Source organism: Seriola dumerili, unplaced genomic scaffold (genome assembly GCF_002260705.1).
Source record: "Seriola dumerili isolate Sdu_G_001 unplaced genomic scaffold, Sdu_1.0 BDQW01000036.1, whole genome shotgun sequence".
NCBI classification, from domain to species: Eukaryota; Metazoa; Chordata; class Actinopteri; order Carangiformes; family Carangidae; genus Seriola; species Seriola dumerili.
Genome location: NW_019174291.1, coordinates 1,578,307 through 1,722,485, shown reverse-complemented (window position 1 = coordinate 1,722,485; position 144,179 = coordinate 1,578,307). Strand labels below are relative to the sequence as shown.

The following is a 144,179-nucleotide window of genomic DNA, read 5'->3' as shown; positions in this document are numbered from 1 at the left end:
GTGTAAAGGTGAGAGCTGAAAGGATGAAGCTTTAGGAAAGTGGAGAGACACCGGTTCGATGCCAGGAGAGCGACAGGAATCCAACATCAACAGAAACGTGCCATGGTTACTCTGGTTATGTAACCTTGTAGCACTGAAAGTGAAATTCTTCGAGGCACCTGACACAAAGGCGCACAGGCACAGTGCAGCTCAGTTCAACCCATAATGCATCACTGCTGTAAAAGTAGACAAGAATGTGACACATAAAATCCATTTCTCCTTCGGATGACTGTGTGTGTGTGTGTGTGTGTGTGTGTGTGTGTGTGTGTGTGTGTGTGTGTGTGTGTGTCTACTACCTCTATAACACACAGTTTCAAACATATCTGATAATAAGAGCATGGTTTCATCGCAGGAGAACTGAGGCTCTTCACACACTATGATACACACACACAGTATTCAGTTCATCAATGATACAGATGCAGCATGCAGCTCTCTGTCTTTGCTTCTCTGTCTGAAGAATCTGTAGTTCATGAGATGTCTGTGCAGTCAGTCTCTTTAACTGTGACTTTGTGACTCCATTTGTCTCTTACAAGTTAAAACTGCACATTTTTCATTTCCATATCACTTTTGCATGCGTGTGTGTCTTTGTGTTTATGTGTTAGTGACATTTTGCCTTCTGTCTAATCCATGGGAACAGTTAGTGTGGCACCAATCCTAGCGAGAGTCATAATGCACTGCCAGTTTAGAGGAATGCCCAGCAGATTTTACAGAAAGCAGAGATGATGCAACACTTGACATTATGTATTTATTGCTCATTACACCTTTCACAAGGCAGAGCTCTGACGGAGCACAGCCACTGTGACCACAGCTGCTGTTTCTATGGCGTTATTGATATGGCAATGGTAGCCATACTCTTAACTGCTCCTTTTAACATTAGCAGAGAAAGAAGAGTGAAGCATAGTGAAGCCTCTTGGGCTTTGAAGTAGCCTTGTTCTGTTATTAGATATGATGGATGTGTTATCATCACAGAAGTTCAAGAATGGCTTCAACACAGTCCTCAGCTGGCACAACCATGTCACTTCACCGGACAGACACCTGCATGATAATAATACTAAATACTAATGGTTCATACTAGTAGTCATACCAACCAAGGCCACAGCCATGGCTACAGCCACAACCAGCAACAGCAATGTGCCAAGACTACAGTCACAATCACAGCCAGTCATAACACAGTGTAGAAAAACAAGGATGCCCAGCCTCCACAAGTAATAATGATACAGATTTACAGATTTACAGCTGTGCAGCGGTTTGCCCACTGTGACTGTGGTTAAAATGGCAGCATAATACACATCATATAATGATACAATTCAGCCTTCCTCTGTGGATTAGAGGGAATGCAAAACACTGCATGGTAACAAGAAGCTTCGTGAGGCTGAGGGGAACAGCAGATTCAGATGATCATTTTTTCTTTGAAGGTTCATCACTTGAAGCGACACCGTTCACATTTTCACACTGTTGGACTGGACTTCTGTGACAAACAACGCTCAAGTCCTGATCTAGTCAAACTCCATAACAATAAAAAGATGGATCTCACCTGACTGACAGGACATGTGCACACAGCTTGAATGTTTAAAATGATTCCCCTGCAATGAAAGGACTTCAAGGCTTAAAAGTCAGTTTGCTCAGTAAGACTTGTGACTCAACATGTTCTACTTCTTCTTGTACTAGTTCTTGATTGTTGACAAGATTTTAACACAAAGAAAAAGCTGAGTAAGAGGAGCTTGATTTTTTTGCTCCATATGTGACACCAAAGGTTCTTTCTGTATGTCTGTTCGTCCATCCGTCTTTTTGACATGTTTTTGTTCTTATGACCCTTCATAAAGCTGCTCTCTAAGGCTCTGTGTATCTGATGTCTAGTTTTTATTTTCTGCCTGTCTACCTGTCTTATAGTCCATCTCATGGATCTTATTGAACTTCAGTGCTCCAGAGGAAGAAACTGGAGGTGTAGGTATCGGAGAAGATCAGCCTGTATGTTCATGTATTTGCTCATTAGTTTGCTTTGTTTGCCATTCACCAATATCTCACTTCACACTGACTCCATTTCAGCCAAACTTGATGCATCTCAAAGCAGTGCTCCCACATGTTCAAATTTACACTTAAATCACTAAAGTGATGAAGCTCAAGACTTTTCTCCACAATATTGAGTGACAGTCTATCTGTCCTGCCTAAGAAAATCAATCCCTGTCTCTGTTTATATGAGCCTGTGTACCACCCCCTGCTGAGACACATGCTATTTCTCCTGCACCACTCAGCCACATCATTTGTGTAATTAAAAACTGTGAAAAGAGGCCGTGGATGAGGCTGGAGGTATGGAAACAGCCTCTGTATGTATCCCATGAGAGCAATCAGACAGAAGAGACCGAGGAAGCAACAAGGAGGAGTTAAGAGTCAGGAGGAAAATGGATAACGAGGCGATGAGATGAAAGAAGATAGAGAAAGTGAATGTTAATTTGATAAAGTAGATTTTTTTTTTTTTTTAAAGCTTCTTTGGTTTGTTGCTCTTTGTGTGTTCTTTATGTTGTTTGGATATTTGCACACTCATCTTTACAGTCATCTGCAGATTCTTTAAAGCTCCAGCAAGGAGTGTTTGATCCTGCTTGTTTGTTAGTTACCAGGATATTTGGTGGAGATCCAGGTCTTATTTTCAAAGGGATTACCTCAAAACTAAAGATCAAATGGGCAGTTTTTCAGTGCCTTTCAAAATGCATATAGCACAACTATCTAACTACTTGGTGAAGGTTATGAAACTAGTGTGGTCATGGTTAACAGAAAATCTACAAAACATAAAACAAAAACTATTATTTTCTCAATTAATCGATTCATCTTTTGGTCCATAAAATATTATAGAAAACAATGAAAAATGCAGATCATAATATCACAGAGTCCAGGACACGGGATCTCCTCACAACTCCTTATATCCAACATACAGCCCGAAGAAGCCTAATGTTGATTTTGTGTCGATTGACTAATTGATATATGGACTAATCACTCGCAGCTCTAAAACCCTATCTGTCAGTAAGAAGCAGTCTATGACCACTGGGCTACCTTGTCAAAGTCACACCTCATCCCTAATGGGTTTTGAAATGTTACAACGTCTGTCTTCTGACTTTGAGACACTAAACCCAGTGTTCAAATGGCCACATTAAGCCCTTGTCATGTTCACATAAACATACTTTGTGTTAGGAATATGAACAAACAACTAGTGCTGTTGTTTTCCTCATGAGGACAGTTTCATTTCTTAATGTTGCAACACAGGGCTGTACTTATTGTCTATCCTCATGCATAGTTTAATGATGAAAATTAAAAAACTGAACTCAACTAAAACAACACGTCTGGATGACTCCACAGCCTGTGCTGGTGTATTACAGCTCAGTTTTAAACATTTTATCTTATGTCTTTCTTTGGCACTACATATTCTTGGCCAGTGTTTCTGGACTGCGCTGCCTAGAAATCGTTGTCTGTGAGACAGTGCTGATTGTGGTTTTCCATCGATGATGTTTCATTTGCTTTAGTGTATCATTATTTTTTCTGATCATGTTAACTTTACATTTCCTTCTCCTGCTTATTACAAACAGTAAATACATCACTTCATCACATCAGGTCTACAGAGCAACAGTGGGAAGAGAGGCGAGGTTTCCTGATGTGGCTTTCTGCTAAATCGTAAGAAAAGACAAACAAATATTTCAGCCTATATTAAAATGTTGCAGATTATCACAGTACCAGCTGAGCTGGAACGTATAGTCTTATGTTACAGCTCTTTGCTCCATCAGAGGGGCTCAGCACCCAACAGTATGGCTTGCGGTTGTGCCAGAGCTTCTCCCAAGTGTGATTTGTAAATGTCCAAGCGTGAGGAGGGGTGGTGATGAAAGAGCAGCACAACAGCCCCTGGGTAAGTAAAGGTTAAAAGATGCAGAAAACAGGGGAACATATAGGCTACATGTATGTTTCTCTATGTGTAAGTGGCTGTGGATAAGAGAGTCTGCTAAATGCCTTATAGCTGTGAAATGTACTACAACGCAGAGAGGAAAAAAATATAGAGGATGTAAGGATGGGAGGAGATGCCGTGGGAGCAGGGAGGAGAGGAGAGGAAAGGAGGCGAGGGAGAGGAAGGAGAAGATGGAAGAAGGCAGGGGTGAGACAGAGAGAGAGAGAGAGAGAGAGAGAGAGAGAGAGAGAGAGAGAGAGAGAGAGAGAGAGAGATAATGGTAGGAAAGGAAGAGGAGAGGCAGGGAGACGGAGACAGAGAGAGGAGGGAGGGGCGTTAATGAATAATCCATCAGCCAATAGAAAAGGTAAAGCAGCATTTGGATGTTGCTCACAAGGAGCTAAACATGTTGGTGGGGTTGTGCGAAGGGTTGTGTAAGCAAATATCAAATGTCAAAGGACAGAAAAACAAAAGTGTCATCATTCCTGTGTCCAAACCACCGTCCAAGGAGCCACACAAGAAGAAGAACACACTGTACACCATGAGCTGAGGTTGATGAAATGATGAAACAACACTAATTATTCCTAACACATTTCCTCAGGGACAAATGACGTGTCTGTTGGTGCCTTATTATAATTTATGACATTTAATTCCCATTATATCCCTATAATGTTTCTAATCATCAGGATCCCCACTGTTTCCTGTTCTGCTGCTGCATCTGTATCATGCAGCCTTTTTCCATCAACGATGGACGGAAGGATGGAAGGGGAGTTATACGGCCTTACAGGCATAGAGATGAATGGAGGAAGGGCTGGGCTAACGGCTGGTGCAGGGAAAACAAGGGAAGTCCCAGAAAAACTGCAGAGACAGAGAGAGGGAGACAGAGAGAGGGAGGAAAAGCCCAGGGAAGCCCCGCTGCAGTTTCTGTGCACAGGAGGAGGATCCACACCTCTCCTCTTTCTCTACAGCCTGCTACAGCTGCAGCCAGCTCCCTCATTAAAACTACAGCCAGACTTCAGACTGAATGCATAAACTATTTTACATTTAATCAAGTGCTGTGCTTCCTTCTGTGTGCCCTGCAGGTCCGCCTCAAGCTTACAAAGCTGAAATCATGTGAATAAAAAAAAAAAAAGGTCACACTGAAACAATAGACCACAATCTGATATAAATTAAAACACTGTCTATATTGTTACACTGACCTATTTCGAAATCACTCCTGGATATGTTGCCGAATAAGACGCATATATTCCGTGCATGCATGTAAATGCATGTGCAATAATTGAAATGACTGTTTTGTGTAGTTTGCGTTTATTTCGTTCATATGTTGTACAGAATTATTTACAAAAATACAAGATTTATTTTCCATCTATAACTGTATCCGTCGTTAAAACGGCTGGGACGCAGTTACGCAACATTAATGAACGGCGCCTGCACCTCTAAGTCGCTTTAAAGCACAAGTCGCTCGGTCAGTTGAAACGCTGAAACAGTCCGGCATCATGAACTGGAGTAGTGCGACGTTAAGGTGGACACACACACACACACACACACACACACACACACACACACACACACACACACACACACAACGCAACCCAGAACAGATGTCCTGCTCGGACAGATCACTCTGCTGCGTCGAGGTTGGCAGAAAGAGACAGGAGGAAACCGGAAAACCAGCGAAGCACTTTTCAAGATAAAAGCGTAAAGGGTGTAAATTTTGAAACAAAAAGGAATAATGTCGAAAAAGAATTTTGTCACATAATCAGATAAAATTTTAATCTCAAAATACTCTGTTTTTTTACTAAATTTAATTAGACTTCACCAATTAAGCCTGGCGTATTTTGGTTTCTGACAGAGATAAAGATGGATGATGTGCAACTATCCAATATAAAAGTAGGACCTTTTACACGAAACCCCGACCAAAGGCAATCTGTGAGCGCAAACAAGCGTGAAAGCGTTCAATAGCATGCCTTTACTTTGAAAGTTCAACCAGAAGTTATGCGTTTCTTTCCGCTGACTTGACGCCGGTCTCCGCAGCCAAGAGGCGCAGTATCAGCAGAGAATTACTACTACAACCTCACGCTGTCTCACCAACGACACAACAGCACCGACAATGTAAACATGCAGGAGCCGTGTGATATTCTCACCTGTTTATGTCACGTCTGAAATACAGGCTATGTTTTTACTCTAAGCAGAATCAGTTTAACTAAATGCGTGGTTAACTTTTTCTATCCATTCAAAAGGCAGCACAAATGTCAGTGAGTGTTGTTGATCCCAGCGCTCCCAGCTGCACGGACTCCCTCTGGGGCACGCAGGGCAGTAACGCTCATTAAACTGGGAGCCACTTTGGATGAAAGCGCCGGGCAGGAGGCTTAACGTAGTCTGTGTGCAGCTCACAAAACCCCCGCAACATCCTTAGCATTTCACTCACGCTCCTAAAAAAAAAAACTTCAGGGGAAAATAGGACGCGGAGGGGCTTACGGGAGGAAATCTGTCGAGCGCGGCGTTTATATCAAAACCAATCCAAAGATTATGGCGATTGCTGTCAAAACAGAGATTCGCATCGCATGTCTTTGTAAACAGACACATCGGTTATGACATATAATTAACGACTTTAAAGCGCTGACAACTCTTATAGAGCGAGACTCCGCCAACAGTCTAGTTTTTGGCACCACGAAGCAGCTCCACATGGTCGTACACGGCCAGAATCAGCAGCCAGTGATGCCCGCATGGGGCTATGCAAGCGCACATGAACAAGTGCGCACAACAAACAGGCACACGCTGTACACAAACAGAGTACAACTGTCAGGGAAATGTCTCTTACCTTCTGTTCTAGTGCCAGTCTGCACTCGAAGCGATGAGCATAGTATCAGATGTTAGTACGAAAGACTGGCGGAGAAAACTGTCCTCGGTGCTGCGCTCCGCCGCTGCTCGACTCTCTTTCTCTCCCTCTTTCTCTCTCGCTCTCTCTCTCGATACACTCATACTGCACACACACACACACAATCGCGCTCCCCCTCCCCGCGGTCCCTCATTACACACACACACACACCAGACGCTGCGCGCAGCCGGGCGGGGTGCCGAGGAGCGCGGTTTGGCCTCGGGGGCGCGGATGGATGGGGAGAGGGGATATGCGCCTGGGAGAGGAGAGGAGAGGCGAGATGAAGAACATAAGTCAAGAGGAGACAAAAATTGAAATGTGAAGGAAAAGGAAGGTTGAAGATGAGTTGGAGAGGAGAAATGAAGGACATAAGTCAAGAGAATACAAAAAATAGAAATGTAAATGAAAGAAAGAAAATATATGGAGGAAAGGAAATTATATGGAGAGGTCCATGGGTTGGAGAGGAGGGATGAAATCAAGGAGAGATGAAGAAAGGGTGGGGAGCAGTCAAAAAAGACAAGGGAGAAGGGGAAGAACATAAAGCAAAGGAAAGCAGAGGAAAGGAAAGAAGAAAAAAGGAGGAGAGGAAAGGAGGAGAAAAAACAGAGCAAATTGAAAATTGATTAACCAGGACTGTAACAGGATGTTCAGCAGCCAGCATGGCTCACATACTCTACAATCTTCCCTCCATTTTCTAATATTAGACATCACATTATACATTATAATACCTGACACTGTAATATCTATATTTGGATATTAGCAGCGCAGCAGTTTGACATTTCCTCAGTTAACCTAATGAGTGAGGTGGGAGTGGAGGGGGGCGTTTCACAGCCTCCAGGAAAGAGGAGGGCTGGAGGAGCAGGGAAGGAGGCATTTATCAAAGTATTGAGCAGGGCCAATTACTTAGCCAGTGTGCAACATTTCAGGCTGTGCTCTGACGATGGAGGCCGCTGACCAAGCAGCCAGGAAATACAGTCAGTCAGGCAGTCTGTCTCTACATAGACACACTGTGCTTAATCTACCTCCCAGAGTTCATCGAGTGGAGTCTATCAGAGTTTGAAATGGCTCCTCTTCTCCCCCTCCACCTCCCACTTCACCCACCAGGCTCCACTTGCTTGTCCTCCTTCTTCGTGTCAACTTTTTCGGTCATTTTGCTTTACAGTGGGCTCATAGTCTTCTTAGATTTCCTGAAATTGGCACATTTTGTTCCACTACTTCAGCTCCACATCTGGTTTATTTTCATTCATTGCTTTAGGCACAGCTCTACAGAGTCGCCTGTCGTCATAAAAAAATAGTCATAATGCAACTGAAAGTCCTTTTCAGGTCACACAACACACACCAGCAACCTCTGCAGGTACCTGGAACTTGCACCTGCATTTGTCCCCAAAGTGGAAACGAAACGAGAACCGACACCATTGTAAACATGAAAAACCTTATAGTTTAAGTTCTGTTGATCATGTTGCTTTCCTAAGGGTTTATCTAGTTTAATGGTAAGTTTATTGTTGTACATTCTGTGTATAGTTCGTGCTTTGTGTTTTTTAAATTTTGCTCTACACAATGTGAACCTCATAAACCTGATCAATGTAGGCAGTGAAAATTAGCCTGGGCTATAAGCCATAAGTATGCCACATATATATATATATATATATATATGATATCTATCTGTGCCTATCAAACTAAACATTATTACTGGATGGCTGTAAAAGACTAAGACACATTCATGATCAGAGAGAGAGAAGAAAACTAACAGTAAATGTCTGAGAGAGCAGGGATTGGCTGGATGAACCCTGAAGAACCTCTGTACCTCACTATAAATCTCACCAGCAAGATGCAGTCTTAAAATACTCACATACACAAAGACGCTCTGTGCTCTTCACACTGATATAGCTTTTGGGTCAAGTTACCAGAGCATATACCCAAACAGGATCGACTTCACACACAGTAGGTGCAACACACACACACACACACACACGAATTTAATTATACATACACGGAGTCAGAACAGGGTTTGCCTGCAGCAGTGGCTCTCCTGCTTCCATGCAGATAAATGATGTGATGTATAACATGAGTCTCGGCATGTGAGCAGCGCTGGGTGATCATGCTATTGTGCTGATTATGTAAATAAGTGCAGGCAGCGGTGAGATTTCTCTATGAATAAAATGTTTATCATTAAGTCATATCAAGGCAGAGGAGGAGAGACGCACAGACAGAAGTCACGTCTAAACAAAGTTCATCTATTTACAGTAGGCATCAGATGCAGGGTGGTGACAGGCGCTGATGTTCCTGAGGTTTAATGACTGATTGTATGTTAATGCTGAAATCTATGTTGACTGTATAATTAGATGATTATTCAGCCATTTAAGTTTCATTTAACAGTTTTTACTACAAATCAATTTTTCTTCGTAAAGAAAGAAAACATGACTTTGATCCGTGCTATAAAAGATATTTACAAACTCAGACGAATATCGTGTATTCATCATGTCTCCTCCATTTCCAGATGTGCACATCTGTTTCTACACCTACTTTTTCCACAGCAGACATTTTGACTTATCGTAGTAGGACACAGGTGTTTGCTAATAACAGTAATGATGTTCTGTTCAAATGTCAGTAAGCTGTGGTGCTGTGACAGTGAAGCAGCATGCACAGGGGAGCAGCTAAATACATTTCAGTCTCAGTCATGTTATTATTAGTTGTTCATACTATGAAATGTCAAAATGTTAGCAATTATTGCTACTTTGTTTACATTTTCTTTTGTTGATGTCTCAGCATAATGGAATGTGTAAATTAAAAGGCCCTGTGTACCCACGTAGCTTTTACTCATTCTAGCTAATCAGGCTGCTTGATCAGGCTCAGACGTTGGACTGGATACATGGGATTAGCAAACAGAGAGGTTCCAATATCATTTTTTCCTTCCCAGTACTGATTCTGATACCTGAACTTGCGTATCAGCAACTGACATCACTTGATGACATTTATCAGATTTCTGCCTCACCTTTTTCTTGACACTACTAGAGGACTGGACTCAACCCTGTCAGTGGTGGTGTGCTTGACCCGACTGACTTTATGTCTAACAATCTGTCCACCTCATGTGTGTTAGTACACAAACCATATCTTTCTTTCTATCTTTGGAACCAGAGTGGGGAAGCATTCACAGACAAAGAGAGCACAAACCAACACAGGACAAAGAAACACAGAAATACGCACATATCAGCAGCACACCTAGCATACCCAAACTCCTGTGGCCCCACACACACACACAATTAGAAATATAGCAGATTGAAATGCCAACACACACAGATGCACATGACCCCATCCCCACAACCCACTGCTACCACATAAAAAATGTGTATACACACTGACAGCATAGTGACAAGGACACAAAGACTGAGACATGTGCCTGCCCACACACACACACACACATACACACACAAAGACAGTCATCCCAAGAAGAAATGGAGTTTATGTTATATTCTTGACTATTTTCACACACACACACTTTATCAGCACACAATGAGTAGACTTGACACACACTCACACACAGATTCAAAAAGAAACAGGCATGTAGACACAGTCACTCACCCACCCACAGACACTTGCTGTTTCAGGGGAGCAGAGTGGAGCAGGAGCAGGAAAAGACAGGACGGGATAAGAACATTGAAGTGGAAACCCAACATGTCTCCTACACTATCTCTTCCGTGTTAAAGAGAAAACAGCAGCAGAGACACAGGAGACAAAAACCACCACTTCAACCTGTGGAAGAAAAAAATTCAACTCTCACATAAAACCTGAGAAACAAGATAAGAGAAAAATAATAAAATTACAGTAGTGGCTGCATAAAACAATGCTATACAAATATTTTTGGTGTAAAATTATCAATCGTGTTTGAGTTTTATAAAAAATTTAAAATATAGTGTAAAATATACTTCACCTGTGTCTGTGTAGCACAGAGTTGTAAATCATTTGGGCTATTGATTGATTGCATGATACTGAATCCCTTCACCAAGGTTTGTGTGATACTCTATGGATGACTAGTGTAAATGAGGATTTTTAAATTGTACAACCTTCATGTTCCCATTCTGAGGACAATGGCCAAAGCTTAGAACATTTAAAATCATGGCTCTACTGTACGACTTGTCTTGTCAGCGTTACTGCTCTAATGGGCTGGACTACATTACCAAATTGTTACTATACTATATCACAGTGGTTCTCAACCTGTGGGCTGTGAAGGTTTTGCAAGTGAGCCACAAATCATTTGCAAAACAGGACAATTTTTTCTGAAAAGATGTAATTTTATATGAAAAATTACATTATAGGGCCTAATGTTTTTAAATGTTTAAAATTAAATGATCTTTAAGAACACTAAAAATGTTTTTTTTTTTTTTTTTTTTTTTAAAAACTGCTTCCAGTGTTTGTTTTTTTCTTGTAATGATTTTCTTGTATCACTGTGATAAGCCAATAATAGGAACTTTTATGTTGTTGCCGCCGCACCACATCATATACTTGTTTGCTATGTCATTGTGATTGCTTGGTAAAAGATTACAGCCATGGCAAATCCAGTATCAAAATGGATAGGTGGTTAGCAAAAGGAAGAATTCATAGGAAAAAGAGTCAGGAGACAGATGGGGATTCCATCGTCATCATTAAAATAAAAAGTGCCCTGAGAATGTGTTATTTGGCCTCCGTGTTGTTATGCGATCGGATGTGGGCCATGAATTAGAAAAGGTTGGAACCATTGTTAGATCATGTTTGGAACAGGTATGGTGCCAACCTTCACCCACGCTGTAGAAAAAAAAAAAACAAAGATTTATCCGCTCTGGCATATCTGTTACTGTGCAGATACAGAGAAACTTTCACCCTCAAGACAAAAAACATCCTCCCTTTCATCTCATGAGGCTTTAATGAAGACTTCCCAGTAAACTGCCTGTAGCATTTTCAACATCTTTTCTAATTCATTGACAGAATTTTCTCTCTCTATTTATGTGCCCTCAAGTAATCTGTCACAGTCCCGTCAAACCTCAACCCAGGCAGCAGAAACCTCAGAGATGTCATTGTACAAAGTTCCTTAAGATGCACTTCGAGTGCAGCAAAAGCTGCTTGATGCAAAAAAACACCAAACTACTTGGTAGGTAATTCCACTTCCTCTGTGTGTTTTTATTGTCTGATTAGAAGATATTAAGCCTTAAAGAGAAACATCATTTTGGCTACATTTGCCTTGTTTGGTGGGTGTTATAATACTTTCCACAATGTTTTAAGAGCTAAAGTCCATGTGTCTCTTCTCCAATTTCCTCATCTTCATCTCCGTGTCTGACAACTTCATCCTTATTTTTTATTTTATTTTTTTGTCAATATTCAGTCAGTTCATTCTCCTGGTCTGTGTTTAGTCAAACACTTGATATTGAATTGCTTGACACAGCCTGGAAAATATGACATCTTTTTATTATTATTATTATTATTATGATGATTATATCATTTTAAGTGTAGTACTGAGGGCACACCATACTGACAGGATGACTGTTTCCTGTCTCTTTTCATGGTGTTATAAGTAAAGCAAGTCCAAATATTTACCCATTTTCTTTCCCCAAGCCTCGCTGTTTCCATCACACATTTTATCAGCCATCCTGTCTGAACTGTGAAAATGTCCAGTGTACAGCTCCAGCACTGTTGGTGTTCAAGCAGAAAGCAGGAAGAGAAAAATACAGCCAATATCCTGTGACAAGGAGGTAAGCAAAGCATGAATGGAATTGATGGCAAAAATTCCATTCTTTTCTCCATGTCACAATACTGAGATAATGAGATATTCTAAAATTCCATATTTGTATTCTCTTTCATCAGTGGTACTAAGTTAATCATTGCCAAAATGTTCACTGTGGTAAGAAAAGGTCATTGATGAAGATATTTTGTCACTTCTGATTGTCGGCCGCGGAGCTCTTTGGCACATGGACTGCTGGCTGCTGTTTCTAAGAGTTACAAAGTGATTTGTTCAATATGTTCAGTGACAAACATGTTGCAAAGTTCAACCTTCCTCCAGCGACAGATGGTGTTGGCTCTTCCTGAGCAGCAGGATACACTGCTATCAGAGTATTTGTAATATTCCCGCCACAGTGTAACTACAGAGCCTGTAATAGGCCAACAGACCTCGTCGTCCTCAGCCTCGCTCCGACCACCAAAAAGCTCTGCATGGTGCATTAAATCTTTATCTTTAAATTAAATCAGCCTTGAGATGCCGTGAGGCCATTTCCTATTCCATCTCAGTGGGTCTAAATTTTTTTTCTTCAGTTGTCTTTTTCTCTGTAACACACATCAAAACATACACACACCACTCCAGGAAAACAAATTAAAGTGTAATAAGTGGCCTTGCAAGCGAGTGTCGGGACAAGGCTGGTTGGGGATCGGACTAGAAAACATACAACTGGGAGAAGAACACAGAGGGTGGACAGATACAGAGGAAATAAGACAAAACTAGAGAGAAATAAAGAAAGAGTGATATGAAGCAAGACAGAAAAAAGAATGTAAAAGTGATGATTGTCAAAATAATGTGTTCATTTTGATTAATCACCTCAAGTAATCTGTCCATTCATCACAAAGCATGTAATTAATTAGACACATTTTTATAAATCGCCTGACAGCCCTTGTAAAAAGCAACAGAGATTCAGACAGACAACAGCTGAGATATAGATCAACACACGCTGAGATGCCGACAGAGAGGGAGGAAGAATGGAGGAAAGAGAGTGAAGTGGAAGTTAAAGAGAGAAGAATCGTTACTAACTCCCAGGAGAAATCGTTACACTGACCCTTCCTGCTGTGGTTGCATGGTGAACCGATGGGGAAGGTTCACTGTGGAGCCTCTGCTTCAACAGCAGGAAATCTCAATATTTTTTTTTCCAGCTGGGCTAAAGGCGTGTTGGCTGTCCGCAGAGTGATTCACAAACACCTCCAAATTAAATCCACTTCAGTGAAGGCTCACAGCTCAAACATAAGACACACAACAGCCAGGAAGATAGTAATCACATATGTAAATAATAAATATGATCAATAAAATATTTTGAGACATCACAGTTTCAAACCATTGATATGAAGACTGTCTGCATCTAAAAGGGTGTACAGGTTCATGGCTTTATAGCACAAAACAGAAGGAAAGGCATTGCTCTTAGCTTCAGCTTCTCAAAATGGCAGAACGGTGAATGATCTGTGCAGAAAATCACTGACTTCTTTCATATGTTTGTAGACAGGGAACACAGAGAGGCCCAGACCTGGCATTAACATGTGATTCAGCTGAGCCGATCACAAGTGGACAGGTGTGGAGGTGTGAACGCACCCAAGATGCATTTGAGATCTGCTCACTCAAACCATGACACCACATCACTCAACTGATGTCCTCTGCCAGAGTCTGATCTGTCCCACCAGCTTCATAATGAGCTGAAAATCACATATTTTTTACCATTTCAAAATGGGTAAAATCATTTCATTTTAGTTCCATTGTAAAACTGTAGCAGTGCATTGATTCACTCAGTCCCTCCTATCCCTGCTCTCTCTCTCTAACTCTCTCACCCTCTCAGACTCATTGGCAACAGACCAGTGTGTCATAGTTGGACTGGCTACAAACAACAACGCATTTTGTCTTTGCGTCAGGAAAGATGTATGTGTAACTCTAACCCTAGTTGCATACAGAGCAGGGGAGTGAGATCTGATCTCAACTGTTCACTCAGGACACACTCTAAAGCCAGGTGTGATCTGATCAATTTAGAGCTGATGGGATCACTGGAGACAGATGTTAATGCCAGGTCTGATCAGGGCCAGAGTATTATGGTAAATGTCATTCTAAATTTTGAGTAGCACCAGCTATCATCCTGCTGGGAGGAGAAGTGCTGTTTTGCTTATGTTTAATATTAAGTCTTATTGTTTAAAGCCGACATCAGTATATTTTGGTGCATTGTCACCCTGTGTAGCTGCAGACAAGATGACTTTTTTTTTTTTTTTTTTTTTTTTAAATCTTAAAACCTGCTGTCTGAGTCATGCTTGTTAGATATTCTTATTGGCTACCGTTTGTATAAGCTACATGACCAGCACCACAGCTGTTTAGAGAGGACTTTTTCCACTGACAGCATTACCCCTCGTCTTTAGCCTTCAACCTGTTTGGCTACTGAGCCAAAGCTTTGTTTATTTGAATCATCCATCCATTTTCAAAACTGCTTATCTTGAGCCAGGGCAGTCGGGGCCTGGAGACTATTAAAGCTCATGTTAGGAAAGGAGCAGAGTGCAGCCTGGATAGGTTACCAGTTTATCACAGGTCACATTCATACAGAAAGGTCTGAGCCAGCTAACAGATTCAAACCTGTGCAGGATCTCTTTACTGCATGGAAACAATCTTGTGAAGTTTATCCATCCTTTGCATTTCGCTACAGATGACAGAAAAGCATCACTGCGCTAAGCAGAACAATGAGACTGAAAAGAAAAGGCATGAACAGCGAGACTACACACAATCATAGATAAATCTGTGGAGTCGAAAGATTGGGAAAAAAAATACTGTTTTTTTCCCCTCCATTCATGGTTCTGTAAACTGTTCAAATGAAACAGACTTTTGGTTGAACTGCTCACAACTCAAACATATGCAACCTGTGAAAAGGCTGAGGGGGATGAGAGTCAAAATTGCTTCACTTTAGGGGGTCACAAGCCAACGAGGGTTGGGAACCAATGATGTAGATCAAATAAAATAACTAAAGTAACTTGTGGAATTCAGCTATAGCTTGACAAGAACATATGTATGTACAGTACAGACAGTAAATGAACATATTAAGATTTAAGTTCTGGGAAGAGGTACAGAGACGGGAGAGGAGGAGAAAGGGGGAAAGCAAGAAGATGAGGAGGAGAGGATGAGGAAGACAAGGTGAGACCTGGAGATGATGATACAGAGAGAAATGAAAATGAGAGATCTTATGTAAGAGGAAGATGTTAGTGAGATGTCAAGAAAGGTGAAAATTGGAGAAGCCCTAAGAATAAAATGGATTCAAGGAAACTGCAGTGTGAACAAATTCTAATAGGAGGAGAGAAAAAGTACAGGAGAAAGTGAGGAGTGAATGGAAATGTGAGAAGGAACAGTTGACAGCGGGAGAAGATGAAATTGTGCAGCGAGAAGAAGTACATGAATGAATCCGGCGAGCCCAGAAGCTCTCCATGACATTCTTCAGCGCATGTGCTGCAGTGTGACATATACGGGAAGTGTTGAGGGCAGGAAACAGGTACGAGATCGCAACAACCGAGTGGAGTCAAGTATATGACTTTGTAGTACTGAACGGCCTCAGCAGCGAGTGCAAACAGCTATGGTCAGTCAGCCACTACCTGCACTGCTTAAAGCTAAACTTTGTCACACATCACTCAAGTGAGTTTCTAACTTACATGACTGGCAGTTAGTGTGGTAATGTATAGCAGCTGAATAGTCAAGAGAAAGTTAAAGTTTGTGTCAGTTTTGGGCTTTAGAGAAGGACGATATGGCTGCTTACTGGAGGCAGTATGTACCAGTGTAAACTCAAAACTCATAAAAATATCAGCAGGAAGGATTATTTTGGGCCAGCACCTCAGGAGTGATGGAGTGTGTTCAACTGTGTGTGTGTGTGTGTGTTTTCACTGTATGTGTGGTATCAGTGTGACAAGTGAGAGTCTTTAAACCTACATTGGCGCCTTGCTGTCATCACCTTTAGCGCCGAGACACATGACGAGCTGAGAAAGACCTAAAAGAGAGAGACCTAACAGCTACTGAACAACACGGACCACAACTTTTTAACGGTAATGAGAGCAGTGGAGGGCTGGTGTATCAGTGTGCGTGTGTGTGTGTGTGTGTGCGTGTGTGTGTCTGCGTGTGTATGCATGAATTCATATTGTCACATTAAGTTGTAAAGCTTGTCAGCTCCACACCAGCTGGCTAAAAATGGAAAAAGGAAAAAAAAAAAAAAACAGAATAAAGAAAAGAACGGCAGTGAGATGAGAATCAGGGCCAGAGGAAGAGAGATGCTGGCAGACACGTGACTGATGGCAAAAGGCCAGCTACCTGAAATAGACTTCAGGACTTTTATAAAAAAAAAAAAAAAGGTATTATCATCATCATGTTTGCAGTTTGCTCTTGCTGCCAGGCCCCAGGGTGGCCCATGCCGGCCCATCACAACCAATAACACACCACCCATCTTCACACTTCTCTGAATATGTATACCAACGGTGCCACTCCTTAAAATGACCAACACCACACAATGAGTAAGAGGGAAGCGAAGAAAATTAAGAAAGAGGAAACAAGATAAATACCTTCAGAAAGGCTCATGACGGGCAAAGTCGTCCATGTTCTCCTGCTCCTTGCTCCCCTCTCGCTCCCTGACACGCTCCTCCTCAGGGGATGCCGGCTCAACCTAGCTCAACAAGACAAGAGAAGAGACATAATAAGGTGAGGTTTTAACATGACGAATCAATCAGGTCTAGAATTATGGGATTCCCTGATAAAGAGGTGCAAGTTACCTTAAAGACTGTAACACTTCAGTTTACTGAAGCACGCGCCTGCACTGTACTGGGTTCCCTTTAGTCCCTAAGAAAAAGTCAATCCCCCAAATCGTCATTGTATAATTCACAGTCTGAGTCAGACTTACTGTACATGAAATTACTTATGTGGTGGAAAATAATTCATTGTCATGAGGAACTGTAAAAACTCTTTTCTTGTGCTCATGTCAGAACAGCTTACCACTTTGGAATAGTGAAAAAAAAAAAATCAAACTAGTGCATCTCTGCGTACTAACAGTATTAAGTATAAAGAGACCAAAAGCAATCTCCATAGCACTGCACATGAGCAGCCTCATGTAAAACCACGCTGAGCTCTGAGTGAGCTCTCTGGGTGAGCATGCTCTGCTGGATCAACATGACACAATTTTGAAGTTCCCCAATCATCTTTTCCCACATTATGTTCCATAGAGAAAGTTTAACCGTCACGGTGCGGGTAAGACTGGACCCAAATGCAGCCAACACATGGGGATGAAGTGCCAAAATGTTTTAATAACAAAAGTGGTGCCAACTTACAAACAAGGAATCCAGCTAAACAGAAGCTGAAGCACAGGACGACAACAGCAGGTAAAACCGGGGACAAACCAGACATGAACCGACGAACCGACACAGACGAAGGGGAGCACAAAGACTATGTAGACACAAGGGAGGCGAGGGTGATTGAACACAGGTGAAACACATTAGGGCGGGGCAGATAATCACCACACAGAGAAGCAGGACCACGACAGGAAGTAAAAACATTGAGACACACAAGGATACCAACTACAAAATAAAACAGGAAGTGACAAAATCCAAACAAATTAACAAAAAGTGTCTGCAATGGCAAACCATGGCAATAAACAACAATTTGTGTGGTGCTTTTACATACAGCTCAACTTTGGCTCAGCAGACAACTGACTGACAGGAGGTTCAGTTTTCTCTCTCTTCCTTCAGCTGCCATCCATTGCTTAAACTGTCGAAGATGCTGATCTACACACACCTCATTGTTTATTTCAATCCTACATGTTGGAAGGCTCAAGGAATGGGCCATTTATAGCAAATGGTTTGTACAGGGAGCAATGAATATTCTTCTGAGAGAACTAATCCTCCAAAACAAATTTGAAAAAAAATTGCAGTATTAGCAGACAGGGTATTACAACCTCCAAACAACATGGGCATTGTGATCCACCATCCCAAATCTATGCAGCAAACATGTTTCCCTTGATTACTAGGAAAGCCCTTCTTATCTGAGATGTGACTCAGTAATATTAGTTACTCTCAGATCAGCATACAGCAAGGCACTAATAGTGTCTTCACACAAGAGTAAGGTACCGAATTTTACTTAGACTATGCAAATAAACGTATGTTGCTTTTATGCCATGCAGGCTTTCTATCCTCTCTGAATGTTATCCAAGTTAACAATGAATAGGTGTTCAGCTACAGATGATATGAACAACCATAAATACCATACCATAAAATGTATTCTCTAGTTATCAGTTCATTAGAAAGCTTGAGCTAATAGAAACTCCAAACCATTAGCGCAAAATATGCCAAGACCTATTCAGTCCATACAGGAGTATTCAAATGTCTCACTTTGGGCATTAGCAACCAGGCAAGAGCATGCCAGAAAACACTGTAAGAAATTAGCTCAACTGCTGCATGGACATAATGTTTCTTAATTTAATGAATACGCATAGATTCAGCAGCATAATAAGAAACAGAGCAGCCTGAGAGCATACAGAGCCATGCATGCCAATAATTCATTCTCATCACAAAGTAAATCTGAACAACACCGCAGAAAAGCTAAACCAGGAAGTAGCTTATTGGCAATGCCAAGCAAACAATCTGCACTGAGCCAAAACAAGGCATGTCACCAGCTGTCACCATACTGAAGCTCATTTCACATGGGACAAAACAGCCACTAACACCCACTAACATCTGGTTTCAATAGGCATTCATTTCCCAGGTCAAATGACTCAGTAGTCACTGGTATTTATCGGCCCCAACTCCAGAGATGCAGTGATGGAAACATGACACCCGGGTGAACATGTTCGTTTTCACCCCTTTTCCGGCATGTTGCCATGATGTTGTTTTAACTTCAGAAGTTACTATGACTTCTCCTTCTGTAGTGTCTCAGTCACTACCAGCTTATTCAAGCCCTCTACCAAAACGTGATGAGCACACTACCAACGGGCAGTTATAGTATAACTGTTTAAAATCCTTCTCACATTGACAGCATCGTTCAGTTGGCCTTGAGTTTGAGGAGACTGAAGTAAAAGAAGCAGGCCTCTGACAGAGTGGTAGAAGAACAACAGCAAAAACTCAGGAAAACCCGGCTTCTGTCCTGAAATCTGAACTGGTTGCTGTTTGACAATAGCAGACCATGCAACATGGACAGCTGGCTGCAAAAGGCGTGCAGCACAACACAATATTTTAGTCCCGAATCAAGTCGTCCCAAATGAGAAGCAAGGACTGTGTCCGGTGATCTACATCAGCAAATAGAGAGATTAGAGAGAACAGTAGCATCATGTCAGGTTATTATGTCTGCACTGTACAAGCTGTACATCAATAAGATTGGATGTTACCTGCCACTCATGCTTGTAAAGCATACTGCAAACAGCTGATGCCATTGGCCCGTCTTGCACTGACTCAGAGCCAGTTTGTGACAGTTGCACTTGACTTATTTCAGGCCTGCTTGTTGCTGGCCTAATTGGGTCCTGATCTCTTGTTCCCATTTAGGGAGTTTGTAGCTAAATGTGAAGCAGTTGAGATGAGAGTCAGTACCTGCAGGTCTGTAGCCATGGTGCCCGGCTGGAAACAGCAACTCCAGGCTGGGGAATTGGTGCCTGAAGTAGAGTTGAACTGTGTTGGGGTCTTGTTCATGAGTAAGGGCAGCGTGGAGTGTTAGACCAGGGGTGTCACTCTTTATAGAGAAAACATAGATAGTCCTGGGCCACAAGCCTTTTAATTTAAGAGACAATCTTAATGAGTTTTCAGCACTTGGTGCTGTAGACTAACACAGACAAACAACAAATCACAATGACAACTGATGACTAACAAAGATTTAACATCATCAAGATTTGGACTTACAGTGTGTCTCCTCCTTGTTCCTGTTGATCTCCAATGTCGTCCTGTTGAGAGGAAGAGTACTGGAGTGTCTGTGGTTCCTGCCTTGTTCAAGAGGCAGAGGAAATCAATGACATGCTCTTGAACAAAGTATTTAACAGACTGGTGTTACTGGTCATCCCCTGTCAGTGAGGGGCATTAGTTGAGGACTGTCAGGTTGTCAGGATTAGTTGAGGTTATTTAATTGGTGAAATAGGGATAAATGTTTTCAAATCAGCCCTCACTTGTCCCGTTGGCTCGTCTGTCAGCCACAGCAGCAATCATCTACACTCGAGAACACAGGCTGCATGTTGAGGAGGTCTGCCTTCATAATGAGCTGCCGTTCTTTGATGAGTGGTTTGATGAGATCCACAAGAGAGGATGTGACCAGATTCTCCACCTATGTCAATGTGACTGGGCTTTCTAGTCTCAATTACCATGTCATTACCCAGAATCAGAGCGAATTTAATTACACAGCCACACTCATTAATCCTTTTATATCTGTCACCTGAAGCACTGATGAGTGTCTTCTCTGGATACAAGGATAACACATATTCACAGTGTAATTCAACAGCCTTGCATATCACCTGCCATATTCTAAGTACTACTGACAGTGTGCGTCTCAGTTTCACATTGTCTCTCCTGACCCTGAAAATAGCAAAGCCACATTATTCTATTGTAGATGAGTTAGACAAGTTATATTGTGTTCTAAAACTTTTTTTTCTGATCTGAATGAAAAGGGGAATTGAATAAATGAAGTGGAGGTGTAGCGAAATAAAAAAAAAATGTGTACATTTGCATTTGCATTCAGTTGTTTTGAAAATTTGAATATGTTAAGTTTAATGTTGTAACTTGCAATTCAAAAGTAGAACTCAGACTCAACGGAGACAATGTACAAGTTAAGCCGAAGGCAATTTATTATAAAGTATTTGTGGTGGAAATCCTGAGCGGTGGAGCGGTGGAGCGGTGGAGCGGTGGAGCGGTGGAGCAGGGAAGGCAGGGTTGTGAATCGTTGATCTGAGGCAGACAGCAGAGCAGCAGGCAGGGGCTGGAAACTTCAGGAAACACAGGAGACAAACGAGGATCAGGGAGCAGCGGGCAAACCAGGACGGCAGGAGGCAGTGGACCTGAGGGCACTGGTAAAAATATCATTAGCCAGGTTCAAAGTCGACACGAGGAAACTGCAGAGAACTAGGCAAGTCGGACAATTGTAGAACCATTATAACACACAGAATGATCTGGCCAAGAGTGAAGGACTGGGGTTTATATACTGCAGGCTTCAGGTGTAGCTGAAGAGTGGATTGGCAGCAGGTGCACAGGTGATTAGCGGGAGGAGGAAACTACGTCACCACGCCCTGAATGAAACAGACGCAGAGAGAGACAAACGGGACGAACAGGACACACAAGGGAGGAGGAAAAAAAAGCAAAAACACTCGTGATGAGAGAGGAACACTCTTAGACTCCAACAGAAAACTGTTCATCTGAACCAGTAAATCTTAATCTTTCCAGCTTTCAGTCAACTTCCAGTTAGTTACAGTAGCAGCATAAGCACCAGCCATGTGTCCGGATATACCTGTTCATGTTTTCAGGAACTTTTCCACTTGTCTCTAAACTCATGAGTCATACAGCTTTGGGATCAACACATTTTTTTCAATTCACAATAACATCTTTGTTGCCTCAAGTGATTTTATGTCACTCTCATCTTTTTATTGCCATTTGTATCCAGGCACACTGTACCGTCTGTAAGACTGATTGGACAGAAGGAGCCAGGATCAGCGTCTACAGCAGGTACAGAGTCAACACCTTGCTCATGGACACTTCAGCACTGCTGTTGCAGGAGGCTTTCTTAGTGTCTTGGACTTGTATTGATCTCAATCTTTTAATGAGAGTTGGCTCAACATTTTCCTTCCAGTCCAAAACTTTAAAGTGGTGATTTGATTGGTGGACAACATAGTTACTAGTAGTGCTGTAATTTCACTTAGTGTGAATGTTGATGGTTTATTTTTGTGACATGACTACTTCCTGTCAGCTCTTTGGTATCAAACAAACTCAATTTCTCCTGACCGACTCTTTACCCCCTTTGGATGTGGTCATAAATGATCTCTTTGACTTGAATGTAAATTAATACTCATCTCTTTAAGAAACAGATACACTGAGACATGAGCAAACACTCTACTACTTAGAGGCTCCAAATATTAAATTGATTTAGTCTGCTAGACACTCTAATGGCCTCCAAGTTTAGTTACATCATTACATAGCTGGATTAATTAAGCGAAGCTCCTAAATGACAGCTGAAGGTACAAATCCTGCCTCTGGCTCCAACCATCTGTGCTGAGGTCCCGTGGAGTTTACATCACTTCTGTCTGTACAGTGCTGTGAGGAGGAGCGCTGCATCATTAACCTCCACTGTTAGTCATACAGATGCAGATATTAGCATCAGGCCAGAACCAGGAGGGAAGAGGAAGCTTGAGTATTCTAAAACACTGAGAGCAGGTGAGGGCGTAATAATGAAATTGAATCATCCTCCAGTTATATAACATCCACTGAGTTCAATCTGAACCAGAAATGCAGCAGTGCATCATCTTTACACCATTTTGTGTTCCATCTTACTGTGCTATCTGTGCGTTATGTGACATAGAGGGATGTTACATATTGTTGCTTGCAGCTACATTTTTGTTTGTTGTTCAGCTCTGGATTTGCCCACTACCTATTTTGTATTTGATGGTGTCATTATGCCAATGTCTTTCCTGTTTATCTCTGCTATGGGAAGAAGGGAGGGAGAGAGGAAGGGAGGGAGGGGATGCTCATGTTCATTTGTTTGTGTTATGTTGGAAAAATTGCAAAATCTATTAAACAGGTTTACAAAAAAATGCAGCAGTGAATTTCAGAATCTTAGAAGGATGTGTAATACATCAAAAATCAAAGTGAATAGAGCTGATTTGCAGACTTGCTCTCTGAGCTTGTTCTCATTTGAGTTACATATGTATATGTTTTGTTTACTGGTCCCAGTACAACAATGTAAATCTGTACATGTCAGTGGGACTAATAATAAACTGAATTATTACTTCATTTTTTAAGTGTAGTATGAATCTGAATTAGCAGATGGTGGCACTAGTGCATTCACTGTGAGGACAAAAATGTTTGTAAACGAGTTTGTAATCGTGAGAACAAAGAGACCAGGATGTGCAGAGACAGGAGTGTGGAACTAACCCTGAACCTTTGATACAACCTTCCTCCTCATCAGACCATTACCAACCACTGATGTGTGTTACAACATAACTTTGGACTTATAGCGAGGCTCGGCTCCACATCAGCACCATGATACTTCCCAAGGGAACCTTTTCCGAGGTCAGAGTACACCGTAGTATGTTGAAGTAATAGTGTTCACCAATTATCCTTACAAATGTGACCACACATTTTCCTTGGGATGTTCATGCTCTTTATGACCCTCCTGGCTCCCCGTCCACATCAACTTTCTTATAATTGCTGAATGCCAGTTCCTGCTGATTGTGATTTTACCAGTACATTTTCTCAGCATTGAGAGGCTGCCAATATATTCCAGCAGCTGCCAACTGAGCCAAACCATTTGACCACAAACACACTCTTATTTACTGCAAGGTTGCAAGCAAACCTACTGCAGTGGAGTCGCAGTGAAATTTAAAGGTCCAATATAGTATAAAGGTAGTTGTGGTCCATGTGTTGTTTGATTATAAAGCGGGTCTATGTTCTATATTAATACTGTGAAAGTATCAAAGCCTCCTCTTCTCTCATTGGCTCTTTATGTGTGTATTTCTGATATATGGAAGTCACAAATACAATTCTTTTTTTTTTTTCATGTCCAGTGTGCTTCCATAGAGGAGATCATGTGACCTGTTTCATTTCACACACTGGTTCGCCTTTGTGTGTGCGTGTACATATATGTGCAGTCAGCATGTTTTTTTTATTACATGTTTCCATCTTGTCAGCATGGCTCTGTGGCCCTGTGAACAAAAGACACAGTGAAGGGAAAATAGCAGGTATGGATTATTTTTACTGGATGAATTATAGATTAATCCCAGCATGCAAATGTCCTGGTGTACTGCTGTATGTGTGTGTGTGTTGCTGTCCTGAAATCCTTGGCAGATTGATGTCTGTGTGTGACCTGCAGGTCATTCCCTTGTTGTAAGTCATGGGATCAGTGGAGCTCTGCACTTTCACTCACGTCTGTCACCCTGGGACACACACACACACACACACACACACACACACACACACACACACACACACACACACACACACACACACACACACACCACACCACACACAATACACACCGAACACACTCTAAGCAACATCCACCCACAGTAACCAGTACAAACCTATACATTTAAATGCTCCAGCTCATCTATAATTCATATCAATATCATATAATTTACACAATCCATGTCAACCCCGCCCATGCCTTTCGCTCGGGGCTCTAACTCTGTTCCCTTTCATATCATGAGTAGTTTGTATTATTATAAAATCTATACCTGTGTTTTTGTGAAACCTATCATCAGCATGCAGTGCCTCCCGCCAGTGTGTGCCTGGGGAGCAATACAAAGTGCGTGACTGCAGGAGGTCCCCTCGCCCACGGGTGGTGCTGCTCTCCCTGCTGCCTTAGGACCAGAGCACCATCTGCTGGTCACAGACATACCACCTCTCCAGCAGCCCCGTGCTGGAGCTGTGAGAAGTGGAGAGAGCAGGGTGTGGTCCACTGACGATGGAGCTGTATTTTCAGTTGAAAGACAAATATGTGGACCATGAGTTCTGGTTCCCAACCTGAGCTGACAGAGAGTGTCACCTTGTCAGGCCTCTAAAAAGAGTCAGATGAAACCATGTGCGAAGGAAGGAAGGAAGGAAGGAAGGAAGGAAGGAAGGAAGGAAGGAAGGAAGGAAGGAAGGAAGGAAGGATGGATGGATGGATGGATGGATGGATGGATGGATGGATGGATGGATGGATGGATAGACTGATAGATAGATAGATAGATAGATAGATAGATGGATAGATGAGATGTTTGCTGCACCTGTAGCTGCTTCTCTGTCCTGCCAGATCGTGTGGAGAGGAAGGTTGGTATTGTCCAAGATGGCCCCCACAGTCCTCAGTGAGTCCAGACTCCTGCCAAGCGCAGACCCAGCTTTCTGTGCTCTAAACTCACAGACACACATATGCAACAGCTTATGAGAGGTCACAAGTAGAAATTTCATTGCATTTTAAGGGTCATAACGTAAAAAAAGTTTATCTGTGTGTCTGTATGATTTTTGGAAACCTAAATAGGGATAAAAAATTCACCAGGGCTTTTACCACAACAGGAGCAGTGATGACGACAGTTAGAGGGAACTTGTGTCCAGCTGTATTGTGGGGAAAAAGCCTGACACAGTTAGCTAACACATGCTCAAAAGGCTCAGCAACAGCTGGGATGAGAGACAGTGGTGGCATGGTTTGGCAGATCTTGTAATACTGCTTCACATCCTGCTGCACACAAAACCAGAGCCAAGGTTCACCAGGAAGAGGAGGTAGACAGTTTTCACTATTTTAGAAGTTTTAGAAACTGAGTCTTTTAATTGAAAAAGATAATGGATGGATTGGTATAGATGGATTAATTAGTAATGAAAGTAATCATTAGTTTCCCTTGTTTGTCTACTTTTGTTTTTTTTGTGCACAGAAAAGAGAACACATCCTTCCTGAAGGATAAAACAGAGCTAAAACATAGAAAAAAGAGTAAAACGTTCCCACTGACAAAGACTAGATTGGCCTTATCTAGAATGACACTGGCATCAAGTACAGTCATTAATACGCCTACATCAAACGGCAGATGATTCCTCATTAAAAGGAAACTGCAGACATCAGTAAATGAATGTTCTGTACAGAGAAAACTGGACGCGCCAGGGTTTCATCTCTCGTCTTTTTAGTTCCCATTAAAACATCACACACTGGCCCCAGTGTTAGCCATGAGTAGTAATGATGTCACTTCATGGGATATCATTAAACAGAGGTCTGTTTGATGATGGACTTTGAAACATGATGTTATTTTGTTCTGTGTGTGTGTGTGGTTTTTTTTTTTTCCAGAGCCACCAAAAAAGCTTGATGTTGACCTTTGACCTCTGCAGGCTAGTCATTTCTGTTTCTACACTGCTGTCCTCAGGGTGTCATTGTAGCTTTGTGGCAGAGGACTTTAGTCATTAGAGCCTTCTGACAGTAAACACACAGTCCCCTGCAGCCTGTCAGGTCACAGCGTCATGTCATCGAGTCTGGACACCACAGAGGAAGAAAAATCACCTGGGAAACATCACCTGTTAGGGAGCCATGGTGCCTTGTTAACATCCCATCTGATCACATTTAGCTACAGTGATAACCTTGGACAGGAGCAAATGCATCCTAGGAAATAATATTTACTTGGCTGTTATGAGATCTGCTGCTCCTCTATTGCTTCCTGTTTATCTGGTGATTTGTTGACTGTGAAACAATGATTGGGACAGCTGTTGCTGTGACAACCAGCGGCCTGTGAGACCAAACAAACAATGTAACAGTCACTGATTGTTACTGGCATCAAACAGAGACAAACAATATTCACAATGTCATTGCTGAGATTAACGAAAAGGAGATGAAACCATCATTTAATGAAATCACATTTAGGAAAATCAGGAAATTACTTCATCATGCTCGTGTTTCAAGTCACAATCAATCAACAAACACTGAAGTGTCTTTGAAAGTGCTGCAGACTGAAATGATCTAAAATATATGATATGTTACATCACTATATTGGCAATACATTTGCAAAATACGGGAAAGCAAAATATGTACCAAACAGAGAAGAAAGTAGAAGAAAGGATTATAGGAAGGAGGCAGGGAACAAAGCAGGCTGGGATAAGAGAAGAAGGGAAGGGCAGAAGGTGAGGATGTTTGGAAAGGGAGATAAGAGATTAGGGAGAACAGATTCAGTCCAAAATCAATAACAAATATTGAACCGATGAACATGTGAAATAAAAACTTGTGAATTATGTTTAATTCAATTTTTATTTAAATTTTTTTTATGTCTGTTGAGAATTCTGGTAAAAATGATAAGGACAAATAATATATCCTGAAGAGCTGATGAGAATGAGGATGATGGATGAGCATAATGTTTTGTCTTTTAATCAGAGTTGGGAAAAAAAGGATGTAATGACATGTCCATGATGGCATGAATGAATAAATAGAACCCTGGAAGACGACAGGAAACAGGTTGGCCTTTGGCATCAGGTGATTGCCCTTGTTGCTCTCTGAGGTTTTGACCTTGAAGAAAAAGAGAAAGAGAAAGGGGAAGAAAATAAATATATCAAAAACCAACAAGGAGGAAAAATAAAAAGCAAACTACGGTTCCATTTCCTCAGCAAAGCTCAGCAAATCCACTTCAGCCAGTGAACATGAGTCTGCTGGCTGTTGGCAGCGTCTCCAGGGAGCCTGCTCCTCCGTCACCACCGGAGGTCACTGCTATCTCTCCCAGACACATGTTAGCTTAATGCCACACCTCCCTCCTCACACTCTACATGGCTTTTTCCTCAATCTCCGAATTATCAGCAGCCCCCCCCCCCCCCCCCCCCCCCCCCCCCCCCCTTTCTATCAGCCACCCTTGAATTCCTGCTCGCCTGGAAACTGCTCTATCTCTGTGCTTCACCTTACTGCTCTGCTCGTCCTCTCACTCACTCTCCCTGTTTATATTTTCACAGCCTGACTTATCTCCCCTCTCCCCATTTTGAGCTGAACCCAGCATCTGTGTACACTTGATGAGAAAGTAGGGGAAATCTAACCTTTTTTCTTCCAATCTACCTGTAAAACTGAGCATGTCTGCTGTTTGTAAGTGCTCAAAGTCATAAAAATTGGAGCTGCCAATCTTCTACAGGTTGCTATTGGACAGAAGTGCATTTAGATCTATTTTGTACTTGACTGTAATGACTACATTATAATGATTGCCTTGTAACTCAAAATGATCACAATTTCAAACCACTGTCAGGTCAGTCCTCTTCATTTTGGAAACACAACCTGAGACTGTGTGAGGTTTGAAGTCAGCAGTCAGTTAAAATGCTGGATAACAACTGTGCCAACAACAAGTTTGAGAATCAAAGTTCATTCTTGACTTTGAAAATACTATTTTGACAGGTAAAATCTTAACTCAATGTCACTTTACTAACTTTTTCTTTCATTGCTGTTTGGGCCACATGATGAAGTCATTCATACACTGAATAACTGAAGTGTGATTTCACTTATGATTTTAAATGCAGCATGGCTTAACACAAAACTGTTCTTGAAATTGTTGAACTCATTTTTAATGTCAGAAGGGATTTACATTTTGACTACTTTGGCACGAAAGACTTTCACAATTAAATGTAAATGGACTAGTACTACTACTCAGCACTTTACAATTCACTCACACCCGTACACACACTCATACACTGATAGAGCAGCCATCAGAGGCATTTTGAGGTTCAGTATCTTGCCCAAGCACGCTTTGACATGTGGATTGGAGGAGCTGGGAATTGAATCCCTGAACCTCAGATTAGTGGACGAGCCACTATCTCCTGAGCCACAGCCACGTGAATGCTTCAGATTGTTAATGTATTTCAGTGTAGGTCAGTGGGATCTGTATAGTGCAGCACTAGAAGTTCTCTGTATGTTGTATGCATGTTTTGTTTTGTGTAGGTCAACAGGAAAGTCATAAATATTCATTCTGAAAAAGAGTCTTTGTCAGACGTCTGCTGCTGCCTGATTAGTGAGCTGGTGTCATGACAGAGCTGTGATTGATAGCTCACTGACAAGGAGGTCATTTTACTGCTGCCAACGTTTATTTTGATTTCACCAAGGTACATTAACACTCAGACATTGGTGGGTGTAATGTGTCTGGCTGGCGGCCCGAAAACGCTCGGCTCTCCAGGGATCAACAGGAGCAACAACCCGGAGAAGAAAAAGACGTTTTTATCTCAGGCAGCGGACCAATGAGGAGTCATGGTGACGCTGCGATGAGAAGGGTGTGTATGAGTGTGTGTCTGACAGCTGTGCACGCAGGGGAAAACAACTACACATCTGTATTATGTTCACACACACACACACACACACACACACACATACATACATACATACATACACACACATGTGCACACACACACACACATACACATACATACATACACACACGTGCACACACACACACACACACACACACACACACACACATACACATACATACATACACACACATGCACACACACACACACACACACACACACACATACACACATACACACACTGAGCTGGAAGCCTGAGCTTAAACAGCTTCTTCTTTGTAGAAAAAAGGAATGTAATGAAAGTAAACATGGAAATGTGATTGTCACCTGAGTTTTAAATGGTAATTTCTAAAAGTAAAGAAGGACACACGACTGTCCTCCACTCATACACTGATCGAAACACACCCAATGAGTTTTCAGTGGTGTGAGCAGGTTTGCTCTGAGCACCAGCTGGAGGCGGAGCATGGACCTGGCTCCCTGTGGTTACTGCTGCAGCTGCTCTGAACGAAGTTAACTGGTTAATTGGCTCAGAACAGGTGGAACATTTACAGTCTGCACACTACTTTCTGTGAGACTATGCCACTGAAATCGACATCGTTTTTTGACACTGAAAATCTTTTATTGTATTGTGTCTTAAACTTAATAATATTTCATTAGGTTTTTTGTCGCCTGAGTCAGTGTTGAGTTAAGATGTGCAGCTATGGCTTGTTATGGTCACAATACTGTTTTGATTACTATAAAATAAGAACACATCGTAAAATGAAATCTTCACTCACAGTAGGAACGTGTTTTTCCTGAGAAAAAAGTTTAAGGTAGAAAAAAATAGTCTCTAGAGTTTGTGGCTATTTCTCACAGTTTTTATAAGCATAGCATAGCAAGCAAAGCATTTGATTATCCTCATGTCGAAATAACAAACCTCTTGATTTTATGCAGTTTAAAACAATTATATCCCGGTTTTATAGGGTACTGATGTATTTTACTGCAGATACTCATCATGACATGCAGTGAGAAAAAAACACTGAACTTAGCTAAAAAAGAAAATGTAACATGAAAAACATTGGAAGCCACTTGCTTGAAAAGAGGGATTTTTACCAAATACGCTTTAGATTACACTTCAGTCACACACATACTGTACAGACACACACACACACACACACACACACACACACACACACACACACACACACGCGGCGCTAACCCACTTCAGAGTCCCAGGCAGACTCTCAGCTCCTCCAGCGTCAGGCCTCGGTCTCCGTCTCTGTCACAGTACTGAGCGAACTTCTTGGCGCACCGTCGCGGCTTCAACCTTCGTCGCAGGAACTGACGAAGGGGTCGAGCCTCACGCTCACTCAGCACCCCGCTGGAGTCCACGTCCAGCTGACTGAAATGCCACTGCAACACCTCCTCTGGTCTAGAGGAGTCCACGGCCTCCAGAGTAGTAGAGGGAGCAACGTTCAGAGGTGAGGAGGAGGAGGAGGAAGATGAGGAAGGAGTGGTGGAGGTTGGAGTGTTTGAAAATGGAGAAGGAGCATTGGAAGGAGGTGTGTTTGGAGACCTGGTGGAAAGACAAAGCCCAGAGCAAACCCAAAGCGTGAGAGATTTTGTTGAAACCAGTTTCAGTCGTCTTGAGAAACTAACTAACATCAGGATTTCAGGTCAGCTCTTTAAGAGGGATTATTGAATAAGACGTTGGCATCTTCAGAGACTTTCTGTGGCTCCTGATAAAGTCTTCCTGAGTGTTTGCACCTCAACTACATTTAACCCAACACTTCTATTCACAGTTCATCTGAAGAACTCAATAAATATTAAATATCAAATGTCACCAGAACGTGGCAGCCTGCTGAAAAACAAAGTCAGCTAAACAGGGAGAAAAAACCACAGATTCAATTTCCTGTATCAGACACAAACAAACCTGAAATTCATTAAACAGTAAAACCAAAGATTTCAGGAAGGGGAAAAATGATCGCTGTGAAACCTGAGCATTGTGTGTGTGTGTGTGTGTGTGTGTGTGTGTGTGTGTGTGTGTGTGTGTGTATGAGAGAGAGAGGAACCAGAGAGAGAGAGCCTTTCACTGCCAAGAGGAGAACATAGAGAAGAGTCCCCTCAGCCAGCTGATCCTGAGGCTCAGCTCCTCCAACAGCACCAGGCCTCAGGACAGCCATCACACAATCTGGACCAATCAAATTACAGCTCAATAACAAGAAAATCACATTAACTATTGGACATACGCCACAAAAACAAACAGTACACTGCAGGAGACTATCTGACCACCGTGAGGGATCAGACACTGAGAAAGACCCTGACTATGTACAGACTCAGTGAACACACTGAGGACATAGAGACTGGCTGACACAGGCAGACCTGGCTGCCAAGAGAAGACAGGCTGTGTCAGCTCTGTCCACAGAGACAGATGGAGACAGAGCAACACTTCCTGCTACATTGTAGCACATATGAAGACAACAAAGTTCTTCTCAAAAGTTAAATGTAAATTTAAAAGTTTTGATTGTGTCCAGACTAAAATGCAACATCCACTTGGAGAAAACATTGTCAGCGCCATAAAAGCAGCAAGATACGTGATTTATTCTACTACATAGATTATATGTATATGTATGTGTGTGTGTGTGTGTGTGTGTGTATTTAAAACATACTGAATTGAATTGAATTGAATTGAGAGGGAGAGGCATCTGTTAAAACACAAAATGGTCATTTTCATGATATAGACGGAGTGAAGTGAAGGATAAAACAAAGATGGATGAAAATGAGAAGCGGTGAAAGAAAAGAGAAAGTTATGAAGATGAAAAAGTGAGGGACGCCCCAGGAGACATTAACAACACTCAGTCCTTACTGCAGCAGCCCAGGTTTGAATCCAGACAGCCCTTTGCTGGTCCTCTCTCTCTCCCTGCCTTCCCTGTCTCTCTCTACTGTTTACATCTCATTAAAAAGCAGAAATGTCAAGAAAAAATAGAAGATAAAAAAAGTGAGTCAAAACAGAGGGATGTTTTTTAAATGCCCTGAGAGAGAGAAACAGATGGAGGGAAAGAGGTTAGTAGTGGACTAACGTGTTGACTGGCACAGAGAGACAGAACAGGGAAACAGATGGATTGGTTCTGTTCCCTTCAGTTTAGTTCAGTTAATCAGGTACTTGATCAGATCTGTGCTGCTCTCTCAAGTGTGAAATTGGTTTTCATTCAGCATTCAGAGCAGTGTCTCAGCACTGCTACATGACAGAGGAAGAGTTATGCATCCACTGAAGTCCAACATGTGGTAAGTAAAGACTGTATAATTTAGCCTGAGTTAGAGTACGACGAACAGGTTCCCACACTGTTACTACGTCAAGTTAAACAAGCAAACACACAAGTACAGATATGATGCACATTTCTGCTAAATTCAGAGGGTGGTCACAGTTGGTGGCAGTAATGTGCTGTAAAGTTAACAAGGAGGCAACAGGAAAAAAACAAAGGAGAAGAGGACTGTAACAAGATGATGCCAAAGACAAAGCTTCAGAGCAATGAGGGCAGTTTGGTGAGAAATATTAAATATTAAACAAGATATGTTTATTTATCTTTAAGGCACCTTTAATGCAGAGCTTTAGATTCTCAAGATACAACAAGTCATGTGTATTCCCTGATCTGTTTATGTTAATCAATTCATTATGTTATGGTGAAAAAATCATTTATTTTGTCATGTAAACCCATACCAGATTTTTATTTTTTTTTAATTGCACTTGTCAAAGGTCACCCAGTGCAAACAGCATGCTGTAGAGCATACCCAACAATCATCACATGAAGGAGCCATTTAAATCCAGGCCAGCTGTATTCAGGACGCCTGCTTCTCTTGAATGATCACTAAGTAAAAACAAACTGTGGCTGAAAACACTCCCCCACTCAGTCAATACTCCCTATATAATTAGCACCCTATAGTGATTTTGGACACAGCCTTGAACATTAATCACTCCTACATAGACTGCTACAGTGCACCTGCTGTGATGTACAGTACACAGATTTACCTGTAGGGACTCCCAGCATGCTCTGCCTCCAGCTGCAGAGCTCTGACCAGACTCTGTAGGAACTGGTCCTTACGGGCTCCAGGACACCCTGTGGGGACAGAATAGAGAAGACTGTTTAAGTCTGTCTGTGGCCGCTCCACATGACAACAGTCTACCCTGCTGCAGAGCGCTTGATCAACATATTGACTTCCCTCCTGTTCCATGTCTGCTGCTCTGTTTCCATCAACTCCCTCAGGGTTGGGGACACACTGAATCACTATGTTTTATAAATTGTAAATGAAGTAAACACGACAATGCATTTACATTTAAAAAAATACAGATTTTTTTTGGTAATTTTAGACACTGTCATATTTACCAGGCAGAGGTTTTTCCCTGAGCCTCCTGTCTGCTCTGTCTGGATCCTCCTCTGCCCCTGTGCAGTCAGGGATACGATTCCTGCAAAGAGACAAAAACAACAACTAAATTGTCAATTAACCAAGGAGGATAATTAAAGGATATATGAGAATTAGAAAGAACAAGAAATGTAAGTGGACTGCTGACTCTGCAGATCAGAAATGAATGGCCTGCATTCACATTTAAATACCTAGTGAGTAAATACACTGTATTATACCTTTTATTGTGTTATACTCTGAAGTGCTTCTAGTTGTTGGCCACCATATTTAGAACAACAGAAGTAGACTCAATATTAGGAACACAGTACAGTTCAACTGCACCGCAAACGACAGCCTCCGAACTAACAGTAAGGTGAAATAAACACACACTTTAAAGAGAAACACTATCACCTTTATAAAAGTATGATTATCATAGGGCTAGACTTTATTAGGTTGAGATAGGTGTACCTAATAAACTGGTTAATGTCTGGCGCAGCTGATCCAAAGCTAACTTTTTGTATAAGCAGTATATAAAGATTTAATCAATGTATATTACTCACTATCATGTAAAACACGTCTGAAGGCGGTCACATCGGTGGTCTACTTACTCACTGCCACTCTTTAGATTGAGCACAGAACATGTGCACAGAAAGAAAAGCAAAGTTGAATCCAGAAAGTCCTGAGGGAAATAATACTCTTAACACATTATAAAATATCACCACATGGGTAATTAGGAGTGTAGTAACTGGGCTGTGAGTTATTCTGCTCACATTTCTTCTCATCAAGTTAAATGTCATAGTGCATGTTGGTGGGAATGCCTCAACTGACCCTTGTGGGCCACTGTAGATATTTGTAGGAGTGGATTTAAATATCTGAATTTCTGAAATTGTGCACAAATGCAAAATGTATCTGGCTCTTCCGTATGCGACGCTACATTTAGATAAATCTGGTGATATAAAAATAGTGTTTATCTGCCGAGAGGTAAAACAAATGTATTATTTAATTGGTCAACTGTGAATTTCTTTCCCTGGTAAAGCCAATTAAATACTTTATAATACAATCAGAGAGAGTATATACACTGCTCGTCAAGAGGAAGACTAAAAAAAAAATCATGAGGCCGCAGGGAGTTTTCGTCACACCAGTGAACCAAAGAAAACATCCAACACTTTCCTCTCAGGAGCTTGTGAGCAGCTGAGCGTCAACAACACTGATAAAACCCCTGGAGAACAGAGCAGCCCAACCGCAGTTCATTCTGATTTGTTCTGTGTGTTTCCTTTAATGGAAGTCCACCTGGGGAACAGTCACAGTAACTGGTGTAAAACTGGATAATTAAGATGAAATGCTCCTGTGCATAATTACATCTGTCTCTGTATAAAGTCAGGAACGGATAAGAAAAGAAAATAATATAAGGAAAAGGAAGGGAAAGGGAAATAGAGAACATGAGAAGAGGAAGACAAATGGAAAGAAAAGAAAAAAGCCCAAACAAAATGCAACAGAACTGCATTTACAAATGAAATGATGAACTATAGAACTAACTGACTGACTGATTACCTTGCAGAGGTGCCTGATAGAGGCCTGCCGCTATCAACCCTGACACACCAGCAGTAACCTGTAGCAGTGTGACACTGCACAGGGCTGTAGCGTCCGTCTGCAGTGCATTCTGGGATAAAACGCTCTTCCTGCCAGGCTGAATGCATCTGAGAGAGCAGTGATGCTCGCTCACGCTCACATGTCTGAGGACTGTCTACACACACACACACACACACACACACACACACACACACACACACACACACACACACACACGATAGGGCAGAAAATGAGAAACACCTCTCAATATAATGCAGTCCAGTACAGCACCACTTGTCATGTTATACTTACAGTATAAATGTATTTGCAGAACACAAGAATATTTTTACACACACATGTAAACTCTTACCAGTGGGTCGTCTGACAGAGTTCATCAGAATGGTCACCCAAATAGGAGGAGCTGTCAGCTCTGAGGAAGAGAATATTAGAATGGTATTTGTGCTTGATTAGATGTTGTACAGAGGAGAGTGAAGGAAAACCGGGAAGAAATGTCTAAAAAATCTGAGAGTCAATATTCAAAAGTTCTTTAATGTGACGTCAGTAAACTATACTCAGCACTCGTTGGTCTGTGATCTTTTACACCAAAACAAACCAAAGGAACAAGAGAAATAACAACCTGGGCAATATGGATTTCTATATGAAGTTTTATCCATTAGTTCCTGTGGGAAGGGAAGTCACTATAATGGACATCAGTATTTTATTTAGCAGGAAACGAAACCATCTCAGTGATGGTGGAGAAGAAAATCTTCTCTATTGCAGCTTTGTGATTTTAATTGACAAGACAACAAAAATCTTGCAGTGTATAGTCAATCAACAATAGAGAGGTACTTTATCAGAGCATGGCTATATACAGTGTAACATCAAGGATTGATTTAAACAGTTTACCTCAGCTTAACCTTGAGATAATTGATTTCTACAGCCACAGTGGGGCAGTGGAAACAGTTTGTGAACACAACATTAACATATTATCACCTTTCAAGTTGATATGGTAAACTGATTAGCAAATTAGCATACACATCCAGCAGTTATGGAACGACATTATTGTTTGCAGTGTTTATCTCTACCTGATGAATGTAAGTCCAGTTATAAAATTATTACATTAAAAAAATATCAATTATAAAAAACTTAAAGAGGAAGCAAGATGTGGTGTGTATCTGGAGTAGGGACTTGGTTTGGCAGGTATTTGCTTTGGCCGTTGAGTGTGTCTATTGGTAAGTGGACAAACAACTGAAAGTCATATTCAGTGCTGGCACAATATGGTGATTTCCATGTAAGCATTAAATGACTGTGACTCATGGTAACTGTTTTTTATGTGTACAACACAGGTTTGTCACCTGCAGATTTTCTGGGGTCCAACGTCGGCCCAGGTTCACCAACTTCATCTGGAACATAAAAAAAGAGAGTGAGTGAATGTAACACGAATGAGGGAGGAAATCATCGAGACAGAGGAAGGAAAGCATGAGAAGAATCAGAGCAAAACGGAGGGAAAATTAGACAGAGAGAGACGTTTTCTTGGCATGTCTTGGCGTGTAAAGTGGTCTGTGAATGTTCAAGTTCCTGCAGGTGTGTCTGGCAGAGAGACGACCAGCATCATGCCAGAAAAAGGCAGAAAAAAGAGAAACATACAGAACAAACTTTTCAGTGACTGCATAGCACCAGTATATACAGTATATATGAGCATAGGTCCAAGTAGATATGTATAATGTGAAGACTAAAAAAAACTAAAAACATCTTTCTTACCTTTGATTGCAGTTGAATCTGCATCAGTGGTCTGAGCCAACTTGGTGATGTGATCTGTTCACGATAACAGATCATCTCAATGTGGAAAATACATATGATTTCAAGCAGATTCAGTTTAAGTAACAGAAATATGGCCTCAAATATTTGGTCAAGATCTTCCAGAAGCAGCAGGAGACCGTTCTTGTGATACTTTCATAAGAGGAGCCTCAGACTTCAGACTCCCAAATAAAACAGTGTAAACTGTGAAGGACTAATGTAAAATCACTTTCTATACTGTATGTTATTGAACTAATCCTCTTAGCAACAGGAAGCAACATATTTGTTGGAAAAGTGGTCTACAGATTGAAGTTAAATTTAACTACATTCATTTATTTGCTCAGTTCATTACATAGCATAAATATTCCACAGTTTGACAGTTAGATACTGATTTTTAAATTGCAGCTGATACAGATGGTGACAAATTAAAGGGAAAAACTAGAACATTACAAATGAAGATACTTCATACAGGACACAAGGCCTCACTGAATGGCTTGATGAGTCTGAAAACCACATGCTATTGCCCTAGCATTAACAGAACTCAACTCAGCTAAACACTATTTAAAGATTTTGGAGTGATGTGTTAGACAGCGCTCTGCACCGCCATTATCAAAACACCAAATGAAGGAATATCTTATAAAAGAATCTTTGGCAAAGGTATCTCTCCCTCTAATTTGCCACACATTTGTATAACTCTGAATAAAGTGTATCTGACCAGTGCAATTGGGGATCAGATGGAGGACTGAGGTCCCACTGAGGGGTTTGCCGTCTGGTGTGGAGCACCAACAGTATCCGGTCTGGTTGTGGCATTGCACTGGCAGGAAGTGACCGTCTTGATGGCACCGTGGCACAAACATTGCAGCTGCAGGACTGACATGGCTGCCACCACTGTGGGCGTTGGCCTCCAGGGCCTGAGCCCGAGCCAGCTGGCATTTGGACAGGCTCAGATCTAAAATGAAAGGGAAATGAAGACATTACAATCCCCCCGGCGATGGGGGGTGAGGAAAGTGTAATTTGCTATTCACTGACATCAACACAGACATGTATACCCTGCTGAACTCTCCACTATGATCTGCACTTCTGTTGACTTTGTCATTTCAATCAGAAAGTAGATCATAATATAATGAAATGAATAAATGTTTTTAATTAAATTTGAAGAGCATAGCCACACAAAGTCTTACATGTAGAAAAAGTCCATTGGATTTCTGATCACACTCAACATAATATGTGTGTGGACAGGGGTAGGCTTTTGTGCTTGTGACTACACATAATCAGTGATGTAGTGTTGGACTACAGTGCACTGTGAAGTGCTGTGCTGTACAACACATGCAGAATTAAATGCTTGGGTGCAGTTACTCTGTAAGAGTGTCATTATGTTGCATCCATTTGTATAAAACCCTAGTAAATCTGTGTCCTTTTATGTAAATATGTCCTTATATGTGTCTATTTTTGAATGTATGCCATATATAACATATTGTTTGATGCTTAAATTTCAAAAAGCCAGTCAACATATGAGCACCATGGGAGACATTATCAACAGGTGGTGATGACGAAGCAGTAAAGGTGTGTACCTGAGCAGTGAGCTCGTGGAGCGAGACGTAGCTGTGTGTTGATGCACTGTGCCCTCTGGAAGGCACACAGCGATTTATACAACCTGCCATTGCTGCCACACACGGCTCTGTGGCGCCCCCTCTGACAGTCCAGGACACAACCACGGGGCCACATGTTTTCTGTGATCAGGAAAGGCTACAAACACACAAACATACAAACATACATTCTCATGGTTTTTTACTGTTTCTCTGTTCTGCAGAAATTTCTCTTTTTTCTTGATCACTGCATAGGCAGAACTCTACTTTCTGTGTGTCCTTTTATCCTGTGACTTTCTGACTGTTTTCTCACAGCTGAGCGAGGCTGTGCACTAATGAAACTGTCCAGAGAACTGCAGGTGGAAAGAAGGGATAGAGTGAAAGGCATTAGTCCCTGCATGACTGGCCTGTCAGTGAAGGATAAATTGGCTTTCTATGTCATGCCTCTAAAAACTGGACTGAGGGAGAGAAACAAACAGGGAAGAATGGAAGAGGGTGAGAAACTGAGTGAGAAAGGAGAGAGGGTGTTAGTCACGACAGTCAACACATCTGAACATGAAGACATTTCAGGATGGGCGAGCAGAGGCAGAGAGTGGGGGGTTGGAGTCTTTCTTACACCTGACATTTTAACTGTGAGAGCTCCAATTTGGCAAACTAATGAGTGAATAAACTTTAATAATTGAGGTGAGGCTGGCAGCATCCTCCCTGCAGAGAGATGCTATGTGTCCAACTCTGTCCCTGCAGTCAGGAACTGTGAGAGGAGATTGGAGGGAGATTGGCTCTGTGCCTGACAGCAAGACTTCTACACAGGCAGCTTTTTCACGAATGTCAAACGAGTCTCTGACAGCAAAATATTTTGGAATAACTCTATTAAACTCTGTAACCAGCCAATAGAAACACACTGATCCTCTGCCAACAGCTTTTTATACTCTATGCTGCTATTTCCTCTATGGGCTGACTAATTCAAAAACATTTAAATATTCAGTAAATTGCTTCCATAATAATTTTGCCATAAGTGGGGAAAAATACATTTCAGCAGATTATTAGTCTCTATTAGCCTCTACACTGAATTTTGTTGGCAACCACCCAAAGCTACCAAACATATCTACAGAGGCTCAGAGGGGCCACATTTTGGATGGGAGAAAATATTTTCCATAACTCTTATGCAAAACAAAACAAAAGTTTTGCATCTGTCTGACCAAGAGCAACAACAAAGAGACCAATGGCTCAAATCCTCAAAATAAAAGATTCACTTTCAAAAATATTGAAATGAAAAATTGAAATTTAAAAATTCTTTATTGTGGCGCCTCAGTGGCTCACCTGGTAGACTGCGTACCACATAGGCTTAGTCCTGACTGCAGCAGCCATGGGCTTGAGTCCGACCCATGGCCCTTTGCTGCATGTCATCCCCTCTCTCTGTCTATCCCTGACTTTCCTGTCTCTCTCTCACTGTCCTATCAGAATAAAAGCAAAAATGCCAAAAAAAATAACTTACAAAAAAATTAAAAAAAAAATTCTATATCAAACTGCTTCTCAAGATCTGTACTGTTCTCACACAGCATCATTCAATCTGTAACTGTGTGAGAAATCAAATATAAGTTATCATATGTCTCCAAATTGTCTGTTGGATTTCATCTGTTACTCCAATACATTCAAGCTCTACAATGGTGACTAAGTGTTCATCATGCAATTCCTCTTTCTCTCTTTTCTCATACACAGATCAAATGTCAAAAATTATCCTTCTGACTTGCACTTAGTCCTCACACTGTCATTTAACAGCTAGTTATGTTGAGTCTTCCACTCTTATTATTATTTTTTCACATGTCCCTCACAGGGCACCGTGCACATCTGGTGCTGAATCCAAAAATGATAAACTATGTAGGCTATAAATAAGACATAATAACAGGAGCATCTGACATTGTTGAAAGCACCCAGTGGTGCCAATAGAAAAGACTGTTGTTCAGAGAGATAAGGGTAATTTTGAGAAGATATGGAAAATCATGAGATAATATGAGTCGCGTGATTGATGCTGCTAATTTTAAGATGCTCTCCTGTCTAATTATTGTTGTGGTGTCATTTCTTTAAAGTAAACTACATTATCAGCATTATTTTTAGGATAGGTCCTATGTGATTGTTTAAAATGTGACACACTTTAGTGCTTGAGAGTGATTAACAAATAAGTTGTGCCTGAAGTATTTAAATCTGTGGTTTGAGAGTGAAATAGTGTGAAGAGCAGAGAGAAGAATCTGGTGAGCGTGATGATCTTAATTATTCCCACATGCTCCTCTAGGCACCTGACAACACTCTCACAGCTCAGAATCACACACAGCCTCACACACGTCTCCAAAATATACATTAGATTGGTCACACTGCCACACAGACGAACTAAAAACATGCAGCGTAGTGCACATACAGCACACACACACATATGTACAAAGCTGTCTACTGACCCCACTTCCTCACTCCTCATCAGTGCCTCTTTGTCCAGCCCCCCCCCCCCCTTACTCCACACACACATTCTGGGACACACACTCCCTCCAAGTTCTGAGACACATGAGTAAATTTGCTGTGGTGTTCAACAGTGTTGACATAATTTATTGGTGAAAGAGACCTCTGTGCCTTACTGTTGAGACATTAACGTATGTACTGACTGCACAGGTCAATGAGAGAGAGAGAGAGAGAGAGAGAGAGAGAGAGAGACCTGTGATACTGCTCTCTCTCTTCTTGTCACCTCTTTTTATATTGTCTGTCACTCCATGAAAGTAAAGTGTTAATTGTTCTTCTGTTCTGGTTAAATACAACTTGGTCATTTTATAAAGCAGGAATGTCTATAATTTTACATATTTTCTGTTTCATATCATCATAGATTGAAAAGCTTTGTGTTTTGGGCTTTCAGTTGAAAAGAATAGAAGACATCACCTTGGGCTCTGGCTGATAATCATGTGCATCTTTCCCAATTTTCTGATATTTTATTGACAAAATGTTTGGTTTATTATTTGAAGAAATAATCTAAGAATAATTGATAATGAAAATTCTTTGCAGCTCTAAATAAATATACAGAATAATGTAAACAAATGACGATGGCATTCAGACTCTATCTAGGTAAGTCTTACTTTAAGTCTGGGAATTCATTAAGTGAAAGTTCAACAAACATCAGCTACCATTTTAAAATGTCAGAACATCCCTTTTTGGAAAGAAAGATGATGTTAAATACAGGAGGTGATTGAGGGAGGAGGAGGAGGAAGACTGACGGCCGGAAAGTGGAACAGTGCATGAAGAGTATAGCTTCAGTCCAAGCAAAGCACAAAATAATTTTCTGCCAGAACCCTCCCTGAACCACACGGCTGCAGCTGAACCCATCAAACAGCTGACACAGTAAAGACGTTTCTGATGTTTCCTCTCGTCAAGGCCTCAGTGTAAAGATGAATCTCTCTCACACGAATCTTCCAGCTCACATTAATGTTATATAAAAAAAAATGAAATGAAAATTTCAGTTCCACTGGTTTTGGGAATAAATGTTAAACTGTAATGGATAGAAAGTGAAAAAGTAGTGATGGTGGAAAGGAAGGGGATGGAAGATATGTAAACGGAAAAGAGAGAGAAGTGGAACAAGGAAATGGGTTGGGGGGGGTGGAAGGAGAGATGTGGTGATAAATAAACGAATAATGGTTTGGAAATGAGTATGGAAAAGAAGGAGAGGAACGAATAGAGAACTGAGGGAATGGAGGCTCACAGAAGTGGAGGAAAGTCATAGAGGAGGTAATGGAGGATTGAAGAGAGGAATAGAAGAATAGATGAAGAAATGCAAGAAGGAGCAAAGGAGTTGAGTTAAAAAATGGTGGGAAGCATGGAGGGAGAAGAGAAAAAAGTGGGAGTTGGAGGACTGCAGCACCATTAAAAATGAGGCAGAAATCAGAGTAGAGGAAGGAAAGATATAATGAAGGGGGGAATGGAATAAGAAGCATTCAGGGAGAAAGGGTGCTAAGAATAAAGACAGGAGAGAGGCATGAGCGAGGGGAAGTGGAGAAATACAGACAGACAGGAAAGAAAATAGGAGTGAGGGGAAGAATGAAGGGAGGGATAGGAAACTAGACATATAAAAGGAGGTATTGAGGGAAAATGTGGTTAAAGGAATTGAAGAAGGTGTGCAGAGAGAATGGAGAAAGAAATGAAAGTCTGGGTGGAATGGATGAAAAGGAAGAGGGACCAGAAGAATGGTGGAAAAAAGGCAGGAGTAGTGGAGGGCAGGAACCCAGGTGCAAAGTGTTGGGCAGTCTGGATTTCCTGTCTGTCAGGTAGAAGTACAGCAACTACAATATCCTCTGTGTTGAAACAATTACCACCAGTGTTTTTGGGCCTATAAAATGTCAGCCGTGTGTGTGTGTGTGTGAGAGAGAGAGAGAGAGAGAGAGAGAGAGAGAGCAGACAGGAAGTGAGCTAGCAGCAGAAAAAGCTGGCTCACACCCTCCAGATACCACCAACCGGCTGCTGTAGGGGAACATAACTCATCTCCAGAGCTTTGCAAAATGTGATGTTTGGCCTAGAAAGGGATCGTGATGCTGCTGAAAGGCCTGCTGACACGCAGCAGCAGGATTTAGCGTCTGAACAAACCGCCTGTGCTGTTGTACGAGAGCTTGCTGAGGAGTGAATTGCTCACTTGTAAACGTAGCTTTTTCTCTTTGCCATTAATCTGTACAGCAAGTGTTAAACCGATCATTAACACACATACACACATGCAGGGATGACGACAACACATTTAACATCTCAGGGGATTCAGAGACGTGTGTGTGTGTACAAACATCACTTTCACACAGCCCTCAGCAATGATGACCTGACTGGAGTCTGTGGACTCCAGTCATGTCAGACATGTCAGGACACAAACATGTATTTACTTTCCTGACAAAGAATCAGACTGTAATGTTTCTGCAGGTACACCGTGTGTCTGTGCTGCTCTGTTTATATGAACCTTAAAGAAGCAGACCAGTAGTTCTGTATGTTTTAGCCCATTAACCACAAATTACCTGCACTTCACATTAACTGCTGACCATTTCCAAAGCATATGCTCAGTTGTCAGATTTATTTCCGAGCCAAGTACACAAAGTCTTGCACACTTGACACATCACAGTAAGTTTTTTTTTGTTTGTTTTGTAAAATTGTCAGATAGCCCCTCTCTCTCTCATTGACCTGTGCAGTCAGTACATACGTTAATGTCTCAACAGTAAGTTGCTGAAGTTCAATATCTTACATTTCACTCAGCGTTAGTGCTTCCCAGAAGCACATTTTTCCAAAAAGTCCTGCTCTGAAGACAAGACAATTAATTATTACACATTACTGATGTTAAGTGGCTTCAAATCTTGATGTTTGTCTCATTGAAAGCAAAATAAACTGATGGCTGCTTGGAAGCTATAAAACACAATTATTAATGAAAAAAACCAACAAAAAGCATTGCGAAAGGATTCAGCTTAATCCTTTAACATTTTCTATGGTAAGTTTTTACATTGTTTGGTATGTTTGTTTCCTGGAGGAAACATTCTATATCTGTGATCTTAAATAGTGAAAATGCATTTATTGGTATATTTTCACCTGGGATCTCCCTGTCACATATTTCTGCAGGCTCTTACACTGTACATTTGATATTCATTTGTTTGTTTTTTTATATTTATATATATTTATTATACCGTCACTGTCACATTCCTATTAGAGTTTATAGCGTGTCTGATAGTGTCTAGTGATCTTACCATATTTCTACATGAACAAGGGGAAGTGGAGAAATACAGAGTACTCACATAAATATCACACACACCTGTCTGTTTCCCCTGAGTAGCAAATTAAATATTTACTTGGCAGTGATGTGTGTGTTTGTGGTTTGGTCTTATTGGCTGGTGTTACCCTGCAGTCCTCCAGGGATCTCTCTCTCTGTCTCTCTCTCTCACACACACACACTCGCACACGCACACACACAACGACAACTTCTGAAACAAACATGAAGATTATTCTCTTTATCCTTAAAACCAATGTCGTCTTTGCTGCTGCCTGGGACTGCGTTGTTTAGTCTGTTCAGTTTTACTAAACCAATTACAAGCTAAAGTTGATAAGTCCTGGTAATTTGGATCCATTAGTGACTATCGTCCCGACACAGCAGGCAACTTACATAGATTAAACTTTCTTCTATTTGTTATAGGTTGTGAAAGGAAAAGGGGTAGGCTAGTGCTGAGAAGTATACTCTTTATCCTGAAAAGTTAAAGCAGTTAGAGAAGGATCTTGATGTAAAGAAGAGTCTGCTTTTCTTTGTTTCTGCTAAATTTAATTTGTATGGCTTAGTGTTTGATTTTGTGGCGAATTCCTGTAAAATAAAACAAAATCCATCTTCTATCTCTTTCTTCCTAGCTTTATTTTTATCTTTATTCAGTACATTTTGTTGACCTGTACTTTTAGGTTTGCAACTTTAAGCAAGCTTAAACTTTTTTAGATTTAAATTAAAGATACATTTAAAAATGGCTCATTTGGTGAAAATATAGCATGGATACAACATTCAGCAAAAGTTGAATGAGTCAAAATATGTCAAATCTTACAGAGGATTATGTTGAATAAAACCGATTAAAAAAAGGCAGAGCCAAAGGCTAATAAATTAGAATCAATATATAAAAGAACTAGTTCTTTTATGTCTTATTTTATTATAGTTGAGCCCATGTATATGGGATTTTCCCAAAATACTGATAATTACAAGCTAATAATGATTACAGAAGACAGACTTTTGTATTGTATGTAGCTTACATTATATACTTTATAAATACGTGCTTGAAGTGGAGTGGTTATTTTGTAATTTAAAACACTTTCAAGCTTTACACTAAACTCAGTGTTTTCAGGCACAAACCCAAAAATGTAAATTAACTTATACTTAACTAGTAGCCTATAGTTAGCAGTTGTTGTGACCATAACCCTCAGCTTCAAATAAAACACCTGCAATGGAGACAGAACACAAACCTTTCTGACTCCCTAGTTCTAGTAAACAGGACACTTTATGAAGTTAGTCTGGGTCTTACCGCTGTTCTGTCGGTCTGAAGCGACCCTGGGAGCAGGAAGACGAGCAGAGCCCGGCAGGTGAAGGTGAGCTCGAGCTTCATCCCTGCCACAGCGACCACGCGCCTTTTTCTCTTGTAGTTCCGAGGCTTCAAAGCGCAGCAGTGCGCGCGGAGCGGCCGCAGCCGGTCTGTGGATGTTAACTATGAGACGCGATCGAAACAAAGACCGGGTCAGGTCACGACTTCGCCGTCACCTCTTCAGACGTCACAGAGCTGCTCATGTTGTTGTGTAGTGGTCTCGAGCTGTTTCTACAAGAGACCGCGCGTAAGAGCAAGTCCAAGTGCCGGCTGCTGCACGCGCAAATCACTCTCTCCCCGCCACAAAGTACGCCCACTGCTAATTTCCGGTGCACGTGCCTTAAACCAGCTGAACAAATGATGTCTTTTTTGACATGCTTTTATTAAAACATTAAAATAACTTTTGTTTTACCAACAGAGGGAATGGTCTACTACTGTCCATCTATACATGTCGCCTAAAGTTTGCGCACTCATCACACCACATGTACCTTTTCATTACAGTAAAAGTCACTTGTGAAAGCTTAATTACAAACTCAGACTGATTAAAAGTTAAAGTTGAAAAGTGTGTCACATTTTCACTTTTATGCAAACTCCACAAACCTTTCTGACTTCCTAGTTTTAGTAAACAGGGCACTTTATGAAGTTAGTCTGGGTCTTATGTAGAATTAATGATGCGAACATTTGTATTTACACAAAGGTTACACCGTCGACCCTGACTCTGCTCAATGTACCACTCCATTTTTGATAATCATATCAAATTCTCATCTTTCCTAGAGAGTTGTAGAGTTTTCAATTACAATTTACGAGAGGATCTTTTCAATTTCCAAAATTCTGAACCCTTTTAATAAATAGTGATGAACACTACACACTGCAAACTGCTAATGTCACATCAAACCTGGTATGACCATTTGAGATAAAAACCAATAAGAGTCCATTCAAACAGAATATGAAGGGGAACTCAAACTTTCTGCAGCCTGTGGTCTTAATCACCAGCCAATCATATAGACCAGCACTGACAGGACACACCTACATACGCATGCGCGCGCACACACACACGCACGCGCGCGCACACACACACACACACACACACACACACACACACACACACACACACACACACACACACACACACACACACACACACACACACAAAACACAAAAGACAAGAAGAGGTATTTTGTAAGGAAACTTTTATGTGTGCTTTGTGAAACTCACTTATCATTAGAGACAGAAGGCGTTGCAGTTTCCAGTACAGCAGATAAGGTTTGATATTAAAGAGTACAAAAAAAAGGAAAATCACAATTCCAGAGTTCATTTCTCTCCAACCTCGCAGGGAAAAAAAGAGAAATTAAAAAGAAACAAGCTTTTGGTCCAAGTCTTTTCTTCTCAGTTCCTTCCCTGTTTGTCCCTCCCTCTGTCTCCCCCTCCTCTCCCCCTGACAGCCAACAAACATGGAGAAATCTGCTCTCCTCTGTTTAATTTAGACAGGGAACTTTCGCAGAAAGGGCCTGATCAAATCCCACCATCTTTCCCCAGAACTCAGATATTCATCACATTATGATTGCATAGTTTTTTTTTTTTTTTACATAACAATTTCCGTTTTTTTTTCCTATATTTTTTATTTGCACATAATGGAATGTTTACATAAAGACCCCTCCTTGATCCTTACCCTCCCTCCTTTCTTGCAGTAAATTTTCTTTCCCTTCTCTTCAGAGACAAATGAGGGGATGGAGGGATGGGGGAGAGAGGGAGCAGGAAGTGGGAGAGTGAGGTAGGGAGAGAGTAAGAGAGAAAGAGGGACAGGGCTGTACCCACCAACAGGCACATTTTTTTTTGTATGCTAATTTTTTTTTCCCATTACTTCTACCATTTTCCAAAAGTCAAATTGGGAGTGCTCCACAGTGCCATTACCATAGTAACCAAAAAAAAGAAAAAAGAAAAAAAAGATCCAGGAAGAACCTTCATTCAGTCAATCAAATGCATCCATGACATGACGTGTATATATTTCTGTATGTGTGTACGATTTCTGGTATATAAAAGTGGACTAACATCGACTACTACAGTCTTATCTATCGTATAAATGTATAGTTTCTTATTTAAATAAGCACCTGATGCCCACCCAGGAGAATAGTTTCACAGAAGCAAATATTTGTGGATAATTATGGTGTTGCCCGTCATGGGATTTATACAGGCCTTTATGCAGCCTCAACTTCATGGTTACTAACTTCTTCCATGAATATTTTCCATTGCTAAAAGAAAAAAAAAAACCTTAAGACTTCCGGTAGCTCAAACCTATCCACTGGTGAAACTGCTCTCTGTGTCGCTATCATTGGCTTTTCAATTCTTCTGTTTTGTCATTTTATTTTGTTTTATTTTTTTTTTAATAAACATCATTCTGCTTTGCACTACTGGAAAGCCTCTGATCAATTATTCTCAACAACTGGGACTGTGTGTCATTCTTTGCACTGAAAAAATAAGTATGTACAGCGCTGAGCCCCGCCCTCCCACCTGCACCAACCACCGTCCCCACCCCACCACCCACCTGCTCCAGAAAACAAAACAAAACAAAAAAAAAACCAAATAAACAAAGACAGTAGGAGGAAAGAGCTGAGGTTAAACAGGTCACCTTATCCAGCAACACGGGAATTATGGGTAAATATGTAATTTTATCTCCCCTCCCTCCCCCCTCCCCCTGACCCCCACAGCATATATCTCTCTAGGATCTAATACACAAACCTCGCCAGTCACCACGTCAAACCCCACACCGGCCCGCTCCCCGCCTGACACCCTGAACCCCCCTGGCAAGAAGAAAAAAATTATAATAAAATAAACAAAAATTAGCATAAGTATCAGATTAGCTTGTGTCCCCCCCCATGTCCTATCCCCTGTTCATCCCCTATTTGACCCAACAAAAGGCAGAGAGGGTGAAGCTATGGACCCGCACCACAGAGCAGCTGTCCCCCTGTCCCACAGCTGCCCCTGGATATGCCTGTTCATATAAAACTTTAATGAAAAATTAACCTTGATTACTCTCAATCTGTTTACGACATAATGGAGCTGGAAAACATTCGGCGGAGGCCAAACCTAACTACAGTTCAATCAACAAGCTCAGAGTCTTAAAAAAATCTGATGATTTCTAAACCGGCACACACAGGGGCACCTCACAACCACCACTCCAATTCCTCCAAACGTTCGATTCCTGGTGCCTCCCCTACGCGCAGAAGAACTCTACCTTCTTTCCCCTCTTTCTCCCCTCCCTCCCCCCTCCCCTCAACCCCTGATCTGTCCAGCCCTCCTCTTCCTCTTGCCTCCTCTACAGGTCGCTCTCTCCATACAGGGCGGTGGAGAAGGACATGTAGTCGAGGGCTCCGGGTACGGCATCAGGCCCTGCGTAGGGCGCCATGCGGGCGATACAGTACTCCGCCTGGTCGGGGGGGAGCTCCCTCCTCAGCTCCTCAGCTGTGATGTAGTTCTGATGGACACAGAGAGGGTGGTTCAGTGAGTGGGGTCCATAATTTACTTCCTGGCTCAACCACAAAACTACACCTGCAAACAATCATTTCTACAGGAACAATTCACTGACACAATTATACATACACACTCTCTCACACACACACACACACACTCACCTTATCAGCAGCCAGGATCTTGAAGGAGGCGATGACCTGGTCTGCGGTGTCCGTGTCGGTCGTTTCCGTGGACATGAAGTCAATGAAGGCCTGGAAGGTGACGGCGCCGCTGCCGTTGGGGTCCACTATGCCCATGATGCGAGCGAACTCGCTGTCGCCCTGGCAACCAAGAAAGAAAAGGTTAACCCAGGAAAGACAGCACTTTGTACTCACACACAGACGCAGACAGGATGTGACATGCAGATCTTCAAGTGTGTAAAACATCAGGACCACCATGAAATAGACTGAGCTGGTGAAATGAGGCGATCGCAGTCCCGATATTTTATATTTCCCACAATATCAGAGGGAAACACAGACAGAGGATGGCACAGACAACACACAACACTTACATACAAGTTGGATAGTCTAAATGAAAAGTGACAGTTTCCTTCAGTCTATCATCCACTAAGGCAGAAGTGCAGCAAGTACAGAAGCAACACAGACATGAGAAAATGAAACGAGCAGAAAGGAGTATCAGGGAGAGAGAGCAGGGTGTCTGCAGGTGTCCAGTCAGATTTAGGACGTTACACTTACTGACACTAACACACTGAAAACATATCAGTGATTATTTAAAAAATCTAAATTGATTTTTTACAAACCTGTGCCTGTACTGGGTTCTGGTTAAAAGGCAAAAACCTTTTCTGTAAAAAGATTTATAATATTAACAAAAAAAAAACAAAAAAAACTTCTCAAATGTATCAAATGTTCTTTTTTTCTTGGCATAAAGTTGCCGTAACAGAACTATACATACACTCAATGATGGTTTGAACAAATATGTGATTGGATAATAAGAGAACAAGACTAAGACACATTTTGGTCTGTGTCACAGTTGAACATCCAGCCTTACTCATGAATGTGTCAATTTCTCATCGGAAACATAACGGAAGAGAAAGTCGATTTGCAACTGCATTCAACACATGACGCCAAAACTCGTTTCAGGCTTTGAATTTGACGAACTAAACTGAGTTAGGATATTCTTGGACCTGCAGACACCCTGTGAGAGCATCATGCCAGCAGCAGTACCAGGCTGTTTCCCGTAGAAATGAGTAGAGCCCGGAAATCATCTGAGACCATCTGTCCTGATCGCTTCTGTGGGCCGCCACAGCACAGCAAAGGCCGGGGAGGGGCGGGGGGGGGTTGACAAGGATGAAATAAGAGAGATACAAGTGGCAGAGAGGAGGAGGAGGAATGAGAGGATGAAAAGAAAGGAGCGGATGGAAGGGTGATGACCAGAAATACAGATATCGAAAAGATGTAGAGAAAGTGAGTTATGTTTGGGGAGGTGAAAAAAAAAGAAAAAAAAGATAAAATGCACAAACAGTTAACAGAGCCAGTCTCGGAGCAAAGTAAAACCTGACAGACAGACGAGGGCGAGGTCTGCTCAGAGAGTGAGAAGGAGCCCAGTGGAGCTGAAGCAGCAACAAAGCAACAGAGACCCCCGGTGGACAAACAGGGACGCAACATCTCTGCCCTCCATGCTGATGGACTCAAACCCTGCCTGACTCACAAAGTTCATCAACAGCCTCAGAGCAGGAGCGCCGACTGATCACTGACCAGTTTTTATAAACACATGGCCTCACAACAGGTTGTCAAATTAACATAAAAAAACATGATCAAGGACACAAAAAAATTATTTAAGTACAGCAGAAAATTGGTGATGTCATGTTACGTTCAAGTGTTTTGGCAGCTGTGGGTGCAGGAAGACATCAAAGTAATTTTGGGAATATATTCAGACATAATGAATTATGTTTGTCATTTTGTTCTGGCAAAGAGGATATTTCTTTTAATAAGTGAAAAAAGGTTCTGCATTTTGCCTGGTAAATGTTTTTCATCTGAAAATTAGCAATCCAGTTTTATTTATATTCCAGCTGTTTTGTCTACAGTGAATTCAATAGCAGAGATTCTGATCTTTTAAAGACAGACTTCACTATCTCACGTTTGTTGAAGGTGTATGTTACAAGTTACAGAACTAACCAGTAAAGATATGGCTTTCATGAACAACAAAATCTCCATATGATGTGTGAAGTTCATATTCACTGTGTTGTAATGCAGATAAGTGAACTGGTTTAACAGACAAACACTGTTTCTACTCAAAACACCTTCACAAACATTAAATGGCATAAACGAGGTCTGTTTTAAGAAAAGACTCAAAACCAGGAGAAATCATAAAACCTGTACAATCCAGATTAGTGCCAAAATGATTTGTCATTGATTAAATTAACAAAAAATAAAATCAACTATTTTGATAAATGATTCCATCAAGTTATTAAGTAACATTTTATATATCATGTATTTATGATATTAATCAAGGAACTAAAATTACTGCCTCATGGTTGTTCGCCTCCACCAACCAGTCTAGTTGCAGCTTACATCCATGTCCGTCCAATGTTTCATTAGTGTAGGAATTCGATTTATGGCAGAAGCATAAAAAAATGATAGTGTAAAAACATCAATAATGATAAATAATCAATAGCTTCAGCTCTGTTTGAGAGAAAACGTGTTGAGGAGGTGAATGTGACTGGCAGTGATCTCTGCTCTGCTCTCCTGCTCACAGGCCTGACAAACACCGACTCTTTCCCTCCGTCCTGTCCTGGAGCTCCTACCTGCTTGTCGTTCTCCACATCGTAGCCCAGACTGATCAAACAGGCCTTGAACTCCTCGGCCATCAGGGCCCCACTGTGGTCCTGAGATCAGCCAAACACCCAATGACAGAGCGCCACGTCATGAGGATGAACCAATCGCAACACAGGGATGGTGGTGGATGGTGGTGGATGGTGACCATGCGATCCACAGCATGCAAGGAGAAGATGAGGACAACGGAGGACGCACGGACAGACAGACATTCACGGATGTTTAGACAATGTCAACACACACAACTCAACAGGCAAACAAGATGGACCTGTGAAGACCAACACACTGAAAATAATTGGACACTTTTTCAACACATGCACACGTGTCTGTATGAGACAACACATGGGAGTTATTTCTGAAAATACATTGAAAAGTTACATTAAAAATTCATGTCGCAAACTCAAATGCTTTCTGATTAATAATTGAGTAGGATAATAGTAACTGGGCTACATTAATGGGCGACATAATAACACCTAATAACACCTATTAAAAGAGGTTAATATGTTAACGTCTTTCCGTGTGGCATTCCTAAAAATTTAAAAGATTGTGATTCTGAGGTATTCAAAGATGTGTTGTGCACCCAGACACACCGATGTGATAAAAAAAAAAAGACTGGAGTGACCACAGCTGGATGGGTAAGTGACCACAGAATCCTGGAGTGTTGGTGAAACACCATAACAGACAGTAACATGAACCAGTGACTGACACACACACACACACAGGTGTGAGATGGTGAATGATGGGGGTGTCCTTTTCATCCTTATGAGGTTACAAGATATATGACTTGTCAGGTTTGACAATGACCACAAAACACAGATGTCTGGTGACATATTGTGCCTTTTACACCCAGTTCAGCACTAGTTCTGTACAGTGAAGCAGCTAACCTACACATACTGCCCTCAACAAGTTCATATTCCTATCAGAGCATAAATCTGTGTGACCAGGGAAAATATCTCACAAGGCAAAGTGCAACCTAAAACAGCAGATTTACAACAGAATTGATACTGTAACAATCATCTTTCAATGGAACTTAATTAACACAATCAAAGTCTTTTCTCTCACTCTGTGATTGGATTCTCTCATCATTTGCTCCGTCTCTGCTAAAATAAAGCCAATAGTGCCTGTATGTGTTGACGTACTTTCTCTTCTCTCCTCTGCTGAAACCTACACACAGCCTCTACTGACAGGCACAGAACGTGTTCTCAACATGTGCTCGCCTGTGTAAAACATCAGGGGGAATACTCACACGTTTGGTTCCTCTCTCACCCCCGGTTAATGTCTAAACATTCATTCAGTCATGTTATACATAAATATAGAAAAGGCTGTTTCCTCACATGACACAGAAAAACACAAAATGTTCAGACAGGTCCAAGAGGTCACACTATTAAAATCAACTCAGTGATTTCAGGAAATTAAGACCTCTTGGTAAACTAGTCTGAACTTGATTCTTTTGACATGATGTACAGAATATTACACACTATATAACAATAACATTTAAGCCAAGAATAAAACAAGTATTTGGGTTGAGAGCTAAAGGTGATCTTTTATATATTAGCATGTATCTGTATTTACTGGTATAAAGTGACATGCATGCATGTGTCACATGTGCCACGACATATGTATGTATTGGTATGGATGTTTTATTGAGCTAAATTTTTATATGAACATTTAAATCAATACTTTGGTATATATGCTCAGGTATAACTATGTTAAAACAATACCAAAAAAAAAAAAAAAAAGATACTTCCCTTCCAACCCAAATACTCACACACCTGACAGTAACATTAACGATATGACATAGTAAGTACAAAAAACAGGTGTAGTAAACAGAGCTCGGGCCCCTGACCTTGTCAAAGTGGTTGAAGGAGGCACGGTACTCGTAGAGCTGCTCCTGGCTGATGCCCTTGGCGTCACGCGTCAGGATCTGGTTCTCGACCTCATTGATGGTCCTGGCGATAGTGGTCAGCAGCTGCTCCCAGCCCACACGGAGGTGCTGCAGGGAGGGGGAGAGAAAAAGGAGGGAACAAGGGAGAGAGGGAGTGGAAGAAGGAAACGTGTTACAGCGTCTTCAGCACTGACAGCAGCAAAGGAACAAACATTGAAGAAAACGAGCAGCTCTTACGTGCTTTACCAATAACTTCAAAAAGATGTACAAAGACACCATGTGGACCGTGATGAATGAACAGTTGAGCTCATGAAGGTCTTTGGTGTGTGTGTGTGTGTGTGTGTGTGTGTGTGTGTGTGTGTGTGTGTGTGTGAGAGTGAGAGAGAGACGGAGAGTGTGTTACCTCCATTGTGTAGGAAGTGTACTGGTTGTCGAAGATGAGGGCCTCCTGGATGAGCTGGTGGAATCCCTCCAGCTTGTTGATCTCAGGCATGTAGGACATGATGTTCGTCTGGTACTCCTTCAGGTTGGTCAGCTGGTCCTCCAGAGTGCCGTTCATTTCAATGGATATCCTGCCAATTTCCTGCCGACGCAAACACACACTATTTTACTGTCCTGTTGACCTCAACCTGTTGAACCTACAGTTCACACGCAGCACAGTGGGGAATCTTATGAGGACACTGAAGCAAGACTCCATCCGTTTATAAAAAAGTCTTCAACCGTCTCTGTGAAACAATATTGGTGACCAGAACCTCACTGATGAGTACATCACTACTGGTGTTCACAGCGACAAGTTGCAGCAGAGGAAGCCTGAACGTAAAGACTGTCATGTGTGCTCCAAGGCTGTCTGACTGTGGCGTCAATCATCCACATGTTTCGTTTTGTACAGTAGGTAGAGAGAACGCCTGCAGTCCTCTTGGTGTTGTCCGTTTGTGTTGTCCTGAATAGTTGTGTGTGAAGCAGTGTGCATGAAGGCATAACAATGTAGGATATCTCTGAGCAGAGACAGATGTGTGTGAAATGTGACGCATTCCAGGCAACCCCCCAAAGATTCACCCCTCCTCTGGGACTAGTTCCTTTCCCACAGCTGTGAACTAGCTGCGAGGCCACTTGCTTCTCTCACCAGATACCAAATGTCTAGTGTTTACATTTTAAGACAATTAAAGACCTTTTTGGAGGAGGCAGAAGATAAAACTGGATTAACAAGTGACTGCTAATGGCCCTGGAGAGCCGTAATTGAGGTCCACACAGTAAAAGTAGATTGAGGCAGCAGTAGACTAGAAGACCTTTCTGTTACAGGATCTTACTCTTTAACAAAGGAATCCTTTTATAATGTTGTCAGACACTTATAACAATCTGAACCTGTCAGTGTCAAAAAAACAATACATTTTAGTGGAGGTACTTTGACACAGACTGCTGCACCTTTGATCCTCAATAGTTGACCGATTGCAAAGGTTTTTGTCCCCATCAATCATTTACACCCAAAAACATGCAACAATAACAGTGACAACTGGCTTCTATTCAACAATGTGCCCAGAGGGGGCGTGAGCGTTGACACTGCCCCTGGGAAGGCAAACAAGTCCCTCTGTCCCAAAGTTTCCCTATAAAAAAAACCAGCCTTGGAATACAACTTCAGAGTCCCTTCATTCCTTTGTTGCTTGTTCTACCCCAGTTCAAGTTATTTCTATTCTTAAGTTAAATTAAGTTGTGCCTTACAGACACTCTTGACTGATCACCCAGAGAAATGGTTGTTAGTTTTATTGACTGACTGATTGATGGACGAATAATTAAAAAAGTTCCACGTGATGATTCTGATTAACACCATATTTCCCCAAATTGAGCTAATTTTCCCTAAAACAGGGATTTAATCCAAAACTAGCGACTAATCAGAATAGTAAGTAAATAAAGACTATGAATAAGCAAAATTAGAAACATGCACAGAGGAGTTGACCTATCTGAAACTCGTGACTTGTGCCAGTCCAAACTCTAAGAATGGTCCAGCACGAAAGCTCCTAAATCTCTGTGAGCTCTATGAGCTCACTGTTTTACAATGTTGGCCTGAAAACTGTGACAAACTACACACAGCTGAGCAAAGATAAACTGCTTCAACACAATGGTGAGCACTTGGACTGTTCACATGGGCTAATCCATTACCTCCATTTTGTCCTGTATGTAGGCACCGACCGCGTTGGCCTGAGTGGCAAACTTGGCTCTCAGAGTGTCGTTGGAGTTCTGCTTGTTCAGCTCCTCCTGCAGGGCGTTGTCACGCAGTGGCACCATCGCCATTGCCTACGCACAGACGCACACACACACACATTGTAAAACACTAAGAACTGTAATATAAAGCATCTGTAGCTGCACCTACACACACAAAGCACCAGCAATCTGTAGCTCACTGTACTTATGTTGGCAAATATTGCTCTATGCAAATAAGTCAAAAATGTGTTTTTCATTTCTAAATACATTTTGGACAAGGATTCTTTCTCATGGACACTAAAAGCATTTTAGGGCAAAAAAACATTCTTGTGAGAAAGATTCAGGCATAAACAAGAGTAAAACGTCCTCCTAGCAGAAGATATCAAAAGATCAAAATCTAAGATCACTATATTTATGATTTCTAATACATCAAGCAAACAAAAACTAGAGGTGATAAGGCCACACACACACACACACACGCACACAGACACACGCACACACCTTCTGATTATGAGGAAGCTCAGACAGCAACCTACCTTTTCCCATTTGCTGTCGATGCTCTCAGGTGTGATGGTGGTGTAGGGGTTTGCTCCACTCAGCTTGATGCCGTTGCTCTGGGCGATCTTCTGCACCTCGGCCTGGATGGACTGGATGGCCTCTCGTTCCTTGTTGGCCTCTGACAGGGTGGACTTGAACTGCTCATGGGCTGTGATCAGACCCTGAGGGAGGAAACATGTTTGGTTTTAAATCCAACAGACAGGATGTCAGATATAGTTTACATCTTTGTGTGTTGTTGTCTGCCTTGTTTGGAGATATAAATGTTCATTTGCTGGACTCATTTTTGCTTTGTTTTTATGATTTGTATAATGTGTTGCATGTGTCTGGACCACACTGTCCAGTTTCCAGTTACCTGAATCTCTTCAATATTGTGGACAATGAACATGTCCTGCAGGTCCTCCATAGCTCCCTCCATCCAGTTGTTGAAGGGCGCCGCTCTCTTGGCGTACTCCAGGTAAAGCTCATCTATCGACTCCAGCTGCTTCTCTGTCCTCTGTTGGCAACATAACACAGAAGAGGGGTTTATTAATGTGCTGCTGTTAGTGCTTGATACTCACAGCTGTTCTAAGACAGATTAAGTATTTGCTGATGCTTTATTAGGTATTAGGGCTGAGTATCATTTGAATTGTTCTATGCTTGTGATGATAAAATGCCTGATCTTTATGAACATGTTTTTCTACTGATTCCTTTTACCAGTGAGAGATGTGTCAGTTTCCCATGATCTTACAGAAGTCAGCCATGTGAGGAGCTTTGTTTCTTATCGTTTCATCAACATCTGCTCAGAGTCTCTGGTACCAAACACACATAACAGACGGACATGCAATGATGAGATCACAGACAGAGTCATACCTCCAGTGACTCTTTGCGGCTCTGGGTGAGGGCTCCCAGGACGTCCCACTGATCGCAGATCTTCTGACAGCGAGCGTTGACACTGGCAGAGTCGTAATAGTCCAGCTCGCTGGAAAACACACAGAAGAAGAGAGCAGTTTACAGGCTTCACCAAACTTATCCACAGATCCATGATTCACTGACAAAAAGGCACAAGGTTTTTCTTTCTACTAATGTCACTGTTATATACAATATATATGGAGTCAGGTTCCCAGCTGCTCCTCTTTATTTTCTCCCTCCTTACTTGAGCTCCTGTGCGATGGCGGCAATCTGCTCTACTCTGTCCTGATGTGCTGCCAGGTCGCTCTCAAATGCCTCGTGTTTCCGTAGCAACGCCTTGACCTCTGACAGGGTGGAAGTCTCGTAGTCTTTCTGGGTCAGCATGGCCTCCTTACCTGCACACATGTCAAAATTATTTACTCACCTAAAATTTCATCATCCTAGCAGTCACACTATGACTGTCAGTCTCTTCAATGTCAAAGAGAAGAAGCCAACAAAACAACAACAACAGGATACTTGAGAAAATAGGTGGAAAATTTGTACTTTGTGTGTTAGCCACTTTGGGCCATGTCTAAAATATCACCCGCTCTCTTTATGAGAAAGACTGACTGGTTGAATAAAGATCAAAGCTATGTTCTGTTTGTTTATTCACTCCAGTTTAATAAAAAGGTGCAGCAGGATGAAGAAGACAAACATTTGAAGAGAGATTCTTCATCTTGAAATTGAGGCATGATTGTTTTTTCGAAAAACAAGAGCAAACTTGATACCAGAAAGGTGACTGAAAAAGTTGTTCATCCTGTGCGAATGTGTGTGATTGTTATGGCTATAGAGATCATATGGAAAACAGAATTTAGATCACAGGTTCCCCAGCTCATCAGGAACAATGTGATGCACCTGGGATCTCCCTCAGCTGGTGGCAATCAGCTGAGAATCGCAATCTGCTGGGAGGTTATATGAGGACGTTTAGTTTCCTTGTTTATTTGGGTTGTTTGCTGTCAGAGGGACAACACCTTCAGTTGGTTCTCTGAGCTTTGTGTTGCTGGTTTTGCCTATTCTACAAATTTCTCATTTGGCCATTTTTATTTACCCCCCCTTCTCTGTGACTTCCATTATCTTTTGGTTAAGGTCCAATTCTTCTGTTACTCTATCCTTTTGATAGATGTAGTGGGTCATGGTTGGGAACTAAATTCCCATAGTTACCTTTTAGAACCCAAGGACCCATTTTGTTATGGTGTTTTGTTGCAGTGCTTAGGATTTGTTTTTGTTTTTTTTTACCATCAGTCCAGGATTCATGGATGGCAGCCTTCTGGTGGAACTTCTCTGCCAGGTGCTCCAGTCTCTCCAGACGTCTGATCTCACTGAGAATCCACTCCTCATAGCCTTTTTCTGCTCCTTCCAGAGTGTGCCATGCTCCGTTGATATCCTGAGACCAGAGAGCAGGAATTACTGATACAAGTCCTTCACTGCAGAATACAGTGTGGCATCTGTTTCTTTGCCTGCATAGTTAATGTACAGTAGAATAAGACCTCCCTCCCACTGCTGTAAATCATTTGAAATTGAACTGTACAGAAAAGTATGAATGAAATGGTGTGAAACTAAACTGAACTTGAGGCTGATCCAGGATCATATAACTGCAAAGGGAAACTTTTTGAATCTGAGGACTTTAACATTAATATAATATTGTTAAAATGGCTCAAGCACAACGCTGCTTATCAACATACCTGGTATAAGATCATTTTTTACTTTCATATTTGACAGCAAAGAGCATTTTTTATGAAACGTGACTGCATGTGACTTTGACCTTAGCCGGTGGTGAGAGAGGGGACTGAAGACCTGGCATAAATCAATCACAACAAATAACATAAGACTGTGAGGCCTCAGTTAGCGAGGACGAGTTTCTCACGTATCCACTTTATGATTGTGACTGAAACAAAAACAATAATTTTACATTTAAAAAAATCTTTTTTAATTCCAGGTTTAAGTGTAGTGGTGAATCAGACTTGTCATATCAGTATATTTGCACATTCATTTGTTTGGAATACGAATTCCAAATTATCTGCAACAAACAAGCAAAACATTCAAACGTCTCCGGACTTTGAAAAGTTGTCATTCAGATTTACATGGTCGTTTATGAGCTAATGAGTTATATAAATTCTGTCTGAATACATACAGACACCATGCGTCCTTCTGAGGGCATGAAGGCAGGTCTGTTGCTGAGTCTCAGTTTAGTCTGCAGAGTGTTGAAGCTGATCTCCAGCTGACATTTCTCTTGGACCTGAAGACGGGAAGAGAAAAGTTGGCTCAGTGTTAGTGAGCAGATTCAGCAAACAAAAACCTCTTACCTCGTCAAATGACACAAGCGAGCGGATGTAAAGACGAACTACTGAACACCAGTGTGGCAACATTCGAAAACTGCAGAGAGCAAGTGAACGTAAACCTTTGGTGGTTTGTGGACACAGCGGTAGTCTCGGAAGTCCTCCTGTTTCGCTTGCATGTCGTTTACAGTTTTCTCTTGGGTCCGGTTCTCCAGCCAGGGGATGGTCCGACGGATCCACTCCAGCAGCTGGAGGCAGAGGGGGAAACAAGGAGACACAAGTCAGGACAAATAATCGGGTGAAACGCAATTCATTTATAAAAGTTCTTTCCACAAAGTCTCGAAAGCAAATGTAGCTTGATCACTGTATCTGAAATGTAAGGTCAGGTAAATGAATATATGGAACCCAACGGATCTAAAATCAAGAGCTCTGATCGGCACTGGTGTAAACGGGCTGAACAGTTTTGCATGTTTGTTACTCACGTCACTGGCCAGTTTCTCGTAGTCCTCCATCATCTGCTCATTCTCCTGGTTAACAGCCAGCACTTTGCAGATACGGTTTGCGGCTGTCTCAGCCTATCAGGAAACAGAGCGATGAGTCGCACTCGTAGTGACGGGATCGAACACTGTCACAGTCCACTCACTGTGCCCAAAGCTTAGTGAGAGCGTTCACTGCAGCTTCATATTTCAAACACAATGCTGCACTTTAAAGTCACTAAACCAAACATTAAATAAGTGTCTGTTGCTTTTTATTAGTAGCTCAACCTGCGATTTCATTACCACTGTTATAATAAGAGTTTTTGCTCTCCAAATTTGTGCATACAAACTCCACACACAGGCAGTGAATTGGAATAAATGTAAACACAAGTTCAGACACATGTTATTAAGAAAGTGCAAAAAGACAAAAACTCGTTGCATCTGACTAAGACAAACATGCTCTAGCTGCTGATGGTTAGTTCAATGTGCCAGAGTAAATCTGTGTGTTTTAAAGCTCCATGCTTCTCCCGTCACAACTCAGGAGTCAGTCCATACATCTAGTTACAGGTTCATGTTGCGCTGCAGTCCGCATCAGTGGGTCTGCCTAGGATATTACACTACTGTACCACTGGAAATAAAAAAACAGTACACACTTTGACATGTTGATATATTCTATACAACAAACTTCCTTTGTTTGTTCATAACAAATTTCTAATATTTCACTTTTAAGTTTAAACATGTCATATATATATACACATATATATAAAAATCATATCGTATACCAAAACATACATTTAGAGTTGACAAGTGTTAATAGCTGGAAAGAAACTGGTGAGACATTAACAAGTGTTTCCCCAAAACAGGTCTGTTTTCCCAAACCCACATCAGTATAATAATTCTTCATGTCTTATTGTTTTCCACAGGAGAAATACACATTTCTGTATGTACATGTATTTTAGATTATGATTTGTATTTAGTGAGTGTCTTCAGATGTCCAGCTGAGATATTCAGAAGAAAGTCAACGTTACACATGATCCCACTGGAAACTCCAGAGCAATTTGACACTAAAAACACCAATGACAGTCCCAGTATAGGACAGCATGGTATTCATTCAGTCTGCAAGCTCTCTGACACTCATTATAGAACATCACAGTACTGACATGAGTTTGGGAATTTAAGTCCAGACCATAAAGTAAATCTCTTTTGGAGAAACAGGGTCAATGTCCAAAGCACCGAAACAGAAGCATCGGAAAGCGTTTGTTGTTCCCATCATGATAAATATTTCCTGACTTTTTCCCTGAGTTTCTAAAACTATGCTGAAGAGCGTCTGTGCCTGTAAAACTGTAACTGACAGTCTGAATTCCTCTACAGTTGGATCCAATGAGGAGAAAGAAAAAGCAGCTGAAAAGCTCCATCTAACAAATGTTGGGGAAACATCCCAGTGCATCCCTGTGATTCGAGTCATTTTCTGATACCAGCTGATCTTTACTGCATTCCCCAGAAAACTGATCTGTCACTGTCTGGATATATGTCTCTAAAACATATGACTAATGGAAGCCCTTATATATATTTTTTTTTTGGTTTGTTTTGCTGCAGCAAAGTGTTAGTGTGAGTATGAAGCGTGAGGAGCTCACCTTCTGTGCACCAGAGAAGGCATGATAGAAGCAGGATACATAGGTCATTATGGCCTTCTCATCCGGCCTCAGCGTACCCACGATGTCTACGCATCACCCAGCAGGGCAGAGAGAGGTCGACAGAGAATGGTAAACAGAGAGAGAAAGAGACAGAGTGAAGCCGAAGCTACCCAAAGCTACACGGTCCTCGCTCCCTGCAGGGTGTGAGGGCAAAGGGAGCTGGCAAGAGTTGGTTGAGGGGGGGGAGAGAGTGGCCCCCTCTTTAGGGGACGAGGACAGGAGGACGAGTGTCCTCTTGAAGGGAGTTGTGGGACACTGAAGCCACAAGGTCACGGTCGAGACACAAACACACAAATCGGCTGTTTAATCGAGCTCATTGGGTCTGTGTCGGGATGAATCCACTCAAAGCAGCTTATTCAAACTCTGAAGCAGGTCTTTCATTTAATTTGGTTCATTTAGCACAAATCAGGCAGCACGACATGACTGCGCTGAGGTCTGAAACTACAAGACTGTGTCATCCTCTGAGCGAACTGCAGTTTGTTAGGACAGAGAAAAAACTTTAAACAACCACAACTGTCCCAGAGGAACTAAACATGTCCATTAACTGATTCACAAACATCAACAACTTTGATAATTATCAGTTATAAGAGTCAGTTATCAAATGATAAATACACTCTGGTTCCTAAATGTGAGACTCTGATACATTTTGTATGATTGCAAATCTTTGTTTGTTTATTTTACTGTTGTGCAGTACAGCTCATTTGGAGAAATCCTGCAGAGCTCAAGGAACTGGGGCATCTGTCACCATTTTATTTCAACAGTGATCCAGTAGAAAGTGCTAAAAAGTTTAGTCTGAACTTTGATAACAAATCATAAATGCTTTCTAACTCCTAATAAAATACACTGCAGTTGGAAGAGGACTTTGACACAGTTTCAGGGTCCCGGCAAATTTGAATTAGAATTTAATTTTCACAGCAGATGTTGAATAAACTGATGCTTTATGTGAACAGGATGTAAGTAAATAAAGTGGAATGCTGGAAAAAGCAGTAAGTCTGGAGATTTAAGAGTTTGTTTCTACACACAAACTTTCTCTGTAGCTACTGACTTCATGTAAATAATTCAAGGATTAGAAAGAGAACAAGCTGTACATGGAACTAGTTCTTACACACACACACGCATGCGCGCACACACACACACACACCCACACACACACACACCCACACACACACACACCCACACACACACACACACACACACACACACACGATCTGTCTATTTGTCTCACACCTCTCCCCTGAGACTGCAGAGGAACACAAACAAGTTCTGAATGAGCCAGAAAATTAATTAGAGGAAGAGGAGCAAAACAAGAGACGCATCAACTTGTTTCCTGTCACAGGCCTACAGGGAGAGGAGATGGGTGGGGAGAGGGGAGGGAAAATAAGAGAGGAGGTGGGGAAGCAGAGAAGGGAGGAGAGAATCAAGAGATGGGAGGGTAGAAAACAGGAGGAGTAGAAGAGGGAATAACAGGAAAGGACAAAATAAAACTAAACTCGCAGAATCTGTTACGGGCTTAAAGTTGAACCCCTGAACCTTCAAATGCCGACACTCTTTTCTTTACACAAGATGCTACTGTCCAGAAAGCACCAACAGGATTAGTTTACACTGCTCTTCATCTTTATCATAACTATTATCTGACTTGCAAATGTATGCCCCTCAGTCACATAACACACCTTCTCCACTCTTTGCTTTCAAAACACACCCTTAGTTGGACAGGCAACATATTAAATCAGGGGTGAGGGCTCACAAGAAGACAGTGCTTCATCTTCAGGGGTCAGAAACCAAAAGGTCACTGCTCTAAAAAGGAGGAGATCCACCCTCTACTGCTGAGGGTTCACTACTTCTTAGCACTGCTTTGTGAATATTAAGAAAAGACAATAACGCATTGCATTAAATGGAACTACTTTTTATAACTGTCGTTCATCTGTTAAGGATCTGGATCAAAACCTTTTGCAATGTCTACCTATGGAAGTGGCTTTAACATTTGTATCAGCTAGAAAACCCCCCATTCCTCTCAGCTGTATAGAAATTCTGCTGAAAACACAGACGGATGAGGTGGATGTGAATGTACAACCTGACTGTGATTAATCATTAACATCTCTACTTTATTTATTTATTTATGTATTTTTTAGGGCATTTTTATTTTATTCTGATAGCGACAGTGAGAGAGAGAGAGAGAGAGAGAGAGACAGGAACGTCAGGGGGAGAGAGAGGGGATGACACGTGGGCCACGAGTTGGACTGGAACCTAGGCCGCTGCAGTTAGGACTAAGCCTTCATGGTACACACTCTACCAGGTGAACCAATCTCTGCTTGATTTTTTTATGGATAACCTTTCCTAAAACAGCATTACCCACAGGCTCAGCTGCACTCCTCTGCAGCCTTGTCAGACTCACTGCTATGACAACACATCACAGCACCACAGAGGACAGAGCGTTTACTGCTTTCGCCAGCAAAGTTACATTAACACCGTTTGTGTGCGTTTGTGTCCCGACAAAAATCCAGTGTCTTTGTTGAAGCCCAGGTCCTAACAGCTGTTGAGAGAAGTGACGCCATGCTGGACAGGAAGCAGCCCCTTGTTAGTAACAGACGGTTAAAAGGTCAAGGTTGAGGGGTCAGAGGGTACCTTCTGTGCTCCAGAGAAGGCATGGTAGAAACTGGACACATAAGTCATTATGGCTTTCTCATCTGGACGAGCAGTGTTCACAATGTCTACAAGGCGGGGGGGAGACCATGGTTATGAACACACACACAAACACATACAGGCAAGACAGGGGACATGTGATTATACACAACATGACACACATGTAGGAACATACATTCATACATACAAGCTGGCAAACACAGACACACACGTAATAAGCCGCTGTAGCCATTAACAGCCATTCAGGATGAGGAGAGCTTGATCGTGAGTACAGGCACACACAGAATAACAATACTGTGCATACAAGGGTCAGACCCATATAGTAGTTTACTAAAACACTTCAGCAGTGAAGGAGTTTCCTTCCTGATCAAAGCTACATAAAAAGTTGAAAATAAATAGGCTTTTGTGCGTGTGTGTATTTTACATATATATCCTCATTATTATTTTAGTTTTTAGTCAATTGTCAACGTCATTTTTTTTTTTTTTTTTTATGAAATGCACTAAAATATCCCAGTGTTAGTTTCCAAACACTGGGAAATTTCAGAGTAACATCCTGCAGGGAAACACTTTAGCTTTTTTGAGAGTCATATTTTCAAATGTAAAGACTGAATATCAACAAATGACTATCTGAATATCAGCATCAGCCCCTCAGTGCCGATATTGGTCGACCCCACATACATACAGATAAAGACATTAAGACGCATTCACACATTCAGACATGTGCTTTACAATCCAAAGCATTAAAGGAGACAGAGGAGGAACAATGACATGATGGGAAGGGACGGAGGCTCCACTGATCCTGAGGATGACACCTTTTCATCTGCTGTAACAGCTCATGTACAGTAACGGGTTCAACAGTGGGTTTGGAAATCAGTGGCCACATGTACATGCACATCAACACTGTGACTGTAATGGAGGTGAGACAATAATTACATTCGCTCAAGAATGACGGTCACAATGATTGTGATCATGCTCCTGGTCGGAGAACAGCTACAGTCTTTTGCAGACATATTTATAGCTTTACAGCAAGGACGATTTAGGTGCGTTTGATTTTGTGCAATTGAAGTTACGTACACCACAACATACGGATTGGATGAGATTTATATGAAACAATCTGAACCACAGCTGTTTCAGTGTTGTGGAAATTCAAATATAAATGAGAATAATACAGGAGTAAACTACTGCCCACATACCTTATATGGGCAACAGTCACTTTGCTGTGTGCATGTAAACCCAGCCAGTTAGTGAAAACTCTTTTCATACAGTGCAGTGGATTACAGTACACACGACAATTTACAACAACGCAGTATCATTTACAAACACAGCTGGTTCACAGCACACTTCAGGCTTACCTTCTGCATCCAACATCTTAGGAATGTCCAGGTGCTTCTCAGCCACCTCGAAGGCGTTGTTCAGATTGGTCACTGGGTCATCCTAAACAACCAATCGCAGAGCCAGAAGACAATAAACTTGCTAATTAAGAATAGGTAAGTTTAGGTTTAAGTTTGTTATTGTCAGCAAGTTCAATGGGTTTTTTTTTTCTTTTATCACTGGTAAAGTGGAAGTTAACTGCTAGTTTGCTTCAATAACTTCAAATACAGTGTGTGTATGTGTCTACCTTTCTGAGGCTGTCGTAATCGATGAGATCAGGCCTGTGTCTGTGGATCAGAGCGTTGAAGGCGAGACCATCCTTCCAGCTGTTAGACAGAGAACAGATGAGGTGAGCTGATAGGCAGAGGGGGCGGTAACATGACACGAACATGAATTTTTGGCAGCGATTTGTACGTTTTTTCTGCTCTACAAGTCCCCATCATCACAGCTAGCAGCTCTAAAACTCCTCTTCACTGTGACTTTGAACTGAATCTTTAACTAAAACCACACCTCTGAAAGACAACTTTCTGTTTGTCTTGATGAAAATGCTAGTAATTAGGTTTTTGCATATAACTTGACCTTTGTATGTGCTGTATGCTGTTCATCTTCAAATGGACAGGTACCACACAACAACAGTAACCGACAGTGACAGTACATTTACTGTCATGTCAGAAAATGTGATGTGTGGATTCTTACTACTGTAGAGCAGAAAAACATGTTCCAGTTTCTCCAACAGGGGGCGACCTTTCTACACAATTACAGTAGTTTATTACAGGAATATTTTACATTGCTGAAATAGACTACTGAGATTTCATTCAGCAACACTTGTCTATGTTGGTACATAAATCCAAATTCCCAAACATATTTATTAATATACAATAGGGTGTAGCCAAGCTGCTCCCTGACAACAGAGTTCCTGTGTGTGTTCAGTGCAAATTGTGTAAATCTTTGTGTGTGTTTAACAGACCACAGTATCAGTATCTTTTTTTTTTTTTTTTACATATTGAATATTGGGAAGTTGGATCGTCCAGCTCTGACATCATGACAGTTCCTGCAGATCTCAGATAAGCATAACAAATTTTATCACTGGAGAGTTTTACTGTGCAGTATTGACTGTCAACAGCTTTGATCCAATAACACTAATGACCCTTGAAAAACTGCAATTAGTCCAACCTTATAGTGCGTGTCCATGTGTGCGTGTGTGTTACCTAATGTGGAAGTTCTGCACATTGACATTCTTGTAGGGAGCGGTCTTCCTCTGGCACCACAAGAGAAGACCCTCTTTCGCAGAGGTCTCTGCAGGGAAGAAGAAGGGGAGAAGAAACATAAGAAGACAGGAGCGGCACCAGGAGTGAGGAGAACAGGAGGTCTGCACTAGTCTGAACACAGTGAAGAAATGTCTCCTCTTTACATTGAATCAAGGGCTTTAATTGTTTTATTCCATTAAGAGTGGGCAAGCAGACAGAAAAATACTGCAGTGTCTTTCATGACTGAGCTAAATATAAACTGTGTCTGTGCTCATCAGTGGACTGAAAATACTGAGGATGTTTTTGTTGTTTGAACAAACATCAAAAAAGTATCAGTTACTGGGGAGAGTAAAAATATGACTCAATAATCCTTGTAGTGGTCCCCACCCACCGGAGTTAATTCAACTCAGACAGTTTTAATTAGCCACCACAGACTCATTACAGCTCTAACCTAAATAAATGCAGAGACAAAAAACATTGTGGAAGCAGGAAGTGGTGGAGTATAGACATATATTAGTGTTTGGGATTTCCGACTGATTAATACAGAAAGGATTGGTCGATTAATCGATTGGCTCATTATCAGAAAATTAATGAGGACGGGGATTTACTGCTGTTCTATCAATCTAAATTCACCGTCCTTGGGTTGGACATTTTTTTCAGCATTTTACAGACCAAGAAAAAAAACCGACAGATTATTTGATAATAAAAATAACTTAGTTGCAGACGTTGTTTGAAAAAGTGGTTATATCGCAAATTTTCATTGCATCAGGTTAATAATAATAATAATAATAATAATAATAATAATAACGACCACAACAACTTATACTGGTGGTCCTAGCACCCTGTTGTAGTTTCACATCATCATCAGTCTTGGTGAGCAGTCATGTAGATCAGAGCTGTTTTATCTTGGCTCTATTCCGTCACTATTCACCCCTGGTGTGCGTGTGCATCTTTAGCCTTGTTACTCCCACTCTAGTTCCCACAATGCATCCTTGACTTGCACATTCGCATGTGTGTGGAAGCACCATAGATTCCAGTGGGCTTAGTCAGCTAATAAATCCTGAAAACCTGGCAGGGACTCAAGCTGCCGCAGCGCCCTTCAGCAAGGCACTGCTTTGCCAAGTTGCTACTAGTGCTGAATGCGTTCATGCAAATCAAACCACAGGAAGTCGTACCTTCTACAGAGATGTCCTGGATGGCGAAGCGGAGGATGATGGTCCAGATCATTCCCAGAGTCATCTTGGCGTTTCCATCAACAATTTCTACACAACACACACACACAAAAAGGTCTCACCAAAATCACCTCATTTTTTGTTTCATCCAGAGTCACTGTGGACCATACGTCTCATCTATCACTGCTGTTTTTACAATCTTACATCTGCTCTTTCATTTAATAATGCCAACACTCCCACACAACTGCACTTAATGTCCCACGGCTGCTGAAGCTCCATCATTTCCTGGGAAAGTGTGAATCTTTAACAATGATTTCCCTTGTAGAATAAATTCAGTCTTGGTAGATACAACATACAGTCAGTTGGTGCTTGCAAGACACGCCTAAGCATTACTTCATTCTACCTGTGCAGCATTATCTGAGTTTTCCCACCACGATCCACAGATATTTGGCAGGTTAATGAGCACGCAAAGACGCGCAGGACAGGACAGTAAGTCATGTGCAATGATCCGTTTGTAAGCAGGCGTGTAGATTGAACTATGAGTGGAATCTGACCCAAACACACACTGAGACTATTAGTCGATTCATACTTTCACCTGTCAGCTGTCACCTGTGGATCTGTCCCACATTTTTCTCATTCTAACATTCTTCATGTTTAATCTGACATGCATCTTTGACTCTCAGCTGATTTGTACTCCGCTTAATTCATTTATACTCTTTCTGAAGGTCACATTTTAAAAACACTAATAAATTACTGTCATCGTCATTGTACATTTTTCTATATTGGTTCTGCTCTGTGAACAAACATGAATGTCTCCCCACCAACAGGCCTCGCAGTGCTTCAACTTTTCTGTAATAACTTAAAGACTTAAGTTCCTCAGGACAACTGTAAGTCTGGTCACGTGTTGGTTTAAACATTCTCTGACAGAGAAAGTGTAGGACGTCCTCCTCTCTCATCTCGTCACCACCGTCCCTCACTGTCTCTCTGTCAGTTTCCAGCAGATGACCTTTAGTGGGCTGCTTTTATGGAAGGCCAGAAGCAGCGTGCGAGTGTGTGGAGGATTGCAGTATTTTGAGCAATCTTGTGTTCAGTGGCCGTCAGTCTCAGCAATGCCATGCTGCAGGAATGTCATGTTTGTCCTGATAGAGTAGGAGAAAGGTCACTGTCCTCCATTCTGAGTACGAGTTAGAAGTGCGATCCTCAAACATCTCATTAGAAAAGAGCATCAACTCAATGTGCCAAAAAGAAACTTTAGGTAGTTATGAGAAAAAGTTACAACAGATACAGTTTTACTGTGCATACTGAGCACACTTGCATTCTGTCAATTTTAAAATGTGTTGCTGAGCATCCAAACATTCATATACTTTTACTCAGGTCACTCTGTTCTCCAAAGGCCTGGGTGAATTATGAGACAGTGGGCTCCTCGGTACAGATATGTAAACCCACAACCAATTAAACAGGTGAACCAGAACTCTTTAAACACTGCACCTGAACCTCACTTTTAAGCTAACACTGCAGATCAAGAGAGGCCAACTGACTCCTGTCCAAACCTTTCTGCCACAGCAGATCAACACTGACACTCCTATGCACACGGTATACTAAACACGACAGCACACTACACAAAATTTAAAGGACAGCACTGAAGAAAAGTAGAGATGCAGGGTCTGTACTCATGAAGCAGAGCTATCCTGCTGTTCTGAGTCTGTTATTAATGAAATGTTACTCTAGCCTCAGTTTGCTGCACAGCTATAAAATGAAGGAAAAATGAGCAAGTATTGGGTTTGATTTGGTCGACACATACTACATGTTAAAAAGACTCAAAACAAAAGTTCCTTTATTTTTTTATCTTGGGTTCAAAAGTTTATCTGAATGATTGAGAAAGATGAATGAGACGGTGGTTTCCACTCTGAGGTGTGGGGACTTTTGTGTTACATTTCGACCGTTTCAAGGTTTCTGAAGGACATGAGGAGGAGTTTCGATTTCACGCATTAAATTTTAGCGCATCCACCAGATGTGTTTGTGTGCATGAACACATGCTTACCCTCTGCTCCAATAGAGACCAGTTTCACTCCTTTGCTGGCGATGAAGTCCAGGGCTTTGTTCACATTGTTGATCTTGTGGACCCTCATCTTACCTCGCTCAGGCTTGGGTAACCTTTCGCCTGTAGATGGATGGACGGAAACACGGACACACACACACAGACACACGACACACACACACACACACACACACACACACACACACACACACACACAAGTGAGTGTGTTAGCTCCTGTGGTGTTTCTACAGGCTCAGCAGAACAACATTCAGTAAGGACGGTTAAGGTTACAGCAGCAACATTAGCGTCGCTCACAGCAGAAAAAAAATGAAGTGAATTTGAAAAAGGAAGCTGCATGCAAGTCCAAATTTCATTATGGGGTAACAGCAGTTCAAATGTTTATCTACTGTGACAACAGGAAGAGCTTCTCTAATACAACATCCAACAAGAGACCTTGAGAGGAACATTGTCATACACAGTGACTGATCTATAGCAGGGTGAGCACAGTTTGTTGTGCAATGCCTGTGATCCATACTGAGGTTGGAATCTGAGTGACCACACCCTGGCGCCGACCGAGATGTTGTACATCTTTAACATCTGAAAACAGTTTGCACTCTGACTGACAGCTCAGACACAGCTTTGAAAACCAGGTCACTGCTCGGTGACGAGCGAGCGAGTGTAGTGGGCTGGACAAATTTCCATTTGCGGCTTCTGTATGAAACATTTCAAAAACATAAATCAAATATCATTACAGCTGGCGCTTTGAGGCTGCTCAGAAAAGTTACCTGAGATGACCTCCAGCAGCAGCATGAGTTTGAGCCCATCCCTGAAGTCCTCCTCGATGTTTTCTATCTGCGTGCCGGCCTTCCGCAGGTGGGAGTTACACCATGCCGTGAATGTCTGCACGAGAACACAGAAACAGGACACAAATGGTGATTATCCAGAGCAAGAATGCTTTTCCAGCTTTTAGGATAATAAACCACTTTGAACTAAATGAAAGAAAATGAAATTCAATGGACAGGAAGGGAGGTCATGGAGTTGCTTTGATAAGACAGGAAGTAGCAGAAGAAAAGGGGAGGAGACAGATGTTATAATACAATACCAATACCTAGGATATAAGAACTACTATTGATATCAAAGTACAATTTAAACTATGCATCAAAAGGGCAGCAGAATAAGGATACAATGCACACGTTAAGGTAAAATAGTAAACACAGACTTTCTACGGCTGCTATCCATTGAATTACATATTGGCAACAACAAACATCTTGATTTCTGCCTTCATACTTTTCAGTTTGCTGTTTTTTTTCCATCTTAGTGCTCAGTCCCACAAAAAACACCCTCTCTGTCACATCAGAAGCTACCAGAGTATATCCCATGGTGACACAAAGAGCCACGTTAAGAAAATCCTGAAAATCTGACAGAAAGATCCGCCTGTACTATCTGAAAACTAGACCGGAATCAAACACAACATCTGTGATATATGTAATTAAATATCAGAATGGTGTACCAAATCACAAACACAGACATCTGGGAGAAGACGCACACCAGCACAAATCACACACATCAATAGCGGGTTGGAATCTGTGTTTTTGTGCTTGTGGTTAGCCAACATTCTTCAGAAATGTGTTTTGAATCATTTTATTTTGAAGGAGCTCGTGGCACTGAGGTAGGCACGGTGGAGTCTGTGGAGAGGCTGAAGCTTTGTCACGCCACTCTCCAAAAATCTCAGTTATGGCACATCATCAGTCAATGTGTCAAAAACACTTTGAGGGTTTCTTGTCATGATTTGTTAATTGTTATATAATTTAAGAGAAATGCCTCAAAATGCCAAGTGACCAAAATACATGGTCAAGGTCCGGCCTGCACTCTCTCATTGAAGCTGCCACCACTGATACTCAACTTCAAGAGATGAAATATATAAATAAATAACGTAAACACCCATCATATTAAAATGAAACTTTTACTTCTTAAAGCTTAAATAAGTTGAAGTTAATAACACAAATAGCAGGGATCTTTGTGTAGGTTTCAGTCAATGAAAATGAATTACGGTTGAAATCTAAACGTAGCTTTAAGGGGGAATGTCTCGTGTGTGAAGGGACGAGGAAAAAGGAAAGAGGAAAGTGGAGTTCATTTCCCAGCAAGAACGCACAGCTTGAAAATGACAAAGATAAAAGTGACGTGTTATAAGACAGAGTGGCACCACGACACCGCTTCTTAAATGTGTTGCTGCTGAAATGCTGCAGAAGATTCAGAGGTAAATAATAATAATAATAATAATAATAATAGTAACTTGTATATTCTGCAATCATTATCAAAATGAATATGAAACATTAAGTGGTTACAGCTTCTAAAATGAGAACATGTTGACTTTCTCAGTTGTATGTCTTTGTAAATTAGACCCATCTGACCATCATGACAAAACTAACAATGTGTAGACGTCACCTTGGGCTAGAGGAAATATAAAATGGGCTTTGTGACAATTTTTGGAAAGACTTATCATAAAATAATAGATGATGAAGAAAAGTAATGGTTATTTACTGAAATGTTGGAGTCAGTGGACTTTGAATTTTAGTACCAATTCACCTCATCCAGGCTGCGAACAGACCGACTCCAGCCACAAACCTACTTCCCTCTCAGTATCTGGCACGAATACAGGAATACAACAACTTTGAGGAAAATATCAGTGTTGAAACTGAAACATGTGACAGAGGATTAATCCAGTTCACGTTACACTTCCTCCTTGTCTCCCTCTCTCTCCTGCACGGTGTGTTCAAAAACATTATGACTGGGTGCTGCTCGCTGCCCTGCCCCTCTCCCCACTGGCCCACTGTGGCCACCGGCACAAAGCTCCCATTGAGCCTCGTGGATAATAGCACCCTTCAGCCCCTGTACTCTCCCTCGGCCCGTTCTCTCTCTCTGTGACCCTCCCCTAGACAGCCCGGTACCAACCCCCAACTCCAACACACATATACACACTCAATTATATATATATATACAGAGCTCCCTCTCTGAGACTGGACTGGACTGGGACAAGAGGAGGGGGAGATACATTTCACATAAACAAACAGACATACAGACAAAGTTAGGGGGCAGGATGGGGGTGGAAAGACAATGCACCCTCTACCCCCTCTACCCCCCCTCCTACACACACACACACACACACACACACACACACACACACACACACACACAGAGTTAAGGACAATGCAGCAGGAAGTGGCACTGCAATGACAGGAAGTTCCAGCTTAGTTTAGCACAGAGAAGACAATCAGCGTGAAGATGCATTCATCACTGCCACTGATTCAAATCACTGCACTGGAGCTAAAGCCTCCGGTTTGTGATTATCACAACACATCAACAACCTATTTCTTACCATAACTTATTATCTATGAAACACTTTAAAACTTATCTTGCCTGAGTTACAGTAAGATGTATGATTCATGAGTGTAATAGAGGCTTCAAGCTTTGCCTTAAAAGAGAAGTGAACACGATGAATATCTCTGATTGGTGAAGCGCTCTAAAAACAAATATCTTTAAAAAGAAAAAGTAAAATGATGGTAGGAAATGACAGGGGGATGGGATGAGCAAATCTTCCATCATTCTCTGTCTACCCTGGATGTTAATTATATAATGTCAATGCTGTCAATACTTTCATTATTTTAAAAAAAATATATATATCTGGGATTTAAATGCTCAGAGAGCCAGATACTCATCAGAGTCTAAATAACATGTTATTTTTCCATATGTCTTGCTTATGTTGTTGATGTAGTAGCCAGTTTAGCTCATCAAAACTGTGATCTGAGCCAGTGGGGAACAATGAAGGTTTCTGCACGGTGAGAAGCTTTGGATTTGAAAAGCAAGTTTAGCAATGTGAACTGTATCAGGGAGCTGCTTCACTAAACCTATAAAAGTCGGCCATGTTCCAGCAGGGCCGCTGCCACTGGGAGTGTTGACAGCAACAGGCTGAGACTCGCAGAGGGCCTGAGAACTGTATGTTCTGTGCAACATGACATGCTACAGATTATACTCTTCCAACCCCTCTGTTCACAGTCAGACCCTCACACGGTTAAGTACCGTGTGTCTTGCTCAAGGACACTTCAGCCTGCCTTTATCAGAGTTTGAACTAGCCCTGTACGCTGCCAGGAGAGGACTGTCAATCAGGCTGTTCTGGGTCTGTAACAAAAAGGGAGGGAAAAAAAAAACTTCTGCTCTGCTGAATTCTGTTCAGTTAGCTCTTTGTGTTGAGGAAACGTAGCCTGCCTCTGGCTACCTTATGTCATTCAGGGACAGCAAGGTGTGGTGCTGCCATGTGCTTGAAACTGGCACAGGCGTGCACATACAGCATTACTGCTCAGATAGACACTGAACCACACTGAGGACAGTCCAACTACATTGCCTTCAAACATGTTGAATTACATAAGGGAGTTGATACCTACAGTGCATGATATGGCTGTCAACATCAGGTACAGCATGTGACACAAACTACTGTTGACTTGATATCATGTGACTTCTCAGGCAGGTTGCTTCACAGACAACATGGACTGAGCTTTATTCCCTTCTACAAAAGGTATCATCAGCCTGTTGTCTAGAAAACTAGACAGCACAAGCATTATTTTAAATATCAGAATTTGTTTTAATTAGTTCTTAGTTTAAGCCTGACCTTGACTGGCTTTCAAATAATTCAGATAATGCAGATTTCTGTTTGTCTGTATGTAAATATCTTTAAGTTCAAGCATCTTTGCTGTCAGGTTCCCCTTTTAATTCTGAAGGTAATCTACTTGGTGAATTGTCTGAAATAGAAGTGAACTGACCCTGATTCCTGAAGAGAGCAACCAAACAGGATGAATGAGCGAGAGCGAAGCCTGTTAAACCTGTCCATGTGGCTGCTCTGTGTTGGCTACACAGATCGGCTCAGATGGTTCAGATGAGGGGATTTCTGACCTGAGCTGAGGACAGAGATAACAAGCTAAATGCTGCGTGGTACAGAGGAGAGAAAAGCTGGACCCGGGTGTTAAGAAGGTTTACATTTTAGGCATGAAGCCCTGCGCTCTTATCCTCTTGTATCTATTACATAACTGTTGTAGCCACAGTGAAGAACATCCTCTCTGTTATTTCTGCTGCATGTGTCAACTGGAACCCCAGTCTGATCTCAGGCCTGTCACTGTTTAACCTTTATCGTGCTGATGCATGTTAAAGCTGCTTTTAGCAATTTTACACACATCAGTATTTGTAAACTGAAAATTTTAATACCCAAAAGCCCTGTAATCGGATTAAAGTGCAAACTGTGAGTAAACCAGAGACAGTTTACCCATGACTATCGACCTGCTGGCTGCTAAACCTGGGGAAGTTATTAGGAGTGTTTGGTTATTTCTTGTGCGCAAACATCCACATGTAGCACCTCTGTTTTATTTCAACCAGTGGCTGTAAACGTTAAATTCTGTGGGGTCAGGATTTCTCTATCAGCATGTGTTGCAGGATGAGAAGCGGGGCGTATTTCTTCATGAAAGTCTTCACATACCAACTGTGGCTTTGATCAAAGTAAGGGTGACTCCAACTTTGATGACCTCATCTCCAGAATGTGTGGGAAAATTATTTCAGTGGTCTCCATTTGTAACAGTTATCAATTCATCTCTAAAATCACCCTTTGACCATACAAAGGTAGCATAATTAGCTCCCACTGAGTGCTTTCATTTGATTTCTATCTATGAATATCTATCAAACGTAATGGAAAAACTTCATCAAAGCAGCAATGATGATGGTGATAATGTGTCTTCTAAAAGGGGGGCACAGTGTGTGTGGTGAGCGTTCAGAAATCTTTGCTGTTTGTGTCCCAGACAAGGTGGGAGTATGTCTGGAAGTGGTTAAGTTGTCCAACGTTTCTCCTTTAATGCTGCCACAGTGTGGAAAAGAGAGGAAGCCTAATGGGGTCAGCTGTTTGATCCGTCTTCTAACACACTCACACACAAGTACCTGTGCCAGAGCCATCAGTGTGACCGCCCAACGGTCTTTCAACTCTGACCACTAACTAGGTCAACAGGGTTAAAGGTCAAGGGTCAGGCAGATATCACTAGTTGAGAAGAGGGGAACATAGCAGTATTTTTTTTAAGTTTTAAGTACAAACAAGCAAGAAGTAACATTGGCCCTGTTCAGACCTGCCATTAACATGCGCCTCGACTGACCACCACAAATGCGTTGTTTTCACCAAGTCCAACTATACAGAGGGGTCCGTTGTTAATGTGTTAGTGAGTGTCAGAGAGAGGGAGAGATCTCAAACGCATCCTCAATGCATCTCGAGTGCGTTCACACCAAGTATCAACCTCTGAGGTTGAAAAATGAAGCCAACACTTTAGTACCAAAAGCTGCAGTTCTTCAAATGGCCACTAGAGTCTGGCTCCAAAAGCGATTCAATCCCCAAAGACAAGACTCATGTTAAAATGTCCAACTTTACAGCAGAAATAAACATGTTTCCAGCCTGGTACAACAAAACGTTTTGGTCTCTAGAGCTAATTTCCTCCTTCATGACAACTGTGCAGGGGTGAATTTTTATGTAACTAACTCGGTTAAATTTTAGTAAGGCTTAGCCGGCCGTTCGGCGGAGTCAGGCACTGGCAAGATGGTGACGACGGAACGACTCACTCTGAGATTCCTATGGGTGATGTCATGGAGGCTTCGCCAATCTTTATTTACACGTGAAATCATGTGCTGTGATTTCAGCTGTATTTACTCGTAAAATGATGACTCAGAGAAAAAGTTAAAAGCAACAGAATATTAGTGTGTTTTCACATATAGTCCTTTTTAAATGAACCAACCAGCAGCGTGATCTGTCTGCAGCGGGCCAAAAATACAATGGCAAAAGGCAACGTGAAGCTGGACCAGAACCTGAGACCAGTTCGGTTCACTTCAAATGCGCTACCTTGGCTGTAGACGTCCCCCTAATAGGAACTGTTTGCACCAATTCATTCTGAAAGAGCAAAGGACAAAGGTCAAACTCCAACTCAGTCATGTGGCATTCTGCTGACCAATGGCGGGAACATGATCAGTCAGTCAGTCAACCACATTCTCGATTATAGGGCTGGCCTCGCTGTTCCAGCCCAACCAAAAGCGTGCACGTGAGTTACCTGTCACAACATACACTGAAAACATGACGTTCTATAAACTGATGCTGCCCATCTTTACACTTTTTTTAAGCTCTGTCACACACACACCACTCCTTGGACAGGAATGAGCTTAAGAGACACAGGTATCAGGACAGCTAACCACACACACACACACACACACACACACACACCTATGATATCCTTGTATGGCTCATTTAAACTCTGTTACAAGCATGCCTATACGTAATTTATTCCCACACCCAATTTCTCAATGCATGTGCGCACCTTAATTGTATGTATAAGTAAGAGTGTGCGTGCTCACACACACACACACACACACACACACACACACACACACACACACACACACACACACACACACACACACACACAGACAAGGGTGTGTCTTTGAAGACCTGGAAAAAATGAGCCAGGTTGAACACTATGTTACCGCTCAACTGCCTTGCATTCTCTGCATGACGTCAGCAGTGTGTGCATGTGTGTGGGTGTGTGTGCTTTCTTGATTACACACCCTTTTATCTTGGTAACACTGATGAGCTCACTCATGAATCAACTCTAAACACTGACTGCACTGACGGTCTGTTGTTTCTGCAGCCACACACATCACATGTAATAGAAAGCATACAAAAGAAATATTAACTTGTTTTGTGCTACAGAAAGTGTCTTTTTTGTCAGTGTATCCAACAGTGAACTACATATCATACCAAACCATGAGCTTACTGTACTGTCACACACGTCTTCTCACCAGAAGTCAGAGAGGTCTCACATCTTCAAGCCACACATCTTATTCAAGGTCTTTAACTTATGATACGTGTATTCTCAGCACATCTCACAATCTTAAGGGCAAGGTTCACCCACCAATATTTACTCACGCATACAATCTATATAAAGACTGCAAAAAGGTCTTCTCTTCACAGCCTAGATGTCGGTTAAACCTTCGCAAACCCTGCCTCTTTTCCAGCAGCAGTGAGCAAGTAAAACAGGCGTTTAAGCAGGCAGGTAGAGACATGCAGAGAGGTGAGCTCAGAGGACAGAAACAAGACTGACACGACTGACACGGGTGGAAACAAGAGGTGCTGGTGACAGTGCGGGGCTTCACTGAAATGACACATGCACTTAACTGAAGTCTCACTGCTACGTTGATATTCTACGTCTTTAATCACTTTCTTTGGAAAACTTCTCAGACAGACTTTGCAACTTTTGAGCGTGCAGTTTGAATGAATTAAGCGGCAGTGTTCGTCCTCCACGCTGTGCTTCCACCGCAAACAAACAATAACACTGCAAACCTTGCAAAGATTGTGGAAATATAAAAATATTAAAAAGAGGAAATGAAATAGACCGAGCCAATGCTACTTGGGGAGATTAGGATGTGACTCAGCAACAATAGCTGTTAACAAGCCCTTGAGCAAGGCATTTAAATCCCTGTTGTTGCACTGGCACAGTCAGATTTGTTGTACTGACAAACCTCAAGGTGTAAATATGGCCTGGTGTATGAATGAAGCATGGGTGTGACACAACAGTGGTAGATAATGAAAAAGCAAATGTAAAACAGCAGTGGATGGCAAGTTGTTGCACCAAAGAGCAGATTTATACTGCTAGTTAAAGAAGTTATATGCGGACTTCCTGGCAGGAGGTGCAACCTCAAGGGACTTGGACAAAGCCATACTAAAATGGACCGGCTGCACCAGACTCAGTTGAGCCAAAACCATGTTGGCCTGGCCCTGTGAATAAAGCTCAGTAACTAGTCTGGTCTGGCCTGACACAAGGTCTCCTATTCTTAGAGGCACGTCAATTAAAAAAGGGCTGTGGCGTGCAGCACAGTAGCACCGCTGGCTATTGTCACACACTTTAGCTTCAAATGCTCCAGAAGACAGGTTAGTGTATTTTTTTTTTTTTTATGTCAACACAAAAATAGACACATACATATACAGTATCTAAATGTACATATAAAAATGTGCAACCTGCAAGTCATGAGATTTTTTTAGGCACATAATAATTATTATGTAATTAATTCAGGGGCCTGCACCTCAAATGTACTTTTACACAACCAATCTCCGTTTTGCTTCTATTGATCAACAAAAACAGAGTGACACATTTGAAAATTCTGCACTCCAGAGTCACTACTGTACTCTATTTCCTCCAGTCTACTGTCAAACAAACAGCATCTTCAAACACAGATTCCCCAAGTTCCATTCCAGGACTAAACATCGTGACAACTTCTTCTTACAACCACAACTAACTTAAACATAAATCAAGAACTCCACTGCACAGCCCTGTTCATACAACAGTGGTGTAACTGAATATGGAGTCTGCCACCATAGAGCTGCTGCTGGATCGGTCTAGCGTCTCATTGCAGCAATACAACACCGTCCCTCAGGGGTCACGGTGGGACCTGGAAGGGTTCATGGTACATGAGTGCATGTGCCTGTTTGACAACTGAAAGATTGAGAAGGAAGAGCCAGCCTCGAGTTAAATGAGTGAACAGCTGTTTTGAGATCAACACTCTCCTGAGGCCACTCAAAAAAAAACATTCAAACCCAGACAATTGGCAGCATCTCTGAAATGATGAATGATAAAGATTAACAGGAATGCAGCGTCAAAGCCAAATGTAGTGGTCCTACAGAGAGAAGAAAAACTGGCCAAGATGTTCCTGTCCAAAATACTGGTGGTCAGCAAAGGACTGCTGATCATGAATAAAAACAGAAGAGGCGGGAGAACGGCTTAGGAAGAGGAGGAGTGAGGGACACGAGAAAGAGGAGAAGAAAGACGAAGCAGAGCCCTGCTGCAGAGGCTGTTCTCATCTCATTATCCTCTCAAGTCTGGGCAGGTGATCATTAACATGTGCGCACAAACACACACACACACACACACACACACACACACACACACACACACACACACACAAGGAGGGAGAGGGAGCCTCCCTCTTGCTTCATGTGCTGACAGGTAGTCAGTAAAGCAGAGCTATAATGTGGGGACAATCTTTCACCATCGTACACACACACACACACACCTCCCAGACGGAGCTGACAAACACGTAATTGCTGTGTACTTCTTGGCTGGCCTAATGCCCTTCAGATATGCCATTATGTGAGTCAACAGCTTAACGCTGACTGTTTTCAACAAGCTTCATCAACTTCTAAAACTAAACTGAATGAATGAGAGATGGGTAATAAGATGTTAAAAAAAAAAGTGGTTTGGTAAGATGCGAGATGGAAGAGGAGGGATATCTATAAACAAGTGCAACATGAAATGATGAAACGCTTTTAAGACCAGTGAAAAATAAATGAAGTGTCTTGTTCTTCAGTTCCCTACTCTTCAGTCAAACCAAAAACTTTGCAACTCTCTGACCCTGACAACACTACTGCCAGAGGAAGGAAGGAGGGAGAGGATACAGGAGAAGAGTCATTGAGGTAAGTGTGGGCTCTGTGTGTGGGAGCACAGTGGGTAACCAGAGCAGACTGAGGAGACTGCTGATGTGACTTTGTTGCATTTCTGTACCCACCACAGAGAATACATGCACACACAGAGTCTGTCTTTAATCTCGCACATGGAATTTAACTGTGTGTTAATAGTTCATGGTCTTTGATAAAAATTTAAAAACATAATCAGTAACTTTTACCAGCAAAACAAAAAACAAAAAAAAAAAAACCAAATCAACCAGTCAGTGGCAACCTGGTGTCTTTTAGTGATTTGTTCCCACTTTAATAGAGGACACTTAAAAAGGTGGAGAGAAAGGAGAGAGGAGAGGAAATAAGGGAGGGAGGAGGGGGAGGAAAAGGGGAGGGAAGGGGTAAAGTGTCAAGCGATGTGGTTATTTGTTCATTTATTTATGCCTCTTCCTGTCTTTGTTGCTCAGAAAAGTCCAGCCTGGAGTCAGGTTGCACTGCCAGTGACAGAGACCCTTCCAACCTATTTTAGGATGAGCAAGGTTCACTTACAAAAGGAAGAGTGACGTACTTATTAAGTATTATATACAGTATACACTGGCTGAGAATAATATAGTAATAAATAATTGCATAAACCTGTTGCACTGTAAGACTGCAAAAACTTTTTGCTTTTTTATAAACCTGAAAACATTCGAGACAGTTTCACAGAATCATTCTGTCTAACTCGTCACATTTACCTGCCTGCCAACATTCAGGCCTAGTCCACACACACATGTTTATATGTTTTTAGAATTTATATTATTTCTTTCTTTCTTTCTTTTCCTCCTCCTTTCAAAAAATCTCAGTCCATGTGAAAAGACAACACACGATGTGGAGAGCACACCAAATCAACAGACGGTCTGTGTTTGCAGAAGGTTGGTTTTCAGTGACCTAAAAAAGGAGTTACCATGTGGACGCAAGTACAAAAAAATACCCATGTACGTATGGACAGAGCCTCAAAATAATAGACTGTAACTGTCACCTAGGATTCTCCAACCTCATTCTGGTTTCATATTGTGAAGCATGTCAGTTTTATTTATGCTTATTTACACATCAACACTTTCATATCAAGGTTGTTTGGTCTGTCCAAAAAAAAGAAAAAAGGCAATCCATTTTGTGGCCTCACTCTCAACCCACTGCATTTGCCTGTTTCAACATTATGAGGCCATGTCATCCTGCTGTGTGTCAATAAAAACTGCTGGTGACTTTGAGGCATGTTGCTCCACATGACACAGTTCCAGTGTTGCATAACTTTACGTTGACACCAAAAAAGCCCCTGGTTCATTTCTTAATCGACTGTTTACATCTTAGGCTTTTGGCAGACACATTTGACCATGACTGGACACATGCAGAAGGCTGGTGTCTCGGTTAAAGACTGTTTGAAATTCTTCTGAAATTATTTTTGATATTATATTGAAATTAGGTTCTGGGTTGGGTGTGTGATATTGGGCTGTACAAATAAAATGATTTGGCTATTTGGGTGGTCTAAACCTATGAACTCTTCAGTTTACCAATCCACTGTCTGAGCTTCACTCTGACTCTTGTCAGTCTGGCTCTTGAGAAGCAATATTTAAACAGTGAGAAAAAAAACACCCTCCTTAAAAAGGTAATTATTGAATCAATGTAACTTGGTGTGAAGCAATAAGCCAGAGGTGTCTTCAATCTTAGTGTGTTGTCCAGAAGGCTGGATATAATTATTTATTACTGGCTGTAATACCTAAACTTAACCCTAGAAAAAGAAAAGAAAAGAAAAGAAAAGAAAAAAAAAAAAAAAAATCAGCCAATTAGCTCTCAAAACTTTTTCCAAGTTCACCCGATATAAGTTTGTTGAACTTGTTGCACAAGAGAAGACAAAATAAAATACCTAGCAAACACTGGATGTTTACAACAGCAAATAAAAAAAAAGTTTTATGAACTAAACACACACAAGTAAAGCAATGGACTATACAGAGAAGCAAAACACAGATTTATTTGTATGCAAATGTAATGTAATGGATTATCCCTTTCCAGATGTGTACGACTGTTGCCAAGTTACCACAGAGAAAGTGTTTGTTGTTTCTACTCGCTGGAACTCACTATGTTGTCTTATGTGGAAGACTCCGTCCACTTCAGTTGGCAAAACTAAAAACCAAATATTTCTCTTCAAATTTACTTATTTTTTGCACCAAGTCTGCGTAGCAGGGACTGGAAGACAGGGTACGGTAAGAACAGGGAGAGAAAGATGGAAGGAAACCAAGCAAAGTCGGAGAATGAACGAGTGTCAACCCTGCTGAACATGACAGAGATGTCAGGTATGCCAGTTATGTTCTCCCTCCCACTGACTCCCTTTCTCGTACATTTTGACTCTCCCCTCCTCTCACCCACTTCATCTGGATCGTCTCTTTTTCTCATACTTTCCTGAGATGATCAGTGTTCGTGTTTGTGCAGAACAAGAACAGATAATTCATCTTAGAGCAAGAAAAGCAGCGTATCCTTCCCCCCAAAATCTCTGTTCAAGTGCCTGAATAAGTTGTTTGGCAACACAGCATCCCTCAGACATGGAAGTGGATCCTTTGAGTAGTAAACAACTCTGTCTACTCTGAGTCCAGAATGTAAAGTCAAGAGTCTGTGACATCTGGTAAAGGTCTGGATCATAGTAAGGACGGAAGTCAGCTTGGATCTACCTTCGAGACCTCCTTGCTTTGAATTGCTCCAAGTTTTTACAGAATCATCTATGTCCGTTTCAAATTTACAAGATTTTTTAAGGGTATTTGAATTGTAGAATCTCTATATTAAAACTATAAAGAGCGAAGATCCTCAACTATCCAATAAGGTCCTCTTTAAAGGTCTCATTTGCCAATCCAGCCTATGTTCCTCATTTTTAAGCTGTAAAGCAATAGTTTTAAATGGGTTTCTTTTCTTTGCTGATATGAAGGAATTTAACTTTACCTTCCTCCTGTCTCTTTCTTTGTCACATAATTAATTACTCTAGCTAAAGAGGAAGAAGATGGATGAGATCAGGTCAAAGAAGCAGTGAGAGGAGAGATGGAACATGAGACAACAATCAAATTCACAGAAGAGGGAGTCAGCACTACTTGGCATTACTGTCTCCCTCAGTTTGTGTGTGTCTGTTTCTCTCATATCACACCATCACTTCTTTTTCCTTGTCAGCCAATCAGGAGCCAAATAATCCACTTCCCGTCTTTAGAGGCACAGCACAGGAAACGGCGGGGGCGGAGGATGTCTATGTTAATTCTCCAGGAATGCAGTGAATGAATCCAACTGTACAAGATGTAAAACATTAACCCCTGAGCAAGTGGAGAAAATTTGTGAAAATCAGCCATCTGAGGGTTTACAGCCTCCTGTCCAGTGACACATCACAATGACAATGGGCTCCAGGATGATAGTGAGCAGGAAGTTCGTAAAAGCCCGCCACGCCGTGATGACTCAAATAACTGAGATGACTCGTGTAGAGAGCTGTGTGAGGTCAGTGGGAAAGTAAGTTTCCGCCAACCACTGGAGGTGAGAGGTGATGGGGCTGAGTCTTTGCCATTTTCTAGTTCAGCACAGACGGCTAATTGTACATTTCACACCTGCAATTTGTTTTTCTGGGCCAGAACCACAGTAGTAAACTCGGCTTTATGTTCACACTGACAATAAACAGCAACTCTGGACTTACACATGGGATAGTTCTGAGATATTCCAGCCAGTCAGCAGCTTATCACACAGAAACTTAAAATGAAAAACACCAGGGTAAAGGACAGTTAACAAAAACCTTAGGGCTAAAATTAACCTTTATTTTCATTATTGATTAATATGTTTAGTAATCAAAAATTTGAATACTTTTTTCAAAAACAGATCATTCACTTCACAAGACAGATATAAAATACCTCATCAATGTGGAACTTAAAAAAAAACTTCTAAACATGTAAAATGAGATGATGTTAACACAGACCTTGATAAATACATCAGACTCCTCCTCTTACTGAAAACAGCCCTTACTTCAAGAAGCCACACCTCAGGCACAAAAAAAGCAGATTAATTGTGTGGTAAAAGCAACAAGGCCAGGTGTCGCAATGATTGACACCATTTTACAAATCGAGAGCCTTAAACACCGCCCACAAGCAGCAACTGAATGACTCAACCAGGCTGTCTTTCACCACCAACATGTACTTTTTGAAAGGTTCTCACAGTCTTGAGAAAAAAACGGATGGATACTGCCATGCATAACTTCTTCTTAGACAAACGTATCACCGCTTCAGCTGCTTTTACTGAACCATATTTGATTACTTCATGATATAAGTGAGTGAAACCTGCTCTGAATTCCTGAATGAAAGCAAAACTCAGTGCTGAGGAAAAATAAAAATGGTTTCAACAGATTTTTAAACAAACACTACGCCATCAACAAGGTCTGTTTCGTACCCTGGCTCTGTGGCAGCGTGCACTTTGTTATCCAGATAAGGATCCAAGTGGACAGAAAAACAGTCCAAGTTCATGTCCAAGTGAATCTAACTTGACATCACCTTCTTTGAGACAAACTGTGTCCCTTCTTATACAGGGGTTATGAGTATTAGGCATTACAGCTGACCTTTGTGTTTACTACTGATTATATTGATGGTCATTTAGGAACATAATTTACTTACTGAACCATATTTAATGTAATCAGCTCTGGATAAGTGAGTCAACTCTTTGCAGTGAGGACATTGAGATCATAACGACGACGTTGCGCACTTTAACTTCACACTGTTCAGGCCTCGCCTTGGCTGCAAATCAAGCTGAATTATCACAAGTCAACAGAGAGAAGGAGAAACAGAGTGTGACTGTTTAACACAAATGTCTCCTTTAACCTTGACAGACTTAACTCTGGCCTTGTTGTGATGTAAATGTGGCTCCTTCGAGTTATTGTTTTTTCATATCTAGTTGATCCTGCAGGAGCTGGTCTGGGCCGCCGGAACCACCAGTAGCCAGAGCGGTGTTCCCCTTCTTTCACCAGCCTGCTGAGGTCATTATTATTATTATTATTAAAAATACACACCCACTTCTCTGTGTGTGTGTGTCTTTTTTTTTTCTTTTTTTCTTTTTTTTTTTTACACTGTCCCAATCAGGAGTTTGGCAGGCCTGCCAGCAGTTGGCAGGGCAAAGCATCAGCTGTTTGTGTCAGCCTTTCATTAAAACCCCTGGCTGAATCTTTCCAGAGCTGCAGGACGGTTCTGCAGTTCTGTTGTTGATCAGTACAGGCAGGAGGAAATGGAACCACTCCACCAAACCTGGCTTTGTTAGAAAGCATACTGTTGTCTTCATGCCAGACTGACTCTGACGGCAGCTCTGGCGTTGGTATTTTCACAATTCATTTCCAACACAAGCCAAAGAGAACAGAATATGACAATGAACTAGATTTAAGCTACAAAATGACATCCACGGAACAAAGATGCAATGCATGAAATGGCATTTTGAGATGTTTGAGACGGAATGTAAATGCTGGTAAAAAATAAAATTGGCTACAGAAACAGAGCGCTGGAAAACCTCGACTGTCCTTCTAGTGGCTTCGTCTTTAAAAATAATATATATTTTTACCCAACTACTTAAGACTATATACAATATTGTGTTTTTTTTTTAGGCTGAGAACTTTTTTCAGACGTGGCATCTGCCCTCCGTGTGTGAAGTGCCAGAGACAGATCATGCGCTGCGGGCTCGCCTTGAGACGCTGCAGTGTAAATTTTACAGGTTTAAATGTGCAAACATCCACGTGTTCTGAAGCTAGAAACTGAGCCTGCGAATCCACATCAAGTTAGGCTGGATAAGAGCACCAGTGTAAGATCAAACAAAATGATTATGGGGATTCATTCGGGCTAAACACGCTGCTGATATGCCTGTTACTGGGGCTGAACGATAAGAGAAAATAAACAATCAAGATACTGCGATTGTGATGAGACACCATTTTTGAAATGGATGTGTTTGAAATTAAATGGAAATGGTCATTTTTGCATTTCATTATCACTGAAAAAAATATATATAAAAATGATGTGATTCTTGCTGGGGTCTGTACAAAACAAGTTTGTCCATTACATCTGGAAAATATAAGTTGTACGCAGCCGCATCTCTGCAACAGCATTCAGCACCATTTAAACAACTAACACACTGCACTGCAGCTGTCGGACCAATATGGATGTCATTGAGTTCTGGCCTGACAAACGTACTGTTGGTACTTTCATATATATATACGTAACTATTATACAACAAATGGCTACAGACTTGTTAATGGCACCAATGCTGCTTAACTTCTTTTCAGAGGACGGCTTCTTCACACCATTTAGCTCACAGAGTCTAATTGTAACAGTGACTGATAAAAAAAAATCATCTGAAACTAGCCTGTTAGAGGAAGTTATTGGTCAGAAAACAGAAGTAATTGATATAGAACAAGTGGGAGAAGTGCTGTATTCATCTAATGAGGTACTTGCAAGGCCATTAAACATTCTATTCCAAAAACATTATAATAAATTATTTATTATTATAAATTTAAGACTATTAAATACTCTTTAATGTTGTAACTGAATTACGGGCACAGGGAGCCATTTTTCTGGCTCTAGCGTGTGAATGTGAGTAACCGTCACTATAGATAGAATGAGTAAGTGCTAAACTCAGCGACCAAGACAGAGTTACTCAGCACTGGGTTATTTTAATCATTAAGGGGGGGGGGGGGCAATCACTTCTTCGCTGTCAGCTACAATCACACACACATGTGACAATTAAGTTATATAGCCAAGGTCATGGCAGGTTGACCGTCCTTGTGTTGCGGCTGCAATGACATTTTGGGCAAACAGGAGGGAACTGTAGGACAGGAAGAAAGAGGGGGGAGAAAAGAAAGGAAGAGGAAAAGTGGAGAATGAAACACTGCATGGTTTGTCTACACTTCATAGTTATAAGTATAATCTGTGTGTGTGTGTGTGTGTGGGGGGTATGAGAAGCATGGCATTTCACCAGCTATAAATCTTCATTCTTAGCATTCCCACTGTTGTTGCTCATGTGCTGCTGATCTCATATGAAACCTATGATGATAGCCAACATGTATGCACACACCTTAGAGAGAGAGACAGACAACGAGACCAAAAGAAGAAACACTAAAATACTTCCCATAACATCAAAGGCAAATATTAAATGACTGAATCATGTGGCACTCGACAGATGAATAAGATGAAGGAAGGAAGATAAATGTGAACACAGAGATGTGTGTGTCTGTGTGAAAATGTGGCCAAACGGGAGTTTCAGGCTGGCCCAGTTGCCCGGCAGCAGACAGCATTGTCACGGTAACAGGCTCTTCCTGCCCCTCCTCCTTTCCATCCGCCTTGCACGCTTTTACCTTATAAGGCAACACATTTTAGCTGCCTGTCACAGCGACAATGGTGATGTAAGAGGGCAGCAAGGTGCAACCCCCGCTGACACATATACACACACACTAAAAATGGACATGCATGAAGAATTTAAAGGAGATAAACGTACAGAAACACACACTTTCAGCGCTACACGTTTTTCAGTGTTACACACTTTTCAGTGTTACACTTTAAAGTTACCTGGTTGCATCCATGTCCATGTTGTGTGCGATTGTGTGCGTGTGTGCATGTGTGTGTGTGTCCTAAAGTGCAGGAATGTGAAACATGACACACATAAACACCCCCCACCCACCCACCCCCCCGCCTTGCTTCCTACAAAGCAGCAGGAACAAACAGGATAGAGAAAAACAGATAAGGCATGGACAAGCACAAAGATGGCCATATATCCACCAGGACACAGAAAGTGACACGGCAGGTCAGATGAAGTGAAGAGATAAAATAAATTTACAAAAACAAAGTAAGTGACTCAAAAGAGAGCTGCTGCTCTTCAAGAGCACTTCCTAACTTCCTGCCACTGTGTAGGAGACTCAGGTCAAACACTGTGTGTCAATAAGTATGTGTTGTTCAGGGAGTGTATGCATGTCCTTAGATGGCCTTGACTCCCTTTTGGTGAATTTGAATGCCCTTTGTGCATGTCACTCAGTTTTAGGAAGTTTAGGAGTTTTCAGGAAATCAGATATTGAACTTTTTGTGCTTAATGGGGCTGAATTTAAAACTCAAAGACGAAACATAAATAGACAAACCTGCAGATTTCTGACTGAACACAGTCAATGAAAATTATTTGACTAAAAACGGAAATGCTGATCTAGAAATAATGAACAGACATGAAGCCCTTGTGTGGTTAAAACACTGTTACCATCTCCAATGTTGACAATTTGGTCTGATTATCAGTCTGATTTAACCAGACAGGATGCAGGCTGTACCATTCACTGAGCCATGTATACAAGATATTGAGATGCAGGTTGAAGACATACAATCTCCAAATATTATATGGAAGATATTTTGATAGTTACTACTGCAGATATTAGGGAATGGAAATGTTAGACTTAGAGGCTGCTATAACAAAAGCAGGAAAAAATTCATTCGATAAAAAGTGGACATGAAATACACTCCATTTTGGCGGGTAAAAATCAGATCTTCATATGAGATAAGGTCTTCTATCTAGATCATGCAAAGTGTTTTCAGACTTTTCAAGGACTTCCTGGTGCTGCGAGTCATTAGGAGAGGCAGGAGGGAGGGAGGAGACCTCGTAAAGGAGCTGAGACCCAGACCCAGTACAAGGAGCGGCACATTGTTTGTTCCTCTGAATTTCCGCTTGTTGATGACCCGTACAACACACACACACACACACACACACACACACACACGTCTAGCCAGAGCCACCCCCCTTGGTCTAGCTCTGTCACACATTCCAGAGCTCACCCTGCCCTTTATGGCTTCGTGACTCACTGGCCCTACGCCTGTCTCACACATACACAGTCAAACAGATGCCAAGGCAAAACCAGCATGCAAATGGACATTAATCAGCCACCGAGAGTGTCACATCAGACAGACAGGAAAGCTAAGAGTAGCGGTCGGGGATTCCCGTGTCGTCGACTGAATGAAACTGGTGTGTTTGCGTAGCATTACAACTACAATTATTTTGGTGATTAACTAATTTGTTTAGTCTATAAAATGCCAGACCGTGTTTTCCAAAGCCTGAGACAACACCTCCAGAAAGCTTGTTTTGTCTAAGAACTGATGAGTCTAGATTTAGGTTGTAAACGACCTCTTATTGTTTCACTTGTAGGAGTAGGATTTACTTCTTTGTCGTTTTTGAGCTAGTTGATGATACATGGTAATCAGCATGAATCCACACACTGGCTAACACAGGCCAAAAACACACTTCTACATCAACACACTCCTCCCACACTAACCTAAAACCTTAAGTTGATTTACTGCAGTGATCCTCGTGCCCCAGATAGACTCGTGCAGACTCAGACAGAGCTCTTAAAACACACACAACCCCCCACCAGGCCCCTCCGGGTGCAGGGCTCAGTCATGGCAGCTACCACTGTGCTGGTCGGGTCTGTGGGGGGATCACAGTTCCAGATCGATATAATCCCTTTAAAATGACTTTAATATTGTAGCAACCCCCCTCTTCTGCTGTATATGGAGCCTTCCAGGATGTGTAGACAGTGAATCAGTGACAGTCTGATCCTCTCAACCACTTTCTGTCCATCTGTGTACAAATAAATGGACAACTGGACCAGCAGCATAAACCTAGGTGAAGAAAACCAGCTACAGCATGTATAAAACCTCCAGTGTAGCTGATATCATCAATAACTACTATATGGCAAGGTGACAGGGGTACAACATATATTGATATCATATTGAATGAGTATGATCGTTCTAAGTGAGAGTTTTGGTGGCTGTAAGTGTGGCCATGCATGTCAAAGGTGTTGGGAAAAAAAATAAGAGGAGGAAGGATAAAAAAAAATGCTGAACTTCCTCTTGCACGTTCACACCTTGGTTGTGTCAAAGCTCCGCAGCCTTCAACTAGTTTCTTTCACTTCACTCACATTTCTCTTCTAAGAATTAAGTCAGCGGGTGAAATCAACATTTGGCTTCCCAGCTATTAAAGTTCAAACAGTATATCACAAATTAAATCGTGTGGTTCTAACGTCTCTGCATTCAAAAAAGACTTTCAGTTGCAGGTGTTTATCGGTTATTGGTGCTTTTTTAGTTTCATTGCGGAAATCCTTATACAGAGTTTGGTGACTGCAGGATACCACAGTAACCATATTAGTACAATAACCTACACTTCAGGGCTGTTAAGCTACCTACGACTACAGCATCTTATTAGAAATCCATCTCAGCACCTCGGGTACGCAGCATGAACTCCACACTTGTTAACAACATTTTGTTAATTCTTCAACCTCTCATCCATTAGAGAATTACCGTTTACCATCATCTATCTCTCTCTCTCTCTCTCTCTCTCTCTCTCTCCTCATCCTTCTCTAAAACTGATTTCACTACTTCCTGGATATGATGTGACAAAGTAAAAGACTTCTTTCAAACAATGCAAAGTCCTTTATTGTAACAAAGCACGGCTGGAAACCTGCACCACCGCAGCTTATAGTATGTGCACGGATGTCACAGTGAAAGCAAAAATAACGGATCAATCTCAGGAAGGTAATAAGAGAATGCGTTAGCACAGAAACTATACTCTGTATACTGCAGCGGCAAACTCAGCAGGAAACACTGCAGCGCCATTCTCACGCTGCAGCATCGAGCTGTCATGTCTCCAGAGCAGTGGTGTCAAAACCAGAGTGCTGAGCTTATTCACACATGCCAAAGACAAAACTGTGTTGCTCAGGGTACCAGGGTCTGTGTTAACTCCGCATGCAGTAGTGTGAGTCAGACAAGGGCCAACAGAGGAGTCTTTGTCAACTGAGGGAACGGTAGCTAAATAATCCCCTGCAGGCCAGCTTTGATTGGATGAGACAGGATAGTAGGCTCGTGGCCGATGGCGGAGAGGGCAGAGGACTTCCCTGACCCACATTAAGACCAGCAGCAGAGCAAGCAACAAGATGACTTTCTGCTACAGCTGCTGGTTTGGCTGAAATGTCAACTCTTTTAAATACAGCACCACCTCAAAAGACTGCAAGAATAAAAACATGATCTACAAAAGTTGGTTTAAGCTTCCTTTTCAGTGCACTAATTTCTCCACCTCAGCACAAAATAACTACCTTTTCACAATATTCAAATAATTTTATTTCCCAGGTTTTCCACTGGAATTTCCTTTATGTAATGCCTGTGCATCTGCTTAAAGAAAGTGGAGTTTTAATGTGACATCTTAGACAAAGCTGGAGACAAATTATTCCATGTTCTGTAGTTTCATATAATATACAGTAGGGCTGATCTGCAGGCACTCCCTGGCTACTCATCTGGTCCTTAAAGGAGGCAGTGACACACAAACACACAGTGATCCATCTGTCTTTCTGGCCTTACTCAGAGGGCATGCTTGACTGTTTGCATGTGTGGTGACTTTATATTTGAAACAGGGAAGGGATAGAAAACCACAGAAACCTCAGAGCCTTCCTTCCTTCCTCTTTCCTCTACTACTACGACTCCCAGGGGGGTGGACACAATGCTGCAGGCTCTTTTCAACACCATCTCAACACATAAGTCTCACTCATCTTTTTTCCTTTGTCTCTAAGGTGAGATTTATTTTTCACTATTCAGCTATTTATCAAAAATCAGAGTGTCTTCAGCTCAAAAGTCAGTATTGCTCTTCTCTGTGGGTTGAGTGTCTGAGGCAACAGCATGTTTTATATCAAACAATCATTCTCCCATTAATACTGTCTCCATAAACAACATTTCACCATGAAAATCAATTTTACCAACTCCTGAGAAGATGTTCAACTCTCTGCTGTCACTAGGTGAAACTAGAGTAACAACAGAAACAGGCTTAGGAAGAGGAAAAGAATCGTCCTGCTTTCCATTTTCATTTCAAACCCTGAGGCCAGCAGCAGAAGCAGCATGTTTGGATCATCTGTCTGTTCAGCTGCATAAACTGGCAGTGAACCTGCAGTAAGTGTTTATCAACCATCTGTCTCAGACTCTCTGCATTTCTCTGCTCGCCTGCATGGGATTTTAAATAAATAAATAGTCTTACACTTGCAGGCTGCATAATCTCCCCAAAATAACATGCTTGTCTGCCTGTGGCAGCATAATCAAGATAGATCAACATATTCAAATATATAAATACACAATTTCAAACCTTACGATATTTGCGAATGATCATGTATGAGCTGAAACACTGATTTAATATTATTCCAAAGTCCTTCTGTGTCTTTTAACACTCTAAAAGCAGAAAAACAAGACTGTTTTGTATTGTCCATCTCTGTCTCTCCGTAAAAGCTCTAGGCTTGTAGTCTCAAAAGGGCCCCCTTCTGATATATGAAAAAAAAAAAAAAAAACACACACACAAAAAAAAACAAACACATTGAAGTCAGGAAATAGGCCCCAGGCTGGTCCTGGAGATCCCTGACCAGAAATACATCCCACAATACAGACAGAAGCCCCAGAGCTGAACTGCTAAATCACACAGACACAGAAAAACAATTTGGCATTGCAGCACCGATGGTCAAAAGCAAACGGGCCAAGTCCTAAAAATAGCAACACACACACACACACACTCTAGTTATCCTCTTTTGTCTGAGCCTGTTGCTTTAACGACTCTGGCAAAGACAAGAGAAATGCAAAGGAAGGAATAAATGTGGAGAGTGAGAGAGGGAGAGGAAGAGTGTTGCGTGGGATTATCTGGTGAGCAGAGCGTCCTTGCTATAAATGAGAGCAGCAGAGGAACCTGAAGGCCAGGCACAATCAGTAAATATTTAATGCTGCTGTTATGTGCACCGAAACCAACACAGGCTCCATTGACACCCACCGACACGGTTATCATTTTAGTGTTCAAACCCGGAAAGAACATTTTCCAATTTTTACTTCTTGATTTTCGGTTGAGATTATCTGGCTCATTTACACATTAATATTTTGTGGGTTAACATTTGTCAGTGTTTATCAGGCTTTTATTTGTGCCGTTTCAAATAGCAGATCTTCCTTTGGCAGGAAAATCCTGTTGCATTCAAGAAGTGATGCACTATCTGTTTCTGCTTGTTCTGGCTGAACGGAAGAAGTGATTTGTTAGCATTAGCATCACCACTGTACACTTCATCTACATGTTTTCAGATTCACTGTGTTGTCTGTATATCTCATGGAAAAGCAATTCTAGTGTGTGTGTGTGGGTTTAAATAACCGTATGTACACTACTCATTGTGTCTGGCGTTTGCATGTATGTGTGTCCCTGTAGGCCTCTCCTCTTCACCTCTTTGCCCAGTGCCCTAGTTTCAAAGCTGTTAAATAATACAACAGGAGCTCGCTGAGGAAATCAGAGACAGCCTCAGAGGAAACAAACACACACACTTAGTTTGAATCATGGTCTGTTTGCCCCATCTTCACCTGTGTTACAACGTTTTAAAAGCCGCTGTGATAGATGGAGGTTTTGTCTTGAGACCACAACAAACACTAAGAGGTGCCACCAGATCCCAGCAGCCTCATCGGGTGTCTCCCTGTCAGAGTAGAGTTCACTTCATTTTCAATGCTGTAGATTCTCGTGTTAAACTTCAATACAAAAGAGCAAACGCTTTGGAATAAAATGGTCAATACGTTTGACCATGTCACAGATGAAAAGAAGATCCAAAAACATCACAAACAGAACTGTAAACCAACATGTGATAGTCAGGAACAACACAGACGTGTGTCCTCATCAAAAACATGTTCTGTTTGGAGCAGTAATAAACTCTTCTTGTGTAAATGAAGGAACACCAAACTCTGAGGTCACTGCTTCGCAATTAAAGCTCTCCAACAGTCAAATATTATAGGGCTTTTAATGTGAAGCAGCTACAAACTTCTGAACATCCTGCCCACCCTCTCCAAAACAGTTATAATAAAAAAGGAAGGAATGATTAACAACCACAGTTAGCCAATTAGATGAAGACAGGCATGTGACATGATGGTTAAATCTGATCTAAACCAGGATCTGAAGATTATTAATCAGTTTGGTGCCAGCTTTTGGTACTCGTCAGATTTTGATACTCTACAAACACATTTAGTACCAAAACAGAGGTTGTGCATAAGTAACACAGTGTGTCCAGACAGCCAGATTATAACCAAAAAACAGAAAAACCTTTTAAAACAATGTGCTGGTTCTTAAACATGTTATCGTGTAATGTCCCAGGGGCTGTATGAGACAGACATCATCCAGCTGAGCCTTTACAAACCTCAGAATTTGAATTTGTGACTGATTTACTTCCAGGTGACTGGAGGAGGGTGGAAAAAATCTTGCAATGACAGAACAGTAGATTAACAGGCTATCCGTTTAATGCTGGATAAATTGTTTCACGGCCCAGAGGTCTGCTCTGCGCTGCGACCACATCTGTGTGACTATCAGACTGAGGCAGAGGAGTGCCATACATGGTGCTAAACCCTTGATCCAGCCAAACATCTCCTCCAGGTGTTTGCTCTGTGTGTGTGTGTATATGTATCTAAGCATGTCCCAGATGTAGCAGGAGGCCTTACCACCCCAGCTCACCCTTTCTTACCGGACTACCATGGCCTGTTGTTGTGCCCTCTCTCATTCACACACCTTCCCTAGAGGAAGAGGAACCAGTCTAGGTGTGGCCATGCATACAGATATCCATCAAGGTTTACGCTACAGAACAATATTATTAGAAGAATGGATCCTGACCTACCTGAGGACGCACTGAAGTCACAGCCAGGAGAATAAAATTAGCTCTGCATCATTTTGATCTAATCAGCTCTTTACTGGTTAAATCTTTTCAACAAACTGAACTACAGTTTTCTACATGTCTTCTATTTTAAGACCAGGAGGCTGAATCACTGAAGTGTCTGTACTGAGGTGTTATTTCCTTTTCTGTTTTTGAGGAATTGAAATGTATTTGCTGTGGTTAAACAGATCATTAAAACAAGCAGGTGATACAAAACAAGATCTGTTAACTTATCTCCCACCCATTTCTTATGGGAGATCACAGTTTCTATTTGTATGGATATATGACATTTATTGTGAAAAATCTTAATTGGACACCAAACTGTACTATAAAGCAGAAGCCACATCCATACATATCTTATGTGCCTTTATGTATCATTCTCTACCATTCTGCCCATCTCAGATATGTGTCAGATTTAATCTGGTCCTCTGAGCTGGGATATAATCTCTGTGTGAGTGGTGGCAGTGGTGGTGGTGTGGGTGTGGTGGTCGGTCTGACAGATGTTGTTACACTGGCAGGGGACGATAAGACTGAGGACATCCTCAGACAGTGTGAACAATACTCCGTCTACACACACAGGCTACTAGTGCCGACATGACAAATTGGTACCTTAAAACTTTAAGTACTATTATAGTCATGGGTAAGTGAATTTGGTGAGGGTTGAGCTGAATATTGGGGATGCAGGGGGTTAAAAGAGTGCTCCAGTCAGCAATGCACACATTAAGTTAGGATTTCAATGACAGATTTAAAAAAGAATGGTCAAAATTGAAGCAGCAGAAGCAAAACTATCCTCACTTTTAGGCTCCTTCCAGACAACCGTTTTAGCTCCATCTCAGAAATAATCTCTGTCCATACTTGCATCTGAAAATGCCATAAACTCCAACGTCATATGACCATTCACATACACTGGGCATGCGTGTTCCAGGGTAAATAGGAAGCAGATTGTCTAGTCTGCAGTTGGTTAGTTGCAGAAAATACTAGGAAGGAGGAACAGCAAAGACAACTGTAGCGTTAAAATGCAGAAATGAACTGCACAACAGCTGCTAGAAAAAACAACAAGGTCAGTAAAATGGTACTTTGTTATCCATGCTGCATTCACCACTGGTAGTCAGGACTAATGGGTGCCTACATCATTATCTGTCCATCCAGACTACAACGCAACCCCGGAATTTTCAAACTAAAAACGGGGCCACCATCTTTACCAATAGTCTCCTTTTTAGGGGAACACTGGAGTAGTGTGAACACCAGGTGTAAACTTAACAAAAGTAATGTGTTTTAAAATTAAACCTTGCTAGTGTGGTCGTAGCCTTAATCCATGGTATGGGTCAAGCTCCAAAAATCACTGGATCCTACATTTCCCATGAAGCTTATAGCATCTTTTCGACAGACTAGACAAAGCTTCTCCAGAGCCATACAGACCTTTATATGTAAAGTCTGTGAAATTACCCTTTAATGTTTGAAACGAGAGGGAGCATTAAACAAGATTAAACATGAGCTCCAAATAGGTGCAAGGGTCACAAAGTTGGCCAAAAAAGATGTCCAATTATTCCTTCTTAAAAATACAGCTTAATCTTGAGGTTCCATGGTTAGGTGTGTATTGACCAAAATCCAAAGTATTTCCAAACGGGTGCAACTCTCTGTCTGTAGCCGAGCTGGGTTGTGAATTCTCTGCCATTATTACCACATGGTTGTTGAATTATTCGCTCATTTCAGCTTGACCTACATTGCATTTTCAATCAATGAAAGCAATGTTGTGTGACTCCTGTCCTTCATGCAGTGCCAGTGCAGTTCCAAAAAAGAATATTACTTTTCACAATCATAGTTCTTGCAATGTACGGTCTGTTGAATTAAATGATGTGGGCTACAAAGATGAAAGGTATGTTGAGTTCTACAATTCCTTGCAATGATGAAATAACACACACACCAGCTAAGCAACACCTAAACAGCACACATACATGCACTCAACAATCATTCAGACCTCAAAAATGTTTTTTATAAGATGTTGGAAAAGTGTGCTTACAGTGTAAGAAATGCACATCTATCTATAGTCTCCGGCGCATGAGACAAGCACCATTAGCCTCCCTCATAATGCTCGAGGACAGTTCGAAATAGCCATTGGAAGAAAAAGGACAAAATTCTGATAAAATTTGTATTGAATTTGAACACTCTCGCTCTCTCAGTTGCAGGATGAAAGCAGAGCTCTGAAGTGGTGTTTCCAAAAATACAGAGCCCTGCAGAGAGCCATGGTTCAGAATAGAGAGGCAGCAGCCTCACAGATACATGAACGCTATCTGCATTGTGCAGCCATGGAGACAGGAGAGATGCAAGGGCAAAAAAAAAAAAAAAAGAGATATTCAAAGATACAGCAGATAACAGTGTCACATAGCTGAGAATGCACAACACTGGCAAAATTTTACACCGGTATCTTTTATTAATGACTGTGATATTTCTCCGTTTCATATCTTCAGGCAAAGGACTCTACATCACTGCCTCAAACAAATATTCTCTGAAACACGCCCTGCAAAGTCTTCAGATCTGGAAGCTGCAGAAGTCAATACATAGCAATGTTCTTTATTTTCCTTATTGTTCCTTTTTTTTTTTTTTTGCATAATTGTGTCTTATTTCCTTGTATGTTAAATGGACCATAGATGATGCATGATAAGCTTAACAGAAATATTCATAATTTAATACACACACACAAACACACACACACTCTCTCATTCATTCATTCATTCACGCAATCACACACTGGTGCAGTGGATGAGGACATGAGACGACCCTGCGTTTGTTTAACTGCACTGTGTTTACCAGCAGCCTCAGGCAGACAAACCCACAGCTATGTGACTGTGCTGGAAAACTAGAGGGGGGAAACCTCACTTTCAAACTGCAGTCAACCCCACCCCCACCCCCCCACCCAAGACCCATAATATAATGATGCCCCCACCCTTTACACACATAAACACAGGCATTTAAAAACACACACAGCAACACACACACACACACACACACACACACACACACACACACACACCTAAACACACATCCCTTTCTTCTGCTGCTTTCCTACAAACACCACCCCCTCCAACTTCTTGTAAACACGGAGTCTGCATTAGAACACACGTATTGTCACACAGAAGCATGAGACAATCAGCGCAGTCACAGATTCACAACAGCCCAGTAGGAAAACAGACAGGAATGAAAAAAAAACATGTTGCATTTAACTTTCTAGAGTTATTTGTACAATGAGAAGACGGCCAACTCTGAGGGCTGCAACAAAGGATTATTCATTATAGACTACTTCTTCCGTTAATTGTTTGATCTAAACATGCCCATTATAAGTCCCCAGTGCCCAGGGTGACGTCTTCCAATCAACAATCGAACTCAAAGATATTCAGTTTGCAACAGCTTGTACAGAAATGCAACAAATCTTCACATCTCAGAAGCTGAAAACAGCAGATTTTTGCATTTTTGCTCAGAAGTTGCAAGTAATGATCAGTTTCATATCTACTGACTAATTACCAATTGTCTCAGCACAAGCAGCAGCTCTGTGCCCTCACAATTTAGTGTGAGAGATAATGCAAATCTAGCAGTGTACTTTGACTGAGGTCAACAGAAATACAAGGCGCGCACAACAGAAAATGGCAAAGCTCTTATTCCAGAAAAAGTCAGTATAGTCCCGTTTCACATTTGAGGACATGTGAACGGAGGACGGGTGGGGTTGGAGCCAGGGGGTGTCTAAGATTCAAGCTAAAACTATCAACATGAATATTGGCTGACGACCAAAAGGAAATTCTTAGTCCCTGTTGTTGCCAATTTCAATTCATCAGTGGGAAATGCCATTTACTAATCCTCATAACTATGCACAATAGCCAAGAAGAAAGCTTGTGAACAGCCACAGTTAATGAGAGAGCTAAGGTTATGTCAGCCATGCACTGAATCCAGGGATTCATGGCTTCTATGACATTCGGACGCACCGAGTCCTCCTCTCTGCCCCAAAGTGCTACGCTTTCCTCACACACAAAGAGAGTGGGAGAGAAACAGACCGTGAAGAAATCTCTTTGAAAGAGAAACACATTAGACCTCACCACCTCGACACACAGGCCTCCAGTCGACCAATGTCAATACCAGCGTTGGGGTAGCTACGATCTCTCATCTGATTGGACCGTGTGTTCAGGTTTGCTGCTCGGTGTGCTTGGCAAACTCTGGCTTGCACTTTGAACATGCCTGCCATGCTGAAAGCAAAGTAAACTATCCAAAGGTGCAATTAATCACAGGGTGGTGAAGTCTGAAAACTTTTCCGCACACAAATATTTGGAGCAACTATTGGCGCCATAACTTCCGCTACATCGTAACCAGCTGGAAACTCATGCCCCACCCCCCCAGTGAGCACCCTCTGCCCCCGAGGAGGATTCTCCCTCTCGTCTTCACCGCACAGACCACATCTGCAATCCTGCAAACCCCCCAACTCTTTTTTTTTCCCCTTGTGGGGCAAAAAACAGGACACCCCACCCCCCTTTAGTAAAAAAGTCCCCTCCCATCATTGGCCACCAAAGGAATGTCTCCCGCTGCACGCTCTCTCGCCACCACCAAAGGCAGAACAGAGAGAAAGACAGAGGGGAGGCTGCGCGGGGTTACATTCCTCTCTGCTCTGTCCTCTCACTGGCTGCCTGCTTGACTGACTGGTTCGTTGTTTAGGTCCACAAGCTGATTCTGGATCACGGTCAGCTGAGGCGGAGGGCTTTCCCACAGCTGACCTGGAATCAGCTGGCAGTGAGGGAATGACCGAAGGCTAAACTTCCATTATCTCACATCCCAAAATGTGTATAGACATCTACTGTTAGAACTAAAAGAGCAAAAAATGCACTTCTCTGAATTCTCTTCTGTGTGAAGTAAACAAAAAGGAAGAGGAAGTTTCACCTTGAAATTAATCCAGTCAAGCCGGAAGTCGAGCCTCTGAAAAGGCTCTTTGATCATTGATTAGGGTAACTAATGATTAATTTCATTATTATTTTTACAATTACTTCACACGTTCCCAGAGCTCCTGACAATGCAATTCAGTTTTATTTGCATAGCGCCAAATCATAAAATACATGATCTCAAGGCACTTCACAGGGTCACATCGACAAACTGAATTGGAGTCTGGGGAAGTTAAAAATGATGAAAGTTTTGCATTTTGCTTGATAAATAAAGTAAATGATTTTCTGTAATAAAATACAATAAATTGGCATTGACTAATTGCTTACTGAACTGAACTGTCTTAGCGGATCTACAATTTCAATAAAAATTGCCAAAACTGTGTTAAGTTCAATTAACTTTTCCACTGCTCCCCTTCATTTTTATTCTTGTAATTCCTCTGCAAATACATTTGCATAACCACGATCATCAAAAATATCTAATGTCAGGTGTCTAGCTTGCAATCACTTAATATCATACATTCAGAGGCTGCAACTCAGTGCATACATATCTGTGTGTGATGAGGATTAAACTGACTCACTGTTCAACATGGTCACCTGAGGCAGAGAAAACAGAATTAACAATATTTCAGTTCAACCTCAGGCCCAACAGCCCGTAATAACAACTGCTTTAATTCAACAGAAGAGTCATTTCCACTTGTATCTGCAACATCCCAATCAGGTTGGTCCTGCTGTGCAGTACCAGCCCATCACATGCACACAAAAAGACAGACGACCAGTCAACGCGTTTGCTTCTTTTATTCTCTACAAACAGACCTATTGTCTATTGTTGTTTAGCAAGCAGGCTATTTAGTCAATCTTCCTCAAACATTTTCAGCTCTCTTCATTCTTTTAAGTGTTGTTTTGGAACAGGAAAGCAAGCTGGGAGAAGAAAAAAAGTTGCCTGGCAGCTTATTATGCAGCCAGATGTTAGCCAATGTAGCAATGATTGCAGGACGCATTGTTTGATCCATTTTTCCTGACAAAATGTCACTCACAGCTCATCCTGAGCCAACACGGGCCATCTCAACTGGCTCCGCCTGCCAGCCAGTCACACAGAAAGCATGTGAAAGTGGGCGGCAAAAGAACAAATAACATTGTGTCCAGCTGCCCACCTTGCCAGCAATGGAAAAACATTGGTGTGTGTGTGTGTGTGTGTGTGTGTGTGTGTGTTGCAAGTCAGGGCACTGGTGGGGTCTGACAGGCTCGCTACAAACTAATTCATGCTGCTTACTTTGAGACATAAGAGGACAAATTTACACCAAACACCAGACTATAAAAACGTGATTTCTTGTGTGATAAAAACAATTGGGTGTTTTTATCCAAGTAAGCACAAGCTTAAATTGCACTGACTGCACAGGTCAGGCAAAACAACAGGAAAATTATCTCAAGTTATAACAAATTATCCCATCTACCTCCCCATCTTTCCATCAGTTACAGTTGTTAAGTGAATAGTCTGTTCAGCTGTGGGTCCGCATCACAGTTCAGCTTTAATCACTTCTGTGCAAACAGACTGAGATGGTTGTCAGTATAGGAAAATAAGCCACAACTGATTCTGCCACTGTAACAGAAGAAATGTTCCACGATCAGTGCTATACCAAATACCAAAACTGTTATGATTTGTATGCTTATCTTGGGCCATTAATTTAGTTGCATTAGTTGCATGAATGACAATTATCAATGGTTTTATCTTTTTTGGGAAGTAACCCAACACTACTGCTTCAGAGGGGAACAGCGGAAATGGATCACCTCGACAAATGAGAACAATCAATCACCAGTGATGCTGACTGTTCGTGTCCAAGCCCTTTGGCTTGTGTACTTTACTGCTTTCCTTGTTAGCTCATCCACCCACCTCGCTGTACTTTCTCTCTGCCTCATGACAGGAGAAATGTGTGCAGCCTTACTGTCGCTGAGAAGCAGGATTTGCATGTACCGCCTGCCACACTGCAGAGAGTTACAATAAAACCTCTGGTGGCGTCACCGCGTACTTTGACATGTTGGAACGTGTGGTGGATCCCTGAGCACAGAGGAAGACTTAATAACATGTTTGTCAGGGGAGGAGCTTCGCCTGTAACAAACGGCACTTAACTGGACTCAACTGGGCTCAGTCCAGATACTCTGGGGTGTTGAGTAATGTAGCTCAATGGACAAAATGGACAACTGGAACACACTACAAGGACAAACTCTAACAAAGAGAGTTTCACAATGGAGCAAGTAAAGTAATAACCTGACTGCTGTCAAATGTCCCCTTTTAATCATTGTCATTTTTAACTTGCCAGCTGCATTTTTCTTTCGTTTGCTGAAAAGATAGAGATGGGGCATGTCCATACAGCAGCAGATAAAGCCTCAAACTTTGGGGGATCCTTGTGGCTCCATTAAATAACATGTGAACTATGCAGTGTTCTCTTTTCCAATGTTAACTGAAGCCTTTGTCACATGACATCTCACTGCCTCCTCCCTCAGTTTTTCCTGTCTATCTCTCTACTGTCAACACCAAGTAAAGACAACAATGCCAAAAAAATCCTAAGCGTTGCTGTCTTTTTCCCCTCTTGTATTACTCAACATGGTAAATGTGCAACAGTCAGCGTGATGGAAAACTCTGCCCCTGACAAAGTGCTCCTGTCTTTGACCTTACGGACTTGCCCCTCACACACACCACAAGGACAAACCCATTCCCACACTCATTATATCCACTTCTCTCTTGATATTCCTGCGGGAGGCATTTGCTCACTTTTGCGCAATAACTGGCACAGTGAGCGTGAATACACCGCAGGAATTTGCCCTTGGTTCCCTCGTCTCACTGCGGCCTGCACAGCTCAAGCTTGGCAGTGGGACATGTCCCCAGCTTGTGCTCTTCCCAATCAACCAAACACCTATAAGGATCCACTGATGAGTGCAGATTCAGGAATGCAGAGGAATGGACCTCACCCCAGGTTTGCACAACAAGCCCTACTCTGTTAATGATTGGCAGGTTGAATTCTCTTTTTAAAGGAAACTTTGACCCGTGTGATTTCTAGACAAATATGCAGAGTGTCCACACAGTTCGCTAACTGGCACGAGGTACCAACGGAAGAGTCGACCTGCCAGGTTTGATGGTAATCAACGGCAGGAATGCCTGATGTTGACGGCTAAAATGCTGAGTGGCCTAATAAAAATGCACAATTCAATGCACGGCATGCTGTCACACCACTAGAAAGTATGTCAGTCATCTGACTAGTTAGTGAATAAGATGCGTAGCATGGTTATCACTGCACACACACCCTCATCATTCCACAGTTAAGTAATGGCTCTTTGAATTGCTATTCGTTATACTTCCTCTCCACTCCCTTCTGAGAAAATAGAAGGTAAAAAACTGACGAGTGGTTTAGTGTTGTATAACAGGGCCGTGTAGTCATGAGGGTATGTGTGATGTAAATGTCATCATCAGGATTACGTGTCAGTCCATTTCCAATTTGGAAGATATAAGAGCTATATATTTTAAGAGATTCCTTCTAGCAGGTATAACTGTTCAGTATGAACACTGGGTAAAAAGCTAGAAAGGTCACCTTGGTCTGGTAAATATTAGTGGACGGCTTTCATTGCCATCCTAGGAGAAAACTGCACAGGTAGTGAAGTATCTCTATGCACATTAATATCAATCACAGCTTAAAAAAACATCTGAAGCAGGAGGAAGAATTAGGGGATGAGGAGAAGATGGATGGAGAGTTGATGAAGATGGTCGAGGGAAAGCAGAATAGTGTTATCTGGTTTAAGTCTGATTTAAGCAGAATATTACTGCAGCTGGTTAAAATGTGCAGCACAGCAAGTGGGCGTTTACTTCTGTGCAGTGAAATGAGTGTGGCTGCAGAAACTTGTATGTTCCAGGGCTGTGGTAAGAATATGAGAATATGTGATTGTCACACCAGATATAACAGTAGTCTGCATATACAATGGGTTTGCTGACATAGCATTGCTCATGATAGCCGTCTTGTTTAGTTTCAAGATCTCGGACTTGTACACTGGTTTTGGTGTTACATGACTTTTCTCTTCCACTGACCTGTCAGACCAGCACAGTCACAGAACCCCTGATTTACAAATGAATCTGTTAGCATGCTATACTCTCACTTACTCTCTCTGTAATGCTTCAAATACACTTAAGGTTTGAAAAAGTTGCCAACCATGTCAAAAATTTCTCCAGCAGATCATGGGTTTGAACTCCTGGTTTTTTCGACCTGCCAAGATTTGAACCTTGTGAAAACAATCAGTAACTCCTTTCAGTTTGATACAAATGATTAAATGTGGACATAATGAACCACAGCTGCTTTAAAGTTAAATGAACTATATATTGGCCTTGAACACAAGGTATCGGTCAGACTTTCCAGTAGTGAGCAGCAGCAGTAACTCGCCTATCCTCCGCCAGTCTTATCGGCCTTCAACCAGCCAGTCAAGCAGGCAGACAAGTGGGACAGGGCGCTTGATAACGCCCTAAACCCGTCAAAAACACCGTTTGACGCACTGTTTGATATTATCTGCACAATGACAATTTTGATTTTTTGCAACAATGTGGCGCCCTATTTCCGCTCGGGGAGGGAAAAAAGTGCCGGGAAAAAATACCTTTGACAGAGTGAAAGCAGCAGCTAATGTTAGACACGGGCTTGGCTCTGCACACACACCCCAAGACTTTTTCATTCAGTGAATTAGAGAGGAGGTAATCAGCATTTAATCAGTGAAATGAAACGGCTTGACATTGAGGAGAGCCTTCGGACGAGCTGAGAGGAGAGCCAGGCTGGGAGGAAATATGGATGACATGAAGTGGGGCATAGGGTGCAGCTGCGGGGTTTATAGAGCAAAACCAAGGCCCGTACTCGGTCTCTGACCTCCACTCCCCATCCCATCCCTCCCCTGCCATTTTCTTTCTGCCCGCCGCCGCCTCCTCTTAGCCCGGCTCGACTCGGCCCAGCTGGGCCCGACTTTGGTGGCCTTACCTTCCTCTGCTGTTTCTCCCAGGCCGGGTCCAGCAGCAGGTCCCGGTCCCAGTCATTCTCCTGCTCCATGTAGGTCTGCACCCCGCCTGCCGAGGATTGGTTATTGGCAGCGTGATAATCTACCATGTCAGCAAAAGAAACCTGAGTACGCCACAGAGATACTGTCAAGGGAAATGAACCTACAAAAATAAAAAATAAAAATGAAAAAAGCAACGACGGCCCAGGTCAGAGAGGTGGGCTAGGGAGCGATACACGACCGAGGAAAGTGTCCTTCTTTACTCGCCGCTTCCAGCCGTGACTATGTTTTTTAATGTGATGAATACCCGGTGTGTGCAGTCAGAAAATCCTCGCTGCTGCTGTGAGAAGAAAAGCTTTCCCTCAGAACGGTGTGGCTGCTGGGAGGAACCAGCCGCTCTGACAAGCTCGACGCACCGAGGAGCGACGCTTCCGGTGAGACCCCTAAAGGTAAAAAAGTAATTCATGTGCATGTTTTAACTTTATTGACCACATCACAACTGACCTCCACAAAACACATCTGTAGACATTTTTGTGTTTAGCCTTTGATTAAATTTTCTCTATATTGTTGTTTTTGTTGTTATTGTATGTTTGTTCCACCGGTTTTCACCCTTAATGCAGTTGTTTTTTGTTGGTTTGTCTCACATTAATTTCCCACAGTCTTTGACCAAAACATTTTTATTTAACCATACATAAAACAAAAAATAAAAATATATTTCATTAGTTAATGAATAGTCCTTATACTTCCCCATCCATAATAGCAATTTATATGGGTTCATATTTTATTATCAATTTTACAAAAGCTTTACTTAATAGTTAGTATAAAGTTCAAAATTCAATTTGAGATTTCTTTTTCAAATACGTTTTTCTGTAAATCCTCTGCCTTTAGCGTTGGGAGGTTTTATTTTGAAGGCATCATCACCTATTTCCTGGTATGAATCTGTGTATCTCTTTTAATCTCCAGCAGCTTCCATAGGCCCAGACATCTCATGAATATTCATGTCTATTTGAATGTGAGCTGCTGAAACAATGAAACATTATCAATCTGAAATATTGAAACGGTGAAAAACTGAAAACAATAAAAGTGTTTGATCATCTCTTGGTAGGTTCCTACACCTTTTAGTGTCGCTGTTTTTGGAATTGTTTTGATTGAAGGTTGGGCAAGTTTTAAAGTATTACAAAATTATGAAAGTTTCTGATTCAAGATTTTTTTTAAATAAATATATTTGATACAAATTTTTATGTTGGAGTCAAACTCACTCTGATATCTTCCTTAAAGGGGAAGCTATCAAATCACTTATACTTCAAATCACAACTAACCAGTTTGCAAAGTATGCTTCCGCCAGCTTGGATTTAATTTTCCTGCTGCTCCAGTCAGCCACTGGTTTCCATTCATTTCTTGCCAATATGAAAACTCTTAATTGCATCAATGGGTCAGGTCATTAGTCAAAAGTTAATACTGGTTGTATTGAGAAGCTTTCAGGTGTGGTTTTTGAATAACAGTGCAACCAGGTATTTAGGCTCAGAAACCATGCCCTGAAGTGAGAGTATTGGTTTCAACAAGAACTTCATCAACTTAAGAAAGTAGAATAAAATTATGTGTATTTAACCAGCACATGGAAGAATCATAATTCTTCATGACTGTGTCACTTTGGTTAAAAGGGAGGTACAACCAGTGGTTCTCAGGGTCGTGACCTTCCTGAGCATCACAAGATAATGTTGCGTAATTGGACAGGAAATGGAAATTTTATATGATATAAATTATTTTGTTCTGGGTTATTCTCACTTTTCTTTCCTTATACAATATCAAATAGTGTCAAGTGGCCCTGCGTCCTCTGATAGTGAAAAAAATGAAACAACCTTAAGAGAGAAAATCAATCTTTAGATGATTCGTGTGCAGCCTGTAACCATCAAAGGGTCATGATTCAAACCATTTAAGAACCACTGACCCAAAGAACTGACATCATAAAAAATGAAAGCCTGAACTGCAGTGTCAACCATTACATCTGCTGTACAGCAGCTCAGGCTGGTTTGGAGAGTGACTGTCCTGCCTGCAGGAGCCACCTACAGAAGTAGGTCATCCTCAGGCTGTCCTGGTTGATTAGCGTCACCACAGCCCAGAGCAGCATATAGACTGTAGCAAGACCATGCTTCAGCTTTGATGCTGTCATGTGATGCCATATAGTGCAACTCTGCAACTAACAGCTCTGTGATTGGTCAAAACAGGTCTGAGTCACAATTACAGTCTGGTCTGGACTCATTAGCAGGAACAAGCCACTTATGAATGGACTGTTTTAATTTTTCTTTTTTTTACAGAGGGGTTGAACAAAGGGAAACTGAGTCTCAAATGTAGCTAGTGATGTTTACACAGGGGGTGATGATATGAAGGCTGAAGCATATTCTCATGACTATTAACTCCAGTTTGCACATATTGTACCATATCACATTTGGTCATAATCCTACAAAAAAAGAGTTTGTTCACCCAAATTATAAAAATTATATTACCTAACTGTAAAGCTGAATCTATCCTTGTCATCAGTTTTCATGAAAACAAACCTCTTCTGAAGAAATAGTCCCTATGAAAACTGTTGCTAGTTAATTTTATCTAGTGCAACAGGGACACCACTTCTTGAAATAGATGCTGCTGTGTAAAATATTTAAGTGTCATGTAACAAAGCCGTGAGCACTAAAGTCAGTCCTCCTCTGTACTGCAGAGGCTTGACTTTGGAGAGGATCTTTTTGAGGAACATTTAGAGCAACCAAAAGTTCTTTTAATGTCCATACGGGCATATGAACTTGGTTTCAAGACATACTTGAAAAAAATATGAACCTATCTTTTTACAATTATAGTTTGTTGTTTTTTTGGATTATGAAATGGTTTTGGTCTTGATTTATCTCATGTTTCTGTGAAACCACCCACTGGTTGAGCCCACACAGCCTGTTATGTTTTAAATGTATTGTGAAGATGGCTTTTATTTTCATATGAACATGTGGTGGTGGTAGACAAGAGCAAAAGAAAGACAAAAACGAAACAAGAAAATTATCAATATTCATTTCAATAAAGCAATCTCAGAGGTGAAAGAGACAGGAAGAGAGACAGGGTGGGGCTGATGTATGACTACCACATGCTAGCCTAAAAGTCAGTTTGAACCAACACAGCAATCAGTGCAACAGGATATTGAACACACACACACACACACACACACACACACACACACACACACACACACAGCCTCTGGTATGTGTATCTCTGACTGTTCTCGCTTTAAAGAATGATGCTGGAAGACAGATATTTACACATACCAGACAAAGAACAGCAAAGAACAGAGGATCATTTCTCAAAGTATCCCCTGTGGTCGGGGGTCCCTCACTGCAGAGACAGACCCTGCAGAGAAGTTGCAGAGGGAACCTCTACAACCAATCTAGTAGATCTAACTTTTCCATCATGGCCTGGTCAGAAGGAAAAGGCCACATCATGAGGGATTGCTGCAAAGTGAAACAGAATATACAGGACCAAAGAAACTAATAAAACTGAAAAATTAACACACAGTAGCATCAGAAATGTTTGTGATATTCCTGTAAATATCTCTGAGGTCAGAGGAAGTCGTCCTTATTCATGACAGACCTCATCATTTTTTGAAGTAGTTCATACACAACCAGACCTGCAAAAATGGGTCATCTGGTTTTATTTTAAATAAATATAATAATAATATTTTTTTAATTATTATGATTATGACATACCTATACCTTCTTATACATTTGCATATCCTGTTGGACATTCTCTATGCTCCTAAAATGGAATTAATTTTAATACACAATTTAACAAAATATGTACATACAAAAAAATTATATAATAAAGCCAAAGGAAAAGGCACAGAAACCTAAAAATACTGAGATGAAGAAAACTGGAGAACCACCTTACAGACTTTGACTTGACTTTGACTCAATATTCTTTATTCAAATTGAATTATGCTCAAACAAAGTCCTACATTTTGTCAGAACAATCATGTATATGACATCCTACAGTAGAAAAAAATCACTGTTTAAATGACAGCATGTTGGGAAGAACTGTTTTTCACTTCAGCTTTAAGGCATCACAATAATAAAGAAGGACATAATACAGGATAATTCTGAATGATTAATGGAATAAATGATAAACTGCTTTGTATGGATATAATTATTTGAAGCCATGATTATGGGACCATTGATAAGAGTAAAGAAATAACGTCAGAGGTCAATAAATCATTCACTGAATCACTGAGGTGACATTTGCTGAAGTGTCACCATGACAGTGAATCATAAACTTCTGTTTTCGTCACAGCAGCTCATCTGCATTCCATATTTAACCCCAGATGTTTCCATGACTGAAGAGAGTTCTTATTACTGTTTGACAATATGATGACACCATACAAGAGGGGGATTAATGACACAAGATCTCTTAGTACAAAGCCTGTTTTTAGTTTGCTACATGTTTCTGTCACATATATGAAATAAACACTACATATTAAGATCAAGCGGGAAAAACAGAAGAGCAGAAAACACTAAATTAAGCAAATCCTGCTGAATCCGACTGAGTGGACCAGGTCAGGTCAGTTGTACATGGTCATGTGGAGCCACTGGAACCAATGAGAAAACATTTAGTTGAATTCATCTGCTTTAATGACAACCCTTTATTTCAATAAACAGGACTTTATTTTCATGTTTGAAAGGTTTAATAAAGAACGTGCCAAACTGAGATGTATCAGCTGAAACATTCATATCATAAATATATAATAAATATATAAATACGTCCTTGTCAGTGCCATACATATGTATATCTGTGTTCATACCTGTCTATAGCTGACAGTTACAGTTCCCATTCCCACCATGTCGTACGCTTGAAATTTGTCTGCAAAACAGGACAAAAACAATGTACAAATCAGACACAGTTCAACTAAGATGGCCAATAAATGTTTCTATTTTATTCTAGTTGTAGGACGAGGTGGATGGCGTTTACAGTGTCAGGACAGTTTGCATTAGTTTCTGTAGACTGAGTTGACTTTCAGAAGCTTTTCTAAACTTTTTCTGAACGCTCATTATACTGTCCTGTCCTGCATGGCAGACACCACCCATCTGGCCATGATATACGCCAAAACAAATTATGTAAATTTTTTCACATCACTGTTGCCAGGTCAAACCATAATGATAATTATGGCATCTCATTTTAACTTTGTAGATAAAAATGTACGGCAGTTTAAATGTATAAATGTCAGATAGTCAGTGACTCTTACTTTTAGTTTTATAATGTAGTAAAAGCCAGGAAGGTTGTTACATTCTGATGAAAGCACATAATAAAATAAACTGAACCAACTGAAACACATCCCACTGTCAGTGTTTGTTTGTTTTGTTTTTTTTACAGTGAGACAGATAAATTTGCATCTTAAAGTTGAAGTAAAACACTTTTATACTGCTTGCTGAGCCACTTTGTTCACATGTGTTGTATTAGTGTATCATGAGATTAGCTGAGCAAGATCTGGCTCTGTGTGTTTACTCATACAGCTGACTGTCTATTATTCATCGGTCTTTCACGTTAGCATTTAGTTGACAAAAAGTTAAAATTTATCATATTCCTCATAGTTTCTACCTTCAAAGGTTAATGTTTATTTAGTTACAGTTTGATTGACTGTAAAATGTACATCAGCAATACTTTTGTTTTAGTTTTATTTGACAAACCTAGCCTGAAACCCTGTAGCTACTAAAATTTCTTGTTTATTTATAATTATTTATTTAAATTTATGATTTATAATTTATAATTCATGTAACAATTTTTTTGTTTGTTTTGTTTCTAAAAAAATTTCAAGAATTGACAGAAAACACAAAGGATCGTATAAGCCTTTAACTGGAGATTTAAAAAAATTAGAAATATAAGCAGCAGCAAAACCATTTTTTAACACAGGTAGGGTGTGGTGACAAACTGTCATATAAGCATGACTAACACTGCACACATTCACACAAAAATAATCAGTTGCAAAGACCGTGCACAAGGACCTAACTCTTCAAATATTCCTGTTTTGCAGTTTTCCCAGCTCTCAGCATCAAACATGGTCTCTGATGTTTTCTGTTCTAACTTGTACTTGAAAACATCTCTCTATCCTCTGCCATTCTTCTTCTTATCTTTTCCTCTTGTATCTCCTCCCATCTGTTTCCCACGCCTCCCCTGTCACCTCACACATCCTCCCATCCCCTCTGTTTCTCCTCTTCTGTCCCTCTTTACATCTTCTTATTGTTTCTGTGGCTGTTTAATGTGTTTGCATCACATCACAGACAATAGACTATTACTATAAAGAAACTCCCTACTGGTAAAAACTGCACACGATAGCCTTATAGTGGTAATTACCAGTAGGATATGCTAGACTGAATTATTTTGGATGTGAGCATTTAAGTGACTTAAGCAAACTATTGTTTCTAATCTCCTCTGCATTTTGCATATTGTGACAATGCGCCACTTGTCTTTTTCCTAATCCTCCTCCAATCTTCCCTCATCTCCCTCCCTTACGGATCATGCTCTCCAGTTTCATCAGCAGGTACAGGAAGCCAGGGTAACTGATGGTCAGGTCAGGCTCTGTGTATCGCAGTCCAACCAGCTGCATCACCAAATCATCCACCATGATGCCTGAAGTAGAGACAGACTTAGATCAGAATAAATCACTATTTTCAACAGGTGCAGTGACAATGGGCAAGGACATTTTCTCTTGTGAGAAAATATTAAAAATTCACATATTTATAGGCATCTGCCAGCCTGTTGTAAATGTGCTTACTGTTCAGTTCAGTTTACTTTCCAAAATGTTACCAAACAGAAAAGAAAACAGAGGAGGAAAGAGTGTTATGAGTAGTACTAATCCCCTCTCGATATTTTGCTGACTTAGTGTTTTACTTGAGTGGAAGTAAAGATTTAATCAAGCATTTACTTGATCAAAAGCAAAAAAAAGCAATTTAAAATGAATTCTTATTGATTGCCTTATTAGAGGTGAACCCAGTGATGAAAGGGATTTTTATGATTTCAAAGGGCTGCTAGGACAAAGTTCACACTAAATTTTTTAAGCGTAAACACCAATAGAGAAAGGCCAGAATACTCTTTACTGACTGACATGTCGGTGTCTGCACACACGGTTATCCAGCCTTTGTATTGGATTTGATGTAACCTGTAGTAAGGTTTCATACCCTACCAGTTTAAACTTGATTATTCCATGCATAATCTGAATAATCCAAACAATTATCAAAAAACTATTTTCAATCATGCTCAATTGAGAAACATGAAAAATGCAGATTGATGATCTAATTCAAACACTTCAGTATAATATGTGACTATATCTTTAATGTGGTGAAACCAAAGTAAACAACACAAGTTCCCCCCGCCTTATTAAAGAACCATCTTAAAAAGCAGAGGAAGAGGTAAAGAGAGGTGGTTTGGCTCCCCCTGTTGGCCAAATTGTTCTTGACAGATATGGAGCCTGAGCACTAAAATCATGCACATGTGTGACACATGAGCTGCTAGAAACAGCTCAGAAATGTTTAAAGTGTGATTGAAGTCCATGTTTATTTATGTCACTGTGTGTTCTCAGTCCTACCTGCTGCCTTCAGAGCAGGAGCGACTTCTTGATACTCGAGGCGCTGGGTTTTGTTCTTGTCAAACACCAGGAAGATATCCTGAGGAGAGATTAAACACAGCATACTGAGTGCATGAAAAACTGCCACGCTCTGACATAATATCTGACAAGACAAGTTCAAGTTTGTGGTCCTGTGGTGCATTTGTGGTTGGAGCTGTGTGAAAACTTGAAATTCAACTATGGCAACCTATGAATGTTAAATGTTTAAACTACATCATGTTTTACTAACTACATTGCTGCTAAGTAATGGAAAGATTTTTGTCAACATTAATTTTGTCTAGTTTTTGACCAGTGAATATGTTCAGTATGCTACAGTGTTTAAATAATTTCTGTAATGCAAATTTGTTGAGTTTTTGTGTTCACTTGATGGATTTTTGATAATCTTCTGAGCAACATACGAGTACAGCATGGATGGCTTTTATCCAGAACAATGACTTGTAACATGGCAGTGTTGTTGTTGTGCAGTCCCCAATACACAGCATCACAATGTTCACAGTACACAGATAAACACAGAGGGATTAGAAAAAGAAAAGTCAGAAAACAGAAAAAAAAAAAAACATGCTGGAAACACTGACACCATTTGATAAATTGTCCCTCAACCAATTTTCTGATTCACACACAACCACTCTGAACATCTATTCTATATTGTTTTTGATGATTTCAGCCATGTTGACTGATTTGAGTCATGTTTTTTAAATTGATGTTACTGTTGTGGAATGTTGATGTTGATGAGCTTACCGTCCATCTCCTGATCTTGTCCCACATACTCTGGAACTCTGGCCAGTTTAGCTGGGCGTTGCCCTGGGTCTGGATAAAACACTGAGGTCAAGGAAATTAACCAGACCAACCAATAGACCTCAACAGTTCTCATTCATTCAGTGCTTTGTGTTTTTTTTGTGTGTGCTTTTTCAAGGATACATCCATGAGGACCACCAGGCTCTTGCAGTGCTCCAGAGCCAGGTTCTTCTCACTGCCGGCCAACACTGAAGACAACAAGTAACATCATCAGTGGACATTTTAACATGCATAACATTACATTAAATCATGATGATGTGAGATGATGAGATGAGATGTTACTAAAGTGTTTTTAAAGCATGACGGTGAGCCTGTTTTCTAATTAACGGCCTTGATTTGCATACTGCTAGTTGTAGATTGCATGTTAAGGCAGGGGTGGGGTCAGCAGCTCTACCAAGCAATTAGTGTCATGAATACTTACATTGTTATGATTAATTAACCCCAAATAGCCTATTTCAGATAGGTGGGCGTGTTCCCTCTGAAACACTGAACTGTCTGTCACCATCTTTGATCTCCTCAGCTAATCCTAACCTGAAACTTCAAGAACACATTTGCCATGAAACTTAAGGCAAGTGCTCTAAAAAGATCAAAACAACAAAAAATACATTTTTACTCATCTAAAGACATACGTTTAAGGCGGCAGACTGAAGGATATAGATTTGGCCTCAGCTTCGCAGATACATCAGATTAAAAAATAGATGGAGTGATTGCAACAAACCAATCAGCTCCGGTTTTAACTGTTTTTTATTGGAGCAGCTGTAGATGTCTGTGGTATAACATGACTCCAGATTAATCCCTGTAAAACGTGATACTAAAATCAAAAGAGAAACCCTCTGTAGAAATATCAAAATCAGACATTATTTTATTATGACTTTTTGACTTGTGACTCCTCACTAAAGGAATTCAATCATTGAAAACAATCTCCTGATGAAAGAAACACGACCGGACGCGTCTATTATTCCACCCAAGATAACAGAGAGAGACATCACTGACCTCCTCCCTGTATGGCCTCAGTCAGGAGTCTGTGGAGGTGCACTGGTTTGCAAACCCCATTCTGATGACACAAACCAGGAAACATTCACAACACAAGACATAACGGTCATTGTAGCACTCACACAGACACTCGTCTTCATACATCCATATTCAAAACACAGGCAGACTTTTGTGGTTTAAACCAGTAACTGCACATGAGGCTGGGGTTTACCACCCAGAGCAGGACTGACAACTGCCATTTAGTTCAGGGAACACATTTTTAATGAATTCTTGTGATTGTCTAATCTGTGTGGGAATGAAGGTGTTTTCCAGTGCTGCAAACATCCATATGGCACTTAAAGTAGGTTAAAGTTCAAAACTATGTGCAGATGTTAGTCAAGCCAGCTCTGTTTTTGATGTACAGCAGCTGCATGGAGGTAAATCTCACCTTGTTGCAGTGCTTCTGGAACAGCTGTCTGGTAGATTTAAGAGCAGGAAGAGCGGCCTGGTGAGGAAATGAAGGCTGCAGAAAGAAAATACAGACTGAATTTAAAAACAAGCCTTTAATTTTTTACAAACCAATGCCAACTTCACAACTTTTTAGCTTTGCAGGGTTTTTTTTAAAGAAATGTTTTGAGGCAGAGTCTGGAACTTAAACTAAATCAACCCTCTGTGTGTCAATATGTTGAACATTTCTGTTTTCCTTACCTGAGGTAGAACACATCATTTCATTTTTGACTGCAGGGATTCAATACAAAAGCACTGTTCTGTCACTAGATCAGAATTATAGCAACTTTGTGTGGGGAAAACTTAACATCAAAATCAACAACATTTATTCACCCGTTATCTAAATCATTATTATTATCTGGCATTTATCCCAGCATGCACTGGGTAGGAAGTGGGCACACCTTGAAACAAATCACCAGTCTATCACAGGGCTAACACAGCCTAACAGACAACCATTCACACCTACGGGCTTTTTAGAATCACAAATTAAACTGATCTACATGCCTTTGGACTGTGTGAGGAAACCGGGGGAAGAAGACACACCCGTGTTTACATGCACATAGAGCCTGGATAGCTCAGTCGGTAGAGCATCAGACTTTTAATCTGAGGGTCCAGGGTTCAAGTCCCTGTTCAGGCGATAGTAGTTTTAAGGTGTTGCAATCAGGGGTCACAAAAATGAAAGAACATGTAGTTAGATGGTACCTCAATACAATTACTACAGTACTATACTATGTCTCTATGCACTATACATTTGAGTTGTGACTGTAGTTGGTAAGTAAACGACTTACAGAGTAGAGCTGTGACTAGAGTAAATACACAGCCCAATAGTGAACTTCTATACCATGTACTGAATGTGTTTCCTGTTTTCATCTTCATTTAAAATCTCTCTCACCTGTACAGGGACTTGAACCCTAGACCCTAAAATTAAAAGTATGTTGCTTTAGATGATTTTATAATAAGACATACCACAACACCAATACAACAGAAAAAGTGAATGTATGTCAGAGAATGGAATGTGGTATGCACACACTAGAGCCTGGATAGCTCAGTCGGTAGAGCATCAGACTTTTAATCTGAGGGTCCAGGGTTCAAGTCCCTGTTCAGGCGACAGTAGTTTTAAGATGCTCCGTTGTGGTCACTTCTCTGACTGTTATTTCTAACATCAACTTCCATAGGTGAACAATAACTAATGGTGAATAATGTCTAATTTAACTTGTCTCTTACCTCTGTTATGTAAGAGCTGTCATGTGGCGATGGTTTGTGAGCTGGACTGAAAACAAAGCATTAAAACATATCATCATATCATCATATTTATAATCTCAGATCTTAAAGCCTGAGCTCTGTTAAAAAAAAAAAACCCTCTACCATCATGGTATGAGCATGTTGTTTTGAATCCATGACTCACGTGGCTGCGTTGCCCTGTTCTGTCAGCACCCGGAGGAGAAATGCTCCCTGCTGATTGCGCTCAGCGGTGGAAGGGATGATGACGTAGCGACCTGGTTTAAGGGAGCCACGAAGAACAACTTCCCGACGTGAGGAATAATGAGGGCTGCAGAGGACGGGGGGAGTAGCACGCAGGTCCTCAGAGGACAGGTATTTCTTTGTAGGATGGGCCTGGAGAGAGAGCACAGAATTATAACACATACATGTACCCAATCAGTACTAGCTGCTGAGCTACTGAGCTACTGTTGTCAAGTTCGAAACTCCATCATGAGCAATGACTAAACTTGAATGCCTACCTTTACATTGCCTTCTCTCTTGTTGCTGTCTGCTTCAAGCAATTTAAAAGTTCCCTCGCCTGAACAGGGACTTGAACCCTGGACCCTCAGATTAAAAGTCTGATGCTCTACCGACTGAGCTATCCAGGCCCTAGCACCAGAAGTCCACATATTCCATTCTGTGACTAATATTGACATCTACACTTACTATGAGAAATTTTATAAAAGCACAAATTCTGGGATTTCAGAGGGGAAAAGGATGAATTACAATAACACAACAATATCACTTCAACAGCCACATAGTTAAACAAAGTGAATATTACACTGCTCACTGACTGAAGAGGCTAAATTGGTATTTTAGTCCACAGTGAGGCTCCAGGAAGACTCTTGGAAAACAGATTAATATAGTGTATATACACTATGAATCGGAGACACAACTCTCGAGTCTACATGGGTTTGCTTTGCTACCTGTCTTTCCTCAGACCATCCAACCAAATGCAGGTTAATTTGTGACTGTAAATTGCCCAGGTGTGTGAATGGTTTTCCGTATGTATAAGACGTCTGATAGACTAGTGAACTATTTAAAGGTCTGTGTACTTCCCCATTACCGATGTGGAAAGACCAAACCTCAACGGCAGCAACATGATTTATCTACGTCCGCTTCCTGTCTGTTGCAAGCATCACAAAACTTCTCTCGCCTGAACAGGGACTTGAACCCTGGACCCTCAGATTAAAAGTCTGATGCTCTACCGACTGAGCTATCCAGGCTCTTAAAAGAGCTTTTTACCATGTTCAATTATGTCATTGTTAAATCTACTTGATTACTGGGTCAGTGATTTAGTTTAGGGTTAGGTCAAGGTTAGGGTAAGTTTAAATGGCTATTTGAGGATTAAGACTTGGTTTAAGGATTAGGTGTAGAATTAGGTTTAGGTTAGGTTAGATTGGGGTTAGGCATTCAGCTGTGATGGTGAGAGTTATGGTAAGGGGTTAGGGAAGGTATTATGTCAATGACAAGTCCCCATAAATAAACTACAATGTGTGTGTGTGTTTGTACCTGGTATATATGCAGGGCTATGGCAAGGTCTATGCCTCTACGTCTCTGGTGTTTCTGCATCAGAGCCAAAACAAAGGAGCAGGTCTTATGGGAGTCCGCTCTGCCACTGTCCACCTCCGACAGTACGAGGTAGAACTGAGGGTTCTGCCAATACCAACCTGCACACACACGCACGGTTTTAGTACGGCACTTTTCTTTATATAGTACTACATTAATGACAACTGGTCAGCACAAACACTTACAAATACCTTTTTTATACACAGTAATTTCAAATTAACACAACATACATATGGGAGTTAAGATGTTATCAAGAATGGTCTCTCAGAGCATGATCACAGCTTCTACAAAGACTGAACAAATGTTTGGTGGTGGGGTTTTATTTTTTCAATGTGAAAGCTCCACTGTGTGGACAATAGAGCTGGGAATTGATACCAATGCCATTATCCACATTTTCTTGATCCATTGATTCTTTATCAATTCCTTTATCGATTCCTGTGGATTTTCTGTGTGGAAAAAAGTAGGCCTATACAGGTTTTCAGTGTCAACGACACAAATTTTATTATGAGTTTCTGAACACTGAACAAGTCGATAAGGGAATCGTTAAGCATAAAGGCAAATGATGTCGATGGATGGAACCACTTGGAACCGGTTCTTGACTGGAACCGGCTCTCAATTCCTATCCCTAGTGGAAACCATCTGCTGATTCTATCTGCTGACTTGATTCAGTCAGAGTCAATGGGCAAAAATATATGTAATTAGAAACTGAATTTGAATAATTTATATTTGAATTTGAATTGCTCAGCTTAAATAATTACAATCAACACTGAATTTGGTCCTCAATGAAAATTCAACTCTCTCGTATTTGTATTTATCTGTAGTTGTATCATCATTTGCCTTACCCCCTTGGGGAGAGCCTCCCGCTGTGACACTTGGCACCCAGTTCCCGTGATGCATTACGTAGCTCCACGGCAGCACGCCGGGGCCTGGTTCTCTGAGAGTCTCAGTCAGGTGACACACCTCCATCACCTCAAACTGCTGTCGGAAGTCTGACACTGACATCCTGATTGAAAGAATGAGAAACGGGTAAGTTGAGACATTTCATGTGTATATCACAATATGTTAACAGGCTCAGAGTCAGTAGTGATGTAGCAGTGTTGTAGCAGCTGTGTTTGGGTAGCTTTGTATCACTGTCCATCAAGATGCCACACTGCCTGCCTGTTTCTTTCTGTCTTGCTTTGACAAATGACAATATAACTAGAATTACCACCTCGTGGTTGTATGCCTCCGCCAACCAACCAAGTTGCAGGAAATATGGTCACAAGCTCCTCTTTCTGAGTTACAGCACTGAATAATAGTTTGCAGAACATTATGATGTCACCGTGAAGTTGACCTTTGACCATACCATTTGGGTATAAAATGTCATCATTTTATCTTATTAGACATGTTAAATTGTGTCATAATAAATGTATGAATTTGGGAGTTATGCTCAAAAACGTGTTTTGTGAAGTCACAGTGACCTTTGACCTTTGCCCACCAAATTCTAATCAGTTCATCCTTGAGTCCAGATGAATGTTTGTGCGAGATTTAATGAAATTCCCTCAGGGTGTTCCTCACATATTGCATTAACAAGAATGTGAGTTCACAGTGACCTTGACCCCTACACCACCGAAATCGAATCAATTCATCTTTGAGTCCAAGTGAAAGTTTGTGCCAACTTTGAACAAATTCCCTGGAGGCGTTGCTGAGATAATGCAGTCACTCGAATGGGATATATGGATGTACTGGTGTATGGACAGACAACCCAACAACATAATGCCTCCAGCAAAAGCATGTGTGAAAAAGAAAAAGAGATGTCAAGGTAAGTGGACTTGTTTGCCCTGTTGTTCCTGTTGCCGTGGAGACTTACGTCAGAGTGTTTTGTTTCATGTTTGCAGAAGGCGGACATTAAGATTCAGAATCAGCAGTGATGCATGTCACAGACAGATGTTGCTGATACACAATGACACCACAAACTCACCAGAACTCCCCGTCCTCCCGGCACACTCTCTCCAGTCTTCTCTGCTCCTCAGTGCTCACTGTTCTCCACTCTGGACTGATGAGAGAGACAGACAGAAAAGCAGGGACACTTTTTATCTTTATGCAGTAAAATACTTATTTCCCAATTATACCACTTTGTCAGGAAAACAAAAGGTATTGCGAAGTTGGTTAATACCTTTGTCCCATAACCTCAGAGACATCTTCTGCATTATTGAATTCTATAAGTAAACACAAACAAGTGGAGCTAGGATTTGAGTCAAGACGCATGGACTACAACTTTTGTTCTTTTGATAGACCCAATTTTTTTTAAATTTGATTTTAAAGCCAGACAGAAATAGGTGAGACACATGAGACTGAGAAGGCCTAGACAGGTCAGTGTACATCTACAACCACAAACACACAAACTATCTCAGGTAGTTCTAGAGGGAGAATATCTATCTATCTTGCAGGTAAACTTCAGGTTTTTTTCATTATAACATTTTCATTCCACACTTAACAAAGTCAAGTTATAAAATCAATTTAAAATCTGGCTAATTTTGGCTCATGTAGGTGTGTACCAACCAGGGTAGGAATTTCATGATGGCCACGCCAGCCATGGCCGCCGTTGCCCCTCCACGGCCTCTGTGTCAATGCTACTGCCAAAATCTCAAGGTTGTTTTAAAAGCGTCCCTGGAGCAGTCTTTGCAGCTTGGATTGGTTGTGTGCATATACTAAACTGCTAACTTCTAACTAACTAGTTAACTCTGCTCCGGACGCCAGCATCACTGCTCCCTCTCTCTCTCTCTCACCCGCTACGCACACAACCTACATACTGATCTATTCCTGAAAGGAGCTGCTCTACTCCTGTTACAATAATCTGTCTCAAACTTCGCAAACTCACTACAGCTCTTGCACAGAGACGATAATTCAGTGTAATTAGCTTGTTTGCTTTCTACTGCTGCCTCTTAACGCTTAGTGTGCAAGTTTTGTTTCCACACACGTCTGCGCAGGTGAAGTTGAGTCAAGGACAAGCTCCAGTCCTTGTTAACGGGACAAGGACTGGAGCTTGTCCAATAGTTTTCGATTTTCATGTCATTTGTGTAATTTTCTTGTTTTTTTTTCTCTTATCAGAAAGTCAAGTTACTTAATTGTGCGCATCAAATCACTCAATGGCCTTTTCCCTAAAAACATATGTGACACCGAAGGCCAAATGACCTTGTCCCTAAAATGAGGAAATTCCTGGCCTGGTACCAACCCTTTCAAATCACTCCAGGGCCCCTCCCACTCAGTGTTGCCCCAGGGGTTGAGGATGCGTACCAAATCTACGGTGCCATGTGTTGTCTTCACCTGTCAGAGAAGGAGAAAGAATATGTGAAGCTGTGGTCCAAAAACATATCAAAAGCACGCTGCTATGAGGATTGTTTTTATGATATCAACAATAGTGTTTTTGGAATTTATGTGAAGACATTTCTGATTATGTGTTTTTTCTATTTCTATTTTTTCTATATTTAGGTAAAGTCTGTGAAAATTGCCTGAGTCAAACTCTGTGAGATATACAAAATATGACTCAGCGGACACTTGTTAACATTGTTTAGGGAAAATTACCTTTTCTACTGCAGTCAGAGAGTAGGCATGTCTGAACATGATCCCTAATGCATTCCTTTGCTCCAGAGAGCCCTGGAGGGGAAAACACATCCACCCAGTGAGGACAGAAGTAACAGACAAAATTACATGTCTCATCATATACACATAAGCCTCAGTGCAAACATGTTTTGCTACACTAGTCTAAACAAGCCTAAAACCTCTTTCTTTACCTGTCATGTCGCTAACCTCCTTACTGTACCTTGCTGTTGGCGCAGTTGATGAGTGCTCCTTTAGACAGCAGGTATCTGAGGAAGGCCGGCAGGTCTCTGGACAGCGAGCCAACGTTCAAAACCTCAGCCACACCCCCCGTCATATCAACCATGGCCTCATGAGGGAAGCCCATATCCAGAGCTCTGTAGCCACCTTTCAACCTGTGACAAAGACACAGGGGGGACAAAGACATCAGACATCAACAGGTAAATACCTAGACAAAGGTTTATTAGCCAAAGTTTTATTGAGCATACAAAGGAAATACATTTCCTAAAGAGCACCATAGATAAATAGATGTACAGCTAAACAGATTTAGAGAGACAAAAATAATTAAATCTATTCCGGAAATAAGGAGGTACTTTCCAGTATGTCCGAATCATTTCTGGTGGCATACACTTCTGTTGTGAAGACTAAAGAGGAAGATGAGTCTGACCTCTGTGGTGTTTTTCAAGCAAAGCTTCTGTGGCAACATTTTAATATATGTAGGTGTTTCCATGTTTCATATTTTATCATTAAGATGATTTCTGCCTATACGGTTAGGTACATCATTTCTTTCAGCGTTACATGGGTTTGAATGAAGCAACATTTTAAAAAATTAAGAAAAAGACGCAAAAGATGTTGAGACAACAGTGGAAGCGGTCGGCATGTTTCCCTGTTCTATACTGGGATTATCCTGACAAAACTTGTAAAGTGTCAGTGTGATACATTCTATGCTATGTGCTAAAGTGTATACTATATATAGTATATGTAAATCTGAAAAATAGAGGTTATTATATTGTTTGTGTAGCAGTTATTCTCAGTCTTTTCCATAGGGCAATGTTGACTCCAGGGTGTAGCATGACTGCAAAAAGGCAGAAGAATAGGTGGAAATTAACTGGCATTTGTTTTCAGCCAAGGCGGAGTTGCCTGATGCAATCCAAAACCGGAGAGAAGGATCTGGCAGTATGCCAAACTTTGGGTTGAGGAAGAAAGTGCAGATCTGAATGAACAAGAAAGGGAAGCCATCTTGAATGATGGACAAGGATACTTGACGTACTGTAAATGTCAAATGGATGAGTAATGGCTTTGTAGGGCACTTCTGTTGTTGTTGTTGATGTGCTTAATAAAGGGCAACAGAATGTTTGATAATTTTGTCATTTTATGTGTGGTTTGGTAAAGAAACACTTAATAATTTACTCTGATTATACGATTAAGAACACAGGTAAGTTAAGGTAAGTGCATTTTAAGATAATAAATACAGTTTTAACTATTTCTGCCACACATAAAATGTTGAGGCTATGACATAAAGCAGAGGCTTATTATGTTAATTAATATGTTAATATGGTTTTAACTAACTACTCCTGCCCTCCGCATGTATGCTGAGATTGCTTGCATAGTTAAAATATTTATTAGCCTCTTCAGGTTTACAGTACGAGTAGACACATCAGCTTCTTGTGTCATATGAAAACATGTTCCACATTAAATTCATATGTTTGCACAAAAATACTGTTATACTCTTCAAAGGTAAATTATGTATGAGAAGTGTGTTTGTAAAAAAAAGACAAAGAAAAAGACAGGAAGAGAGGAATCAACAAGCTTAATGTTTTTCTATGAACTGATGTCGCTAGGCTATATGAATGGAGTTTATGCCCTTTTTTGACAGAATTAATGTAATAAATTTGTAAATAAGATACGGTTGCTATCAGAGTTATTGAATCGGTATGTGTCTACACTGATATAGATACCCATNAAAAGAAAAAGACAGGAGGAGAGGAATCAACAAGCTTAATGTTTTTAGATACGGTTGCTATCAGAGTTATTGAATCGGTATATGTCTACACTGATATAGATACCCATGTTATGTGCTACGTAGACACAATAGGCAAAATCAGCATGTATGCCACATTAAAAATATTAATGGTTTATACGTTAAAATGTTGATTAATTACATATAAATCAACAAGAAAAGTGCTTCCAATGGAAGTGTCTACACAACAGACTGTCTCGTAAAAAAAAAAGGTTTATTCTGAGGGTGTTGCCAGAGAAGCATCACTGGCTCATTAAACGAATTTATCTCCTTATGAGAATAAATAATGCACAATCTTCCCATGAGATTTTGAAATTCCTTGTGTACAAGTGGATGTTTCAACTTGACAAATGCCAAAGGGGATCTCCTGTCTGATGAAGTGGCCGTGAGATAATCTTTAGATAATGTGCACACACCAACTGATTGACAAGGACTCACTTGGCATAGGCCTTCTCTAGCAGGGAGCTCCAGAACTCCTGTTTGTCTGGGGAGCTGAGGTAGATCAGTTTGTTGTTCCAAGTCGGCAGCAAGTCGTCTATCCTTACCTCCTCCCACTGCCCGTACTGCCAGAACTACAGCGACAGAGAGGGAGGGATGTTTTTGTCACAATGCTTTCACCAACTCTACAAAGGCCACAAAAGTCCTTAAGAATAAAGAAAATGATTCCTACTCCTATTCACACTATAATTCAAGTTCCTGAGACTGAGAAGCACGGACGTGTTAGGCCGTGTTTAGTTATTTACCCTGAAGGTGAAGCTACCATTGTATCCATCCTGGAAGCTCTGTTCTAGAGGCATGACCTTGCTGAGTAGAGATCGGTGCACAGCGAGAGATGCAATAGCAGAAAGTAACCAGCAGTCATCTACAGAAAGCAGATTTAGGTTATCAGGATTGTGGATCTGCATTTACACACAACACACAAATGGTGCATCCATGTCAGCCTTCAATTTCCCATAGTCCTTTGTGCACTGGACAGTTGTGGTGCATGGTGCATGGAGTCAGAAAATATCATATGACCAAACTGGATTAGACAGGTATTTGTCCTCAGGTGGAAAATACCACCTGAGAAGTCACTGGTAGATAAATCTACTACAGGATGTAAATAATGGGGGTGAGGCTTACTGTTACCTCAATGTTTGTTCTTGTTAGCACCCTGGACAATCACACACAAGGTTTTCATTCTCTGCAATGCCACTGGACCATTGTATTTGTGGAGGACATGAAGGTTCAACCTGGTCTTAAGGTTCTCATAAGGACCTACCTTCATGGGCTGCACCCCACAAAGCATCAGGCCCCTGACTTTGGACACAGGTAATGTTTCAATATAGTTATTTCTAGTAGAATTGTTCTAAGTGGGGACATGGCTGTACAAAGAGAGCTGGAAACAGTGCATCTGTCATCTTTCATCACCTGCAGGTGCATCAGGTTTTATTTATGTACCTATCAATGGATCTGTCACAGACATTCACCCTAATATAATCCCACTTTGTAACAGTGTTAAAATATTGCATGTGATTCAGTTACTTTAGATATAATGTTATATGGCTTTGTTAAACCCCAGTAAACATAAAAGCAACAAAAAAATAACATGAAATATACCATGTGTTTGAATAAAGTGTACCATGTGTTTTGTGGAGTCATCAGAAAATGCTGTATTGTGTAACGATACAGTAGCTGTCCGTCTACTTACTGAGTTTTCCCTGGCAGACATCCAGGCGTGTAGCTCCATTTATTATGAACTGAGGTGATGGACAGAGTTCCTAGGAACAGCAGGGAGTTTGTTGATTGAAGCGACAACAAAAGGAAAGAAATGAGAGAGGGGGTAGAGAGGGAAACAGTCAAATGATAAAAGAGAATTTTGCACCTTTGGAAGGACCATACCAAAGGGAGTGGCAGCTAATTATTAAATCTTAGCTATCAGAACAACATGACATAAACTTGGCACAGTGTCTGTTCTCTTGAATACTCCAACATTGCTGTCTTACCCAGAGTCAGACAGAAGGACTGATCTTAGTTCCATCTCAAAACCTTAATATATATGATTATGACTTAGCCTATCCTATTTATTGTTATAAACAGAGAGGAGATAAGACTTGAAACAATCCAACAACACCATAAACTGCAGCCTCTTAAGTCTCTACAAAAACAGAACATTATAACTTTATTGCAGACTGTTGTATAAGACTTTGCTCATTTCAGTTAGGTGGACTTACAGTAATAAACCTGCAACTGAGAGTAGAGTTTTTGTTTTTGCTGATCGCTGAAACTTGTTTTTCTTGTCCTGTTTTACTCACTTGGAAACTCTATAGAAAGGTTAGTATTAGTAGTGGTATGAAGAATGCATATCAGAGACTCAGTTGTGAAAGTGCAGACTACATAAACTGGAATTACAGCGATCTCAACAGTCAGATATGTTCAAGTACCTTTGATGCATGATTGCACAGAAATTTATAGACTAAAATGAAAAACATGTATAGATTGTGAAATTAAAACACATGTTGAAATGACTGCAGATAAAAAGTGAGGATGATAATTCTGCAAACTGCAACCGATAAACTACAAAGTTAATTCAGTCACACTCTCTGTGGGATTTTACTCTGTCAAGCCAACATAACACACAAAGAAATCAAACAATATTTTATCATGCACCCAGTGAACAATATAAAACAGGTTTCTACAGTCACTGTGTGTATACGGCATCAATGTGAATGTTTTGTACGTGCGTGGGTAACAGTCCACAGTACCAGCTAAACAGCACTGATGTATCCTGGAGATGAACTAGCTGGTGAATAAGGTGTCAAGCTACAGCTATTGACAACTCACTTAGTAAACCTGTGTTCCTGCTGCTCTGTATCGCTCTCGGTCCTCCTGCTGTCTCAACGAGAAGAAAGTACCATAAAGGCATTGGATGCCCAAGTTTAAGAAAATCATTTAAATACCTAAATATGTCCTCTAATCCACAGGACTCACACCTTTGACTGACTTTTGGAATCCTGTGAACCCAAACAGTTTCCCACACTGCAGAGCAGGGGTGGGCATGATTAATCGATGATCAATAACGTGGAATCTGATTGATCTAACGTGTGTATCAACGAGGTTGTGTTGTGCAGTGTGTCTTGAAGCACTGCAATGAATTTCACTACGTGGCTGCAACCAGCCGGGGCGCAATTTAAATTGTCAACAGAGGAAAATGAATAGTCAGCTGGGCCGCCGTAGGCATCGCAGATAAACATGAAGAGAGCCAGGCGAAGTTTGGTGTGGGAACACTTCGAGCTAAAATAACGAAGTTAAATAATGAAGCTCATTGTAAACACTGCAATGCCCTGTATGAGCGCCGTAGCTTTGGCTTGTTATTTGTGAAGAGGTTTGGCTCAGTGCCTCGGGCTCCGCTGTCATTAGGAGCGCCGCACATCTTTTTGTTCTGTTTAATAGTTAAACAATAAAACTTTAACTGCCTTTGTGTAATTGTTGGACTATAATTTCTTCTCGGAATAAGGATTGCATTGAGGAAAAAGACGCTTTCTTTAGTATTTTCTGCCATAAGCGCTTTTTAATTTTAAAAAAATGAATAATGAATCGATAACTGATCGTTTATTTTCCCGATGATCGAATAAGGAAATTTCTTATTTTTCAAGTGAAAATTTCTTCAAGTGCCCATCCCTACTGCAGAGATACTTGGCTTTGGGTCAGTAGCAGAAGGGAAGACTGACTGTGTTGTGTGTTACAATCGCAATCACGAATCACAATCATTGAGGAGAAAGCCGAAGTAATCCGGTCTGACACTGCAGAGGACAAAATATGTCTCCTCTGTGTGCACTGGCCCTTTAGTTTTTCATTGCTTTAGTAAAATAACTTTTGAGTGAAAGTGAAACAAGTACGCAGGGTAAAGGGTTATCAGTCTAACACTTAAGCTATAAATGCAACCCACGTGAAGCCTGTAAGGCTTCATTATTGTTGAGTGTGAGACAGAGAGTTTTCGATTTCAATCAGAAAGTGTGAGACTGTATTACACTGTAATTGTAAAGCGTTCTTGTTGTTTTGTCCACCCCCAGCACATTAAGTTACACAGCAAATAGAAAAAATATTCACTAAACCTAAAACATTTCACATATTACACAATCTGGAGCACATTGTAAAAATGTACTATTGCTCTATCACAAATAAGAGTGGACAGTTCAGTGGCAATGAAACAATAAAATAAAACTGAGCTGCCAATTGCATTCTACTTTGCCCCACTTGTAACCCTAAATAATAGCCTTCATTCCAGCACTGCTACTTAGAGGAGCTGTTTTAATTTCATGTAGAGATGTCTTCAGTTGATGTCACTTATATTTACTCAACACAGGCCTTGGGTAAATATACCAGCAGGTTTTGTCTTATCCCTTACTCTGTCCTACCTTGCCCTAATTCAAGAGAAGTGTCTGTGAATGGACAAAGCATTCCTCTTTTTCATTTAATCATTTTTTGGGAGCATTTTTATGCCTGTATTTGATAGCAGCAGTGAATACAGACAGGAAATGTGGGGAAAGAGAGTGGGGGAATGACATGCAGCAAATGGCCCAGCTGGTCGGGAGTTGCGCCAGGGACTAGCTGCCCAGGGCATTTACCCCCATGTGGTACACGCCCTAACCACTTTCACTCCTGTTGCCCTGCAGGCCTTTGTTTGTCTTCTTTATAGCGCCACGTGATTTCTTTGAAACACATTACAGTGACTGTCCAGAGGACAAAAATGGAGGTAGCCTGGCCAGTTAGCCCGTCTGCCACAAACTGATAATTATAAATGTTATGTCATGTCTTGCTCACAGAGGGATTCAAATGTGATTAAATGATATTAAATTTGAATTTATAGGGCTGTAAAGTCTGCTTTCAGCTTCAACATCCTCATGGAAATTGTTTTAAACTATACATTACCTACAGTGTTTAACTTTGAGATTCTTAAAACAGACATACAGTTTGTTTATGTTTGAATCCCTGAGGGAATGACAACATTATTGCTGTTATATTGTGAGGACATAATAGTGAGCCAAGTATTTAGACATGATCACTTATGACATCACACTGGTGGCCTAGGAGTTGAAAGAACCATTTTTTATGAGATATTGGATCATTTGAACATATATTGAAATGCAACCATGTGAGAAGTAAAGTCAATATTCGGTGGAGCTGTTAACAACTCATACATCTGAAATGTCACCCAGATTAAACACTGAGTTTTGTAAGATGAGAAGTCAAAGTAGTGGAGTGGAAGTAAAGTAGCTTATAATGGGAATACACAAGTAAAGTGCCCTGCTTAAAGTACTTTTAATCACTAGAGGAAAAGAGTTAAACTGTAAATGTGACCATGTTACTCAGTAATGAGTGTTTTATAAGTACTTTATATGTGGACTTAGTTTTATCAGAAACAAAGATCTGGTTTATTTACAGAAATAAAGGATTACTTTAATCATTCAATTTTGTCATTCCTTATCTCACTAAAAAAGTTTGATATTTATGTCCTACTACATATTCTTTTCTACAGTGGAGTACAACTATTTCCAGTATACTCATTTTGTGCAACTGTCTATTCTGTGTGCCTGATGTTTTAGAGGGTAATATTACCACTACATTTATCTGACAACTGTAGTTACTTAGCAGATTAAGATTCACATGCAAAACGTGATAATCTCATAAATTATTAAGTATTACCATAAAATAAACTATTCAAGAGCGACTGTGAAAGAAGTACTCATATCTAACTTCAGTAAAAGTAGCAAGCCACAAACATACTGGTCAGTGGTAAAAAAAAAAAAAACTAACAAAAAACAAACGCTGCACTCAAATCTTTACTCAAGTAAAAGAAGCGAAGTGAAAGTACTTGTTGGAGAGTGTATTATTATGTATTGCATGTATGTATATATTAGTTATTGAAATATTATTACTGTTTCATTAGAGGATTTAGAGCTAATTTGAATTACCTCATCGCCTATACTGTTTGGTACTTTCATCTCTAATGATGCATCATATTTTATAAGTTGATTATAAGTTTTACATGAACAACTGTAATTTGCAAGGTCATTTCTGAACTACAAAAGCACTCAGATAGAATTCCTGTGTCAAACAACAAACACCAGACTTTAGAGGATAAACAAATTCAAATTCATTTTCACATCACTTATTGCATGATCAGACTGACAAACAAACAAACAAACAAACAAACAAACAGATATTTAAGGTTTAGTTTTCATCTTGTCTTTACCTTCGGTCGTTTCCACGTGACCCCGGAGTGCATCTCTAGCTCTCCCAGGGGAAAGTGATAGTCCACGAACAGTCCGTCCCGGCCGATCGTGTTGACGTCCACGCTGTCCGGAGGCAGATCCTGGTTCACGAGATCCGCCAGCCAGCGGCGGGACTGAGAGCCCAGCAGCTCGTCAGAGCAGACCGACTCCACATCGTCCTCCGACGGAGGGAGGGAGCACTCAGACGACAAACTCAACGACTTTATCATGTCAAATCCAATATGTCCTCTACTCTACTGAGACCTCGGTGCTCTGAACTGAGCTTCGACTTGTCTGTCTAGCTGTCACATAATAAATCCACAGAGGCCACGCCCTCTGGGAAAGGTACACAGACAGATTCTCACCTGAGCGGAGGATGTGGGAGGACGGTGCTGCGGGGGGATCCAGACGCATCCAGACGCATCATGGTGCTGCCACGTTCTCAAAACAAAACCTTTGTGTCTCAACGTTTTGTGCAGATTTTGCAACCACTGAACAGAGCCACGTTGTCCATTCTTAATGCTAAGACAATGAGTGATATCAATCTTATCATCTAACTCTAGTTTAAAGCAAGTAAACATATTTCCCAAAATGTCGAACTACTCCTTTAAATTATTAGTTAAGTGTAATAACTACATTGTAACAACTACATTATCTAACAGTGCGCAGTGTTTGATGACAGTGTAGCATAGGTTATGATTCAAATCTATAGTGATTATTAAGACTATATTTACTTGTGTGTATTTTATTCAACTGAGCTGGACTATAGTGAAGTATGTTTCTAATTTTCCCCACTACCTTATATGGTTAAGTGTAGGCAGTACTGGATAACATTAACACATTCATCAACAGAAAACACTTTAGACCCCAGTATCAAAAACTGTTCGTCACCCACGGAAACCAGATGTTGTCATCTGTAGGTGACGAGCAAAGATGAACCAGAAAAATAATTCTGAAATTACATCAAATCCTCCCTAAACTGCCCAGACTCGCTCTAATACGAGGGGATTTCCGTCAGTCTTTGTAGGTGTGGAGAGACCGAAGCCTCGTCATCCTGACTCTCTCTCCTGGCCAGTTACAGCAGCAAAATTCATTTGATCATTTTCCTGGTGGACACCGGACACACAGAGCCCCTGTCATCCCACTGGGCCTGAGAAACATGGGAGCTCACCCATCCCGTTATACATGAAATCACTGCACACTCCACGTAGAGGAAAACACAATGCAACAAGCACTGTTACAATGAACGTGATGACTGATTCATGTCAATATTTCATTTTGCTTAATAGCTGTGTACAGCCAACACCCTGACTTAAATAAACAAGGAAGTTAAATAACTTCTGGGAAGAACTGGCACATTTCCACTGCAAGGAGTTAACATGTTACAACTCATACAACCTGGCAGTAACCATTTTGTTCCCAGAGCAGCACAAAGAACCAAACACACACACAGGCTGTAAATGATAAATTACTTTTATTGAGAAAAGCGTAGTTATGAAAACAAATTATGTGGTTGAATCTGTCACAACTGATGAGTGTGTGTGTGTGTGTGTGTGTATATGTGTGTGTGTGTGTTTGCATCACTGAGATGTGGCCATGATGCTGGATACACCTGTGAAAAGGATGAGAGGTGTAGAGAGAAGTGGAAGACAGAAAGAGACAGAACATCAATCTTTGGCTTCACTTCCAGTCACAGACAGTAAATACAGACAATGTGAAACATCAGACACGGCTGCTCTTCTCTACGAGATCAACCGGCCACTTTTCATCTACGTGAATGTTATGATCTTGTCTCAGTTGATTCATCGTCTGGTATATTTCTGCTCAGCAACACTCACTCTCAAAGTCGATCTTCTCCACGATGTTCTTGGGCTTGACGCTCTCCTCCTGGTTGAAGATGAAGATCTGTCCATCCTCGTTCTCCGTCCAGCCGTACTTATTCATCCAGACCTTCACCTGTGTGTCTGCACAAACAGAGTGTCTGTTAGGATTGTCGCTGTGCACTCAGTGCTCTCCTGTGCTCTATTATTCATATAAAATATAAAGGACTGATTAGTGGAGCTTTAAAGTTAAATCGGATCATCTTTTCTTAGTATGAAGGTTCTATCGCTGTTGAGTTACCGTCTTCTCAAGACTCACTGAACTACACACACGTCCAACGTACACTATCAATCAAGAGTTTTACAACATCCTATTTTTACAGTTTTTATTGAAACTTCACAGTTTGAGTCCAGTGAATAACCTGAGGTGGTCCAAAGTTAAAGTGGGAAACTGCCACGGGTATAAAAAAAAAAAAAAGAAAAAAAAAAAAGTTGAGGTCTTTAAAAAGTACATTTCAAAGTTCCGTCTATATCTATATAAAGTAATAGGTTAACAACTAAAAGTTTCTCTGCAGCAGTGAAAGTAAATTAAACCTTGAAAGTTCATGTAAAAGTGTGTTCCTTGCTTTTATATGATACCACATAGACGTGACGGGACACGGAGGCGTTTTATTGTCTTAAAGACTCAGCTCACTGACTCTGTGGCAGGTTTGTGTTCTTCTAGACTGGGGTCTAAGTTCTTACCCAGCGGGTCTCCCAGCATCTCAGCCAGTAACCGGTGCTCGATGGTCTGGTAGGTGATGCCCACTACATGGCAAATGACTGAAGAAGAAGAATCAAACAACAGATAACGTTAAAGTCTTGATAGAGTTTAAACAAAAGACTCGTCTTGTTCATATAATATGCTTCTTCTCAACTGGGGTGTGGTTTTTTTTTTTGTCCTGGCCGTTGGATGAGACCACCTGCTTGTATTGACTGTAAGGATTTCTGTCCACTGCGATTCATACAATGATACTCACACTTGCGAACAGAGTCCTCGAAACCAGTAATGCCGTCGATGAGCTCTCTGTTCTCCTCAAGACTCGTCTGTCATCAAGGCAGAGAAGAAGACATGATTAATTGATGTCAAATAAACAAACCGTCGCACAGGTTTGGGAAAGATGACAAATGCAAAAGGCATCAGGACAAGAAGAAGAGAGATGTTGCAATAAGGAAATCAAGGAGTTCCTGGGCTGATCAGCAGGAATGCCATTAAATGATGGATTAGTTACTTAGTTTATCCCAGATACACCAGATTAAAGAACACAGACACTGTTAGGCTTGTGTCGTTTCATTTAGTGGCAGAATAATTACATTTCCTTTGGTATAAAAACAAGAGCTATCAACATTATTAAAATGTAGATACTCAAAAAAAAAAAGAAAAAAAAAGAACTGGGTGTCAGCTGTGTTAATGTATTAACATGTCGTCGAGTGTCTTCAGGCTACGTGGTTATTATTTTCTGCACATCCACCTAATGTCACCACATGACGGTTTCCTCGTGACCCAACTGCTACATGTCTTTAAACACAGTCCATTCAAACAATCAATCAATTAATAAATCCAGCTTTCTGATCATTAACAGATCAGAAATTGTGAGCAGTTTCCCTACTGTTGTCATTCTGTGTCTCCAGTGTAATGTACTTTTGTAAAGAGCTTTTCCTTATCTAGACTGAGGCAGCCAGTGTGTGTGTGTGTGTGTGTGTGTGTGTGTGTGTGTGTGTGTGTGTGTGTGTCGTACCCAGAAGCTCTGGAAGTGGCATGTCTCCAGCAGGTTCCCCAGGTAGAGGATCTGTCTGATGGGGCGTTCCTCTTGCTGCGACACTGTAGTCAAGGAAACACCCCGACCCCCAAGACACACCCCTTCAGACCAATAGCCCCCACCCCCCCCCCCCCGGCCAAGAGACGCTGGCTCACTAACAGTTTTCGTCTACTTCTTATATTTCTAATCGTGTCATTGACAGATGTGGATAGACTCCAGGTAAGGAGAAGTCTCCATGTAAATAAGGCTTCACAGAAAAATCATTTAGAGGGGCGCCCGGTGGCTCACCCTGCCATCAGGGCTCAGTCCTACCTGCGGCGGCGCTGGGTTCCAGTCCAACCGGTGACCCCCTCTGCTGCATGTCATCCCCTCTCGCTCCCTGACTTTCCTGTTTCTCTCTCTCACTCAAGCGCGACTTTAAAACTCGGCCTGAGCGCGACTGTAAGATGACATCACTGTAGATAGATGAACAGGCACCAAAAGGATACGTGTGTCTGGTCGATCATGCACTTGCAGAGAGTGAAGTCGGTGTGTGGCAGGTTGGTCAGAGCCTTCAGCAGAATCTGTGAGGTCACCTGAGTCTGGAAGTAGGCGGGGTTAAACTGGTACCTGCAGAGGGACAGAAGTAATGATTACAGCTTTCTTCACTGTGTATTTCACTCCATAATTTTGTTCAGCTCAACTCTTTTTCTGGTCTAGAGTGGAAACTATTATTTGCATCATGAATGTTAAATGTTACTTTAACTTGTTTCTTTCATCCTTGCTTTGGTGAGTAAGTATGAAAACTGTACTGGAAACATACAGAAGAAACTAACGGCAACAGAAAATAGTTAGACACAAACACAACCCTTTACTGTTGATGCCAAAAATATCACACTCAAACCGATCAGATGTTCAGTCATTGAAAAGGTGAAGAAAACTAATTAATCACAACAAAACTTTCACCCAACATTCGGGTTCCTCTGACAGTGCACAGCATGTCTTAAAAGAAGCTCCCGTTAACTCTCAGTGACTGGTCGGTCAAACGAACTCTCCTGAGTCAGCTAACGTTATTTGCCTGTGTTTGAATGACGTCTGCTGTTGGGTTCCCGCACAGTGACAGTGTAACTTACAGCTTCAGGACAGCAAGGTTGGCTTCCAGGTCGTAGGAATTTTCTCTAGCTTGCGTCTCCACATAGCGCTCCAGCGTTGCAAGGTTTTCTGGGTTGTACCTGAGAGGAGACACAAGAGGAGACTGTTACCTACAGTATGGATCAAGTGTTTCTGTTATTAAGAGATTTATTCTGCACTGCAGGGCAGACGATTACTTCCACCTTTTCATTTAACCAAATGTGGTTAAATCCCATGCAAAGCAGTCACTGTAAAGTTTAAAACCATGTACGTTAGGGATGAAGATAAGTGAAGGATTAAATCTTGATCACTTTAATTAGTAGCAGACAATTAACTATACAGTTGCTCTCAGTACTAAGACGAGAAATACTGTAGGACTGAATAAATTGTCGATATATAATCAAAATCACAATATCCATATCACAAGAGCTGCAATTTTTTTTGATAAAGATAAAATGTGTCACAACATGCCATAAATGAAGCGTTGTGGTGCTAGAGAGACGCCCTGGCCTACAAATCATATTCGGTTGTTTGGTACAAGCCCCAACAAAAATCACATCATCATCATTTAAATATTTTTTTTTAGGGAAACAAAATGCAAAAATGACCATTATAGCTGAAATTGTGACTTATATCGCATCCACAATATCTGCCAAAAATAACCACAATATGATTTTTATCATTTTGTTCAGCTCTAATATACTGTCTGTAATTTTAACACAAGTGTGCAAGACAGTTAGAGTTCTTCCAGACTTCTGTACACTTTATTTAGTGAGTAAGACAAGGGCTTTGCTGCTTAACTTTGTCTGTAAGACAATATTCCTGCCCACACTGAATCCATGTCTTATCTCTTTGGTGAGCTCATGTCTGTGCCCATCCTGTCCCACTGAGCCATCAGTTTACTCCAGGATCCATTTATCAGCAGTCATTACAGACGTCTAAATACTGTTTAATTAAAGGCAGGGCGAGTGGAATTGTCATCCGGGTAAACCTCTGTATATATGTATGCAGTAAAATCTGTCAACATCTGTATAAGAATTCCACGGTGTGAAAGCAGCTGTGAAAAGGAAAGCTTCAGTCACTGGCTTTCAACACAACATTTGACTGCCGATGAATTATTAATCTTCATCTAACCAGAAGGCCACGTGGCTCTTTATGGGTAAATATTATTAAGGCACAGAGGTAAGAATTTCTTATCGTGCAACCTTTCAATGTCTTAAAAGGGGGAAATGTTTGCAGTTATCTCGAGACAACCAAGCTAACGTTAGCTTGAATATTAGCAAACAGGCTAAGCTAATCGTTAGCTTGTCAGCCGGGTTATCTGTCCGTTATGAGGATCATCCCTACCGATCGATTCCCCGCAGGAGCTTCCCCACGTTCGCCCTCATCGTCTCGATAGTCGACGACATTTGGTCCAAACTTTTATGACAAACTTTAAGGTGAAAACCGAATTTAATCCACACGTGGGCCACAGAGTTGAGAAGGCACCGGGGCGGAGGGAGAAAAAGGTCGGAACGGAAAGAGCGACGCACAGGCGGACCGGAAGTACGGACCCAAACTATCCAGGGACCGCTATGAGGAAGTTGTGCTATGTTGTTAATTGTTACACTGGTGATACAGAAGTTTTCACGTAACACTCGCCTCAAAGTAAAGCGGTAGACGTTACTGTGTTTTATAATCGACCATTCCACGACATGCCATATGTTCGTTTGGGTCGTGTCAGTTTTTTCGCCGTATTTTGAAATTATGTACCGGAAGTTGTAGTATGCTGTCGTGAGCATTAATGCTAATTTTACTATTTTAATTGGTTGCAGTTACAATTGTGACCACCGGGGGCGGTAAACACGATTAATCCTACGGTCTAAAGTCCAAAACACCCTCAGTGGTCATAATGAAGAACAGTGAAGAAAACGATTAAAAATAATAAAGTCAGCGTCAATGCACACATGATAGCAGACTATCACTTCCGGAAAATACTTTCATAGTAAAAGGACAAAACTGAAATCAGAAATCTGAAATAGTGTGAGAAATGATCAGAAATGATCATTTAATCATTTTATTAATTTCTGTTATAAAAACTACAACTCCATATTTTGTAATTCTTCTCTATTAACGTATATATTAATTTTATACTATTAACTTTTGTCTTTATCATTTGTTCTTTTGTTTGTGACCACATTGATTTACCCCTTTTCTCTATTTAACATTCATTATGGAGGAGACATTAAACTTGAAAATCAAGAAACTCTAATATTGTGTTGACATTGAATAACACACTACTACTCACTAAGGTACTCACATATACATTATAAAATAACATTTTGATTCAGATAGTGACAGGAAATGAAATACAAAAATAGGCTAAATGGTGAGAATAGTATAGAAAAAGAAAGTATATCCTGAAAGATCTCGTCATAGTAAAAAGTTTTGTGTGTTTAATTTATTATTATTATCATTTATTTATTTTCTTATGTTTATTTTATTGGTTACTGCTTCAATAAAATAAAAATAAAAAGTTCAGTTGGTTGTGAAACAGATGTTTATCTCAAGTCTCTACTGCCCTCCTATGGTCACTTTCTGGAACTGCATCACATTATATTCGTAATTGAATTGGCGGGCGGCTATTTCAACACACCAGAAACGAGCTAAAAGAAACACTTCCTCTTAATCTGATGTTACACCGTATCGTAGCCTGCCTTAATTCACGCGAAGGCCATCGAGGAACCCCTGTTGGTCACAACTGTGAGTACCCATTCAAACTGTTAATATCTGTTGTGCTTTAAAAAGAAGGTGATGCTAAGTGCTAACATAGAAGCCCGCTTGCTCAGGAGCTAGCTTGACTTTCCCCGTTCACAACGCAACCCTCGCTTCCTGTAGTAGCAGTTGTCCAAAGTGTATTTCACAATCAACACAATAATTTCACTGTCGCAGTGTTTTGAAAGTATTCTTCAGACAATTATATTTGATCAATTTAATATTGTGCGGTAGATACACAGGTGATTCTCCATAGCAATCATCAGTGTTTACTGCCCTCTGGTGGTCATATAGAGGAACTGTAAAGTAAAGTTAGCGTCAATGTACACAGGGTAGCATTCTAACGTTTCCGGTGAGTACTTTCAAAATACAGTACCAAAATGGAAGCAATCTAAAAAATAAATGGGCGATTATTATGAAAAGATGATTTAAATTTTTTAGTGGTCACATTCAGAAATTACAACTGTACTTTATTCAGTGGTGGTTGCACAGATATATCATACCAAGTATTTGTAATAAGCTACACTTAGTAATTAAACAGTATGAAGCACTTATGTACTACTGTAAGCCAGTAAATGGCTGCAATGTACTGAACGCCTTAAGTTTGTGCGAAGATAGCAGTACATAACAACCCTGATCACTGCCTACCTGTTTTTTTTTATACTGATCATATATATTTTCTCTTATTTATTCTTCTTGTACTGTATTATTTTCTATTTTTCTGTAATTTTATTTACTTCTGGTATATGTATTTTATGTTACTTCTGCCTTTATGTTGGTATTGGCTAAATAATAATTGGCCAAATATTGTCCCCCCTACAAAAATTGGGGGAACAATATTTGGATGTATTGTTATTGTTACAGAAGCTGAGAAAAGTCTGAAAATATGGGAAAAATTCTGGTCATTTTTCACGTCTTTTCAGCCCTAAATTTTGTTACATTGAATTTTTCTGTCAGTTGTTAGTGGCCTGTGCACTTTTTGAAGATTGCTAAAGCCAACAGTATCTGAAGCAAGAGGTCACTGACTTGAGCCTCTTCAGGAGAAGAACAGCTGCATTAATAACAGCTCAGAAGTGCTAAAACATCAACAGACCATCATGATTGAAGGGAAGTGTGAGCCGCCACAAACCACAACAGATCATCAAGTTTTCACGATTAAAAGAACGTTTTTGTTTCTACTGACTCTTCAAACCTTGTGGTAACTTTCAGCAGCCATATGCTCCTCTGAACAACTGATTGAGGATCTGAAAATGAAACAAATTGATACCTACAAAGCAGGGGAGGCTATAAAGACATATCAAAGTGACTCCAGCTTGAAATTTTCACTGTTGGAAATATCATTATGAAAAGGCCGTCAAGGGGAACTGTGGAAGTCAAGACAAGATGCGGAAGATCATGAAAACCAGAAAACCAGATAAAACTGCACCTCTGCCAGGTGAAAGGTGAAGCAGATATCCCCAATGACAATGTTTGACCTGCTTTACAAGTCCTAATGAGTCAGGTCAGGCCTAACGAGTTGGTGAAGTGCTGTGTATTTTACAAGTAGAAACCTTTGCACATGTTTAAAAGGGACACTTCAGGCTTTCTCATTTGCCGTACACACGTTGGCTTGTTTTACGCCCTAACGCCTCCCCCTTCAACACAGAAATGACAAATAACCTTTTATTTTGTGTTTTGAGTGGATCTGACCTTTGCCCACAATCAGAATATTGTCACGACAGCAAACTTTCTCTTTCCACCTAACTCCATCCAGGGAGGTCAGAGGTCAGGACCAGCTACAGAGAAACCCTGCTGGAGCCTGTGAGGGTTCAGTGTCTTGCACACGAGCACTTCAGAAGAAAGCTACGTGCTGATAGAGGTGAGTGTAACACCGCCCTGCAGCTGAGGCTGCGGTCACTCATTGAGCGAGTGACCGTGATAATAAATGTCATATCACATAATGTAATGTAACATAGCATGAGGTGACATAATATAAACATGACGACATAACATGACACGACACCACGTGCGTGACGTGACATAGAATAGTCCACTGTAACTTTAAATTAAATATGTTTCTGGACAAAACAATTTGAAGATGTCAGTTTTTTTTTTTTTTTTCACAATCTGCTGACATTTTATCAATCAGATAATTAATCAGTACACCAAGAAAGTAACTGAAGGTTGCAGTCCATTAATATTACATTAATAAGAGGACATAACATGGTAGAGCATAGCATCACAAAACGTTATGACAAAACAACATAGGAGCTATCCCAACATGCACTGGGCAGGGGTTTGCGCTCCGTGTTGATGTGACTGCATCACATCATGTCTGTAGATTTGTCAGCACATTCATGCTGCCACATCCCAAAGGTGTTCTCCTGGATTCAGATCTGGTGCCTGGGGAGGCTGGAGAGGTGAAACACAGCAGACTCCATCGTACTTTCAGTTTCATACTTCATACTACACTCATTCGGGTGTTAAAGATGTTTGAGGATGGTTTTTTTGAGCATCTTTATTAATAATCTCTTCAGCCTTTCTCCTGTGGCAGTTATTTGTGGTTAAATGGCCTCTGTCATGTGTCTGTCACTTGTGGGTGGTTTGCGAACCATGTGATAGATATGAGAGTGTAGGCAGAGAACCTTTAACAGCTGGGTCGTCTGCAGAGCAGAGAGAAGAGGGTCGATAAATGTCAAATGTTGAAAATGGTGGTGTCATATAATGGCAAGAGAAATGTTATCTTTATTTTGGTTTGTTATTATATTTAAGCCTTTAATGAAGAACTCACTGAGCTGCTTTATTTTGCTGCTCCTTATGATCTTCATAATGTCTCTCAATGAAAGAGGATCTTTTTAGATCAGTGGGTTATTCATAGTACCCAGCAAGTACGCTTTGCATCTGGGTTTTATTGTCTCTCAATAAGACATCTCATCTTTCACAAGATGAGATGAAACTTCAAAGATCCTGCAGCAGCAACTTGGTGCAGCAAACAACCATGTAAAGAAACAAAGCATCAAACAGGAAACCATTGAGAAAATACAATCAATATGTTCCCTCCAACAGTTTGTTCAGACTGAAATATCTCAGCAATGTCTGGATGGATTTCTATTCATGGTGTCCAGAGAATAAATCCTAATGACTTTAAGCCACCCTGAGGGTCACATTTATGGTTTTCACTGACAACTATGTGCTTGTCATTACACTGGCTCACACATTCATTCAGGGTGATTCTATAACGTAGATCTAGAGATGTTATCAGGTTTTATATACCTGCAAAATGAACGACATTCATCAGCTTAGTGCTACTTAGGAAACGTTAGCATGCCAACACGCTAATGCTTGATGATGGAAATTGCAAGTATTATACCTGCTTAGCATCAGCACGTAAGCATTGTCATTGTGAGCGTGTGTTGCCAGTGTTCTTCTTCAGAAGAGCTCGTTCTCTGGTCCAGTAGCTCGAAGAACATTTTACACATCAGATTTGGGGGGAAATTTCTGTGTCCGACCATTTCTGTGACTTTATGAAAATGACAATCTGACATTCAAACTGACTTCTGGTCAGCTGTATGGAGGTGAGAAGGGAGTCATTGTTTAAACTTCTGTTTGTCCCTGTTTTTAAACAGTATTGCTTCTCCTGCCTTTTCTGTGTGGGCCGGCCTTTCACTCTTTGTATGTCTCTCTTTAAATGTGTTTGTGTGAGGTGCTCTGCTGATGCATACTAACTTTGTCCATGCTCCTTCTCACTCAGATGCTTGAATTAACTGTTTTAGTCTTTTAAAATCAGGCTAGTGAATGAACCTGCTGCATTGCTGTAAGATGCTACAGATGAAGGATGCCAGCATGTAACCACAGTATTCAGTCCATACACATTTCATTTTTTTATTTAGTCTTTATTTAATCAGACAGTCTTATTATTATTCAGATCTCATTTTCAAGAGAGACCTGAGAACAAAAAAACAATCCCAGAACACAATTTTCAAAACAAAAACTGCACAATAACACAATACAAGCAACGGAGAAACAAAGAATTCAAAAAACAGTCACAAGAATCATAAAAAAACATCAGATAATAAAGTTGTACAATCTCCAGGGGAAATGTAAGACTCTAGTTTGAAGGCAGGTTGCAGTTTGTTCCTCTTAAATTGTGCCTAGTATTGATCAGGAACAATTGTGTTCTTTATGTATATTGTAAACAGGGACGGACCAAGGATCGACCCCTGCGGCATCCCACTGACTGAGAACCATGAGCAGCAACAGTCTGAGTTCTGCCTGTGAGGTAAGACTGAAAACACTTCAGCGTGGCTTCATCTAGACTGTAGTTTGTGGAGCAGGATTTTATGATCAATGGGCCTCATTCACCAATATCTTCTTAAGTATTTTCTTAAATTCTTTCTTAAGTTGTTTTTAAGAAAGCCCTTAAGAAAACTTCTTAAAGAATTGTGCACACCTGTGTTCTTAGATCGATGAATGCCAATCTCTCAATTGAAAGTGTGTGGACATTTGTGTGTGACATTTGTGTGTGCCAGTTGGCCCTAATTGGGCCAACTGGCACACACAAATGTCCATATAAGGGCATGAGACTGAAGGGTCGTGTGAAGACACAGACAGAAGTCACAAAGAGATAGCGTAAGGGAAAGTTGAAAAAATCTAAAGACAGAGCACCAGAATCAAAATGCAAAAGGAACTTTAGTAGTTCTGAAGTGGAGGCACTGCTGAGGAGGTGAGCCGCAAAAAAGCAGTTAAGTATTAATGTAGCGTTCATTTATTTTAAAAGACCATAATGCTTTGTAAAATAACAAAAGTTTTTTTTTTTAATGTTATAAATGTGAAAAATATTGTATTAATTTAAATAACATAATATTATATAACTGTAGAACAGAAGAAAATGCAATAAGCACTTATTTTGCTCAAACATGTCAGCACTCAAATGTTTGTAAGAGAACTCTTGAAGTGTGTGCAGATTCAGTTCTTACAGAGAACAAATCCCAATAAGAAAACATTGATCGATGTCAGAATCTTTATAAAAAGTGCATAAATGGGTTTTAAGAGGAAATTTCTTCTTAAGAGTGGTTGGTGAATGAGGCCCATTGTTATCAAATGTCCTTGAGAGGTCAATGAAGAGGGCAGCATAAAATGTATTTTTTTGTTATCAAGGTAGAGGAGACAAGGTTATCAATGAGTGAACCTGCAGCTGTTATTGTGCTGTGACCCAGGTGAAAACCAGCCTGCTGTGGCTGTATATGTTTAGTGGGCCAATAAAGGGCTTTGCTAAGAAAGGAAGTTTAGATATTGGACAGTAGTTGTTGAGATCAGAGACAAGAGTACTAATGAGGCGCTTTTCCACAAAGCTGGAATCATGTCTGTTAAAAAAGCCAGGTCTCAAGTTATTAGCTAAATGTCAACAGATTACTCATGTAAGTCAAAACGATTTAAGTTCAATAAATAGGATCATTTCCAGACCAGATACACAGCTGATAAAGTCATTTTGACTTGTTAACAGGATGTAACGGGTGCCCCTTATTTATCTGTGGGGAAATGCTTCTGAACAGGAAGCTTACAGGGAGCTCCAAGCACGGGTGACTCTTCTTGCAGAGCTGCAACACACACTCACACACGCACACGCGCGCACGCACACACACACGCCAACACACTCACACATTTCAGTAGGCGTGAAGCTGAGACTGAAACTTACGCTGAAAACCCCAAACAGTACAACTGCAATTAATCAGCTACAAGCTATGCATACACAGGCACCCATACGTTCCCAAACACACACACACACACACACACACAGAAGTCTTTGTGTTGCTGCTGTGAAGATCTTAATCTTCAATCCTAAACTTAACTCTATGCCCCATTAGCTCTAGAAAAGTGGCACAATTTCCTCATTTTAAAAGACCTGTAAATTGTTTTTGTACGTTGATCTTCACAAGCGCAGAAACACAAGGACACACACAACAAAAACACTACATCTGTAATACATTCATGCTTGTCATTGTCTATTTCACACAGACACACACCCAACTAGAAACTGGATTTATGCAAATGAGCTGAGAAAAAAAATGTCCGCGAGAGAAGAGAGGAAGGTGTGAGAGATAGAGGGAGGGAGGATCGATAGCAGACTGAGAAACAGAAACAGGAAGGCGTGTGTGTGTGGTGTGTGTGTGTGTGAGAGACAGCAGCTGAACTACACGCAAGTCAGACAGACAA

At 41.1% G+C, this 144,179-nt stretch overlaps 6 protein-coding genes and 4 non-coding genes across 13 annotated transcripts in view; 3 read left to right on the top strand and 7 right to left on the bottom strand.

Annotated features, from left to right (window-relative positions):
• LOC111216868 (sodium/calcium exchanger 2-like) overlaps positions 1 to 6,898 on the bottom strand; it is a 165,952-nt gene extending 159,054 nt beyond the window's left edge. The window contains exon 1 of the mRNA XM_022738504.1: positions 6,786 to 6,898. The gene's annotated coding sequence lies outside the window, so the exon portion shown is untranslated. The remainder of the gene's footprint in view (positions 1 to 6,785) is intronic.
• Positions 6,899 to 27,146: 20,248 nt separating this feature from the next.
• LOC111216958 (SPARC-related modular calcium-binding protein 1-like) lies at positions 27,147 to 46,162 on the bottom strand. Its single transcript, XM_022738628.1, has 11 exons — positions 45,889 to 46,162; positions 38,831 to 39,005; positions 37,975 to 38,208; positions 37,224 to 37,277; positions 36,818 to 36,865; positions 35,833 to 35,892; positions 35,445 to 35,637; positions 33,878 to 33,957; positions 33,523 to 33,610; positions 30,719 to 31,071; positions 27,147 to 27,750 (listed from the first exon to the last, which is right to left on the bottom strand). Exons 1-10 carry the CDS (start codon positions 45,967 to 45,969, stop codon positions 30,720 to 30,722), a joined length of 1,365 nt encoding a protein of 454 aa, XP_022594349.1. The 5' UTR covers positions 45,970 to 46,162; the 3' UTR covers positions 27,147 to 27,750; position 30,719.
• A 956-nt stretch (positions 46,163 to 47,118) lies between these two features.
• On the bottom strand, positions 47,119 to 106,013 carry actn4 (actinin alpha 4). Of its 2 annotated transcripts, none has more exons than XM_022738435.1 (22): positions 105,888 to 106,013; positions 71,510 to 71,624; positions 70,728 to 70,847; positions 68,690 to 68,776; positions 67,476 to 67,563; positions 66,515 to 66,593; positions 66,249 to 66,330; positions 64,879 to 64,964; positions 60,569 to 60,661; positions 60,209 to 60,334; positions 59,942 to 60,046; positions 59,047 to 59,194; positions 58,016 to 58,166; positions 57,733 to 57,841; positions 57,236 to 57,376; positions 56,862 to 57,044; positions 56,284 to 56,418; positions 54,533 to 54,712; positions 54,091 to 54,237; positions 52,217 to 52,297; positions 49,575 to 49,733; positions 47,119 to 49,417 (listed from the first exon to the last, which is right to left on the bottom strand). In XM_022738435.1, exons 1-22 carry the CDS (start codon positions 106,011 to 106,013, stop codon positions 49,259 to 49,261), a joined length of 2,700 nt encoding a protein of 899 aa, XP_022594156.1. In that variant the 3' UTR covers positions 47,119 to 49,258. The 2 variants fall into 2 exon arrangements, with proteins under 2 accessions (XP_022594156.1, XP_022594157.1); XM_022738436.1 differs by lacking the exon at positions 64,879 to 64,964 and adding an exon at positions 62,197 to 62,282 and having other exon boundaries at positions 49,259 to 49,417.
• A 3,807-nt stretch (positions 106,014 to 109,820) lies between these two features.
• On the bottom strand, positions 109,821 to 130,767 carry LOC111216918 (calpain-9-like). The gene is made up of 20 exons (XM_022738569.1): positions 130,486 to 130,767; positions 125,941 to 126,010; positions 124,994 to 125,112; positions 124,689 to 124,822; positions 122,454 to 122,625; positions 122,216 to 122,287; positions 121,866 to 121,957; positions 120,612 to 120,686; positions 119,494 to 119,654; positions 118,595 to 118,752; positions 117,228 to 117,436; positions 117,047 to 117,092; positions 115,764 to 115,838; positions 115,337 to 115,397; positions 114,467 to 114,531; positions 114,287 to 114,355; positions 113,510 to 113,588; positions 112,438 to 112,554; positions 110,732 to 110,790; positions 109,821 to 110,518 (listed from the first exon to the last, which is right to left on the bottom strand). The coding sequence occupies exons 1-20, from the start codon at positions 130,732 to 130,734 to the stop codon at positions 110,492 to 110,494; spliced, it is 2,109 nt and encodes a 702-aa protein (XP_022594290.1). The 5' UTR covers positions 130,735 to 130,767; the 3' UTR covers positions 109,821 to 110,491.
• Positions 116,387 to 116,459, top strand: trnak-uuu. The gene has a single exon. It is a non-coding gene; the product is annotated as a tRNA-Lys (tRNA).
• Positions 116,857 to 116,929, top strand: trnak-uuu. Its single transcript has one exon. It is a non-coding gene; the product is annotated as a tRNA-Lys (tRNA).
• On the bottom strand, positions 117,618 to 117,690 carry trnak-uuu. Its single transcript has one exon. It is a non-coding gene; the product is annotated as a tRNA-Lys (tRNA).
• Positions 118,236 to 118,308, bottom strand: trnak-uuu. Its single transcript has one exon. It is a non-coding gene; the product is annotated as a tRNA-Lys (tRNA).
• A 1,192-nt stretch (positions 130,768 to 131,959) lies between the features above and the next one.
• eif3k (eukaryotic translation initiation factor 3 subunit K) lies at positions 131,960 to 136,740 on the bottom strand. 2 transcript variants are annotated; one of them, XM_022738567.1, is made up of 8 exons: positions 136,581 to 136,740; positions 135,236 to 135,334; positions 134,612 to 134,732; positions 134,103 to 134,180; positions 133,344 to 133,410; positions 133,069 to 133,146; positions 132,343 to 132,468; positions 131,960 to 132,116 (listed from the first exon to the last, which is right to left on the bottom strand). In XM_022738567.1, exons 1-8 carry the CDS (start codon positions 136,640 to 136,642, stop codon positions 132,085 to 132,087), a joined length of 663 nt encoding a protein of 220 aa, XP_022594288.1. In that variant the 5' UTR covers positions 136,643 to 136,740; the 3' UTR covers positions 131,960 to 132,084. The 2 variants fall into 2 exon arrangements, with proteins under 2 accessions (XP_022594288.1, XP_022594289.1); XM_022738568.1 differs by having other exon boundaries at positions 134,103 to 134,177.
• Positions 136,741 to 142,643: 5,903 nt separating this feature from the next.
• Positions 142,644 to 144,179, top strand: part of LOC111216865 (mitogen-activated protein kinase kinase kinase kinase 5-like) — a 36,387-nt gene continuing 34,851 nt past the window's right edge. The window contains exon 1 of one of the 2 annotated variants that reach the window (XM_022738501.1): positions 142,644 to 142,707. The gene's annotated coding sequence lies outside the window, so the exon portion shown is untranslated. Of the gene's footprint in view, positions 142,708 to 144,148 lie in introns of those variants that run through there. The other variant, XM_022738500.1, reaches the window with a different exon arrangement.

Excerpts from the sequence above, each read along its gene's own strand:
- LOC111216958 (XM_022738628.1), bottom strand. The coding sequence starts at position 45,969 with ATGAAGCTCGAGCTCACCTTCACCTGCCGGGCTCTGCTCGTCTTCCTG. Across the intron at positions 37,278-37,974 it reads TCTGATCCCCAATTGCACTG|ATCACATCACCAAGTTGGCT; the intron begins GTCAGATACACT and ends TATCGTGAACAG. Across the intron at positions 33,611-33,877 it reads CAGGGAAAAACCTCTGCCTG|GGTGTCCTGGAGCCCGTAAG; the intron begins GTAAATATGACA and ends CTGTCCCCACAG.
- actn4 (XM_022738435.1), bottom strand. The coding sequence starts at position 106,013 with ATGGTAGATTATCACGCTGCCAATAACCAATCCTCGGCAGGCGGGGTG. Across the intron at positions 60,662-64,878 it reads CCTTCTCTGGAGCACAGAAG|GCTGAGACAGCCGCAAACCG; the intron begins GTACCCTCTGAC and ends GTTTCCTGATAG. Across the intron at positions 54,713-56,283 it reads ACATACAGGACAAAATGGAG|GAAATTGGCAGGATATCCAT; the intron begins GTAATGGATTAG and ends TTGCGTCGGCAG.
- LOC111216918 (XM_022738569.1), bottom strand. The coding sequence starts at position 130,734 with ATGATAAAGTCGTTGAGTTTGTCGTCTGAGTGCTCCCTCCCTCCGTCG. Across the intron at positions 115,839-117,046 it reads ACAGCTCTTACATAACAGAG|CCTTCATTTCCTCACCAGGC; the intron begins GTAAGAGACAAG and ends TTCTTTCTGCAG. Across the intron at positions 112,555-113,509 it reads TCCTGCTCTGAAGGCAGCAG|GCATCATGGTGGATGATTTG; the intron begins GTAGGACTGAGA and ends TCTCTACTTCAG.
- eif3k (XM_022738567.1), bottom strand. The coding sequence starts at position 136,642 with ATGTCGTCGACTATCGAGACGATGAGGGCGAACGTGGGGAAGCTCCTG. Across the intron at positions 134,181-134,611 it reads GCATGATCGACCAGACACAC|CAGCAAGAGGAACGCCCCAT; the intron begins GTATCCTTTTGG and ends ACTACAGTGTCG. Across the intron at positions 133,411-134,102 it reads GCCACTTCCAGAGCTTCTGG|ACGAGTCTTGAGGAGAACAG; the intron begins GTACGACACACA and ends CCTTGATGACAG.